General features: G+C 39.9%; 3 protein-coding genes across 7 annotated transcripts in view; 2 read left to right on the top strand and 1 right to left on the bottom strand.

Moving 5' to 3' along the window:
• PITPNC1 (phosphatidylinositol transfer protein cytoplasmic 1) overlaps nt 1-12,009 on the bottom strand; it is a 77,389-nt gene extending 65,380 nt beyond the window's left edge. Inside the window, exon 1 of the mRNA XM_079323202.1 lies at nt 11,244-12,009. Within this exon, the coding sequence (XP_079179328.1) occupies nt 11,244-11,291 (48 nt within the window). The 5' untranslated portion in view covers nt 11,292-12,009. The remainder of the gene's footprint in view (nt 1-11,243) is intronic.
• Nucleotides 12,010-16,483: 4,474 nt separating this feature from the next.
• PSMD12 (proteasome 26S subunit, non-ATPase 12) lies at nt 16,484-24,954 on the top strand. The gene is made up of 11 exons (XM_079323200.1): nt 16,484-16,683; nt 18,673-18,732; nt 18,929-19,057; nt 20,144-20,251; nt 20,952-21,056; nt 21,475-21,624; nt 21,779-21,913; nt 22,459-22,571; nt 22,878-23,052; nt 23,562-23,639; nt 24,506-24,954. Exons 1-11 carry the CDS (start codon nt 16,576-16,578, stop codon nt 24,713-24,715), a joined length of 1,371 nt encoding a protein of 456 aa, XP_079179326.1. The 5' UTR covers nt 16,484-16,575; the 3' UTR covers nt 24,716-24,954.
• A 6,546-nt stretch (nt 24,955-31,500) lies between these two features.
• Nucleotides 31,501-115,162, top strand: HELZ (helicase with zinc finger). 5 transcript variants are annotated; one of them, XM_079323330.1, is made up of 31 exons: nt 31,501-31,559; nt 48,409-48,636; nt 50,324-50,360; nt 53,723-53,847; nt 55,975-56,031; nt 56,848-56,896; nt 57,286-57,361; nt 60,100-60,298; nt 61,278-61,385; nt 61,688-61,985; nt 65,132-65,399; nt 69,839-70,172; nt 73,922-74,052; nt 76,296-76,475; nt 76,987-77,091; nt 83,246-83,424; nt 84,989-85,107; nt 86,540-86,685; nt 89,132-89,279; nt 91,507-91,690; nt 93,273-93,501; nt 96,566-96,770; nt 100,706-100,757; nt 101,591-101,784; nt 104,099-104,306; nt 105,145-105,221; nt 105,428-106,004; nt 106,382-106,622; nt 107,801-108,314; nt 111,132-111,384; nt 114,514-115,162. In XM_079323330.1, the coding sequence occupies exons 2-31, from the start codon at nt 48,427-48,429 to the stop codon at nt 114,843-114,845; spliced, it is 5,835 nt and encodes a 1,944-aa protein (XP_079179456.1). In that variant the 5' UTR covers nt 31,501-31,559; nt 48,409-48,426; the 3' UTR covers nt 114,846-115,162. The 5 variants fall into 5 exon arrangements, with proteins under 5 accessions (XP_079179456.1, XP_079179457.1, XP_079179458.1 ...); XM_079323331.1 differs by having other exon boundaries at nt 76,990-77,091; XM_079323334.1 differs by lacking the exon at nt 48,409-48,636 and having other exon boundaries at nt 31,537-31,559.
• The last annotated feature ends 7,528 nt before the right edge of the window (nt 115,163-122,690 follow it).

The raw sequence follows: 122,690 nt of genomic DNA on the forward strand, positions 1-122,690 counted from the left end.
GAGTGTGGAATTATTCTGAATTTTTTAATTTTCACATCTTAGATTATTTTGGGGAGAAAAATCTACAACACATTTTTTCCCCCCCACCTAAATGTTAAGAATAATTTAAGACAGTATCTGTGTGTTTCTGTCTTTTTACTCTGAAGAACAGAAAAAGATATATATATATTCACATGTGAAAACATGTATTTATATATTATGTGATTCATGTATATTAAAATATACCGTTTAACTGATTCTATTGGAGTTGACAAAATTTCATCAAAAGTTATTCTTATGGTCATGAAAGGGGGATGTTTGGATAGTTGTGATTGTAGGATGTGTCTTGCCCACATGGAAAATCTGGAAAACTTCAGTGGGAAACAGAAGGAATCGAGGAGTTGAGATGAGGTAAAGGGCTAATGTGTGAAGATCATCAGCAAATACAGTCACTGCTCCTCAGATGCTGGTCAGGAGTCAGAGCTTTATCCAGAGTTCAGTCCCCAGGGGAAGGATGAGACAGAGAATTGTCCCCGTGCACCAGAGCAGCTCCTTCCCTCCTGCAGAAGAATCTTTGCTTCTGAAGAGGAGGATGCTCATTGATGGCCACTGACACTCCTTGGCCTGTCACAAGACAAATCACTCATGTTGTTTTCTCCAGTCCTGGCCACTGAAGACAAACTGGCATGTCTGAAAATGTCTTGGCAAAGAGGCAGGAGTAGAGGTATCTACATTTAACTTATAATATGCTTGCAGCATGATTAAATAAAAACATAACCACCTGTTACTCTTAATTCAGTGGGAGTATCTATTTTCAATTATAGCATTTACTATCCACCCTCAAGTATGGCAAGGAACACCATGGCAACATAAACACAGCCGTGGCTGCTTGAGAAAGTTAAATTATAAATAGCAATGTATAGCCCATGAGGTCCTGGAAATAAACTAACTAATCCATAGGCATTTGTTACTATGACATAACATTTCCACTCAAATGCTGTTTGCCTCATCTCCAACTCCCTCAGAACAGATTTAGAAGTTCGGCATCACTTGACTCCAAGGGAGTTCAAGTTAAGGCATTAAAAAAAAGCAGAGATAGTGGAGAATATAAGCTGTAGCAGAACAGAGGAGAACAAATTAACAACAACAACAACAACAAAAATCCCCATTTAGGCTTTATTCTGTGCCACTGAAGTTAATGAGGAAAAGAATCCCAAATACCCCAAATGTATAACAGACTCCCCTTAATATAGACAAACACGCTTTTATACTGAATCATCCCTGAGGAGAAAAAAAAGAAAAAAGAAAAAAAGAAAAAGAGCAAAAAACTGGGCTTAACTGAGTAGCAAACAGTTTAGAAATGCAAATAAACTTAGCAACCCTCTAAGACATGGGAGAAATTTTGGAACTTGGTGCTCTCTTTAGCTTCATTCTGGGAGAAAGATCCATGGTAACTGCAGGAATACAGAGATTCAACCCGAGCAGAGTACTCAAGTGGGAGCTGAATTATCAATTGTTCCAGTCTGCTGTGCAGTTCCTTATTCCCTGCAAAGCCCAGGCCAAGCAAGAGCAGCAGCTTTTTGCCAGCTGGCCACACGCCTGCTGGGCTGGAGAGGCTTCCTCACTTCAGAGTGACCAAGGGCTCAAAAATGGGAGAAAGGAAAGGAAATCAAAGGCTCTGTAAAACTAGAATGAACACTGAGAGCAAAGAGGCAACTGAGAAGTCTGTGGTGTGAGGACAGCAAGAATTTCACTTAATGTAGGCTCACAGACATCACAGAGGTTTGATATAAATCTGGGGCCTTAATCTAAATGTGTGATAAATGTTATTTAGGTTATGCAAGAATAATAAAGATTTAAAGACATCAGCTTGGTCTTTTTCTTGTTCAGAACAACAGACTTGAGAAATTTGCATTTTCTTTTAGTTTACAGCCATTGGTTAAAGTCCACTTTTGATGAGACTGATAAAAATCTGTAATGGATCTCCTGAGGTCAATGGACTTCATATTTACACCATGCAATTAAAATGCAATTTAAATTCTCAACATTTCTGTTCTAAAAATATGCTGTGTTTTACCACACACTTTTGGTGAAATCTTGGTCTCTCTGACATCAGTGACAGCAATCATTGGTATTACTATGGTCTAATTTCCACTGAGTGGAAAGATATAAATCAATTTTATATCAAGGCTATGGGATAAAAGAAGCAGGTAGGTTATTAAAGACTATAATCAAGTATGTGTTTAATGTGCTTCATTTGGCTTATTGCAAGTCATTGTACAAATCATTTATTAAATGAAAATATTTCTTAGAGGTCAGCTAATTTGCACTTTTGAAGAAAACTCTGACAAAATCAGAGAAGCAGATGGATAAATTTGTCAGGCATCTCTCAGAAGTTAGGATTGTACATACTAAGACCAATGTTCAAATGGACCTAACAAGTGAGACTATTTAAAAGTGGTTATGTATGAGCAGGAGAGATTCAAACTTAGCATGGGTCAGAACTTCAACAGAATTATCATTGTCTTTACTTTTCTGGTAAAGACAATTTTTTGGTTCATGGTAGACTTCTCTATTTGGAGAACCTTTTAAGAAAGATGGTGCCACTAGCACAAAAAGGTTATTTTAATAACTTCTATATAAAATGAGAGCAAAAACCAGAAAACAAATTAAAAAATGAGTTGTGTTTGTCATCAGTGGCTGATTGTTAATCAAGCACTTGAGCAACAATGTGTGTCACACTGGAGTGTCATTATCACACAATTATTTTGTCCTGCATTGTAGTAATATTTTTACAGAAAAAATCCTGAACACAGTCATTAATTGGTCAACACATTAAACCTAAGATGACATTTGGTGTGATGAAATGGAAAATAAAGCATTCTTAGCATGTTCACAGAAAACAATTCCCACAGAGCCTAAGTATTCCTAAATCACTTGGGCAAGAACTAATCTTAGAACAGACACTAAATAAAGACCATAATTTTTCTGGAGAGCATATGAACAAGTCTTTTACTAAATCCACAAACATTCATGTCCTGTGACTCACATGACTCCTTTAAATTAAGTGTGCTTTGAATTAAGTGTGTGTGCAAGTTATGGATGTGCTGGAGCTTGGAGGGTGAACAGCAAAGCCAGCTTTGGGACTGCAAAAGTACAAACCCAACAGAACCCAAAACTGCTTCAGCATTTTCTAACCACAAACAAGAAAAATAAAGATGCATTTTTCTCCCCCAAGAAGAACCATTAAAATGTCATTCCTACAATTTAGCACCCTGCATTGTACTTTAGAAAATTAAAAATAACATTTTGATTCATATCCAAGGATTCAAAATTGGCTGATCACTTATAACCAAAATTGGAAAGAAATGATGAACTTATAAGGAGATAAACAAGACAGAGCCAGACTAAAAGCATTATATATAAACACAGGTGAAGTTCAAGTCTGGTTTCTCCCACCTACAGACTGCAAATCCATCTGTTAACCCAACTTGAAATCTAAATTACCTTTTCTTCACTCCTTTTTAAAGACAGTCAATAATCCTGGGGAGCACCTTTCTCCTTGCTTTTTAGATGCCTGCAGACATTGGGAATTGCACTTAAAAACATGCACAACATTCCTACAGAGAGTTCTTCATGCTGCAGTGGATGCATCTCACAGCAAATTTGCATGAGATGTCATTATTTGCTTTATTTTGGTATAAAGTCTCACAAAAGCTACTGCTGGTCATGATAGATACTCCACGAACTAAAAAAGATAAAGATAAATATAAGGAAATTATAACTCTGTGAAAAAAAACCCCAAGTAATTTTCCATTAGTAAGGATACAAAGGGTTATTCCTTACCCACAATGACTGAGAATATTCAAGGGTTTGCATGTGTGTGTTATCCATCCCCATCCTCAGAGTGTATCATGGTTGCTTGTGTGTTAGGCTGGACAGCCAAAATGGGAAACCTGTGTGGATTTTAGCAACTACAACCAACTTGCTTCTATAAGAGCAGCCTGAGGAACACATTTGTCAGTTCACCAGTCACACAGAAGGATTTAGTGAATGAATCATTGTTATAAACTATGGCTTTTCCATTATCTGACTAGGCAGCCTTTTGTACCCAAGAACATGATCTCTAACAGATTACAACAATGTAAATGCCTATCAGACTAAAATGAATACTCATGAAGGAAAATATAATTTGTAACCTTTCCTAGTTAGTACAGAAATCTTTGTTTTCCTCTAATCTGCAGGGTTTTAGAGACTTTAAGAGCTATTAACCACCCAACTTTTTTGTAACTTATGCAGTCAAGCACATGAAAATTGGTATAGTTATATTGTTTTTAACTTTAAATGTATAAAGAATGAAGAAATCAGACTGGACTATGGGAAAATGTATTTGACATATCAGAGCTATTGAACTTCAAGATGCCAATGTAGATGCCCACATTCATTATTAGGTACATAAACACAAGTTGTCAGAATTTCAAAAGTGCTGATCATTTGACATTAACATCCACTCTTATAAGAACTTCATGTTCTCAGCAAGACAAAGTTCACTCCAAAATAAGAAAAAAACAAACAAACAAACAAAAAAACGAAACAGAAAACTCTAAGTTTTAAAAGCCAGTATTGACATTCTGTTCTTTTGTTTCCAAACCTACATTATGCTTCAAAACCAAATACAGTTCATGAAGGTCTTGATGTAGCTCTGTAGAGTGCTTTAGGTAGAAAATGCCCTAAACCACCAACAGGCTGCATTTTCTTTTGTGGGAAATGCAAAATTGGGCCTGTACTTTGCTAACAAAGCCCTCAAATCCAGTGTGCAGTATTACCTGAAATAAATAAATAAATAAATAAATAAATACACAGTACTCCTTGGAGAAAACAAATGTTGACAGGGAAAGAAAGGAAGACAGGACAAGGGAGATAAACACAGATGGATGTCCAAGTCTGTCCAAGTTTCTTGGGTAATATCTAATCCGTTCCACGGAAAGATTTTTTAAATGATTTACACTGAAGTCTGCGGAACAAAGATTGTGTTGTTTCTTTCACAGAGTTATACTGAAATGTGCAAGCAGGAGTAAGGGAGAAAACTACATGTTTTTGGATTTCTATTTGCAGTGGAAATCAGTGAAGGTTTGATATCTGCTCTGCATTGCTGCTCTTCTGCAGCTGACCACAACTAACGTAAGAAGACCAAACCAAAGCAAGGTGTTTGTTTTCTGTCTTGCTACAAACCAGCTCTCAGTTTCCTCTGTTTCCTCTTGTAACTAGACCGTGCAGCAAAAGAAAATTGAATAGGTATTCTTCCTTAGTGCTAATAGTTAACTTCTGGTGCTTTCTCCCATAGGTTTTATCTGTTACAATGATTCTTTCCAGGCCATGAGATTTAAGATGAATTTAAGGTCACACTGTAGTAGCAAACACCTTTTGAGGAGAGAAGACATGCCCACCCACCACATCCAAACCCTTTGCTGACAAGAGACATACAAGGAATTCTTTTAAAGAATAAAAAGTTGCTGGGAATGGTGTAAAGTGGTTTTCTAGCTCAATAATTAACTCTGAATCCTCCTCAGACCAATGTGACAGTGCCTCTACTGTATTAACTGCAAAAGGCAGGTGAGATTGCTGATGTTCTCAGAAGGCATCTCCTGGCAGAATGATTACAGCAAAAAGTCCTTTATATTTCACAGCAATTCAGTATATTGTAAAGGAATTGGTATGAGATGCATTAGAGCTGTTGATAGTTTAAATTAAAATTGCACAAGAAGCCTTTGTTTTTGCTGGACCACCTTAGCTCAAAAATGCCAGATAAACGTTTTCTGCAGAGGTCATGGACATGACATAATTAACTATAATTAAAATAAATTAATTAAAGTAATTAAAATTAATTAAATTTGATAAGATGACTTCAGCTTAAGTTTGTTTATAATCCTCTTGCTTATGACCAACATACTGCTTTTACAAGTGTTCCATACATCTATATATTCCTGAAAATATGTTCTGTGGCTATAGTTGGGAAATGAAGGAAATGGACACAGCTGACCATTATTTAATCTATTTGATTGCAGGATGAATAGATAGTTTGCCCTGCAGCAAGCAGAGCATTGTACTTTAGAAAAAAATTATTTTACACTTTGTACCCTACTAAAGGCTTTGCTGTACTACATACATATAGTTATGTCCAAATATTGTAACACCTGCTGACTCTCAGGGCATAACAACCCTTTCTCAAATGCTTTCAATGAGCTTTAAATCTGTCTGAATAAAACATGTTATAACATATACCCTTTGTACACAGAATGGGAGACTATGAAATCTTTTAAAGAAGAAGTGTACACAAGATTCAGAGGATACAAATACTGTTTACACAGATGTTGTTGAAATAATTTTACATAAATAATCCACACTAGGGGAATTCATGATGTTTGAAACAAGAACTAAACAATGGATATTTTTATAAAGCAGCAAGGATAACACCTCGAAAATCAGAATTTGTTGATGCTGAAAGGACTTTTTGTTGAAAAACCATGATCTGCATTTACAGACATTTTGCAGGTCTCTGCTTGTTTGTATTCATGATGATACAGCTGATCCTCCACACCTCATGCAGGCGTCTCCCCACAGATCCAACTTGGCTTTTATTTAAAACACAGAGTGGCAGTGATTCCACCAGCCTCAGCAGAGATAATCTTGGTTGAAGTAAAGAACAAAGGAAAGAAAATCCTGTCAGGACTTTAGGTACTGGCCATGCACGTAGTCAAAACTAACAGAAACCTTAATGGTCATCCCTGTTTCCAAGGAGAAAACCCTATCACTCCTGTAGTTTATTTGATGTACAGCTTTCAAATTTACATAACCCAGCTTCACACCACTCATAGCATTTTACAGCAGTAACAACTCAATTTGCAACAGGAACCAGCAAAAATGTCTTTCCATCTATTTCCCTAAAGAATAATCACTTTTCTCACAAATTAAGAATTTCACTATACTTTGCCTCTTCCAGAAGAGTTCAGTACCACACTAACCTATCACATTTGGTTTACATTTTCAGATAAAGTATCTCTAAAGTACAAACCCATGTAATCCTTCCTGTGAAAAATTGTGGACTTCTGATTGCAATGAGCTCCAACCCTGAGAATTTTTTAGTATCTCTGCTCATTTCAATTGCTTGGTGTTCTTTTCACTTGCTTAGGAATGTGTTTTTTTAACTGATGGTATTTAAAACCCACAATGCAGCCTATTATAATATTCTCTCATATGATGTAACAAGCTATTTGTAAGAATGAACTAACACATGAAAATGCAAGGGGAAAAATAACCAAGCAGCAGGCTCATTTATTAATTGCAGCTGGAATGAAGACTGGTAACATATCCTATGGAATTACTGGAACAGATTTTACTCACTTTATATACTAATGCAAAGAAATGGGTTTTTCTAATTTAGAAGGTCTCAATGTTAACAAATGGAATGAATTTGCCAAAAGTACCACAAATGAGGCAAAGAATGAATTGGCAATCATATTGGTTTTGTCTACCAACAGTTCCATCCTGACCTCACTTGCAAAGATCTTACAGCAGATGTTATTATTTTGCTTAGCAGTTAACATGGTGTTTCCTTTCTCAAATTATTTTTAAGCTGATCAGGCAGCTTGTGACTATGCCCACGTAACAGACCTAAACAGCTGTCAAAAATTCAGATTACTGAGGAAGGCTCAACCTTGAATAAGAACTGTAGTGTGGTGCCACTGCACCTCAGCAAGGACTTTTGGAATGACCCATCTTTCCTGGTGCTCATGAACAAGCAACAAATATGCATCTCCAACTCCTGGATCCTGGATCAAAATACACCACAACAGTTCAGTCTGTAGCAAGCAGCATTTCTTAGGAGATGTTTTCTTTGCAAGAAAGCATTTGGCCTCCAAGCAGACAGGTAGATAAACAAACCTCCTATAAATATTTGGGTATCTTATCTAATACGGGCATCAAGGGAAGAATGCCTCAGGAACAGGATCTGCAGTAGCTAATGAAGGAATTTCCTATTCACAACAGAGCCAGAAACTCTCTAAACCTGGAGACAGTGTGCTGTTACACGGACATCTATCAGGTTTTCACTCTTCTCTAGAGATAAATTTAGGTCATAATAGTCAGCCAGAGCAGCACAAACTCCTACATGCTGTGTGCACAGGTATTTACATGCAAGGTCATGACTTCCAGTACTTGCCTGGACATTACACAACACTTTACTGCACATTTTTTCACATTACACACAAAATCTGACTACAGAAGATTGGATACAGGTGCTTGGCTGACAGAGCTAACACTTCATCTTTCTGCCTGTGCCAGAATATTTTCACAGGAATGATATGGAAACCACTCTGGTCTTGGTGACAACACCACAAATTACCTTAATAGCTCTTTCTCATTCATGTTGTGAGACTTCTATGGCAAGAAGTACTGGCAAGGCAGTGCTAAAAAAAGAAAGCTGCTCAAGGAATTGCTTTTGGATGTATGTATAAAGTGAACAGGCTGAAAGGCAGAACATCCAAACAACAGAAAAAACAGAGTTTATTAAGGCCACGTAAGAAAAACGGCACAGAAAGGGAACCCATGCTGTTGCATAAGAAAGAACTGCATTTTTCCCACACTTGTTGAGACAGGACCTCAAAAATTCTTGGGTGCTTTATTGGCAGTGGTGTCCATGTGGTTCAGGTACCCAAGTGCCACTGCACATCCAGAGCCCAACATTCCAACCCTGTGGGAAATTGCAGCTCCTGTGGAAAATGCCTTTCCCTCAAAGCCCACTGAACTTCAGAGTGACTTTGCACCCTGCAGAAGCCAGTTTGGGCCTCTTAGAACCAAAATGCTCTTGGCTTTTGAAGGGTGAGCATTACCCCATGATGTTCTCCTGATGACTGCACAATGCAGTTCTACACAGATGGCAAAAAGTATCACTGTGTTGGTAGTTAATGTGCAAGTAAGGGTAAAAATAAAATAACACCACCTTCCTAACACTGCAAGAAATGTCACAAAGATGAGCTATGAGAAATACAGTGTGGAACTTCTTTAGCATGCAAATACTGTAAGAAAAAGAAGGTATTTGCTAATTTCAAATTTTGTTCTGGTTCATTTTATAATTAATAATTGAATTGATGTTAAACATCAGACATGTTCTAGGTTCCTCATTCAGGTATCTCAGATACAGTGCTTGGATTAAATAATGGATGATTCACCAAAAGAGAAAAGACAAAATCGAGTATCTTTACTAATTCTGCTAACATTCTAGAGAATAATTGACATCCAGCTTTGCCTTCTGCCTCATCATGAATCAACCATTCCTGTTTTGTAAGATTTTTAAACTTTTCTGCATCTGGAAATCTTGTTTAACAATAATGTTTCAAAATAAATTAGATCTGCTCCCTTCTGATGATGTAATGAACTGTTATTAACTAAGTGTGGTAGTCTAAGGACTTCAGGAACTGGCTTGGATAAAATGTTGTCTACATTAGGATGATGCAATAAATAAAGAAAATTATGTATTAAAAGAATAATGCCATCCAATACCACTGCACACGATGTAACTTGGATGGAAACATGCTAGAATTAAACCTATGTCTATGTAATTTCATGTATATGGTGGTTTTAGCTCCTGCTCCCAGAAGAAGGAATTTCCTGAGCCGCCTGAAGTAAATATTTGGCAGTTCCAATTCTGAGTTTCAGAGAACTGTTCATTTGCCAAATCTGAAGATATGGACAAAACAACCATTGAGACGACTACTCTGTCACACACAGCCGTGAGGACTTCTGCACACATTGCAAAAAATAAAACTGTGCGGCAAAACACTCGTCTGGATGAAGCCAAAGAATAAATGTGTACATTATTTAGCGGATTAATGAGCGCTATGGAACCCTGGGCCGGGACCCTCTGGCGTGGCCATGTCATGAACGGAGCGGGGCCGTGAAGGGGCCGGAGCGGGGCCGGAGCGGGGCCGGAGCGGGGCCGTGCCATGACCGGAGCGGGGCCGTGCCATGACCGCAGTAGTGCCGTGCCATGACCGGAACGGGGCCGTGCCATGACCGCAGTAGTGCCGTGCCATGACCGGAGCGGGGCCGTGCCATGACCGCAGTAGTGCCGTGCCATGACCGCAGTAATGCCGTGCCATGACCGCAGTAGTGCCATGCCATGACCGCAGTAGTGCCGTGCCATGACCGGAGCGGGGCCGTGCCATGACCGGAGCGGGGCCGTGCCATGACCGCAGTAGTGCCGTGCCATGACCGCAGTAATGCCGTGCCATGGCCGGAGCGGGGCCGTGCCATGACCGCAGTAGTGCCGTGCCATGACCGGAGCGGGGCCGTGCCATGACCGCAGTAGTGCCGTGCCATGACCGCAGTAGTGCCGTGCCATGACCGGAGCGGGGCCGTGCCATGACCGGAACGGGGCGCCCCCTGGCGGTCCCGCCGCCGCCCGCGGGACCAGCGGAACTTTGCGCGCATCTCGGCGCAAAACGCGCGCTCAAAGCGGGCTCGCTCCTCTCCGCGATGCCCAGTCGGCAGCAGAACTGGCCAAATAAAACACCGAGGTTTTTTGTATTTGCAGGACGCTAAACCGTACAGCACCATCTCCTTTCCAAAAGCTATCAGGCCTTTGGGCACCTAATTGCACCCACAAACACTTCATGAGCACCAGTAACTCCAGAGCACGTGTACTCCGTGTTGGTATTACTGTATTAATTAAGACAGTGAGCAGGTGGGATGTTTGCAGATAAATGAAAACATAATGTTCTAACACAGAGTTCAGAACACCGACAAAGAGCTGTTTGACTTTAATCACTTCTTTACATGACAATAAAGTTTTACTAATAAGCAATCTACCTCTCTTCCCTACCTGTCCTGGAGTTTAAGGCCATGTTCAACTGCGAGGGTATTTTAAGCAAAGGCGAAATATGTTTAGAATCTGGGTTTATCAGGTAGAAATTTCAGCACAAAGCATTCCTTTGCAAATATGCATGAAATTCCTCTGAAAAGTCTGGTTGGAAAATCTTCATAAACAATATTTTGACGACATAATGCTTTTGATACACTTAAGTTACCTTCGTTCCTGCAAGATTCCTATATTTTCCAATGAAAACATTCCTCTCTAACCAGTCATCTCCGAATAAGTTCATTACACCAAGAAAAAATATTCAGCAAAACAAATATAACCTCAATTCGCCTTGCAAGAGAAAACGCTCGGTAAGGAACAGCCTCTCCGGTACGAGCGCGGATCTTACCTCTTCAACTGTCAGAGGCATACAGATCCGGTACTCCTTCATGAGCATATTCCTGCTGCTCAGTGCGGACCGGCGAACTGGGAGAAAAGTGGTGATTTCTGCACAGAGATCACGACGGAAACCAAACAAGAGGGGAAATAACCAAGCCTCTGTCTCTGTGCGCGCTTGACAATGTGTCCACAAGACAGTAATGCAACCATCCAGGAAGGCTGACCCAGCAAGAAGAGAAATCACCACAAACGCTTCTTTCTCCCAGTTCTTCCTCCTTCACACTGCGATCATGGGAATCTCACGGACGCTCGCACCGAGATACGCTACAAAGTCTCAAACCCCCACCGCTCTCGCCCCAGCCGAAGACATCCGTCGGAAGTGCATGGAAACGCCGGGCTCTCTCGCGGCTGTGTCAAGACATGCCTGGGGCGGCGAAAAGAACAAACGAGCCGAAAATGTGGCTTTCGCCCCCGCCGGCAGCACGTCGGGCGGCAGGAGAGATGCGATGCTGATTCCCAAGACAAAGGCTTTTTATAACGTTGCCTTCCCCGGCTGCCAAACGCGGCTCCCACCTCCCCGCCGCAACGCGGCTGCGGCCGCCGCGGCTCCCGCTGGGCTCGGGGGAGGGTACGGGGGGGCAGCGCGGCGCTCGGGCGGGCGGCCGCGGGTTCCCCGGCGCAGCCGCGGCCGGGGCTGCTCACGGGCGGGCGCGAAGCGGCTGCAGCGGCGGCGGCCCCGGCGGGGCTGGGCTGACATCAGCGGGGCGGCAGGAAGGAGGGAGGGGGCCAGCGGGGGGGCAGCGGCCGCCGCCGCTCGGGCGGGTTCGGCGGGGCCGGGCCGCGGGGCTCCGGGCAGCGCCCGCCCGCGCCTCCCGGCAAGGGGACACCGGCAGCGCTGAGCCTCAAGAATTAGCCATTTCTGTTAATTGTGCCGTGAAGACTTCTCGGGTTTTGGAAGTTTATTGCCCTACGTGTGACAAGGCACCTTGCGAAGCATTTTACACCCGGTGCAGGAGCAGCGAGCCTCGGGCTCGCACCCGCCTCCTTGGTACAAAGGGAAAGGAAAGGACAGCGTGCGCTCGGTGCGGACACACACAGGATGTGGAGGCCTCACCCATTTCCCTTCCTCAGCCCTCCGCTATCAGCCAGCACACTTTGTAGCACAAATAAACCCCTTTTTTCATATAGTTTTTTTTTTTTTTTTTTTACTTTCAAGTGACACGCAGAAAGTTCGGTGAAAAACTGCCTCCTTCCTAGCTGAACTATAAAGCCAGAACAGTTTTAGGTCCCCCCCCGCCTGCCTTTAGTGAGGAATTTGTTAGTGAAATTGTTTTTTAATATGCTTGGGGGTTGTGTTTTTCAGAGAAATTTACTCTTCTTTAAGTCACAACTTGAAATTCACAAGAACCCAATTCTAAAACTACCTGGGAACCCTGAACTGTTACACAACCTCAGCATTTCATGTTTAAAATGCTCATCCTGCTGCTTCTCCTGTGCTCCCAGTGGCTATAAAGCCACTCACTGGATTGCAGAGAAGAACTGTAAGAGCAAAACACAAGGCACTGCACAGATCATGGTAAAATATACATCTGCACTTACATACCAGTTATTTGCAAAAAAAAAATAAAAGCAATGAAATACTGTATTTAGGACAGATAAAGAGGAATTTAGGTCTACAATGAAATGTGTGTTTCATAACAAGAAAGAGCAAAAGCCCCTCAGAATTTCATTGGTTCTGTACATTTCAGAGCTGTGGGTATAATTCTCAGCCCAGAGGACACAGTGCCATCTCCTGGAGCCAACAATGTCTGTTTGCCAGCCCCTTTGCAATAATGGCACAATATTTCACATCCCTGCCTTCCCAGGGAAGAGCAAACACCTACACAAAGAAATAAAAAATCTGAGAGCTCTATTAACAGTCTGGATTTTCAACTGAGGTATGAACAATATGTTTAATGAGACTTCTGTCTCAAATCTGACACAGCCATTTATAAATAGGGAAACTGTGACTGTAATTCATAATGTTGGTACTGCATGTTCCTGGAATTCCAAGCAAAATAGCAAAACCAAGGCAATACCTTGTGATATGTTACTGCAGGAAGGACATTGAGATGCTGGAGCGTGTCCAGAGAAGGGAATGGAGCTGGGGAAGTCTGGAGCACAAGGACTGGCTGAGGGAGCTGGAGCCTGGAGAAAAGGAGGCTCCAGGGGGAACCTTTTGACTCTCCACAACTCCCTGAGAGGAGGGGGCAGCCAGGGGGGAATCAAGTTCTGCTCCCAGGGAACAAGTGATGAGAGGAAATGGCCTCAAGCAATGCCAGGGGAGGTATAGATTTGATATAGTAAAACAATTCCTCACAGGGTTGTGAAACATTGGGATATTCTGTCTAGGGAGGTGGTTGAGTCACCATCCCCAGAAGTGGTCAGAAAATGTTTGGCTGTGGTACCTGGGGGCATGGTTTAGTGGTGAACGTAGTGGTGGTTGACATGTTGGGCTTAAAAGTCTTTTCAACCATGATGATTTTTGTGATTCTGTGGTATTACCCACAGATTAGAGGCAATCTAAATTCAGATCTAAAACATCCTTCAGTTTTAAGTGATTATCTAGTGGTTTCTTCCACTGGGAACAATATCTCTGGTTTCTGCTGAAATGCATTGTAGAAGAACCTGAACTTCTTGGCATAGGGCCTTGAATTTCAATAAAACCAGGAGAAAGATTTAAACTAGTTTGTCACCTATCACATGATTTCAACATAAAGCAAACCTTACAGCTCTGTACATTGTACATTAGCAAAGCAGATCTACAGAAAGCAGTGTGTCAAATACAGAAGTTGCTTAAAATGGAAATTGTGACTAATTCCCATACCTGCAGCAAAACATTCTCCAGCCATCCCAAACCTCAGGTCTGATTGCACATGGGGAAAGCAGTGGCCCCAAGGATTTCCCTTACAACTCCCCACTGGCAGTGCCCAGACTCTTTCCAAAGCACACTCCCCAAATCTTCCCAGGGGACATGCTGAGACAGAAAACTTCCAGCTCCCACGAGCCAGGCAGTGCCTGCCAAGCATGCCTGCCTCAGTTTTGGGTTTTGATTTCTATGAATTGGCAGAAATTTTTACTCTTACCTCTGCAACATGCTCTCGATGCTCTGTTGTGAAAATGAGACATTTTCCTTTTTGACCTGGGGGGAAAAGCCCATATGTTAAATTATGCTGAGTATGAACTCCAGGTGGACCTGTGTCAGCAAAATGTCACTTCAGAGTAAGAGACAGCAAGAGCCAAGCTGTTTCTTTGGGTGTTTCACTAAGGACTTTTGAATAAGAATTTAGTTTCTTTTTTAGCCACTCAGGGATTTTATATTGGAGGCAACAGCTGTCTCCTCATTTCCCAGTGTACCCACACAGGTAAAGGAAAACAACAATTGCAGAGGGCATTTATTTTCTTTCTCTTTCACTCACATGTCTGAACCAAATTACTGTGTATAGGACTATTCATTTAGATTAGCATGTGACTTTTGACCTCTCTGGAAGCCATAACTCCCAATCCATCACCTCTAAAACATACTAATATACCATGAACTAAAAGAATGAGGTCGTAAAAATAAAATCTCTGTAAAAATTTGTAAATGGCCAGAGTCGGGGAAGAACATCTGATACACTCTGTGTGATACATGCATGTATTTTTAGTACTCAAGCCAACTGAAATTAAGTAAAAATTATTAAGGGCAATGGATAAATTCTTACAGCAGACTTTTCAAATAAGTTTGTGTTCAAACGGAAAGTGATTCCAAGCCTGTGGTATGTGCTGTGTTAATTGGAAGGCATGTATCAGACACAGTGCAAAATATAGTATTGGAGCTCTGAATTCACATAGCTGAATTACTCTGAATTTACATCAGTGCAGCAGATGTAGGATCTCAGTCTTAATTTTGTCATAAAAAGATTTAAACCAGTTATCTCAAATACCTCTTTGCCATGTTAACATGTTGGTCTGTGTACAGTACGGTCTGAAAGTAACTCAACACAAAATGTAATTTCATACTAACTTCTTTCTGGAAATCCTAAGTAGCATCTAAAGATTTCCATGGCAGGTGGCTGGAACTAGGTGATCCTAAACCAATCTGAACCATTCTGTGATTGTTTTTCAGTGTGTTCCCTGAGTATTTGAAGTGTTTGCTTGCACACACAAGAGTTTTTCTGAATTTCCCCAGTGAATGAAACTTCTGTGGTGTATGAAACTGTGTTGGGAGATGATGGCAACCTGCACGAAGGCATTGCACCAACATCTCACAACTTACCAAACACATTGATGGTGTAACACTGTCTAGATCAGGATTCCTGTGCTCTTAAAAACCGTGGTGTGTCCCACCTCTCCAACAAGACTAGGCGATTTAAAGACTCAAGGCTGGAATGAGGTACAGTGAAATCACCACGGTGAAATCAGCAGCAGAATCCAGAGTGCTCCACTGTGTCAACACCTGGCGTGTGCACAGGGCCAGGCTGTCCTCAAATGGGAAATCAACACAAACCCACCATGCTCCTGCCTCACCACCCCAGCTCCGAGCAATACCGGGGCTGTGGCAACAGGGGCACACTGGGGGCTGTAACTGAGCTGAGATGTCCCTGGGGGATGTCACCGCCACATCTGGCACCAACTCACAGCTGCCTTGTGAGCTGGAGTCCCTCGGTCAGACAGGGGCTCAGAGGTGCGGACTGAGGGGCAGATCCATTCAGAGGGGCAGAGCGCGGAGCGGATCCCCTCAAAGGGGTCGTGGGGGCGGCGAGTCCCCTCAGAGGGGCGGGTGGTGGGGCAGATCCCCTCAGAGGCGAGGATTGAGGGGCACACTCCCTCAGAAGGGCGGATCACGGTCCCGGTCCCCTCAGAGGAGCGGAGAGAGGGGCAGATCCCCTCAGAAGTGAGGATTGAGGGGCACACTCCCTCAGAAGACCAAATTACGGTCCCGGTCCCCTCAGAGGGGCGGGTGGTGGGGCAGATCCCCTCAGAGGCGAGGATTGAGGGGCACACTCCCTCAGAAGGGCGGGTCGCGGTCCCGGTCCCCTCAGAGGAGCTGGTAGAAGGGCAGATCCCCTCAGAGGTGAGGATTGAGGGGCACACTCCCTCAGAAGGGCGGGTCGCGGTCCCGCTCCCCTCAGACGGGCCGTGGGCGGGGCGGGTCCCCTCAGAGATGGGCCCGCCCTCCTGCGGGTCCTGAGGCGACCGGGGGTGGCGTCTGCAGTGCCTGCTTGCCGCGGCGCGGGGCCCTTCGGCCGGGCTGCCCCCGGCGCGCCTGCGCGCGGGCCCGGCCGGTTCCGGTGAGCGCTGAGGCGGCGGAGCGGGCGGACATGGCGGAGGGCGGCGCGGAGCGGGCCGATGGCCGCATCGTCAAAATGGAGGTGGATTACAGCGCGACCGTGGACCAGCGGCTGCCCGAGTGTGAGCGGCTGGCGCAGGTGAAGCGGGAGAGAAGCCTGGCGGGGTGGACGGGCTGAGTCATGGCGCGCTAGGCCGCGCGTGGAGGCGGCGCGGAGCGATCCTGCCCCACGATGCGGTGTTGAGGGGTCCGGCCGCGGGCTCTCCGTGCCGTGCCAGGGAAGGGAAGGAGTGAGCGGCTCCGCCGTTTCAGGACTGGTCTGGAAGGGTGGGCAGGAGGGAGGTTGGTGGCCGACCACGGAAAGTGCTCTCCAAGCAGTGGTCACGGCCCCAACCCTGCCAGAGCTCATGGAGTGTTCGGATAACGCTCTCAGTGGATTCTTAGGGATGTTCTGTTCTGAACCAAGGCCAAGAGATGGACTCGATGATCCTTGTGGGTTCCGTCTAACTCAGCCTGTTCTGTGACTTTCAGACGGGACGAGGTTTCGGGGCGCAGCCTCGCGGGTGAGGGAGCCAGAGGGCCCCAGTCCAGCACAAGGCCCGTGGCTCTTTCCTGCTGGCCTGGCGGAGTTGCTTGTTCATCCCGGGGCTCTGTGCGCCAGAGCTGCCTTGGTGTAACAGGTCCCGGGTCGGGTTGGACAGACAGCGCTGGGCATCCTTGAACTCGGCTCGGTGCGAGCCCCAGGGAGCTGGAATGGAGGGACAGAGCCAGGACGGGCTCCAGGGCTGTCTCTGCCTCCTCCGGCTCAGTAAACAACGTCTGTGCACACGCCCTGTGACCGCAGGATGTGTTCCACATGGGGTCAGAGTGCTGGAGCATCGGTGGTTTATAAAAAAGTTCTTCTGTGGCCTGGAGATTCTTGTGCATCTCAGATCTCAGAAAAGATAGAACCATAGAATCGCAGAATGGTTTGGGTTGAAAGAGGCCTTAAGCTCATCTCATTCCACCCCCTGCCGTAGCCAGGGATGCCTTTCACTAGTCCAGATTGGCCTTGAACACTTCCAGGGCTGGGGCAGCCACAGGTTCCCCGTGTTGCTGTCATTTGTTGTCTCAGGATGGCATCTGACTCCTCACATGCTGCAAATGCTCTGCTTGATCCACACGTCTCATTGTGAAAGACACACGTGTTGAACGGCTCTGAAGGCAGTAGCCTTAAGATAAATAAACTGCATCCTAGATTATTTTAAGACTATTGTATGGAGGGCAGGCTCAGGGATTTTATCCCACAGGCACAGCTCTGCAAAGGAATGGACACCATGGCCATGCTTCATTCTGCAAAACATATGAACTCTGTGGCAGTAAGAGCACATCCTTGACAAATCATTGTATGTAGTCTAAAATATTTTAGCTGGGATGTTTTAGAAACAAATTTAATTTTCTTTTGTTTGTTACTAATTTTCTAATAATTTCTTATTTCTAGTTTCTAAGAGTTTTTTGCAGCCCCATCATTGCTGTGGGCTGTTACAAACTCACCCATATTAACTATTTTTTACTAGATATTTGCTAGGATTTGCAACTGAGAACTAAAAGTACATTGTAGTATCTTACACTCCTCTAAACAAAGGCAAATATGGTTTGCAAAACAGAACTATTATAATTCCATGCTTAGTGTGTAAAGCTTGTAGTTAATGCTTTGTATAATACACTGTAATTAAGATATGAATATGGGTGAAAGTAATAGGAGAAGAATTTTTTTGGCCAAGGTATTTAATTGCATATCTGATCTCACTAAAACTCTGTTTTGGCCAGAGAAGAAATGAGTCTTCATGCAGCTCAGTGAATGTGATCTCACCAAACCTGTCTGAAACTTGCCAGGTTTCTCTTCCAAGGCAGACAACCTAGAGCATGTGTTCTGTGTAAATGAAACTAGTACCTCTCCAGTTTTATCTCTGTGTAGAGCCATGTATTTAAAGTAAGTGCTATGCATACATTTTTTAAGGGAAAAAATATTAAAAATCAGTGTGCAGCCTGGTCTGTGTTTTTATTTATGTGGGAATTTGAGCTACTCCCAGCTCAAACTGAATTGTGTTCTTAACTCATGGAGATAATTGTTTGCCTTTCTTATTAGGAAGGAAGATTGCAAGAAGTCATTGAAAACCTTCTCTCCCTGGAAAAACAAACACGGACGGTGAGTGGTGCGTGGTGATGCTGGGATGTGCTGCACACCTCCTGTTCCACTGGGTTAAAGTGAAGGGACTTGGAGTGTCATCTTTCTTTTCTTTAAAAAACAAATCAGTGAGACCAGACACAATGTTTTTTTCCCTTTGTGTTGGAAGGCTGCAGGTTGTTTATCCCCTCTCTGACATGCTCTTGGTTTGTTACAGGCTTCTGACATGGTCTCCACATCCCGAATCTTGGTTGCCATAGTGAAAATGTGTTACGAAGCTAAAGACTGGGATGCTCTTAATGAAAATATTATTCTTCTATCCAAGAGAAGAAGTCAGTTAAAACAGGTGAATTTAATCCTTTGAAACAAAAAAAAATCAAACTGTATTTTGGAGTTGTGTTATGTGTCTGGTTTCCCCGTGTGTGTAGGGATTTCCTGTGTGAAGATGGTGGTTCATCTTTGCACTCTTCTGCAGTGTGTAGAAGAGCATTGTAGACATATTCCTTATTCATGTCCAGATGCATGTTAAACAGATTTACTGTGTTTTATTGTGCTCATATCAAATGTGTGCTTTGCATGCTTGCTTTTGAAACTGACATGCTTTGGCAAAAAGCACTTGCATTTAAGGAAGAGTGAAGTCCATTGTGCTGTGTGTGTTCAGTGTGACCAACAGGTAATTTTAATGGCATCATTGCTTTAGGAAGGAAAAGGTTACCTATTGTTTAGTGTGCAGAATCATCACTAGTGTCTGTAAAAATAGGAGTACAGTTTAGTTCTCTGACCTGCACAGACTGTACCTGAATGAATGTGTGGATCATTCCAGCTGAATTTTGAGGAACTTCTTGAGGAAGACATTTCTAGAAGTTTTACTTCTGAGCTTTTTGTAGTAGGTATTTTAATAATAATTTTACCAGCTTTGTCAGTATTGTTACCAGAAATGCACATTCCTATCCCTGTACTTGCTACTGATGGAAGAAATCCTCCCTCTTCCTTCCCTTCCTGAGGAATCTACAGCTGTTCTAAGGAGAGAGGGTAGTGCACACAGTTAAGAGTAGGTACAGGTTTCTTCAGCCATGCAGATCTTAGGGCAAGCAGAGAAGTTCTACCAGTCCTTGTGAATCCTGTGATTTGGCAGAAGAGTTACTTTTCAGGATAGAACTGCATGGCATGGATTATTTGCAACATTGGTAAAACTGAGATGAAAGAAATGACAGAACAGCATCACTTTTGCCTTATAGCACCAGTCTGTAGCATCACTGTACACATCTTTAGGAATCAAAGAGAGGAGATGTGTCTTGTGTGCTTTTTGCTGAAATGAGTCTCTTTAAGTGTCATGTGAAATTATTTATTGCTTACCTCTGAGTGTTACAGCTTGAGTTCATTCTGGAAATCTAAAACCACAGTATGTTTTTCCCCTCTGTTTTCATACTAGGCAGTTGCTAAAATGGTCCAGCAGTGCTGCACTTACGTTGAAGAAATTACAGATTTACCAGTCAAACTGCGCTTAATCGACACGTTGCGTATGGTCACAGAAGGAAAAGTAAGGTTTTATTTAAGACTAAGTGTCTAAAAGGTAGATAAAAATGTCTGCCTTCTTTAAAAGCATAGTTTCTTAGCATTACTTTTTTAATCCTGTGCAATTAAGACTAAAATTAATATTTAAGTTACCCTGAGAGGCTAAGTAGTTTATTTCCTTCCAAAAGACTGCAGATATTTTCCATATTTAAATCATATGCTGAAACTCTGGTCATGTTCCTGTGATGTAGGTATCTGATTGTGTTATTAATACAGTTGTGTTATTAATACAATTCAAAATTCTAAAATGCCATTTCCTTTTCACTTTTTAAAATGTTATGTATTTGAGTTTTTTAGGGAAATGGGCAGGTTTAATTTAATTTCTCCTGCACTTAGCAAAGTATTACATATAGTTATGATAACCAGAAGGTAATACCGAGTGAGTTACTTATATTGCATTCCTTCTGCTTTAAGAAAAGAAAGAATTCTGAATTAGGCAAATTTGGTCAATGTTATGACTTCTGTTTGTATAAATTATTAGTAATCAAGTCTTGTTGATTAATGGCTGGTTAGGAGTATGTATATTGTGGGCAATGCCAGTGTTGTGGATGGATACACAACAAATGAAGTAGTTTTATGATGACAGCATCAAGTGTATTTCCCAGTGAGAGTTTGCACTCCTCTTTAGAAAATTGCAATGTTTAAATTCTTCCTTCTGCCCTCAGATCTACGTGGAAATCGAACGTGCTCGCCTGACAAAGACACTTGCAACAATAAAGGAGCAGAACGGGGAGGTGAAAGAGGCTGCCTCGATTCTGCAGGAGTTGCAGGTAACACCTTGGAACTCAGAATTGCATCAGCAATAGCAATTAATTCTGGCTGTTCTGAGATTGTTTAGAAACTGAATTGAGTATGTTTGCAGAAATGCCTGGAATGGGATGGACTGTTATTGGTGAAAGTGCAGTTCAGCTTTAACTGCTTTTGTTAATCTCATGATTAGGTTATGTAGAATATTTTCCACTTGGAAGATAGATTTCAGTTCTCTACCTCGTGCATTGAATTTAGTGTTGGTGTGATAATTAAAATAGAATAACCTTTGTTCCATTTTCACTTTCTCTGTAATAGCTTTTCTTCTGTTGATTTGTTGTGGTGTGTTTGCCCTCCAGACAGCCTCCCACTCTTCTGGCACTGTTAAGCCTTTTTTTGTTTCACCTTTGACAACATTAAATAGTTACAATTTTATTTCAGGTGGAAACCTACGGTTCAATGGAAAAGAAAGAACGTGTAGAATTTATCTTGGAGCAGATGAGACTCTGTCTAGCTGTAAAAGATTATATTCGGACTCAAATTATCAGCAAAAAAATTAATACAAAATTCTTTCAAGAAGAAAACACAGAAGTAAGTAATTGGAGGATTTCTCACTCTTTTTTAATTTTACTTGCCTCTCTTCAGGTCCAAGTGTTTTAATTAAAAAACTTCTCTTTTCTGGGGTTCAGCTGAATTTCATTTATCTGTCATAGACCTGTGTTAATTTGACTTTTGATACTTTCAGAAACTAAAGTTGAAATACTACAACTTAATGATCCAGCTGGATCAACATGAAGGCTCCTACCTCTCCATCTGTAAGCACTACAGAGCCATTTATGACACTCCCTGTATCCAGGCTGAAAGTGAAAAGTGGCAACAGGTAAACAGACTTTCCATACAAAATATCTGTATTTCCATGTGGCAAATACCCATTTCTTACCACATCAGTGTACAGTGGATGAAATAGCTCATCAATCTGTTTTTATTTAAATGGCTGTATTAACAAATTGGTTAGTTGAAAACAGATATGATAGAGTTGATTTCAAAAGAATGTTTATAACCAACATCTCCATTCTATTACCTTTGAAATTGAGAATATCTCAACTGTTTCATACAAGTGCAGAGATTACAAACAGCTGTGCAAGTGTGGTCTCAGTGGTGCTGTTGTGTGTGCAGTACAGATGTCTTTCATGTTTGAAAAGTTTTTTTTCTTTGTGTGTTTATTTGAAATACTAGAATTTTGGTTCATCTATGTCAATTTAAAAGTACCACAGTTAATTTCAAAAAGATGACATTATTTTCATCCTATTTTCTTAATACAAGGAGCTTAAATCTTTTACATACTAAACTCTAAGCTCTGTATCAGTTTTGGCAATTCCTCTGTTTAATTATGGGAGAAAAACCACACTCTTTCCTCTTAAACAGGCACTGAAGAGCGTTGTTCTTTATGTTATTCTTTCACCTTATGACAATGAACAGTCTGATTTGGTGCACAGAATTAGTAGTGACAAAAAGCTAGAAGAAATCCCCAAGTATAAGTAAGTATCCTTTCTACTAACCAGTTCTTAGATTAAGAAGTGTCTCTCCCTAACAGTGAAAGTAAATTTCTTTATGCTATAAGCAACTCTGAATTTAATGCTGTATTAAGAATACTGCAAAAATGCTATGGTTGTTCTATATCTCTTGTAAGAGAAAGATCTTTGTTAGAAAAACAGTCTGACATGAGCTGCCCTCATTATTTATGGTAATAAGAATAAAACATTTAAAATTATGCCTTTGATCTATTTAAAGTAAGAACCAGGCCTTATTAATACATTGTAATCCAACTGTACTAAACCATTTAGAGACCTCCTAAAACTATTTACCACCATGGAGCTGATGAGGTGGAGTGCCCTAGTTGAAGAATATGGGAAGGAATTGAGAGAAGGATCCCTTGACAGTCCTGCAACAGATGTTTTTGGCTGTACAGAGGAAGGTGAAAAGAGATGGAAAGATTTAAAGAACAGAGTTGTGGAACATGTAAGTATCAGTGTCTGTAAATAGTTGCTGTTTACACAGTGCCTCAGTTAAAAATGCTTTTTGCTTGCTGTATTTTAATCACAAGATAAAAAAGTAGCTAGTAAAGCAGCAGGTAAGGTGTCTTTTCTGTTGTGTTGTATGTCAAGATTTTATTTGCTTGTATATCTTCATTGCATGTTTATATTTGGCATAGTTGCCACCAAAAAGAGCATATTGCACTCAAATGAGATTTAACATTCATGTGTCAATAAAACATAAATCTGAAAGTCTTGCTTTGTGTTAATTCCTAATTGGTTGATTAATTTTCTTAATAATTTATCCTGTAGAGACTTTTATATCTTCTACCAGCAAAAGAACTGTTTGTTCACCCCCCCACACGTCCCCCATGCTGGACTGCCATTAGAGCACTACAGTTCCTAATCTGCTTTTAACATGGACTTTTATATTTTTGCAGCCTGCTTCAATTATTTTTTGCACATAACCCTCTACTCTGAACACTTTTATTCCAGAATATTAGAATAATGGCTAAATATTATACCAGAATTACAATGAAGAGAATGGCACAACTCCTGGATCTGTCCGTTGATGTAAGTCTTGCTTTGTTTATCCTCCTTTCATGAGGGGAGTGTGTGTGTGGCAGAGATGTGAGTATTCAGCAGACTAATGTTCTTGTTTGATTTAATTTTCTGCCTTCATGGGAGTTAGAAAACTGTTGATTAAACCTTAAATACAGTTTCATGAAGCACATGCCCATAAGGCAAAAGCTGCTTTTAAAAGTTCATTTATGTTCAAGTCCTTTTGTAAATGCTGGAGCTTCTTGTCTGGTTTTCAGTGTTAAAAAGTTCTTGTCAATGAGTGATGAAAACCAACTGAAAGGAGAGTCCTTCACCTGTAAATGTCTCTGTTCATAGGTGGTGGCACTTTGGGAACAAGGGGTGGAGGGGTCTTCTGCCACCCCCTTTGTGTTTTCAAGAGCTTTCCAAATAGAATAACACATCCTGGTATTTTGAGTGCAAATGAAAAACTTTACCCTTCTCATGGAATCTGCTTTTCCCACAAACTCAGAAACAATCCTTTTTGACAGTGGTCAGTAATTCACTGGGATTTTCCCAAGCCTTGCTTGCCACACAACTTGCTGTGGTATCTGTGTAGCCAAGTACTCCAAAGTGTAAAAGTCTATTGGGGTTGTATATTAATCTTTAATTTCATGAAAGAGAAACAGATATAGGTCAATTAAAAACAATCATTTTTTTCATAGCTTGTGCTAGTACCTTGCATCACCAGCATGTGTAATATTAAACTATCCTGCATTTTTTAAAGTACAATATTGTTACAGCTGTACTTGTATGTAAAGAAAATCTTTTTCCTGGTGCTTTCATGGTGTTGGGAGGAATTTTGGTGCTTTGTAGGTAAAAATGTTATTTTCTTGACTTAGTGCTGTTTGTCTTTACAGGAATCGGAGGAGTTCTTGTCTAACCTAGTAGTTAATAAAACCATCTTTGCTAAAGTAGACAGGCTGGCAGGAATTATCAATTTCCAGAGGCCTAAGGACCCAAACAATATACTCAATGACTGGTCTCACAAGCTCAACTCCCTCATGGCCCTAGTTAACAAAACCACACATCTCATTGCCAAAGAAGAGATGATCCATAACCTGCAGTAAGGTGCCTCAATAATCTCAGTGCTTTTAAAGAAGGCATTAAATCTTCATAATAGAGACTATTATTACAAGTGTGTATATGGTTTGTTTTCTCCCTGTCAAACCTTCCTGGTCTAAAATTTAGAACATAATTCTGAAATTCCTGTTGACAATTAAGTTCCCTTGATTATTCATTCAGTTGTTAAATGTTTTTGCTACAATTGGTGAAAGAACAGAATAAAACTGTATTGCCTGTATAATAATAGTCTTGTGATTTCTTTTTTTCAATGTATACCCTTATCTGTTCAATGTGTAATTCTGTGGTTATTTCATTACAGGATTAATTTTGAGGCTGTGATTAGGAGAATATACTGTAAATAATAAAATCCTAGGGTTTCACAAAGAGGTAACTTAAAATGATAAGAGTGTAAAGTTATGTTAAGACACTCTTTAAACAAAATTCTGGATGTTTATGCTTAAGAATAATGCTATTTCTTATGATTGATAGTACAGTTAGAATTGGTTAATTCTGAAGTGCCAGAGCAATCAATACATGAGTAAGTACCTAAACCTGTGTCTGCTTGGTGCAAGTCTCTAATTCTGGCTGTTTTGTTACAGTTAAGGGCTACAATGGCAGTTAATCAGTTAGCTAAGCTGCTGCTTCTCATCATGTGTGTTACATTCTGAGCAGATAATGCCCTGTTATTTATTTTAACCTCCTTGTAATGGAGGGAAGCTGTGGACTTTTCCCCCAGTCTGTTTTTTTAAGGAAGTAAAATAGTAGAGCAAATAGTGTAGTAAGAATCAATGGAACTTCTGTTGAATTTGCTCTGGTTTGAAATGATTTTTAATGCTAGCCATAACCATTCTGTTCATAACTAATTAAATAGAGACTACCATTGTAAATGAAGAATTGAGGCATATATAAATCCCATCTCTTTACAAGCACACTGAGCTTCATTCAGATTAATGCTCTTTTCATGTGAATACACAGAAATTGGGAAACTCCAAACAGGGATTTTGAGTGAAGCAAGTCTGAAGAGACAGGAAAAGATGGAAGCTTGTGATCAGTGATTTGCATTTGAAATGCAGACTTTGGACATAGCTGATGGGAAACTTGGGAATGTAATTTGGAAGGCTTATAACTTTTAAAGCCTTACCAATCCAGTTCACTGCATTTAAACAACAGAAAGGCAGCTGAGCTGTCAGCAAGGGAAGGAAGAGGAGCAGGTATTCAGAATGTACAGAATGTTTACCATCTAACTTCCTAAATTGTACTATAATCCCAGTTGTACAAGTTGTTTAAAATCTTGTCATGACTGTTTCTGAGCATGGGATGTTCTGGCCATTGGGAGGCTTCTGCCAGAACAATGGACAAAGTATCTTAAAAAACAATATATCATCTGGAAACTGAGGTAAGAGCTATCAGAGAGGGGAACAATGGGTCATTGGGGAAGTGGGAACTTGCCTCTCCCTGTTTTTATCATAAACATTTTCCTTCCAGTTGCAGTCTGGTCTGAAATCTTGAACCCCAAGCGTTTAAGCCTCTGATGCTTCTACCAGATATGTTGGACCTGTTTCCTCAGCCAACCCTCTTTATTATCCTAGGTTGGAATGTGGTTCCCTGGCTCTTCTTTCTGGATTTCTTTCAGATTCTCCTTCTCTGTCCAGGCTCTATCCCTCTCTGCTGCCTTTGGCTGGATTTAGAGCACAAGTTTGCTGGAGAGAGGAAGTGGTTTCTCTTCCCTCAACCACCTTTTGTTGTCAGCATTAGAAAGACATGGAAGAGCTCTTATCTTTCAACAGCTCAGGTATCTCCTTAAAAGTCAGTACAGAAGGACTGGGAAGGTTCCCTTTCATGGTCTGTATTTGTGCCAAAGATCCATGATGATCAAGCTCTGTGCCTTTTGATCTGAAACAGATTTTGTTCACACTTGGAACACCTTAGTCTTGATATGGAACACACTGCCCAAGGCAGCCTCCCTCCCTGTCCTCAGAGTGAGACTTTTGCTGTGTTCTGAGTCCTTGTTGCCAGAAGCAGGAATCCCTCAGGGTGTCCCTCCCCATACATCACAAAGGTAAAATAGAAGTTTTTAAAGAAAACTCTGGATTTACTAGGCTATAGAGTAACTGCACGAGTGAAAAAGAATCTATTTAGCCTGAAGGTTGGGTTTGGTGAGTTTTGTTTTTTTTTGTTTGGTTATTTTGTTTGGTTTTTGTTGTTTTGTTTTTTTTTTTTTTTTTTTGCTTGCAGACTACCATTGATGAAAATGGAAGTGTATCTTGAGCCTATCTCAAAAAAGTTGTCACATTCAGGTTGCTAGGACAAAAGCTCTACATTTTTGATGCCAGTTCATCTCAACAATGCAGATATATGTCAGATATAACTCCTCTGTTAGCAAAAAGGTCATCATAAAGAGAAGCACAGAGACTGAAGATCTTTGATCTTGACAGTGTGGGATCAAACCATCACATTACTCTGACCTTTGTAGTTTCTATCTCCTTAGTGTACCCTCAACACCCCCTTGTTGCTGGTTGCTTCTCAATGCTCTCATTTTGTGGATCAAAGGAAAAATTACTTAGTTTGAATATTACTTGCTCTAGAAATTACATGTGCTTAAGGAGTCCACATTGAAATGTTACCCTTGGATAATTATTAAGAAAGATTAAAGTAGAGATCATCTGTTCATTAGAGGACTCTGGAAGAATTCCAGGGGAATTTTCATGCTGGAAAATCAAAACTTGCTACTCTTCAGCTTAATAACCAGACATTAATGGCTGCCTAGAAAGAGCTTGCTTTATTGTTACCAAGACTAAGAACTACTGTTGCTATCTAATCCTAGGTCTACCACTGCCTTGTTTGTGGCAGAGGCTAAACCACTTAACTTCTGTTACTTTCCCATGATTGCTGCTTCTGAGGGAGTTCAAAAATTTATAAAGGTCCAGTGTGCTAAGACAATAAAAACATTACCCCTGTTGCTGCAATCTGTCTGGCAGTTCCATTGAGAAAGGCCTCCTGTTGTTTTGTTGCTCAGGGGTGAACAATCTTTTCGAGAAGCCTGCTGGGATCTTGGGCTGCAGGGTCAGGGGAGGCAATTCCCTGCTGAATGTGTTCTATTATGTCCTTATTACTCTTACATGTTAATTGTAATGGTTTTTCCTGGATTCTGGTTAGACTTCATGAGCAGAGTGATTGGAAATGGAGTTTTCTGTATTCATGAAATACCAGTTACCAGAAATGAGAGTGAACTTGAACACAGAATGGAAATTGATTTTCTGGGTTTTTTTTTTGTGAAAGCAGAAGATAAAGAAAAAAGTATAAGCAGTATAAGTTTCAAATAATTAGAATAGTTTTGTTTTGAAAAGTGTAGAAACCAGGCTGCAGTTGTGATTCCAAGTGTGCAGCTCATGGGCGAGCCAGGACTCCAGGGCTTTTTGGCTACCAAATCTCCATTAGGCTTGGAGCAAGTGAGGGTTTGAGAGTTCCCAACTCTGCCAGAATCTGTGCCACACCTTTCAGTGCTCTGCTCACATCTCTGCTTCGTGGCAGGGAGCCTAGCAGCTCTGAGTGCCCCCAGGTTTTCAAACCCCTGGTGTTTGGCAAGGATTCTCTAAGGACCAGGGCATGGCTCCTAGCTTCACAGAATAGGGGGAAGCCCTGGGAGCCAGCATCATTCACAGAATCCTGACTGAAGAGTGGGGAGGCAGGATCTGTTAGGGCTTCTGTACAGGGATCCCTTGGTCCCTGGCAGGGTGGGCTTTCTAAACATCCAGTAAGAAATTACTAGTTTCAGATTTGAAAGATTTCAAAATCCTAAAAAAGGTACAAGTGAAATTGAGTGTGATGTTGCTGCATTCATTGGAGGGTTTAAAAAAATTGTACTATTATATTGAGATCCTAGAAATATCACTGTTAGGCTTTTGAGGATCTGAATCCTCAAATCTCATGATGCTGAGTGGCAACTCCTTGTCTTTGTTACTTTTGTTACTCTCTCATTATGCCTTTGGTATTTCTAGCATTTCCAACATCCATTGTTGCTTTTCTTCTCCCCCCAGACTTCTGTGTCACCCCCTGCTCCTGGTCTCTTTGAGCAGAAGTCTAGCACTGCAAACTCTCCTCCTGCCATGAAACCCCACTGGATTCCAGGAATTTAGGAAGTCTGGACAGTTCTGGGAATGCAAGGCAGTGGTCAGCATGTAACACATCTGGTTGTGAGCTTTGCCCAGTGCTCAGTGACAGCCTGGCTTGTCAGCTCACCCTGGGGGGTTGTGAATGATGTGTTGGAGAGTAGAGGTTGGAAGGCAAAATTACAGTTTCCACTGGGGTAATGCACATCAAGGAAAGAGAAAGAGTTGTCTCGTATAGAGAGGAATTGAGTTCTTCTCACAGTAGTAGGAATATAATCATATAGTATAATCTTATTTTGTTAAATTATCCTTTAATACTGCATTGAAACATGTCAGTGAAAGCTACAGGAAGTCTCTTTCTTTCCAGGTAATCTGTAACCAGTTCCTGGATCATTCTCTGTCTCCTGAGATGTTACTACAGAAGTGGCTCTAAAGTCAAGTTTTTTTTTTTTTTAGGCCCTTTGGATTTGGGATCTCATCCCTTAAGGTAGTTGCTATGATTCTCACTTGGAGCAGAATTTCCAGAGTTAAAAACCCTTAGAGCCCCATTTGTTTTGGACCTTTCTATCTGGTAACAAGGACCTTGAAAGAGCTTGGAGTGGACAGCACATGAAAACCAGAGAGTTGTTCCAAGCTTGCAGGCTCTGCTTGAACAGGGCAGTGCTTGGCAGCCACCCCCATCCCAGAGCTGCTGGCTCCCTGTCCAGCCTCTGGCACCTCCACTGAGACTTTATGCAATACAAAATAGACTAAAACCTCCTTCATTTTGGAAGCTAAAAGGGTTAAAGTACCAAAATCCTTAAAAGCAGGGGGTGCAGGGGCACATCTCCATGTGCTGTTTTATACATTGGGATTCCCTTGCTCCTGTGGTCCTGCCCAGCTCCTTTCTGGGCTGCCACCTTTTCACAGCAGCCTGTGCCTCTTGCTACATCCAATCTGGAACTTTAAATCAGCAGAGAGAGAGAGTGGTAAGAATGGGGTCTGTCACTGAATAGTCCTCCAATAACTCAAGTCACTGCCACACAATTTTTTTTCTTAGCACATTATTAAAAAAATAGTCAGAACAAATGGACTCAAAAAAAGCTTAGGTGAAAAATCAACCAAACCAAATTTCTGTCTTCTTCAAACTGAGCTTCAGAGGATATATGTGCTTATATCTAAAAATATGCATGCATTCCACTGCTTTTTCTAATTATCGTTTATTTTGAAGAAAACCTTTGCATTTTTTAACAGAAAAAAATGCCCAGTAAGATAAAGGTCACTAGGAACTAAAGACAACCAGCCTCAAAAGTAAAAGGTTGAGGCTGGGACCACACACAATCCCCTCTGTGACAGCACAACTGCACTCCCAGCTAGTTATGAAATTGAATTTAAAAGTAGGCTGATTTAAGACTGGGGTGGCAAATGCAAAGGATTTATTGAGTTTTATTTCCTCTTACATTTACATTGTTGCAAGGAGCTTTCTCTTTATAAATGCATTACTGATGAATATTGAAAACTTCTTGGGCACAAGTATTTTCTTGCAGTGGTAATACATCAGAGGCTTGGCTGGTGGTTATTCTTCAAAGAGTTATGAGGCATTAGACGTAAATTTAAATATACATGTAAATACATTTTACAGGAAGATCCAATACTAAAATGATCTGGATCTAATTTCAATTAAAGGGGAAGGAAATTTTTTTTAAAAACACTGGAATCCTGTTTTGATGATAAACTTTCCTAAGATCCTGAAGTAAGCAGCTTTTCCCCACTTTTTTGTCCACTTTGCCCTAAAGCACAGGGCACCCATCCACGGCAGCTAAGCCGGTAACGCCTTGAAAAAGCCAGTTTGCAAAACAGCGTAGGTATTAAGAACTGATTGCCAAAGAGTCTGAAAACACAGCGAACAGGGAAGATTACTCCATGAAAATAAAACTGTTATGCAAAGCAGTTTCTGGGAGTCATGAGCAGCCAGCAACGCGTTACCAGCAGTCCTTCAGCACGGGTGGGTTTGGGAAACACGGTGACAGCGAGAGCTGCTCCGGCACCTGCGGCAGCCTCGGCACCCGCAGCCGGCCTCCCCCGAGCTGCTTTCGGGAATGGAACTTTAAAAAAAACCCAGGAAAAGAATAATAATAAAAAATCAAACCGAACAAAAAAAATCCAAACCCACAAAAAACCTGAACATTCACACACACACACACACAAAAATCCAACTCACGCCGTGGAAAAACTATCAGAAAAAGTAATTTCCAAGTAATTTCCCGTTTTTTTCAGGGGTGGGCTCCGTGTCCGGCTCTGGCCCCGCCACCGGACCTCGGGCTCCGCAGCTGCGCTCCGAACCCAGGGAGGGGAGGGGGAAAAAAAGAAAAAAATAAAGAAAGCGCGGAAAATCTCTCGAAGTTGCCGGTTCCTAGCGCGGGCGGCGCGGACGTGGCCCCGGACACCGTCCCGTGAGGGGACCCCGGGCTGCACTTCAGCGGCCGCCGCGCTGAGGGGACAGCGGGTCCCGGTCCCCATCCTCATCCGCATCCCCCATGCCGGACCGCCACCCTGTCCCCACCGCCGTTCCGTCCCGGTCCTGGCCGCCACCCGGGCTCCACTCCCGTCCCATCCCGGTCCCCATGCCGTCGCCGTCCCCGTCCCGTCCCCTCACACCGCCGCCCTCCGCCTTCCGGGCCGAGGGGAGGGCCGGCCTTTCCCACAATGCTTTGTGGGACGTTGACAAGTGGATCCAAGATGGCGTAGAAAGTAATGACAGGTAAGTCGGGACTTCCCCGACCGCCCCCGCGGGCACCGAGCGCGGCCCGCACCGGCCGCCCGCGGCCTCGCCGCGCCCTCGGGGGACCCGCGGGGCTCCGCGGCCGGCGGGGCGGGCGCTGCGGGCCGCGGGGGCCGCGCGGTGCCGGCGGGAGCGGGCCCTGTGTCCGCCGAGGGCCTGCGGCGGCCGCCGCTCGCGGGGTGTTTACGGGGCGCTCGGCCGGACCCCGGCGCCGCCGCGCTGCCCGGGGCCCGCGGGCCGGAGGAGCGGCCCCGCGCCCCGCCGGGCCCGAGGGCCGGGGATGCCTCGCACCAGCCCGGGCTGCTCCGGGGGGGATGCAGGGGGGGTGGGAGGCAGCTTTGTTTTTGTACCGGGCGGGGCGGGAGGGGACGGGAGGGACGGGAAAAAACAGTGGTGAAATAGAAATGGAAAAAAAAAAAAAAAAAATGGGGGTAGGTAGGGTTTGTGGAGGGATGGAAAAATAAATTGGACGAATTTAACAGCTGTTGTAAAATTACCCCCTCGGAGCGGTTGAAGGGTGGGCAGATGAGCTTATGTTTTTGTTTTCTGCAGGAAGCTTTGGCAGGGAGAGTGGAGTGAAGTTGGGAGGTTTAACACAGGTCCTGAGAGCAGCTTTTGTACCCTGGATCAGCTCTGAACCTGAAACAGGAGAGTTCCCACTGCACGTTGCAGCACAGCCCTTCCAGCAGACACTTAGATGTATATTTTTAGGGCAAATCCCCAGGCAGGAGAAGCATCTGTGTTACCCCTCCTCAGTGGGATGTGTCCTTTTATTAATTTCCAAAGGACTGCAGTTGTTTTGGCTACAGTGCTTTGTTAGGCAATTGTTGTTTGATTAGAGTAACATGATTAAACATATCATTGATGGAAATTAAGAAATAACTGCGGGGAAACAGTTGCAAGGCTGCTTCCCAATTAATGACAAAATGAGTAAGAGTTAACAAGGTAATCGGATTTTTGAATTATCAAAAGTACAGCGAGCTTGAGAGGAAGTTTTAAAATAACACATTTCACTTTTCATTGAAAAAAGAAAATAATTCAGTTGTGAGACAGAAAAATACCCTGAAAACGGATATCCCCATTGACAGATTGAGTGTATCACCATGGCTGGTCCTGTTGGGATGGTTTGGATTGTTGACATCATCTGATGTTGTTGTTCTTAATAACTAGTGTAACTGAATCAAGGCAAGGGATAAAATACACCACCTGCCATTCTTTATGTAAGAAAAGGTATTTTCATTTATTAAAAAAATACCAAAAATCAGAGCAACCGAGTGATACTTGGCAAGTTTACTTTATTTTCCAAGACTGATAGGTAGAATAAAGAGGCTTTAAAATAATGTGTGTTAAATTCGATTGTTTCAGTACTTTTGAGCCATAGCAGATTGTCAATGAAAACTCCATTTTTTTCTATTTTTTTTCTTTTTTTTTTTCTTTTTTACTTTTTTTTTTTTTTTTTTTAATGGCAAAGCTTTAGTGATGGGGACACTCTGGGAGTGCTGGGCAGTTTTATAGGGAGGAACTGATTTTGAACATTCAGTTCAAACTTAGAGGAGGGGAAAGTGTATGAGGGGCTACCACATTCCCTCCACCTCCTTGGGGTGCAAACCCAGGGAATCACACTTTGGTAGGCTTGGCTTTTACAGCACAGAAATTGTGAGTAGCAGAAGCTGAGTTAAGCTTTTTTTTGTTGAACTTTAATTAGCAGAGCAATTTTTCTTTATTGGTAAGTGAAGGAACATTTTATGCTATTACTGATAAATTGAGTTCTCTTTGTAATTTGTTCTGAAAGCAGAAATTACTTCTTTATTTTTCCTAGCTGAAATGACATTTCCTTTATCACTCTTCACCTCTGTGATTTTTTTGGACTTATGAAATGTACAGTGTGTATTTTCCTTCTTTTAATTCATACAGGCACTGTGCCTTTTTAGGTGAGCCAGATGAGTTTTTCTGTGGTAGAGCTTGTTAAAATCATGGCTTAAAGATTTGACAGGTTGTAATAGCTGGTTTTGTTGGGTTTTTTTTTGGTGTATTTTGGGATTTTTTTTTGTTTGCTTGTTTGGGGGCTTGTTTTTACCTCTTCCCATCAGATTAAAACTTAAAGGGAGATGTGGAAGCAGCATCTTATTCTCTAATTTGTCCCAGTTCTGCTTCTTGATGTCTCATGGAGGATCTTTTTCCTTTGTGAAATCTCCCTGGTTTCAGAGAAGTTCCTCCTGGGCTTTGGGTTCAGTGTGAGGAGATCTGGTTGTAGAAGAAGTGATTAGGAGAGAACTCCTGCTCAAAGGCTGGATTTGTAGGGAAATTCTCATCTCAATAGATGTAAGAGTGTCTGGAAAGCTTGGAGAGGGGATATTCCCAGGTGGGTGAGGTACAGGTCTAGTTCTTGAGAGATGTGAGAGCCTGATGCAAATCACTTCACCTGTTTGTACTTCCTTTTGAAGGATTTTAAAATAGGGATAGTGAATTTTACTGGCTTGTAAGGAGTCCTGGTGCCTGTGGATGAAAGAGCCCATGTAGGAGCTGGGCAAAAATATTACTGATGTTTTCAAACTCTGTTAATTTAATAGGCTGATGAAATATTTTCTCCATTGTTGGCAATTATTTTTGTTAGTAAAATCTTGTTTGCATTTATAGCTGGATATTTTCTGACTTTCAGTGTGTTGTTTTTTTTTTTTTTCTTTTTATTTATTATTTACTACCATCTTTTATTTGCTACTGGATATTATTCTTGGGTTTTCATTTTAGTAATGGCAGAAACAATTGTTGGAGCAATTCAGGTTATTAAAGCCCTTGAATCTCTCACCTCACTGGCATCCCCTTCTGAAGTCAGTGGGACCTCACAGGTCTGGTAGCAGGGGTGAAATCTAAATTAAAAAGGTCTTTGGAATGAATTTACATCCATCCCCTGTGTGCAGCCTGAGTAACTGAGGAGCTGGCCTGGAGCAGGAGCAGGAGGGATGGTGTGACAGTGCTCTAGCTTGGGGATGGAGTGGTTGGACAGCTGGAATTCCCCTGCCTGGGGGTCAGGGGGCCAAGAGTCCCAGAGAGCCTCAGTGCTGTCCTGACGTTCCTCCTGGCACTGCTGGAGGTTTCTTCCTGGAAGGAAGCAGATCCCCAGTGTTCCTCTCTGTGCAACGCTGCCAGTGGCTCATCATGGGGGGGAAAATTCCAAATTTTGTAATCCCAGCCCTCTGTTCTGCTCATATTGCAGCAGTTGAATCCTTTCTCACTTCTTTTGCTGAGATGCTGTGGCAAAATCTCATTTTCACTATATGGTACATATACTTTTTTTCCCATAAATGGAAGGATTGTGAGTTAGATTTTCAAAACAAACAAGACCTTCCTTTTTTGTTTTTGTTTGTCTTGCTATCTCTTTCGTGGCCTTTGGCAGCAAGGCAGCACTTGTGTTTATATGTATCAATGACATATATTTAAAGACATGGTACTTTATATATTTGATTTCTTCCTCAGTGCAAACTTCTGTTTTGCCATTCTTTTTCAACAAGAAAGAGAGAATGTTTTAAAAGAAACTGGTTTTTCAAAAGTTTCCACACGGCATTGGTATGGAATTATAAAAAAGTCTGAAGGAATTCTTGGTCTTCTGGAGATACTGACTGGAAAAATCAATATTTGTTTTCCCCATTTGTTTTGGGGTGGGAGAAAATAACTAAACTTCATAGATAGGAAAATTTGAAGTCTGCAAGGTCAGAGGCTGCTCCACAGGAACAGGCCAGCTTCTGGGGATTTCATTATGGTGACACTGATATGTGACTCAGGATCCTTATTCCAAATCAGTCTTGCTCACTGAGCTTTTCTTTTCACACGAGTGTTTGCAACATGAGGCTTCCAACTGAAGCAATCCCTCATGTCTGAAACACAGAGAAGTGAATATTACTGTAGGAAAAGAAGAGATTGGGAATAGAAGCAGGGAGATTGTAATTACCCACGGGTGAGAATTTGTTTTTCTGTTGCATTTCTGTTGCACTGCCAGTTGAAGTTAAAGAATACTTAATGGGGCCATAACGTAATACCCAAATATTCCTATATAATTTTATATGCAAATTCATTGTTGTAAATTAGAAACGGGCTGGTTATTTATCCAGTCTTTTCTCAGAGTCCTCCATAATACCAAATTACAGCCTTATTACAGGAAAGCCAGATAAGAAATTACAGATTTCAATCTTTTCCTCCTTAAATGTAATTGTACTACACTGAGAGGTTCCATTTCATGACTTCAAAGTTTGAGTGGTGACTGTGGCCCCATCCTACTTCTGAATAAGTACAAACCATCCTATTTTCTGAGTGGCATGGAGTCTTTGTCAGATGTTAGAAAGCTTGAACTTTAGCAGGAAGGTAATTGAGAATTATTAGCACTGAACTATACAGACTTTCCCAGAAGCAGTGGATACACAGTGCTGCTGAGCTGATAGCAAGAAGTTTTGTAGGTGATGTTATGTAGAGATGTGTTTTGGAGATGTGGCTGGGAGCTATTTTACCATTTGTTGCTGTTAGTCCTGGGAAATATCACTTGCATGAGGAATGATGTGTCTGAGGTGAATGTTTTGAATCTTTGGCTTATGTGTGGTTTGGGGAAATAAGTTTCATGCTCCTGTTTGTTGTAGCAAGGCTAGTGATTCTTGCAGCTATAATGATGAAATATTGGAAGAAAAAGAACAGTAGGTTTGTGTTTGGTATGAAATTTTGAATGTTGCAGTAGCAGGAAGTGAAGGACGGAAATGTGAGCACTGTGTGGACTCGTCTGGGCTGGTTTTATGGTAGTTAGGGTAAGTGTTACTTAGAAATGATCTTTCAGTCTGTGAATTTCACAGTCTGGGTTTTTTCCCCCCCATAGTTACATATAGAAAAAATACTGTATTCATCAAAACACTAAAAATTACAGTGCTTAAATATGCTTAAAAGGTCTTTCATAGCCCTTCAGACCCCACTGGCAAGAGGGAAATCTGTAACATGAGCTGTTTTCGGGAATCTTGGTTGCTAGTAATGTGGCACGAGTGTTTAATTTGCTGGAAAATGTTTAGTGGTTCAGCAAACCAAGAAGGTAACAAATCTTTGTGAACATCATAAATGGGAATGCCACAAATGAAAAGTGTAGTGGTTTTGGCAGCATGTAAAATAACACTTCTTCCCTATGTATCTTTTTGCTCAATGTAAGATAATCTCTATTTTTTTAACTGAAAATTTCATTTTATGCTAGGGTGATTTTGGGAGGACAGGGATGGGCAGTTGGCCTCTGTTCCCAAGTAATGTTCCTTCATGGATCTCAACTAAATTCCCCCTCAGCTGGGATTCCCAAATAGCCACAATAGCTGCCTTGCATCTACTGCTCTGCTGTCTTGGGAGCCAGAATTTGTTGAATTTCTGTCATTATCTACACGGGGAGGTCATTAAGGGGAATGTTTTTTGCATACTTCAGAATCTGTGCTAACTCCGTGCTGTGGGTCTTTCTTCCAGTGATGTTTTTGATTATAGTTGTTTGTGCAAATGGTTTTGAGGTAACTGTGCTCTGGCCATATCTTGAGACACTCACACGTTTGGAATGGTGCAGGACATTTGTTTTGTCGTTTGAACTGACTGATATTACTTGGCTGTAGCTTTGTTTATATTTGTTTGGCTGGGCTAGACACTGCTCCTCTGCTCCCAAGTTTTGTCAGGATTATGCTGTTAACCACAGCAGGATCATTGCTCATTCCTGCTGATGCAGTTCTTTGAGTGGGGTTTTAAATACGTGACTGAATCACTAATGTTCCTTTCAAAAGGAATGAGGAGGGCAAGTTCTGTTGGGAAATATCTTCTGGATACACTTGGTGTTGCTTGTAGGGTTTGCTGTGAGGGGAGAACCTGGGAGTCCATATTCTATTCTTGAAAGAGTCTAAAAATTGAACTTGTTGGTACTACCATGGTCAGGCATTTGAGGAGAGGAAACAGGGACATTATAAAAGCATTATCCATATGCAGAAAGGTTAATGTAATTAAAATACAGAGTTACAAGACAACTGCCAAACTAGGCTTAGCTGTATTATGCCGAACTATTTGAAGCACCGACACGTAAAAATGAATTTCAAAGGTTATTTACAGCAAAGATGGTAGTTTTTAGAGGTGGAGGGTTAGTTACTGCTTTGAACTTTCAAAACTGTGCACAAAAATACCATGTACAGTTACATAATAGGCATGGTTTGGGGAAAGATGTGTTTGGAGGATCTGTGGGTGGCATGATTGTGTTATTAAATCTGTTACGGTAAGACCCTTTTGTGCTAAGCACTGTGTAAATGCGTAACAAAAAACTCAGTCACAGTATTATTCACTACTATAATAAATTAAAGTTCATTATAAAGCTGCAATGAAGGCTGAGGTATATTGAAAGAAATCTTTCCTGTTTTGTGCCACAATGTTCTGGCTGATTCCTATGTTCAGTTTGTGACCTGTGTAATGTACCTGATGTTCAGTGTGACGATTTTTTATAATCTTTTGCCTTTTGAAGGGATTGAAAGAGTGATTCATATTTTGCATCTCAAACAGCAAATGAACTTGAGGTTTTTATATTTTTCCCCATTTATCCAACTCTGATAGATACCTGTAGTATCCTCACTTGCCCTGGGGATCAAAGCTGTGCTTTTCAGCTAGATCTTCTCCCAGGAGGGTGGTGCCTTGCATTATTAGGTCATGGCAAGAGTGGAGAAAGTTCTTGTGTAAAAGTGAAAGTTTGACATTTGAGGGAAGACTGTTTCAGCATTGTTACAATATCCTGTTAAGAAAAGAAAATGTAGATTGAACCACTGAGCTTTGGAACTGCTAGGCTGCTGGGGGTGGGGAAGAGTTTGCATGGGGCTTGTGAGATGGGAATATGCTGTGATAAATAATTCCTAGTTTAACAACACTTTTATTTCTGAAATCCAAATACAGCTGTATTAGATAAAACTGTGAATTGAACATGAGACTGAGAGTTAGGAACTGCTATTTTAGTTCTGTCTCTGAGACTGATAAAATTGGTGACTTTGGCACATGAAATATGGTCAAGTGTTCTCTGCAGACAGTGCTGCATGAGTGGCAGGTTCAGTGAGCACTTGGAAACTTGGTGATGTGTTTTTGCATTTAAGCTTCTGAAATACATTTGTAAATGTAGTGGTGTGTGTCCTGTGATGCTGGGGAATCTTCTTTGACTCCCCTTTACAGTCCTTGGGAACACAGTTTGCCACTTGCTTGGCATTTTGAACATGAGGTGACACATGTTTAGTCACATCAACACAGATGTGACTATATCATAGAGCAGACATTTCTCAGAGAGGACTTCTGGTACTACCTTATGACTCAGTGGAGAGTAATACTAGGAATTGCAGGACTGGGTAAGTCCTTAAGATGTGTAGTGTTAATTTTTTGGTCAGAATTATCACTAAACACTAGTGCAGACACCAGAACAAGGTTGTGTTCTGTTATTCAAGTGTTGAGAAGAAAAGTTCTGACCACGAGTAAGGCATAGTTTGGAAAGCTGTGGATTATGGTGTTTAAACCAACTTTTAGAATATGGATATTGTTCTGTAAAGTGTTTGGGTTTCAGTCCTGTAGGCTGGTGCTGCTCCATTGAGAGCTGGCTGGTCATGCAGTGCTGATCCTTCCCTTTGTTTTTCTCTGGCAAACTTCATTAAGAGAAGCAAAGATTAAATTACTTTTCTAATGCATTTTTTCAAAGTAAGTAATTGGTGATGTTGTTATGGGGATAAAATGGTAACCATGGGACAGTGTTTCAATTAAAATGTCCCCATCTTGTGTAAGTGTGAGAAACTCTATTCTCCAAAAGCGGTGTGAACACAGAGGTATATGAAGTACAAATTCCTGTTGTTAACCAGTTATTATGAAAGATTGTTTACGTAAAGATTTTCTATGAAGGAGCCAAAAACTTTAGGTGGGGCAGAAGCACCGCCTGTTATTATGTTACCTGATGCTTACTATGACATACTCCTCCTTTCACTTGGCTACTGCTTGCCAGATTTAAATTATTTGGGTTGAAATTTCCCATGGTAGGTGTTACTTGTAGTCTGACTTTGAGTGCTGTCAAGGAGCAAAAGTTTCTACCAACATGATTCCATCATTGCTAGAAAGTGGGCAAAATATTTTCTTGTGTTCATGATAAATTAAAAAAGAAGTAAGTTAATGTGTGAAAAGCTGAGATGTGTTATTGTGTAATGTTTCTGCCAAGGATGTATTTGTGATCAGCCTTGTGAAAATCTTCTCAGCGTTGGTCAAATCAGCATTAAGTACAAATGTAAAAGATAATCCTTGCAGTAAATTTGCTTCAGCCTCAGCTAAACAGGATTCCTCTGTAATTTGAAGGATGGGGCTCCTGTATTCCTTCCTGGTGTGATTTTGAATAAAAAGTGAGAGCATAGAAAATTCCCTTCCTGTTCTCCTGATAAAAAGTTCCTCTTTCCTCCCAGCTCTACCTTCCTGCAGCACAGAGGAAGCAGCGACTGGATTTAAACAGAAGGTGCAAAATGCAGATTTTTGCAGAATTATGTACAATAAATGTTGAGGTGGGGGTGGTTGAATGAGGAAAAGAAGATTGAAAAATGTTAGTATTCAAAAGAAATAGAAGGGAGACTGTGCAGTGTGGGTACATATTTATTTTATAATGGAAATACAGTTGTTTGTTGGAACACAGTTTTGCTATCTGCATAAATTAGAAGGTGTTTCTGAAATGGAGTAGGGAATAGCAAAAAAGGAGAAGGCAAATCCTACTTAAGCCTCATCTTTGCTACAATTCATTGTCTGTATTTTTAATGAATTTTCCCATGTTGTGTTGCAGAGAAATGCTGGATACTCTTAAGTCACTGCAGACACCAGGTGCTCTGTGTTGGTCATGTAGAAGTACAGGCAGAGCATAAAGGGGAGAAATCACTTCTAGATATCTTAATGTGAATATGAGAAGTTTCTGTTAACTTTAGCTTCGTGTATTCTTTTTGAATTCTCTGTGAAATGGAAATATTGTCAGAATGATAAAGATATTTTCTTCATTCATGTAAAGTGGTCGGTTGCAGTATTGTAGGCATTATTGAAAAGTTAATGAAAACTTTCAAATGCTGTCTTTTGAATAAGATTTGAGTAGCATGCAGTAAATAAAGCCTGAAGTATTTTCTGTGCTGAAGTATTTCTCTGGATGTCTATTAGCAGCAGCCTCTGTTCTGCCTGCTCATTCCACCAGGTAGCCCTTGGAAAATGTTCTCTGTGACTAACACAGTTAAAGGCAATATCATCCTAATGCAGGCACACAGGAGACCAGCATAAGCCTGACAGATGCTTTTGTCCTCACACAACCTCAGAGTATCAAACTTTACAACTCAGTATTTGTTCTGTGAAGTTAATGAATGCAATATGTGTGTATATATTTGCTTTGTTTAAATAGGAGCCTTGTATCTGTTGCCTGTGAATGGCTTTCAGATAGCACCAGCACATGTCACGTAGATTCTGTGCTTTGACTTGCCAGGTATTTTGCTTAGTTTCATCAGGACAGGTGATGTTTTCAGACAGCTGTGTGAAAAAAGATCTCTTTAAAGGCAAGATGTGAAGGTATTAGGCATGTGGTGGATGGGATGGTTGGAGTGCTGAGTCTGTGAGTTATTTCCAGATTTTGAGCCAAAGATAGCCAGTCTGTCCGTGTCTGAGTGTTGCTGCTGCTGGCTGCACAGACTGTCCTTTTGCTGCTATTTTCAAAATGAAAATAAAAGATTAGTAAAGGTAATAAAGTGTTAATAATCACTTAGTAGTCTGTACTGAAGTCATAACTGGCATGCAAAAAAATGTAACTTGTTACTATCTGTGGTATATGTGAAGTGGTTTAAAGCCTGCAGAGGATCCAGATGCAGAAGGCATTTGCTCTTAATCTCAATTGCCTCTGTTGTTATGTGAATGACAAGCCACCCACAGGCTCTTGTTCCTTTTTCAGTAAACGTGCTTGTGTTTATTCTATACTTTAAGTTTATAGGGTCAGACTCAAAGCTTCATTTATGTGGCCAGAGATCACTTGACTTCCTCATTTATGGTGCTGATTTTTCAATGTGGAAGGATAGTCTAAGCATTTAATGGTTGGGGGCATAATGAATCTCTTCTTTCCCCTTTTTCCCTTCCCCAGACAGGCATATGATGTTTCTCAGAGGCCTTGGAGCAGGATTCTTGTTGCTGTTATGCTATAGAATAAAACCTTGAAATGTGCTTGCCTCATTCTGTATGCTCCATTTCAGATTTAACATCATTTTTGGAATTGAAAGTAGGGTCATTTTGCCTGGAGTTGTACAACATTAGCCAAAGTAATTCAGTTACTTCAGAAAACTGATTAGATTGTCCTCTCTCAAGGGTGGAGGCTTTTGTATTTGTTCTGTAAGGTGTGCAGTGCATTTCTGAGAACTCCTTAACTGCTATTACGGACTTCAGCCATAATTGCAATAAATGAGTGCATGAGATCTCTGCTCTTGTATCTTTCTTAAAAAAAAAAAAAAAAAAAAAAGAAAAGCCCAAAGCACTTTTAAGATAATTCCTTCTTGCACCCTGTGTATGAAAGATGCACCATCCTTTTCCTCTCTGTTATGTTGGTACCGTGCACTATCATTATCTAATTTCATTTTATTAAATGATTTTTTCAACTGGGATTATTTATGATGTGCATGTCAGGACACTAGGAAAGTGCATTTTTTTCTTCTGTATGTCTCTGTAAGTAATTTCTCTAATTTGTGCAGCTCTATTTTATTCCATTCTGGAGGCTTGAATAAAAGGGGTTTGTGTTTTTATTTAATTTTTTTTTGTCTCAAGGCAAAGATTGGGTTATTTTACCACAGTAGGTAAGGAAAATAAATGGATATTTAATTTTATGTTACTGATCTAAAGGTATTTTAGTGGTATTTGGTAGTAGTACAAAACCAATTGACATGTAGAGATGCAGGCATGTCTTAAGATGGGATCACAAGAGATGTCAGAGCAACTCTATAATATGATTCAACAGTGGACAGATGAAATATTCCCTGTTGACAAATGCAGTTTGTTTGCAGAGTTTTGATAGTTGAATTCTAGTGGCCCATGATTTCTAACTGTAATTCTGGCGTGTTCACAGTTGTGTCATATTCAATATATTAATTCAGATTAAACTGCAGATCTTTCCATACCTGTATGAACTACAGTATCTTGTCACTTTTTTGTTGATGATTTTAAGTGAGAGGAAAACTATTAATCACAAGGATTGTAGCCATACCAATTTTATGACTTCCTAAATATTACTTGGATGTATTATGGAAATAGCAAATTCTTGATGTGTCAATTGCTTACATCTCAGTTTACCAGTAAGAACTCTGAGAAAGGGATGGGATTTGCACTGCTTGGGTCTGTAGCCTAAAAAGTTTGGAAACTCTGCTTTAGTGAAACCTGGAGGCTGTTGGATGGCTCCTGGAGCAGTTAAACTGATGAATGCAGTTTATGGGATTGACTGTTATGGGCAAGAAAAATAAATAAGACACTTCTTTCACTGGTGACACTTTGTTACAACCCTTGATGGTAAATGGCAGCACGTGGCAGTAATTGATGGGGTAACTGATGTCTTGGTATCAGTAAGAGGCTGAGTTATAACTTAACCTTTCCCTGGGTCTGTTATGTGTCTTGTTCCACATTTTTCATGAAACCAGCAGCATCTTCAAGATCCTTCAGACTGCTGGGAAATTCTGTTCCAATTGACTTGAAGCTCAGAAGTTGCTGAGAAAGGACAGAACAAGCAGCTCTGTAACCAACCTCATAAATAAATCTAGTAGGTCACTTCTTGCTCTTAAAAGGAATTGCTGGGAAGTTCCGATAAACCAGCTGTCTTTTTTCTTGAGTATTCCCTATATTTATTACATATTTGAAACTTCTCTCCAGTTTAGTGGCCAGCCTTTCCAGACTGTGTGATGGGCTGAAAAATCCCAAAGGATTGGCAAACAGAGTGCTTGCATTTCTGTAGAGAGGGGCAGGATGAGGGGAATTGCTGCCCTGCTCTCTCTCAAGCCTGCGCCGGCTTGACCGCAATCGGCGATGGAAGGGCAAATCCATCTCCTGCTTTCCCTTCCCGCAGGACTGTGGGCTGCTAGCAGGAGGACATGGCTGAATGGCCTTGGCAAGGAAGATTTTGTGCTTTTTTCCCCTCAGCAGAAATGTTTGAAGGGTTATGGATTGTAATGGGAGGCAGCTGGAGAGGCTCTTCCCCTGCGTGTTCCCCATGGCAATGGGTCTCATTCATTTGCTTCACTCTGCGATTCCCAGGATGTGGCTCTTGAAGTAAATTCAATTGACAGTAAATCCCTACCAGTCTCACTGTAGGACTGCAAGTTGAACATCATTGCTTTAGCATAAATCTTTACAAGAGATGTTAATGTTTGGTTAAAATATGCAAATATTTACTGACTTGTCTACTGTTTGTCAGCTTGGCATGCGAGACCTTGGATCTGATCCTTCTGTCTTGGCAGACATTGGGAATTTTGCCAGTAACATTAATAGGAACAGCATTGTGCCCTCTAATCTGTTTGTTTATGAAGTACAGCGAGAGTTATCTGGCTAGATGCTTTACAGTGAATTGAAAAAGCATCTGTTTGAAATTTTTTTAGGAACCATCACATGCTTTAACGTGTTATTATCTTAGTGTATGGACCCTTTGATTCCATGAAACACATCAGTAAGATGTGGAGCATGGAAGTGCACAGTCATGAGTTAAACTGCCATGAAACACTGGAATTTTAGTTCATGATGTTCTCTCCTCCTACATCGATTTTAATTTGAAGTTGGACTCATCAGACTGTGGAGTAGTTCTTCAGAGCCTCCTGTGCACCAAGCAGGCGTAATGTTTACTTGGAAATAAATGACTGTGGATCACGTTGTTTATCACTCTTCATCCTCAAGCTGTCCCTTCTGCCTTTCCCAGCCCCCTCTGCTGCTCTGGAGGGGAAACATGCAGCTTTATTTGGAGACTGGATTTTAGTTACTCTTTGCATGTTTGTTTACAAAACCCCTTTGGCAAGAAGGTGGAATACTCATTAGGAATATTGAGCCTGAAAATCATTAGTTGTAGAGGGGGGAAAAAAATTGTCATGGTTAGTTGTAAAAGCCACCAGAGTTTAAGTTACAGCAGTTGGAACTAACCAGGTCTTTGAAATAGTATTTTGTGGAAGATAAGCTGAGTACAAATTTGCTTTCAATGAAATGCAAGTTCAGTAAGTTCTCTTCTACTTCAAGGCAGGAGTTTTGAGGTACAAAGTATGATGCCAGATTATGTATTTTGATACATAATTTCATAGGTATGTCCACATATTTTAAATATGCAGCTTTAGATAGTGGGAATATGCCTCTCCAATATTTTGAAGATGGATTAAACTTCTCTAGAGGATAAATTATTTCTCAGAATTGAATTTAGAACTCTTTTGGCATGTGGTTTTCTAGGTCTTTTTGAGAAAATGAATAATCCTGAATGTTCTGTAACACGTTAGTATTTTAATTTCAGTTTTGCAGACAGAAGTGAAGCTCATCAGTAGTTTGCTGTTTTGCAGAGAGAGTTGGGAATACAGCACAGACCTTTTGACACTTCAGCTTTCCATTCTAATCTGTAATAAATTCTACTCTTAGAGCAAATGTATAAATTCCAATTTTGTGCCTGAAATCTTGAAAATAAAGATTTGTAGAATTGAAAATAAATTTATTTTAGCAAGTGCCTTTGATCCTTGGCTGCTAGTGATGCTGTGATTTCTTTAAGAGTGGAAAAGACCTTGAATGTTAAGTCCAGCCTTTGACCAAATACCACTGTGCCATCTAAACTTTATTGTGAACTGCACTTGTATTTTGAGCACTTCCAGGGATGGTAGCCCATTCCAATGCTTAACTACTCTTCCAGTGAAAAAATTTTTCCTCATATCCAACCTAAGCCTCTCTTGGTGCAGCTTGAGGCCATTTCCACTTGCCCTGTTCCCAGGGAACAGAGCCCGACCCCCACCTGGCCACAAACTACTTTCAGACAATTTTAGGGATTGAGAAGATCCCCCTGAGCCTCCTTTTCTCCAGGCTGAGCAGCTCCCTCAGCTGCTCCTGACCACACTGATGCTCCAGCCCCTTCCCCAGCTCTGTTGCCCTCCTTGGAGGGAGGAGCCCAGAACTGAGACATCATCAGAGCCCAGCAGAGGGAACAGTCACAGTCCTGGTCCTGCTGGGACTTAGGAGCTGCTCTGAAGGATTTGGAATGTAGGTGAGTCAGGTACTTCAACAGACTGGATCTTAAGGAATGATGGTTGTAATTCTCCTTCATAAGTCTCAGTTGCTGATTTAGGGTACCAAAACTAGAAAAAAAATATTTCTGAAGTCAGCAGAAGTTGGGTGTCTCCAAGGAACAGTCTAGAGCACCTGGATTGGAGTCTGAAGTAGATGGAACAGATACCTGATAAATGTGCCTGTCTGAGTCTGCATGTATGGCTATGGATGGGAAATGGAATCTGGGAGCCTGAGTGCATCCTTTTCCATATGTTATCCACATAGGGGTTTTGTTTGTTATAATTTGATTTTTTTTCCAAACAAATTACACTGCAGTGGCTTCTTATCTGTCAGTTTGTCCTATGCACTGTGATTTCAGTGGAGTTTTTACACTGTCATATCATTGGTGTGACTCAGTTTAGCCAGTTTTCCAACAACTTGGTCCTTACTGCTCTTGCTTCCACTTAATTCACAGGGTTTTGCTCAGGGTCAGTTAATCCTCTGAAGTGCTCTGGAGTCTTCAAATTAACCAAAGAAATTGTGTGGGCTCTACTGGGTGTGTAAAATGCAGCTTCTTGAACAGATGAATCCTGTATTTCTCCAAGCAGTCAACATAAGACAATTGATAAGGAACATTTTTGTCTTTTACATGGTTCCATGTTGGAGGAGAAGGGCTTTAAATCTGTCAGCTGTGCTGGTCAGGTCACTTAGGATGGGATCTGTGTTTAATCAGCTCTTTGGGAATAAACACACAGAAGCTCTGCTCAGCCTTTTGGTCAAAGGAATTTTGGTTATATGTCAGCCAGGAAGTGAGGAAATCAAAAGTACAGCAGAGTTCATGGAGTCCTCTATTTTCAGTCCCTTAGGAGGAAAACAAAATGTACATGAGAAAAACATCAATTAACTGTTGTGTCACTGTGGAAGCAGATCCTAGATTTTTGAAATACACAGTGGCCTAAAATGGTAGTGAAGTGGAAATCAGTGCAATTTTTATTTGTATCTAGAAAAGATCTTTGCATACACAGCTTAAGAATACCTAACATTTATGTAATTGAAAATACATGCATAAGTGATCCAGCAGAATCTTTAATAGAATTACCTCATGAATGAATTTACTCATATGTATGGAAATCAAAACCTACTTGCCTGTTCCTATTGTTTGAAAATGCAGACTTATTTTTAGCAGAAAAAGAAATATCTGGATGAATGAGGTAATATTTTGTAAGGCTGTTGTTAAGAAAGAGGCACACGTCACAGATTTGTACCAGGATAACTGCAAACTATTCATGTTTACATTCCCTCATTTTAGAGAAGATTTTTTAAAAAACTTTAAATGAGAAATTTTTATATTAGTGTTGTAAAAGGGAAGCTGGTTTAAGTCTTGAAAAATCAATATTCCCTTATGTAATTATTTTGATACTGAGTGGAAATTTAAGAATAGTTGTACAATATTTGAAAATACTTGTTTACATGACTTGTGAATGTTGACTTAGGCACATGTTAATGGGAAAAGTGGGATAATGGATTATTTTTCATATGAGGAAATTGCATTTATTTGACTTTAAATTCTTGAAGTTACTTTACCTTTGGTGGAAAATCTGAAAATACCAAGTATAAAGAAAGCTTTTAACAGTGCATTTTTCTAGTGAGCTAAAAATAGTTATTTGAGACAATTGTAATAGTTGATCTCTAATCACAAATATTGACAGTATGCTGCTTGCCAAAAGCAAAAATGAGAACTCTTGAGATTTTTCCTCTTTCAGTTATCAGAACCCATTTTTGTGAAGTCGGTTTTAATGCACAGTGTCTCTAGCAATGTATTCAAATATGCCAATGAGGGGAGAGTGTGGACAGGGATTGTATAATGCTGGTGGTTCAGATGTGGATAACCATTTGTCTTAGTTTAGTGGCAGATAATGTCTGTCTGGACAGATTTTTTATATAACTGTCTCAACCCCCTCCAAATATTTACTTTATTTAAGAAGTTCTCCACAAAGGTGTTGGTGTGGCAGGAGTATCTAGACTTTCTCAGCTATCAATGTAGTCAAACCAGCAGAAGGAAGAGACAAGTGGTTGGTTTGCTGTTGACTCCCTGGTCTTCCCTGTCCTTCCCTGTCCATCCTTGTGCTTCACTCAGAGAAGTGTCTCCTCCTCCCCAGTGTAGGTGAGGTGGTGGTGTGGAGTACATGGCTGCAGGTTCAGAGACAGCACTTAGGGGATGAGTTGTGTTCCTTCCAAAGCGAAGCTCATGTTACCATTGAAGACCCCAAAAGCCTCTGCTTAAATCCATGCTGACTTTAAAATTTGAAACCCCTATTTCCGTTCTTCAAACCAGTCGTGGGCTTTGAGTACCTTCTTGAATTAGAATCAAAACTGAGAGCTGGGAGTGATGGAGAAAAGCCTGGGAAGAAATTAGCTAGTGAGAAGCTTGGTTTAGGAAATGTGACTGGCATAGCACGAGGGGGATGTGATACAGCACCTTGAGATGGGAATGGAAGTTGGTTGGCAAGTTGTCAGTGCCATTCCACAGCTAACCAACGTTTTATCGTCCCCTCTGCCCCCGCTCTAGGATTTCTGTCCCTGAGTCATGGCAGACAGAAGACCAGAGAAGGCATGTGAACAAGCATGTGAATCCCTTAAGCAGCAGGATTATGAAGTGGCAGTGAAGCATTGCACAGAGGCTCTCCTTTCCCTCAGCCAGTACCCCCCAGCTCACCTCCCGGAGCCCTGCCAGGCAGAACTCGACCGCATCAAAATCGAGACGCTTCTGTATAGAATTGCTTCCTTTTTACAACTTGTGAGTGTGACTCTTTATAGTATCTAGTGAACTGGAAAGAAAAGTCAAATATCTTGTATTGTCAAGATTTAAATACCACTCGGAATTTTTGGCATGTTGCTCTGCCCACAGAATCCCTCTTTGCTAGAGCATCTGTGAGGCTTCTGTCTTGTAGCTGTCTCTGATCCATTTACTTTTCAGGATTAGAACCTCAGTTTGGGTCTCAATCACAGTTTTATAAACAAATAAGGAAAAATATTGCAAACATTTAAAAAAATACATATTTATTCCAGGAAGGCAAAATAGCTGGATTTAGGGTACATATGCTGAATTACATACCAAATTACCTTATCTTTTAAGAGCATGAAATTAAAGTTTCCACAAATAAAACCATTCAAAAAACAAACTTAAGAAATGCCAGAATCAAGGTAGCTGGTTCATACCTGCTTTAGCTCCATTTGCACATGCCTAAAATTAGTCTTCTAATGCTTAATCCCAGCTTTCCAGGGCTAGGCTAGAACATATCTGGTGAAAGATACAACTTTTAGACTCTGGCAGATATTTAGTAGCTAGGTGAAAACAGGTCTTGTAAAGGTTTGGAAATGCAAAGCAGGAGGCATCATCCTGAATTACAGATGACCCCATTGCCAAAGTTGTGTCCTTCCTTTAAAGCATCAGAGCTACAGTTTCTTAAAGGAAAGGACATTTCAGTGCTGAAGAATAAACCTACAACCTTATTTTTTTTTTTTCTTTCTGAAATAGTATTATACATTTACAACAGCCTTGTCCACTCCAAATGTTCATGTATTGAGTAGGAGCAGATTCATCCCAGGTGGAAAAAGTTTGGCCAAGTCACAAAACCGGGCTGCTTTAAGACAAATCTTGCCCATTTTAAGCATTCTTAAAATAAATAGCTGGATTGGATTATTCAGTGTGCAAAACAAGAACTGGTAAACCTCTTAAATGAAGAAGTGATCTATCTTGTGGCTCCTCAGGGGAAGAGATTCACAAATAAGTGAGGTTGGTTTTTCTAATAACAGTTGTGTTACCACAGACTTAACCTCTCAAATTTATTTCTGTATGTCAATATGCAGATTGGTGCTTGGATTATTTAATACATTTCTGACATCACTCTGAAAATCCTCTGAGGCACCTGGATGTTCATCATTGTGGTGCTACTGCAATGAGTCTGCAGGGACTTTGGAAAAATTCTTGAAATCAAAACCTTCCTCTTAAAGATTTGAATTATATAGATACATAAAGTCTTAAAAGAGGAAAATAATCCAAATTTTCCTTCTGTTTTACTAAAAAAAATCTTTAAAATAACTACTGAAAAGAATAAAATAGTGTGCATATCTTAAAATTTCAACATAACTATATTAGTGCAATATCAAAAAACAGCATCTTGAAAGATAAGTTTAATATTTTTTGTTGTGGGCTACCCACAAACGTATAACACACACACCTTTGCCCATTCAGGCTCCTCTTTTACAATGTCCAGATGCTGAGAATTTGACAAAAAGTCAGCATTCTAAAAATTAATTATATTATAATTGACATGTGACTTATGTTCTTTACATGTTCCACCCAGGAAAAGACAAGGTAATACTTTCTAAAAAAATTTTTAAATACTTGTAATTCAATCATGTAGTTGTTTATGCTAACTGGAATAATGCTATTTTTAAACTTTTCATGTTTTACCTTTCAGAAAAAGTATGGGCAAGCAGATGAAGACTGTAGGCATGGTATGCTTATTTCTTTTTTTATTACATAGTGTTATGAATTGCAGTCAGTTGTCTGGATTTTTAAAACAGATGCCCAGATTTGTTAGTTTGCTAACAGTGGTTTTTTTCCTACTTAAAATTATGTATCTACTTTATAATACTTTTTCTGCTTTTTTGTTTCCTCCCTCCCTTTTTTTTTTCCTTCCCTTAAAGAGAGATCTCACTATTTTTCAGCTCTTACTCAAGTATCAGGATTCAAATACAGGTCTTTGGCTCAGTGATGCTGTTTGGCTGATAGTTATTTCAGTGTACAAATGTAGGAAGAGTTGATAATGTCAGGATTCTCACATAGATAAAGACACAAAGACAGCTGATTGTTCAGCCTTTCTTCCCAGGGACATGGTGGATATTTTGGTTTGCATTTGGGACTTAGTTCAGAGGAAATCAAGATGAAGCACATTTGTTAAAGCTTTCAAATGTGCCTATGTCACATTGAAGTTGAGCCTTTCATGTATCACTGCCTCGTTCAGTTTGGGTATTTTTGAAGGAATTATCCATCTTTCTGAATCCTCTGTTGTTCATCTATAATGCAAATTCAGAATTCACTGAGAACTTGCTGAGTTTGGAAAGTGTTGGAACAGGGTTTATTAGTTAGATTTGGAAAGAAAAGCTGGGCAGATCCCACTTTTCAGTTTTAATTCTTGAACTATTCCTGAATGTTAAATGAAGTTTTTTCAGGTGACAGTTTTGTTACACCGACTGTGATCTACTCTTCTGACATACCTATGCTAGCAATAATAATCTTTAAATAGTTCCTTTCTGGGTTTGTGGGTTTTGTATTGTTTTGGGTTTTTTTTAACATGCTTGTCTTCATTGATAGCCAAGTCATAGTTTGGGGAATTTGTGGCACTCTGCAGCCTGCTTGTAAAAGTCCATAAAAATTAACTAAGAAAAATAAACTTGCTTTCTGTAGGTGTGAAATTAAAGTGTAATACCTTAACAAAGTCTGATTGCTGCTTAATCAATACTATTCTTGAAATAGTCTGAAATTTAAAAAAAAAAATATTTTATCATATTGATGTATGCTATTTTAAAAAAAAATTCTTTTACCTTATTGATGTATGTCAGGAGTGTAATATTCTAACTTAAGAGTTGTCTTTCATGATGGCAAATAGAAGTGACAGACGTATGGAAAGCTGAATGATGGTTAAAGGAGGTAGGAGGGAGAATGCTGCTTTTAATGAGCAGTGTTCTCATCAATGAGCTCTGATGGGTTTGTCAGAGGGGACAGGGTGACTTTCATCTATGGAACTTTTTCTTGCTGTGTGTGTCACTTATCAATATCTCAAAGGAACTGTCATGTAACTGCTTGTCATCTCTCACTGGGCAGGCATGGAAGTGGGTGGAATAGGACCACTGATCTCTATCTTATTTTCTTAAATGAAGTAGAAAAACAGCCTTTAAATGTGTATTAGTTAACAAAGAAATAGCATCCAGATTAATGTTTTTCATGATTAATTTACTTCATTCATGCCAGCATATTCTGCACATATTATTTTCCAGATTTAAAACTGAGGACATTTTTGAGCTTACTAATGCCATATTTATGTATTTATATAAAAATGTTGTGTATGTATTTATATATATATAAATATATACACATATACACACATACCATATTTTTATGAATATATGAATGAATGATTTGGCTGTGGTTCTCCATGATGTGTGGTTATCAATTGTAGCCCAGCACCTGACATTTAGAGTATCTGCATTTATGATCCCAGAAGGTCTTAGTTTTGGTTTTATGTTTGAATTGTTGGGAAGAACCTTAGTATGGACTACTTGATACTCACACTCCTTGTGATATTCACAGGCTTTTTATAATGGGCAAAGCTTTATTCAAGCTGCTGTTCTGCCTTTTTACAAGACTTGACATGTTGCACAGCTATGATGGTTTTATTTGAACCTGAATGATCAGTGTATTCTGGAATAGCTGGAGAAGTACATGTTCTTTATAGTATGCTGCTTGCAGTGTTACAGGGAATGATGGCAGCTTAAAATCTGTTATATTATTCCACAAATCTTTCCCAAGAGGTAGTGGTTAATGTGTTGCAACTTTTTAGGTGCAACTGTATGTTGTAGCTTGGTGATATTTTGAAGGTGGTGATATGAAATATAATAATTGGAGATTTAATCTTTGAGTTTAAAATAGCAAACTGTCAGACATGTTAAAGCTATTTTTGGTGCTTCTGCTTCTGATTTGGGAAGTAAGTGCTATTTTTGGCAATGTGGTCTGTACTGTCAGAGTGGTGAATTCAGACTAATCTTTGAGGCACTTTATTTAGTTGCCATTGCAGTTTGAAGAGATTCCTAGTTGTTTTTGTTTAAATGTTTTGTGGGACTGTTTATTTATTGAGTCTTTTATGCAATTTCTGTTAACAACGTGAACGTCTGTTGAGTGAGGAGTTTTGATTTATTACTCTAAAATGTAATCCTGAAGTTGTGGTGTGTGTGAAATTCCTGTTAGCACTAAGAGGGGCTGTTTGCATCTGCATGAGTAGCAGTATAAAGACAGATGTTGATGTTGCCTGCAATAACAGTTATTTTACAATTCCTTAATTTTAAACAACTGTCCAGCCTTCTTTTGAATTCACATGCTTAGCTTGCTAAGCTTTTTAGTCACTCTGGCATTTCGTTTTCTGGACAGGTAATACTTGTGATTAAGTGTTGTTGCAGCTTGTCTGAAGCACGTCTGTATCATGAAATAAATCCTGTCCCTGCTGGAAATGTTCAGAAAGTGCTTGGCACTGCTTGCTGCTGATCCCGTGCTAAGAAGCATTCAGAAAGTTTTCTGTTATGGGGAGCCTGTAAATTGCTGGGCTCAGACAATCGTTCCTATATGCCACACTTTGCAGCATAAGTGAATAAAAGCCCTTTTAGAGGAGCAGGAATTGCCCATGAGGAGGTTGGCTATTTTTGGAAACGACAGGGCATGTGTTTTGTGAGCATGAATGGATCTTCCTGAGCATGTTTGTGTTACTGAGAGGTTGTTGGTTGCTATTTCTTTTTTACCTTTTCTGTAAGAGGAGGTCCTTTGTGTCTGTGTCAGAGATGTGAATTTACCCTTCCCATATTTATGTCTATTTTAGCATGTAAATATCACAGCCTTTTTTGAGTTCATGTGCAGCATTTATTAGCTGCTGGGAGACAAGCTTCAAGTTAATATTAGACAACAGCACATGATACTTAATTTATATCCAATAAGCCATGGATTTAACCTGAGCTTCAGACTTTGTTTTCTTGTTCAGGGTGAAGGGAAGCTGAATATATGACTTAAATGGTGGTGTGCTGAGGGTAACAGTGGCTGATTTGTGTTGCAGTGCTGGGAGAGGGGCTGGCCAAGGGCGATGGATCTCTCCGGGCAGTGCTCTGCTGCATGCATCTCAAAGGGAAGCTGCAAATTGTGTCTAATGTTCTTTCCAAATCACTGATGGGGGAATCACTGGTAAGTGGGTTTGCTGCAATCTACATGGTTTAAAAAAAAAAACAGTTTTGTATTTCCTGCTTTTAAAAAAATCTGTTTGATAAGAAACTTCCGAACATATGTTTCGCTGGCAGGTGGTAACAAAAATGGTTTGTGTGGAAAAGATAAATATATGGGCACACATGTATCATCAAGGATGCCAGGTTGTTGCATAACCAGTGTTTCAGAGTTGGTGTGCTTTTTAAAAGTTTTTTCACTGTTGGCCGTGAATCCTCAGGAAATGTAAAATAAATGTGCATATTTTGCGATTGACAAGAATAATATAAATCTCAAACTTCTGCTTGCTTACTCTAAATTATACCTGACCCCATTTTTTTTGGACTTCAGGAATTCTGTCCATTAAAGCAGAAAAAATATTGATTGGACTTTTAAATAACTGGGCCATGATAAGCTGTAAGACAGCATAAAAAGCTTCTCAGAGAAAGGAAAAAAGCTTTGCATTTCAAGATGAAGATAAAAGTTTGAGTTCAAAGCTTCTGTTTTACTCTTGAAATGTTAAAACTTGTAAAGATGCTTTTAACCCCAGACATATAAGTAACTTCAGACTTTTATGGGGAAACTGGGGATACATGTAAGTCTCTAAAGAATAGTGTCCTTTTAATTTCTGTAATTGGGATTAAATAGGCAGTTCATCAGCATGAACTGCTGGTCTTAACACACCCAGAAACATGGTCACAGCTTGGTCAGACTGAGGGGAATGTGGGACATCAGAAACTTGCAGGAAAACCTCTTACCTTGAGATTGGATCCTGTCTCCTGTGTCTTGGTGCTTAACTGAATGAGTAGGTTGTTTTTGAGAGTTCTGTTTGTCTGTCTGGTCTGTATCCTGAATTCCCTTCCCCCAGCCATTGACTATTTTTACATAAAGAAAGGGGTTTTTTTTTTTTTTTTTCTTTGTTTAGCTGTTTTCTAATGAAAAAATGTTTCATTGAAAAATTCCTGGTGAGGTTGAAGGAAACTTGCCTTCAGGAAAAATTAGTAAAATAGTCTTATTGCAGGGAATGTGGAGTGCCCTTGTTTTGAGCTGTTGTTGTGCAAATAAAGGTACCTTTGTATCGAGTTCCAGAGTGTCATCCCAAAGCAGGGTTTGAGAGGTTTTTACAAGCTTTAGGTTGTTAGACACAGTTGTTTCCAGTAGGAATATTAAAATCAGCAGCTGATTTACTGACTGTGCCATTGTCTGAAAGAAGAAGTGAAACAAAGTTTTGGAATGAATTTGCTGAAGAGTTGGAATCCATCCAGTTTCCTCCCCAGTGGCTTAAGAGAATGGTTCTTGGTAACATTTTTTTGCTCTAATTTATGTTCAACAAGTTCAGTTTTCAGCCTTCTGCTGAAAAAGTGAAAAATCATTTTGGAAAAAGCCTGAGTGTAAGGATTGTTAAGTGTGTAAGTTTTCAGCAAAGGGTGATTTCTCCTGCTCAGTAGCACATTCAGAATGTGGAGAAGTCTAACAAATGCTGTAGCACTTAATTAAGTTTCTGCAAGAGATTATTGGAATAAACCCCACAGGTCTGGGTTCCTTTAATCAAGGTTTTAACTTACAAGAGTGTGAAATTGTTACAAATACCTATGTACATAAATTCACTTTTGAAAGATTTTTACTTCAGTTGTACTTGACTATGCAGTTAGTCACATGGCTAATCTTTGCTTTTGAGGGAAAACTCCAAAAATCACACAGTCTACATCAGAGCAGGAAGAGTTATGGAGCTGCAGAAATCAGTGATCTGTAAAATAGATCCTTAAAAGAAATGAATCCATCACTGAAACAGCAGTGAAAGATTGGTATATCAATTCTTCAGAGCAGAAGTGTTGCAGTAACCATGGTATATCTTTTTTCCTCAAGTTCTTCTTAATATGGTGCTTTCCTGAATTGTCCTGTATTGATACTTGCTATGAGTCTAGTGCTGGTTTTGGCCAGTGTACTATTCCCTTTTTCACCCAGTTTTATTTAGTGTTATTTAAAATTGGTGTTGTAAGTCAAACCCTTTTTCCCTTTTGGTATTGAGGGAGAAATAAACTTGGCTGCTGTGGTTTAATGCACATAATGAAGGTTTATGAGTTCAATAATTAATATTCTTTCTGCCCCCAGAACGGGATGGTAACTAAAGATCTCACACGACTGAAAACACTTCTTGCTGAAACAGAGGTAATAATGAGGATATTATTGGGAAAATAATGAGCAGTAGCTGAAGCAGCTGAAGAGCTGCTTTCTATGAATTCCAGGAGATCCAGGCTCACTGGGAGCAGTCTGGTTAAAAAATTACTGTTTGTGTTGGTCTTCACCCACCAACCTCTTGGGGAACTTTTCATCACAGTCTTGCAGGATGTTTGAGAAAATAAAAAATGATGCTGATAGGTTGTTGATTCCTGAAGTGGCAAGTTGAAAGAATTCCAAGCATTTAGATCTACAGTATTTATTTATTTATTTATGTATCACATTTTTCTCTGTTGGAAATTAGTCTGAAGTAATAAACATGACTTCAGAAATTTTTAAATAATATAAATGCCTTTTCAATGACCTTTTCTTCTTTTTTTTTTTTTTCCACTAGAAGTCAATTAAATTGTCTGCTGATTAAATTGTCCCCTCTCTTGTTTTTTTCCTTATGCTTAGTTATTGATTTGTACTTTATTTTTGATGTAGATTGAAAGCTGAAAGACTTATCAGTGCAGTTTAGTTTTTGGTGTTTTAGAAATTAACTGCAGACCACGTTAAGTTGATTGCAGGGTGGAATTTGGTCTTGTAAAAATCTCTAAAAGTTTTTTTCAGTTGACTTGGTGTTCCTGTCAGAATTCCTGTTATTATCAGAATCCCTGTTATCAGCAGGGTTTGTGACTGGAAGTAATTTCAATTTATGATTGATATTTTTGTAATACTAGTTCTAAAACTCATTTTGACAGCAGTTCTTGTTGATGAAATTGTTTTGTGTTCCTGTATAACTGTGGGCTTTTTATATAATTGTAGGCAGCTGGTAAAGTACCATCAGGATATCATGTAGAAGATTTAGACGAAGGTATGTAACTCAGTTTTAAAACTACATAATTTCCTAGTGAGAAGACTTGGGTCCTGCTGAATGCCCAGTGCTGCATTGCAGGTAGAATGCAAAAAAAGGGGCTTGACTGTTGTGATGAGTCTCAGTGAGGTGGAATTTGTTGACTGAATTTGGGGGCAGAAGTTTCTGTTCATTGACCAGGGGGCTGTATCCTTCTGCAGATGATTTGAAATTCACCTTTGTGACTTTTGCTCTAAACGAGCTTCTCATGGATTTTAAATCATTTTGGGGAGTGGAGGGGAGGTAATTTTGCTGGTGTTCAGCCACACCTTGTGCTGGTGCTTGGAGCTGCTGAGTGCCTGCAGAGCTGAGAGCTGGGCAATAACAATAACCGCGCTTGTGTCCCGCAGGCTCACGGGACGGTTGGCACTTCCGACCCCCTCCCAGGGGTGTCACCAGCAGTGAGGAATACACACTCTGTAAAAGGTAAACCCTTCTACCCACCCTGACCCCTCTGAGGCAGCACAATGATCCCTCTTGCATTTACCTGCTGACAGATTGAAAGAGGCCAGGGGAGTGAAGGCGCTTGTTAGAACAGGAATCGAGCTGTTCAAAGGTTTTTGGAAGGGTCAGTTTATCCACTTCAGTTTGTAGAATGGAATTACTAAGTCAGGATTCATAATCCAGTGGTTTGAGGGGCATTTTTCTAGTGGCAGGTCAGCTCTGTCTTTGTCCCTCACCTTTTCTAATTTGGGTGATTTCAGAGGTGTGAAAAGTTCCCCAGACTGAAGCACAGTCAGGTAACAGTGTTGCATTCTGATAAATGAATTTTGTTGGTAGATGGGCTTTGTCTTCAGATAAAAAAAAATAGAATTTCACTCAGATCTCATTATTTTCCCTTTTGCATTAACTCAAATACACAGAGAAGATCCAGTGGCTTCTATTGGTGTTTCTCCTTGTCTTTTCCAGTCATCTGGTCAATATTGCCTGTACTTTGTGTTAATTGTCATTGCTCTGCATAAAACTGTATTAATATCTATGGGGAAGAACCATCATTATGCACTTGATTCTGCTTTTATGTAACTAATGCAAATTATTTTCAAAAGCTCTGACCTGCTTTTTAAATGACATGACTGAATTGCTGATTTTGAGCTACTTTTGGCATGATTTTCTAAGATGCTAAATCTTGGCAACTCTTCTTGACTCTTAATCATGTCTAGTGCTTATTCAGCAATTTAAAAAAAGCAGATATTTACAATTTTTAGCTTGTGGTGATCTTTTGTTGAGTAACATCTATCCCATGTTTCCAACCATTGCTCTGAAGCATTTTTCCACTGAAGCTGTAATGAGCTTTATGCTCACTGTTAACCCTTCCAGTGAGAAGGATGTGCCTTGCTCAGCAAATACTTGTGAACAGAATAATTCTGACCAGGGACTGAAGATTTTAGTTCCTTACAAAGAGGCAGTTGCAGGTACTGAATATGAATTTTTGAAGCTCTGGTTTATTTTTCCCCTGTGTGCCATAAAGCAGTAGGAGTGCAGCATATTTATTCTAGATAATGAAGCTATGGAATTGCAGGAGGTATTAAATAAGAAAGTAAAATTGAGGGGAAAAGAAGTGTTAAAAATATGAACAATGGGATCTTGGAAAACCTGTATAATGATGACAAATTTTAAAGTAATATGCTTTCCTGTTAAATAATGAAAAGGAAGCTCTCTTGATTTTAGATCTGCTATGTAGGTTATAAGAACAGGTCAGCAATTTTTTATGCTTGCACTCCATTTACTTTAGGAAGTGAAAATCATGATTGTACTTTAACATTCTAATGTAGTGGTGAATTGGAAAATTGACAGTAAGAATACTGAAATTGACTGCTAAGAAAAACATTTTAATTTAAAATATATTAAGAAACATAGCTTGAGAAGGCCTTTAGTGACATGGTGTTATATATCATGTTTATTTTGTTGACAATTTGGGCATGCAAACTTTCAAGCACATTTCTTAAAGGAAAAGTGCATGCTAAATCAAATTATAGCCACTGATGCAAGTGTGACCTAGATCTGCAGGTACTTGTGCTGCAAGGTTTTTCATGTCACAGTCAGGTGTGGCTTGGTTTTGTCTCAGAGCTCAAAGTTCACAGTTTAATTCATATTGTTTAAGACATGTACTGTGGAAATAAAAATGGGATGTTTGCATTAACTTTTTACCATCTCCTTTTGCAAAATAAACAAATAAACAAAACAGTCTCCTGGCCTAATTTTATTCTGCATAACCAATGCTTTCCTAGTAGCTTCAGAACTTAAATCTCTCCCCCTATTTAATTTTCATTTTGTCATCTATTTTTTAAATGCTTCACTTTTGAAGAATGGTGGAGCTGCAGCTACTGCCTTGTGGTTCATAATTTTAATACAAAGTTAAATTATAAATATAATTCCGAAGTTGTACAGGCATTTGCCCAGACTTGCAGTAAATTCTGAGAACTAGAATGCTTCATTGTATACAGGCCTTTGGAATAGCATTAATTTGATGCATCAGCACATGCCACTAAGTGGAAAATGTACTTCTTTAAGAAATTCTTAGTGTCTGCAAGAATAGATCCTTTTAGACTAATAGACCCTATCCAGAGAAGAGGATTAAACCTTTTCCTAGAGGTTTCTGTGTAGGTGTATTTAGTAGAAGGGGCCATGTGATGTCACTGTTGCTCCAGGAAAAACTGCTGAGTGAGTATTTATCAGCTAATAATATAATCACTGGATGAAATTATGCTACATCTTTCCTTTGCCCTTGATTAAAAAGGGGCTTTGTGCATATTAATGCAGAGCCTAGTCATTTCAGGGATGCTCTGTGATCTCCTCTTATTAATTCCTGTGCAAACACTCAATGCTGTTTTCTTTAAAGCTGGAAAGTTCTTAAGACTTCAATCCCTTTTATTTCTAATAAATTTGATATACTTTTCTGGGCTTTGCGATGATAGAAACTGCTGCCTCTCCTAGGAAATGCTGTATAAATATATATATTTCCAAATTAGTTCACATGGACTAAACTGCCTTTAGTTTTGTAAGATAAATATAAAGAGTGTCCAAATGTCCTTCTGGCTTTGTAAGTAAAATTTCGATAATTTTTTTTTGTTTGTTTTTTTTGGGTTTTTTGGTTTTTTTTTTGTTTTTTTTTAATTAGAGGCTGAAAAGTTCAAGGTGTAATGTTTTTTTCCTATTTTATGTAGATTTTTAGAGCAGGGGATCTGCAGGTATGGTGCCCAGTGTACTTCAGCACATTCCCAGGAAGAGCTGACAGAATGGCAGAAACGCTACGCGTCCCGCTTGATCCGGCTGAAGCAGCAGAAGGAGAACAAACAGTGCTCAGGCAGTTACATGGAAACCCTGATTGAGAAATGGATGAATTCCTTATCTCCTGAGAAAGTTGTAAGGAAAATATCCTGCTTCTCCATGTGCTCGTATTTCAAACTAACATGAGCCTCACTCCTCACCAAGAAATTCTCCAGCAATTTGCTCGCCTTTCCATCTTGCCCTAGATTTTCTTGGAAAGCAACTTAGGCTGGTTTGTGGGTTAATCACAGCTTGTGCATTTTGCATATTCTCTATTCCCAGTGTAGGATGGGTCAGGCAAGTCCAATGGTGTTGTTCCTGTTCCCTCACTAAATGGCAGAACTTCTTAAACTGGAGAATAAATGGTAAAGGTTTCACAGCTTAGTTAGGAATACTCTTGCTTGTGTGTGACTCCTTTCCTTTGCCTGCAGCTGCAGGCACTGGTGTGAAGAACAGTCAATCCCCCAAATACTCAAAAGTGTTTGAGTACCAAGGAGTGTGGGATATGGATGTGATCAGTGTTAGCAGCTCTTTGGGGTTAGAAAGAACATTTTTTGTGGCATTTGACCAGCTCTACTTAACCACTGACTAAGGAGTTTTCAGTCCATCTGTTGTTGATTAAAATCTGGGAAGAGTGGACTTTATGCAAAATGCATTGATGAGTAGAAAGTGTGATTCTCTTTTCCTGTTGTCTCAATAGTCTTATTGATGTCAGTGGGATCTGGGGTCTTCTGGGCCTCATTATATCACAAATCCTTTTTTCCAAATGAAATTCTGTTCTACTTTAAACATTTACAATTAAGTTGCTTGTTGAAAATCAGGTCTTGTGGTTAGTTGTCCCTGAATGGTTCTATTCTTCACTTGCACAGTGTGATCTGGTAGATTTAACTTGCTTGTCTCTCTTCATTAACACATATTTACATTAATTCCTGAATGGGACTTACATCAATCCTGCATGATCTAGGAAACCATCCTTTCCTCTTTCTATTAAACAAAATGCTACCTTTTCTTGAAAGTTTGTGTTTTGGTACTGCCTCTAGAAGTTTGATGTTGTTTTCCTTTTCTTTTAATCTAGCTAAGTGAATGTGTAGAAGGAGTGAGAGTAGAACATAATCCCGAGCTCTCGGTAACTGTCACCACCAAAAAGTCCCACCAGACATGGACATTTGCTCTCACATGTAAGGTAGGCCTACTTATTTTTTGAAAGTGAGTCAGTAATAATTAGAATGCAACCCATAACCTTTTGCAATTAAGATTTCAGTTGAATCATTCTTAAAATTGAGAAACTTTCTAGCACCTTCTCTTCTCTTTCTTTTTTCCCAGCAGCCCTGGTGATTATGTATCAGCTGCCCAAATTTCTGGAAATCAGGCAGAACCTGTACCTGCTCTGAGAAACTTAGTTCTTATTGACCCCCTTTATCTGATTGTAAGTGAAGATACTCCTGGAATCATTTCAGTATTTCAACCTTTGCATTTCTTTTCCAGCCTGCAAGAATGCTGTATCGAGTGGCATTGCTTTATGATGCCCATCGACCACACTTCAGTATCGTTGCAATATCTGCTGGAGACAGCACTACCCAGGTATCACAAGAAGTTCCAGAAAACTGTCAGGAATGGATAGGAGGAAAGATGGTCCAGAATGGAATAGATCACTATATATACAAAGTCAGTATAGCCTTTAACACAGAAATCTTTGGGACTTTTCGCCAAACTGTGGTGTTTGACTTTGGATTAGAGCCAGTCCTCATGCAACGAGTGATGATTGATGCTGCTTCAACTGAAGGTAATGTACTAAAACTTCTATTTTTTCTATAGTGGAGATCTCTCATGCCATCTCTTTCCTTTTCAGTTTTGGGTAGAACAGCATCTCTGTCAACAGCTCAGTAATGTTTTGTACTTTTGTATCTTATGTTCTTCGTAGGTATGAATAGAAATAGTGAGCAAAAGCTTCAGAGGGGGTAAATCAGGCAGATAATTGGGATATGACTTACTCTGTGTCAGGATATGGCTCCTAAGTATGATTAAAATGCTGGGAATTTCTTGTTTGATGTGTGTCTGAGTGCAGCACTGGTAGTTCTGCCTTTATAAAAACATGTTTGCATTTTTATAAACATTTTTGTATTGATGAAGACATTAAATATGTCAGAAAAGGTCATTAGAGAAATGAAGTGTTTCTGTATAAGAATACACAGGGTAATAAAGTCAGTAATTAAAATAGACTGTCTGAGAAGTTGGTTTCTATTTTTTTCTTTTCTTGCAATACCTGAGTAGGATTGTCAAAGGCAAGAGGCTGAGTGTAGCCTTCTAACTCAGCAATTTGCTGCTGACATGAATTTTGAAAATGTAAAGGAAGTGTAACTATATTTGTGTTTTCAAGTATAAAAAATGAGCTACAAGTTACTCTAAGTGTTTAATCTGTTTCTTAAACTGATCTATGTCTCTCAGTTCAAACCTGAAATAACTCCAGTATGAGAAAAATGTCATAAAATGGAAAGATGTTTGAAGAGGTGCAAAAAAAGAAGGAGGCACTTTGATTTATGGTGTTAGAGAGCTAAATATAGGTCACTGTATCACTTGGCAGTAAGCCATTGGGTGGGACACAGGATCTTAATTTTTAATGAAAACTTGAGAGATAAAAACACCATCAAAACAGAATTGTAGCACTGGGATTTAAGCAGAAAGAAACAAAAAAAGGGAAAAAGAAGGATAAAGGATGAATCTGAGAAAACAGCAGTTCTCTGTTCCTGGCCTTTATTTCCATATAACAGGTTAACATTTGCAGCATGAATGGAACAAAGCTGTAAATAGCAAATACCAAAGATCATGGTCATTGGAGGTGACCCAAGTGCAGGAGCAGGGGGCTGTGCATGGTGTAACTGTGGCACTGCCAGGAATGGGGGCTGTCCCATCATCTCCATGGAGCATGGGGGTCATCACAGACTTCCTGAGCCACTGGGCCTGTGGAGAACAGCCCTTGTCTGGTAAACCTGGGGTACATCAAGGGAACCAAGGCATGAGCTGCTTGCAGAGTCACAGTTCTTGTCAAACCTGTCTATGGTGTGGGGCTTAAACCAAGTGCTAACCACAGGGATCCCAGGAACAGCCAGTTGAGTTCCACATGAAGGTGGTGGATGGGGTGGAGGCAGCAGCCCCCAGCTTTAGGTGCTGCTGTTCCTTCACACATTGCCTGTCTGTCTCAGGCAGCTCATCACTAATTCTTGTTTCAAATGGATAGAGTGTTAAGAGCTTTATAGATAATTGTAACTACAGAATCCTGGGCTTTTCATGTTGTGTAATCTAAGAGGTGTGTAATAGGCAAGGGAGAGGGATAACTACATTGGATTTGTGTCCAGTTCCATAATTTCTTTTACTTTTGGTATATATGAATTGAGATCTTGTGGAAATGCTTTTCTAACAGAAAGATGCACTTGCATGTGATTCAGGGCCCTGTCGAGATGTTCAGGCAGGAACAAAAGGTCAACATTAAAATATTATTGTAGAGAAGCCTCCATTCCATTTTGGAATCTTTATTTACAGCAGAAAAAGGGAGCTGTAGGAAGTTTTCTGTGCACTGATGATGTACTAACTGCTCTTTAAGAAAGTGTCACTGTGTGTGCAATCTGTGCCAGGAACTGTTTATGTCAGGAAAGCCTCTCCAGTGCTGGGAATTAAATGGCTGTTGTTCAGCAAGCAAGGAGTCAGTCCCAGCATAATTACTGAGCTTTTGGGATCTGAGGTGTGATTTGTAGCACAGAATGCTTCATTTATGGTGATGTTATTTCAGACACACAAACCACACAAACTTGGACTTTTTCTTGCTGTACAACTGTAACTACTGGTATGGTTCAGGCTTGAGTGATGTATTTAAATGTGTCTTCTTAGTGAACACATGAGATCAGTGAGTAGGATAAGCCATGTTCCTGTAGTCATAGTCAAGCTGAACAGAGATTTCTTTTGCTAAAAGGCTGGGTTTTTTTTCTTATTTAGACTAAAGACAGTCAAGATGATGTTAAGCATTTAATTTGAATTTGAAAATGTCTTTTTTGCACATTTTCGGCGTTGGTGTGATATCCTGGATACCTATGTTAAATCTTGCTCAGAGATTGTGCATTAAGATAGCATAGCTTGGCTATAAATGCCAAATATTTTCAGCTCTGCAATTTAACTGCAATTTTGTTAACTGATTCACTGTTGTCATAGTGGTTTTGTGGTATTAATGGATATATTCTAGGTGGCTGTAGATAAGTGCTTGGTCTTCTGTTTCTAATCTAAGATATGTGGTCGCTGAAATCAGGGTACACTGAAAAATTCATTTCCTTCGAATTTTCTAATTTTATATCATGTTAGGTTATATTTCCCAAGTTTTTCTTCATAAAGTAGCTTTAGCTACTTTATGTAACTGTCTGCACCACTCACAGGTAAGGGGGCTGTAGAACTTTTTAAAAGCCTTTCACAGTGGTGCAAATGTGATGATTTCTTACCAGCTGATTTATCAACTTGTTTTTATGGCCTTCTAAATTATATAATATACATTGTAAGGTTCCTTACTATTTAATAATTTTGAAATCAGGAAATGTTGCAGTTGGATTTTAAAGCGTATTGCAGTGTCAAGTCTTTCAAAGCTGTTGGTGATTATTTAAATAAAAATGCTTTTTTGGTCTTTATTAATTCTAAATGCTATCTATAGAATGTTTGATTTTTCAGGCTTGGAGAGCCTGCCTGCTCTCTGAAAAGCAGGGATAGTAAATACCAGCAGTGAACTTCCTAAAGGTGTTGTGGGCAGAGGAGACTCTGCCTGTGTTTTGGTAACTCTGAGGGGATTGGTTTTACTAGTGGGTTTTATGTGATAGTTTATTTTTGAAATAAAAACAATCCATCTGGGGGTTGTAAAAGCAAACCACACCTTCCCTGCTCTGTGTGTCCATGCAGACCTGGAATACCTGATGCATGCACGGCAGCAGCTCCTGACCACAGCCAAGCGTTGGGATTCCACCTCTAAGACTATTGTTGAGTTTGAGCCTAATGAAACTACTGAATTGGAGAAGAGCCTTCTCACCAGATACCAAATCCCTCTGTCTGCTGACCAGCTGTTCACACAATCTGTCCTGGACAAATCATTGACCAAGAGCAACTATCAGTCAAGGCTCCACGACCTCCTTTATATTGAGGAAATAGCACAGTATAAGGAAGTCAGCAAGTAAGTGATTCCTTTATAAAAATATTCTTATTCAAATGAGGGTGACAGCTTTTTTCATTAAAACTAACTCCTTCTTTAAGATACTGAAGCTTCCTGTTTCTTTGAATTAAACCTGAACAAGTCTGGGAATAGAAATGTTTGGTAAAGGTCACTAGTACTTAAATATAAATTCCTGCTAATTCATTGAAAACAAACAGTGTTTATCAGTCTGTGCTTACAGTTGCAGGCACTAAGCAGATGTTGGACATGGTTTTGTTAATTATTTTTGTTTCTAGTTTTTTGATTGTCTATGCAAAATTATATTAGTAATATTTATATTTTTGTTCCTGTGTGAAAGTAGGTTATGGCAAAGGAATATATAAAATCTTTGTAAAAGGAGTTGAATTGTGGGTGGATCAGACTGATCTTGTGATGGTGTAGCAGCTGACTTTATTTATTTCCTAAATAGGTTGACACCCAGTTTCTGAATAAAAGTCCCTAATAAAAGGCAAATAATATTCATTGTTTGGTTTGTCGTGCCTTTAGCTGTTATGTACAAATTACCCAACTGGTGTAGATGACTTAAAAATAGGGATTTAGGAAAAAGATGTGAAATTCACATTTACAGAACTATATGTGGATTTTTTTTTTTGTTTACTATATGTGGTCAAAAATTTTTTCTGGATTCCTGTGGTCCTAAAGAGTTTCAGAATTTTGTCACAACTCAGAATGGAAATTCTAAAAGAGATAACATCATTTTAGCCTAATTTGGTAGCAAATTTGGTTTTATCAATTACTTGGAATTTCCAAATCAGGAAGTCTTTAGGATGAGCAACCATTCCTGGAGGTGCAAAGGTTCAGTTGAACCAACCCTCTAGAACTTAGAAAGAAAACACTGAGTAGTTGTATTTCCATTGCTTTTAAAGCAGAAAAATGGTTCAATTTACTTTTTAAATCTCAGCTGAAGGACAGTATTTGACCTGTTTCTTACCTTTTATCACTGCTGCACTCTGCTCTGATGGAATCTAACACATGGAGCAATCATGCTTAAAAAGTTTCCAGCTTACAGAAATATTCTCCATCATACATATTTATAAACAGGTTGACTCTTCTAAGCCTTTTAAAACAAAAGTGGATTTAAAGTAAATATTATGAAATACCATTAAAACATGAGCAGTATTTTTACTGATAGAATTTTCACCTTGGGAGTTGCACTCTCATGCCTCACAGGAAACCAAAGAGCAGCACACCTGGAAAAAGGAAAGAAAAATAAGTGTATCCTGCATGTAATACTTCCCCTTTGGACTATTTGCTGCAGCAGTAATTTATTGCTTGATAAGTTTAAAGTAAGTGTTAATACTTGAAATCTTCTGTTTTGATAGTGTTGATGACAAACATCCTTTTGATCTTGCAGCTGACCCACTTTATTGTAAGGAGGCTCAAACCAGCAGACATTTCCACTCCTCTGTGGCTAAGATCACACACTTGGTATTCTCTAGTGAAGTGTCAGGGTTGCAAGCCTGGAAATGGGCTGAGAAATCCAGATGCAAGTGGGTTGTAACACGTCTGAAGTGGTGCCACAGGGGCAGTGTGGATGAGCTGTTGCACTTTCAAGGGTTTGTGAATGTACATTGTAAGAGTAGTAGGATGTGATCTTGTGACAGCACTGGAATAACTCAAGTGTCTGCAGTGCAGATTGAAGTGGGTCCTTGGCTTTTAACAATGTTGATGGTTTTTCACTTTCTAGGAAAGCGCTGGTTCAGACTTTATGTGGAATCTCCTGAGTGGAACTCAGTATTGGGTGAAAGTTGCAGTGCCTGGAACATATCTTAAATTCAGCTATAAGGGAGTTCTGGACTGTCTCAGAGAACTTTGCTTTTATATCATGTTTATTTTGATACTTCAAGAGACATTTTTACAAGTTACTCCACGTGAATATCACAGAATAAAAAGGGAGTTACTGCTTTGCATTTCCAAGTGCAAACGTACTGTTTTTGAGGAAAAGCAAATCAATGTTCCAATCTTGATAGTAGTTTGGTTTTGGAGAGTGTAAATATCTGTTCATGCTTTTAAAACTCTTCCTTTCTCTCTTTCACATTGAAGAGAAAAGCAATATATACCTGTTAGAGTGACTAGAACATTTTCTTGTGTGAACATTACAGGATGTGAGGTGACAGACATCTCCTTCCCTGCTCCCAGAATTACAGAGCAGATTTATCCTCAAGGCTGTGAACACATCAAGTACTGGCTCTGATGGAAAATAAATTTGCTTTTGTCATTACTGTGTGTTCCATTGATCACTCCCCAGGCAGGTGTCCCACTGCACACCCTGAACCTGCAGGTGTCAGAGCAAATGTGCTGAATGTGCTTTTTTGCAAAGTGGCACCTGGAGCTTTGGCCAGGAGAGGTTTGTTTGCCTTTGGGGAATTTATTGTTTGCATTGGTGCTGGTTGATTAATGATTTATGAAGTCATTCTTCATAATTATTCTGTGGTTTTAAATATGAACAACAGGTTTTCTTGTAGCTGCTTCATGAACACTGGAGGTAGGCTGGCATTTGCAGTGCTTAGGAGAAAATAAAAGTTTTTTTTGGTTTTTTATAAGCCTGACTGAAAACCCTCTTTTGTCTAACCCTGCAAAGCAAGGGTGAGAAATGGATGAAAGAAGCAACTTCTGATTTTTTAAAAATCAGATCCTGAGAGGATTTTGTAGTTTTGTAGTTTGCCAGAAGGTGTCAGCTTGCTCAATGGAAATTGCTTGGTAATCTAAACTTGAGTTTTCTTTTAGCACAGCAGATGCAGTTCAGTCATTTATGAAAACACTAACCTGTGTCTTGTCTCAGAAATGCAATAAAACTGTTTTGCAGCACATTTTTACAAACCTGAATTTCAGCTGATCCAGGTTCAGCAGCATAGGGATCAACTTTAGGGAAGTTTCAGCAACATAAATTCACAAATGTATCTCAGTAAGAATTCCCAGCCCTTGTTACCCACTTCAATATTTTATATATTGTTTTAACAAGGAGGTGTGAGCTGTTTTAGATGTTGCTGACTTGCTGATAGCTCCTTTGGAATAGTGCAGCACTTCAGTAGAAGAAAGTTTGTCTTTTTTCATGGGGTTTTTGTTGGTTTGTGTGGAAATGGGAAGAATTAGGTGAATGCTTTCACTGTAGCTTGTGCAGTGACCTTTGTGGTCAGTGATAACCAAACAAATCCCTGCTAGGTAAGAAAACTTCCCTTGCTTTTGGAGAGTGGAGAACTGGGAAATTCAGATCAATGCCCATGTTCTGTAAAGAAGCAGCTGTTACCACATGGGGGCAAACTTGCAGTTTTTGTGCAAGAGTCAGGATTTGCCAGATCTGAAAAAATACATTTGATTGGTTTGGTAGATGTTTAATTACCAAGCTAAAATGTTGGGTTTTATTGTTAGAGGCTTATGATTATTGATACTGCAGGGCTTGAATGAGCAATTACCAGATTGTTAGGTTAAAATAGGAATTATAAGAAGAACAGATCAAATAAAACTAGTATAAGTATGAAAAGTATTATAAGATTGTAATTTTCCAAGGGGTTTTATTTCATTTGTGAATGAGTTTTACTTTTTTCTGTAATTTGTTGCAAATTTAGGAAAAGGTTGTTGATGAGAAAAGAACTGAATATTGTTACTCTGTTGTCAGATTTTTTTTCCTCTTTGTTCTTTTTAAAACTAGGTTGAAGCAATCTGTTTTAAAAACTCAAACACACTAGGAAGAGATTACTTTTTATTGGTGAGAGGTCAATGAAGTGTGCTAATAAGTCACTTTCATGTGTTGTGCATGTGACTTCTGGAAAATGATAACTGCAGAGGATGAATTTGTTACATCTCTGATTACAGGAGGAAGCTGCTGCTTATGGGAATTCTGTGGCTAGATGGTTTATAGGGCTGTGATGCCATTCCCTCATTGCAAATAAAATGATATAATTGTAATGCCTCCAGTCTGATTTGTTTAAATGCATGTTAATCAATCCCTCTGAATTATAGCTATAATGCCATTTACTTTTTAAGATGGAGTTTGCCCTCTTTGGTGTGCAGCCTGGAAGAGACAGATGGGATAAACAGGAATCTTGCTCTGTTCTTTGCCTGCTTGTCTCCCCTTGCACATCTACCATAAGATTTCAGACTATTTAAATAGCAATTTTTACTGCTTTGGAATGTATGTGATTCATTCACTCTCAGATTTTATTGGTGTTTGATATTTGTTTCTCTCTTGTGAGGGTTCTTTTTTTAAAACTCATAGGTGTTGATACTTTCAGATATGTACTTTACAAGCTACAGTCAAAAGAAAAAAGTAGCTGCACACTTAAAAAAGTCCAGTTTGACTTGTTCACACTTAAAAATTAATTAATGAAGTGAACCTTTGCTCTGAACGCCTGAAATTTCAGAACATTTGTGTGCACTGACTCTGATGCTTTCTTGCTTAGGTTCAACATAAAAGTGCAATTGCAGATTGTAGCAAGCTTCATGCTCACTGGAGTTTCTGGAGGTGCCAAGTATGCCCAGAATGGACAACTCTTTGGCCGCTTTAAGCTCACTGAGACTCTCTCTGAAGACACTTTGGCTGGACGGCTGGTGATGACCAAAGTCAATGCTGTTTATTTATTGCCTGTCACTAAAGAAAAGTCAGCACAGACCCAAGGAACCAAAGAGAAGGTTTATGAAGCAGCTATTGAGGAGAAGACAAAGGATTATATCTTCTTGAGGGTATCCAGGGAATGCTGTGAGGAGCTGAACCTTCGGGCAGATTGTGAAATGCAGGTAGGTCTGGGTGCAGGTGGTTGTGCTGTCAGAACTCTTTGCCTTGTGTTTGTTTTGCCTCCATAATTGATCTGTTTACCAAACAGAAATAACCTCTGATTAAGGTCACTGTAATTGCCTGGAATTAATGCATTTTCACCCAAGGTTTATCTCATTCCATTTATTTTGTATTGGGGAAACATATGCAAGAATCCTAATGTCTTAATTTAACATGGATAATTGCTCTGGGAAGACTTATGTTGTTCTGAGCTCTTGGTTTTGTGTTTGTTTTCTTAAAACAATAATTAAACTTACTAATTGATTGTATTTGAAACTTGACTGGAATGCAAAATGAGCTGGGGCTTCAGGAACTGGCTAATTTTTCCTTGAGTGTCTTATAAATCTTGGCCTGAGGCAGCAGATCTATTCTGCATTAGAAATTGGGTCCTAAAGTTGTTTGTAAAATCATTTAGTACTTTATACATGTATCACTGAACTGGTGGTCAGATTCTTCAAGCATTACCTATGTTTGAATGAATTTTAATTATCAGGAATTTTTTTCTGATGAAGTATTGACAAATTTTGGAAGGTGATCCTCAGTCTAGAGCTGAGGCTGTAATTTGAATGTACAGAGTTTTTGTTAAAGGTGCTGCAGGTTTCACTGCTCTCTTCAGTAGAGTTGGTATTCCCTATGTGGTTCTCAAATACTGATAAAACTGCTTTGATTTCTGTGGATTTTGGGTAAATTGGGTAGTTTCTTGCCTTTTTCTCTTATAATTATGTCTCAGAAACTTGGTGGTGCTTTGTTTACCTGCTTTTCCGGCTTAACTATAATAAATTCACAATTCTGCTTTTATCAGGTAAACCATTCATGAAAGTGGGATGGAGTGAACTTTAAAGCACCATAGCTTTATTTTTAGAGTGGTTCCTCTGTTCTGTCCCCTGCTCTGTGAACCTGGCAGTGGATTAACTTTCTTTCCCACTGTTTTCTGATTGTGGAATGTGTATTAAAGCAGGTTACATGCCTCTCCTTCCCAGATGGCCTCATTGAGTACTCTGCAACAGCAAATAGAACTATTTGATTCCATCCAAGCAGCATTAAAAGCAAAATAAATCACAAGCTGTTAAGAAGGTGGTGAATGCAGGTAGATAATAGGAGGGATTTAATTCCAGGCACCTTGCTTGGACTCCCAGAGGGGCTGTTTAAGTGTCACCCAGATGAGCATCACAGTTTTTCTGCATTCAAATTACCCTCGTTAGTTTGTGTGGTCTTTTGACAGCCTTGGGTCTGTCTGGGCAAAGATATTTGCCCTGCATAAATCCAACCATGAGTTTGGGACCATTGCCATTTGAGTGGCAGTGTTTCCCAAACACCTGGATGTGGCTGGGGGACAGATCAGTGCTGAGGAGGGATGGGTAGGACAGAGCTTGGGGAGGAGCTCGAGGTCCCAGGAGCTGTGGTGTCACTCCTGAAAATGCCAACCCTGCTGTGCAGAATGGGCTGAGGGGCTGGGTGGCACAAATTGCACAGGGTGGAAAAACAATTCTTGAATTTTCATGTGTCCTATTTTAAAACAAAAGTTTTCTTAGCAGTTCCAAACACCTCCATGAGCTCCATGCTTAGCTCTGTCAAATTTGTTGCTGCCCTTGTCTTCAGACTTATGGTTGTACGTCTTGCTGTAAAATGTGATAGTCAAGATGAATATTTAATGTCTCTCTATCTGCCAGAGATGGAAAGTTAATGGCTACACTCTGCAGGGATACAAGCAAGCACTGTTTATTTACAGCAAAGCTCGTGTTGATTTTACATGCTACATAATGATACGAACAGTAATACTGCAAGAAGAGTGGGAAAAAGAAAATTTACAAAGCCTTTTGAAGGAGATGATCTGCAAGTAGTAGACATTACTGGTACACCAGAGTGATCCCTGTGGTGGGAAGGGGCTTTGTGGGCAGATAAAGGAATGTCAGGTACAAGAAGTAGTTAAATCTAGAAGGATAAATTATTCCTCCCTATGGGGAATTCTCCTCTGTAGGAGAAGGTTCCTGAGAGAATTTTATATGGATTTGAAAGAGAAGTGGTCACTTTTCTTTTCCTTCTTTCTGTCCTTCCTTTTTACCTGTCAAGGACTTCTTAAGGTTTTTATATTAGTAATCATAAAAGATAATTGTAAAAATATATTCTAGCATTGCTTTGTGTTTGTTGAACTTTCTGGTTGGTAGCACTCATTACCATGAGATTAAAGTGTGATTAAGTAAGAATGGGCTGACATTAAATCAGTGAGGGCTAGAGGAGAAAATAATTAGATCTGAGACTGGGTTGTTGCTATGGGCATGGGGGTACATTTGGAATCACTGCCACCTCCATGGCTTTTCCCTAGGGTGACTTGGGGGGCTGCACCTTCACTTGGGATGGTGCTAATGGACCAGGTCCAGCTCATCTTTGCTCTGCTTCTGTTCTTCTCCTAATTAGTAGGACAGAACCAGCTTCTGTCAAGTGGTTGTGAAATCTCTCAGTACAGATGGCCATAGAAATTGTTAAATAATTGATATTTCCAGGTAAATGAGAGGTGCTTTTCCAGACAGGTTGCAGTAATGTGGCTGCTGTTGGTAACATGTTCACACTCATTGTAAATCTCAGAAAGAGACTTATTTACTCCTATTTATTAAAAAATGCTTATTAGATTTGTAGCACAGTAATTACATAAATATATAGTGACAGCAGTACTTTGGAAATAAATCTAAAAATGTGTATTAGTCTCTTGAAGTTCTTCATCAGCTTTGGTGTTTTTATGCTGGTTTTTATTAGTGCAGATCTGTGTCAAATTTTGTCTAAAGGTTTCTGTTCTGTTGTGAAAGTGGAGTTCTTTGGCATAATACTCTGATCAGATTCATATGTTTCTGGAGAGATTAATTACTGCAAATTTAAATACGTGTAAATGATAATCTGAGTGAACTGTTTTTATGAATAATTTCCCCAGGAGCTGCTTTTATCCCTTGTTCAAATTTAGAATGTATTTTTCTTTTTACCCTTTCAATATGTGTGTGTGTCAACTACTTCCACTCTCCATTGTTCATTCTGAATTGAATCAGGAATGTTAAGTGCTCTGCATGATGTTTCTGGCTTTGTACCAGAATTTGTGTTGGCAATATCTTTTATTTACTAGCATTGAAACACCTGTAATTCAGAGAACAAAAACAAGTATGCATTGGTAAGCAGCTAATTATTAGAAATTAACTTCTGGGGAGTCCTAATAATTGAACAAAAATGACAAGTTATGCTGTTCCAGAGTGTTTGACTAGAAGTAATGTTTGGGGTTTATCTTTGCTGATTTATTTCATCTGTTGATCTGGTAAAATTTCTGGCCTGACATTTTTTTGAGGTTGTTTTTAAAATAAGAGATGAAAGCTTACATTTGTAAAACCAGTGTTTAAGGATAATAATGTTTTCCAGGAGTGTTTTTTGTATTAAAAAAATAAATCCATGAATGCTTTCCCTTAATTTTTTTTTTCTGAAAGTACAGTGGAATCTAATCTTAAAAGTCAAACAACAAAATTAAATTAGAGAAAATGCTGTATTTATCTTTGATTCAAAACAACAACAACAAAAAGCAAGTTAATTTTATCACAGGTCTTTGGATTGGATGCTGTTTGCTGTTTTCTTCTGAGAGTCCGAGAAAAATGTATAATGTACAGCAAAGTTTAATGAGCATTTTCTAAATGAATCCTTGTTTTTCACCTCTCCATTTATTCATTGGTCTGTTGTGCAGGTTGAACTCCAGTTCCAGCTGAACCGCTTACCCCTCTGTGAAATGCATTATGCCTTGGACAGGATTAAGGACAACAGCATTTTGTTTCCAGATGTCAGCATGACTCCCACCATACCCTGGAGTCCCAACAGGTACAGGAACATTTAAAATCAAAGGTTGGGTGGGAATGCAGCCCTGAATTTCTCAGAGCAGATGGCTGAAATCTGTCCTTGAACAGGAAACAAGCTCCTCATCAGTGGTGAGGGGTTCAGGGAGGGAGTGAAACTGTGCTGAATAAAACAAGTGATCCTCCCAGGGCCAGAACCCACTGGGTGAGCTGGGCTTTGGAGGCATCACACTTCTGCTGTGGCTGCAGGAAACAAACCTGCTGCTGTTAATTTCTGTGAGCTGTCCTCCTCTGAAAACATTCTGCTTTATAGGAATGTCAGTGCCAGTTCCAAGAGTGCTGTGCAGGATCCCAGGTGTGCAGAGTCCCATTTGCCAGGGCTGATCCATTAATGCTTGTTGAGCTGCAGTGAGCCCAGATTTGGGCTGTCCCAAAGGATGTGGTTATGGAAGGTGTGGCAGTGACTCTTAAAGGTTCAGCCCTGCCCTTGCAAGTAGCCCAGAGATTTTTTCTATACACATCTCACAGTTTCCTTTATGAAATTATAAACCCCTGTGTTATATAAATACTTCTAAAGAAACTTAAGGCTGATGCAATGAAAATAGTGTGTCTGAAAGAGGAAGCTTAGGGAGGAGAAATGTGTGTGGCTCAGGGAATATGGGCAATATTCCTGCTCTTGATAAAAGAGGCATGAGGCTTCTGTGCTTGGGGACCAGGGAAATGAGGAATGTGGAACTGATAGTCTGTACAGCCTGGGAGGAGCTGTGTGGGGTCTTGAAGGTGAGAATTAAAGAGTGTGATTGTGATGCAGGACAAATCAGGAGATAGCCCAGGCATTAAAGAAAATGATCTGTCATGTCAGAAAGCTGAGACAGTGAGATATTGTAAGACAAAAAACACTGGAAAAATTGAATTTTTTCTCTGAAAGTGTAAGAACAGATCCTGTACAAGGGTGGGATGATTACTGTGTGCATCAGAGCTTTGACAGTACTGAGAGGAGGAAGGGAGTAAGTTCTGTTTAGAGTTACACTGCAAGGCTAATGGAGGTCAGTGACAATGTGTTCACTGACTTAATTAGGTTCTGAGTGAATCTTACAAAGAAATAGTGTCTAAGAATAGTTTGGAAGTAAGCAGTGATTTCAATAAAAAGGAGGCAAGTCTAGTAGGATAGAACTTTTATCTTCTATGCACATAACCAGTTGCAGTTGGTACTTTAGTATAATGTTTTGTATTTTTTGTGTTCATAAATAAAATACATAAAGATTCAGTTCAGTTTAAGTCAGTTCTATCTGATTTGTCCTTCCTTAAGAATCAAACCAACTTTCAACTGTCTTTCCTGTTTTTCTTCTATTTGTGTTTTATATCTCTGTTCCTTTCCTGTATTTCTTAGTCTCTTGCCAGCTTGTTGTTCATAGGCATCTTAAAATTCAATTCCCTCTTGATCTTGCTCCCTGTTGCAAACTACTTCTGAACAGAAACTTTCCCAGTCTGTAAGAAGTGTGGTGCTTGTACCAAAGCAGATCACATTACTAAAGTATGGCCATATGTGCAGCAGTGACAGGTGTTTGTTACTATGCATGTCTACTTTTGAATCTGTCAGTGGGAATATTAAAAACTCTGTCTAGAAATCTTTAACTTCTTATGCTCATTGGAATTTCCTGCAAGCATCTTCCTCCCAATGCTGGCATCACTGGCTGTGTTACAATAAAAATCCTTTTTTTAGGCTGCTTCCCTATTAGAGGTATGTGCCCTGATGACCTTAAATTTAAAAAAACAAAAAAGAAAAAAAAAGAAAAAAAAAAGTAAAGAGAAGTCTGTAGTTAATTGGTAGGTAGTAGTTTTTAAATTTTAGATAACTTCTACCAAGTCCTGGGGTTGTGTAACTGTTTACATTTAAAGTTGGCAGCGTAAATGTTGCAGGGAAAAAAAACGAATGGAACTATTATCTGCATAATATAGTAGAAAAATCATGGTATGTTTACCTGCTTTTGCTATCAGGGAATGGTGCAGTATATCCTTCTTCTAAAATGTGTGCAGGTAAACTGTTGTTAGGTGGGATGATGTAAATTGAGAATAGATTGAACCCCCCCCCCCCCCACAACTGATTTATTGCAAACAGCAAATTTTTCTCAATAAAGCACGTGATTATTTTTGCTAGATTAGTTGACTCGTTTCACGTGCCTCAGTGACACAACCCCTAGAGCAGCTCTGTGAAGATTTCATTAACCCTTTTGAAACCATCCTTCATTGAACTGGTGTGTTTGGCAGGCAGTGGGATGAGCAGTTGGACCCGCGGCTGAACGCGAAGCAGAAAGAGGCTGTTCTGGCCATCACCACCCCCCTCTCCATACAACTGCCTCCTGTTCTTATCATCGGTCCCTATGGGACAGGAAAAACCTTCACTCTGGCTCAGGCAGTCAAGCACATCCTCCAGCAGCAGGACACCAGGTGAGAGGGGGCACTCAGCACACAGCAGGACCCCACTAGCAGAGGCGATGTGGATTTTTGGCTAAAATTCGAGTCAAAGGTAGAAATGTGGAATTTCCACCCAGCTTAGATAGCAGCAAACCCAAGGCACTTGTCATTGTTTGGGGTGATGAAGTGATTTTGTAATCTTGGCCTCTGTTTGCCATTTAGAACAAAACTAATTAAAATGGAAGTTATGTGGAATGGCTGTGATTTGTGTGGGAAGTTTTGCAGCGTGGTAGATAACAAAAGCTGGTCTTCAATCAAGTCTAGATTAATAATTACAAAATGATGATTGAAACACTGTTTGATAACTACTAACTGAAGGGTTTGAGCTGAGAGCTGAATCATGGGAAGTGCAGTAGGTCAGTGAGCAGTTCCATGAAGAGGAATGTGCAGGAAGATGGCCACTGTTTCCTTTTTTTTGTATTCTACTGCTTTGAATTGTTTTCTGTTTCTTCATTGCTTTTTTATTTGCATCCATTTATTCCAGCAGGATTCTCATTTGCACCCATTCTAATAGTGCTGCTGATCTCTACATAAAGGATTATTTACATCCATATGTAGAAGCAGGCAATCCCCAGGCAAGACCTCTCAGGTATTTTTTTTAAGGCTTATTATGTATCTATTAAATACTGTTCTTAAGAAAAGGTGTCTATAAACTATGGTTAAAGAACTTTTAAAACATAAAAGCATATTGGCATTACCAGCAGTGCTTTCAAAATCAGCCTAAAAGGAAGGTGAAATATTGTAATTTTCAGTCATTTGTTAAATAAAAATAAAGACATCCTTTTTTAAGCTTTTATTATTCTGTTGATAAATGTGTCTTACCTCACATAAATGTGCTCACCTAGTGAGCAAGCTTTTGATATGCTTCTCTAAAAGCTACTATGATAAAATAAAATGAACTTTACCTAGTTTTGTATTTTAATTTCTGCAAATTTTGACTCACAATTAAAAAGCTAATTTGGAAACTGGAGCTCCTCACCTGGTTTCTTAGAAAAACATTTTGGTGTCATAGGAGCTACTTACTTAAAGAATTGTGTGAAAATAGTTTGGCCTCTTCTGATAAATCAGTGTGAAGTGATTGTTTATGTCTTGTAATGTCCTTATCATGGGTGTTTTGGGGAAATTGGGTTAGGAAAAAAAAAAAGCAGTGGAATCTTAAGAGCAAGGAGGGTAAACTTGCATGGAAATAGTTAAAGAGAATTTCCTTATGGGCATAAATCTCCTCCTGGAAACATTTTGCCCAGTCATCACAATGTATACTTTATACTGCTAACTTGGTGTATGTATATTTTAAATCATGGGCATCATTTTCTGAATGCCAGTGGGTGAATTTATAATATTGCTAAGAAAATGACTCTGTGTTTACTTGCTAGCTATTAAAAGCCATCCAGGACTTATATTTTATGCAATGTCAGTAAAGCCAGTGAAGTTATGTGAAAGGGCTACATTTGCAACAGGTGTAAATTCTCTTAGTCTGTTGGCTTTGGTTGCCAAGTGACATTTTACAGACACTGGGGGTCTGGCCAAGGGAAAGAAGGCAGTGTTATCTTTTAAAAAGTAAATTTGATCTTGTTGTGTTTTAACACAGATTGTCTTAAGGTGATTTGTAAAGCACTTTGGGATGAAAAACATGATGGAATCTTAATTTTCTGAAGGGAAAAAATGTGTGTGGCCAACCCTTTTGGGAATATTGATGTGTGATTTAACAGTGCAAGGAGTTTTATTGTTGCCAGGTTTTTGCTACCTTGTTTTCAACTGTGTAGTGCAGTCTCAGAAATACAAAAACATAAAAAGTGATATTTTTCTTATGGTTAAAATTTATGTACATATTTGCCAAGAGAATCACAGCACATAATTTAAAAATCACTGAATATTTGAATTTAAGTGTTGTAGTATTTGTTATGAAGCCTTCAGGAAGTGCTGCTGATGCTGTTCAAATAGTCAGGACACCTCTATAAAAAAATTAAAGTTTAAGAAAATTGAGGCACCTCTGGAGTTGTGTATCTATATTAATACACAAGTATGTATGGTTCAAATAAAAAATCTGACAGATAATTGTTGTTTGAGCACAAAGTGCATTAACCTGCTCTGGCAGGAGTTAAAGGTCAATTTTTCTGAATCCAAACTGGAGTTGTGTGAGACTCCCAGTTCAAAATTATTTATGGAGGTACCTCTCCTTTTGACTGTTGTAAAGGTGTATTTTCAAATTAAAATCATTGCTGTTAGATTAAACTGGGGCATCTGAGCCTCTTGCAGTATTTTAGAGGAAACACCAAGTGGAGTGGAAGCAGTTAATTATTCAAGGTAGATCTGCTGCTTGCAGAGTTTGTTGTGTTTCTAAATAACTGAACACTTTGCTGTAGATTTTATCCCTTATTTACTCTACAAGCAATGAGTTGGCTTACTGGGGAGCAACATAATGTTTATAATATTTATGTTGTTTTTAAAGAAGAAAAGCTAAATTATTTAACATTTTGTACTGAAAACTACGTAGATATTTCTGTGGGTGAGATGTACATTAAATAAATTATCCTGTCAGTGATGTGACATAAAAGTTTGAAAAGTAGAGTTTGTGGGGCTTTTTGTTTAAATATCATGTTATAAATTAGTATTTTCTCTCAATAAAATAACTTCCTATGCCCTTTGGAAAATACAGAGTCAGAGTGAACAGTGAGAATTTATGTTAAATCTAACTCCTGCACCTAAATGAAATACCAGTGAAGCCTGAAGGCCAAATTCTCATAGTCCTGATGCCCATAAACAAATTATTACCCAGAAAAAAACTATGCCCCTGGGTTTGATTAGATGAGTCAACTGTATTAGGGGCACACTCCAAAACCTGCCTTTTACTGGAGAAACTTGACACTGAAACAATTTCATCTACTTATGTAAATGATTGCAGAAATGTTTCTGAAGGAATGAAGCCCAAGCTACAGCTGGGAGGAGAGAGCCTGGATTAAGTGCTTGTGTTTGATGGTGAGACTCCTGAATTTAGTGTGCAGGAGCAGCCAGACACCTTTAGGTGGTGAATCAGAGCTGTGAGAGGGAGTAATTGGCTCCTAATTTGTGTGTTCTTCTACTCCTTGGATGTGCCTGTGTCCATCAGCTGCTGGAACCTTCTGGAGGTGGCTGCTGAGGTAGCAGAGCACTGGAGCAGAATTCAGATTATCACCATTTCCTAAAAACTCCAGCAAGCAAATAGCAGCAATTCCTCTGTATGGTGTTGGGCAGTGGTTGAGGTATTATTATTTAGTTGTTTCATACACTGGTTTTATATGGAATACTAAGGGAAAAGGAAAGAGGTTGATACAGCCTTTATCTGTATATTGAGTATTTTGATTTATTCCTAAGCATGTTCTTGCTTAGGAATAAATAAAACTAATATCTTCAGTTCAGCAGTGTCAAAAAATAAGTTTGTTCTGTTAAAAACATCTCACTGAAACCCCTTCAGTTCATTTTTTTACTACTTTGACTGTAACATCCATGTGTAAATTCTGCATATATCCTGGAGCCAGGTAGCTTTAGTATGTGGCTGCTAGCTAAGAATTATCCAGGTTATAAAAAGTAATCAATAGGAGCTAGAGTTGAATTAAAAAAGAGAACAATCAACAACCCAAACCATAAACCCCCAGCAGGTTTTAAAAGACCATTGCCCTTTTTCTAAATGAATTCTTGTACTGAAAATGGAATTAATTCATCTTATCAAGCATTAGAAAGCATTGGGAAATAAATGACTCTTCTTCCAATTACTTTTTTCTTGAAGCTCTAGCTTCCATCTTATCCATCCTTAAAGGAAAAAGTTATTAAAAAAAGGGAACTATCAAGTTGTAGGACAGCTCTTTCATGTGTTTTCTGCATCCCAGGGAACAGACTTGTTTGTGAGAATGAGCCTCTCTTTGGAGATGGATCTAAAGAAATGAAGGAGGGAAATCAGGTGCTTTTAAAGTTTTCTTTGGGCTTCTTGGGGTTAGTTAGGTTCTTTTTTTAAAATGTTTTATTAGCAGAGACATGAAATTAGCCTACTAGATTCCTTTCCTTTCTCAACAGAAGTCACTGCTGTAGCACAGGAGTGCAAATAAAATTCTTTTTAGCCTCTCTCAGGGGTTCTGACTCCAGACTCCCCCTTTGTTAAGTTTTAGAAGTGTATTTTAAGTGGCTAGAAGCAATCCCAACCTGGAACTGCTTGATTTGACTGACACTTAGTTGAAATAGTTGGGGAAAATTTCTATTTTGATGTCAGGGCAGGGAAGATGATGGAGGCACAGGCAGGTCAGCTGACAGCTTGTTGCATTCTTTGGCTGGAGATGAACAGAAATTAAGATTTCTGTTGAAGGTATCCAGATGCCACACTTAGAAATAAAGGTGAGCTGAATTTCCACAGGAAATGCAGATTCCTTGTGTGTTAACCAAGCATTAAATACAGTAAATATATTCAGTACTTTTGTTTGCAGAAGATTGAGTCCCTAATCTATAATCTTCTGGGATTTTCATTTTGAGGCAATGCTCCATTATGTGCCAATAATTTCACTTCTGTGGTTTGGGTAGACCTTACCCTGCAAGGTTTTAATTTCTCCAGAATTGAAGCCTTGATATGAGGATATGTTGGGAAAAAATCTCTCTTGGAAGCTGTGGCTGGATTCTGTGGCTGCATCTTTTGCCCACTTTGTACCCAAATAATAATAAAAGTGTTGTGGGTACTAATGAGTGTTTTGATTAATAACTACCTGACTCTGCTGGAGTTAAGGGACTGCTCATGCAGGTTTAAGACCAAACATTTTAGAAGTTTAGTCCTTTGTTTAATCAGAGGGTAAGGCCATTTTGCAGGATGAAATGTTGTGTTTTGTTTTAAGCTGGTAAACCCCATTTTTGTTATTGGTTCTTCCAACTTTGAAGGAAAAAAACATCTAATAATGGAATTATGGGTGATTTTGTTAGCCTGAGTTGCACCTGAGAAAGAAAGTCCTTGTTCAGTGAGGCTTAACTTCTCTCATGACATTTTCGAAGTAGTCACATCTGTCAGGTGTTTTTATGCCAGTAGTGAATAATAGCTCTGGGATACCTATTTGATCTCACATCAAAATAAAAGAAATTAATGGGTAAGCAGCAATGCAGTTTGAAATGCTGTCAGCCAATCTGTGAGTCACCCACAGTTGAATTTTTGTAATAAAAGACAGTGCATGGTATAATAATGTCTAATAACCATAATATTTTGCATTTCAATAGCACCTTTCATCCAAGAATCTCAAAGTGCTTTACAAACATAAACTCCCAATATACTCAGTAATGCTCTGTGAGGTGGGGGTAAGTATTACCTGAGTTAAGGTTGGAAAGTGAAGCACACAAAAGCTGAGGATACAAAAGCTGGGATGAGTGGAGCAGGGGTTATCTCACTCCCTTGTAGTGTTAGGCCATGACTTGGTGTAATAACAGTTTATTGAATAAAACTCATCCATTTGATAGCTGAGAAAAATAAATATATGGGGGTAACATTAGAAGCCTCTTGTTCTCAGGATGACTCAGGAGTGTGGGGGTTGTTCCTGCACTAAACCCAGTTTTACCTGGAGTTACCTTTGGTCTCCAAGTGTGGATTTGCCTTGGTTGTCAAATAAAAAGGTCATTCAGGGTACTGAAGTGCCTTTGCATTTGGTTTTGTCCAAAATGGACATTGTATCTTAACAAACCAGATTTGTTCTAATCCTAGTACTTGTTTCTCTCACATTATGTGGAGCTCAGCTGTAATTTTCAGACGTGGGTGGACATGTGATGTCCAGAGTCCAACCAGTGCATTCATGCTCTGCAATTAGGTGCATAATTACACTTTTTCAAACACTTCATTAATGATTTGGGATTTGAACTATGGGTGCAGGAGAAATAAAATAATGAATAGATAAACTGAACAGCATTGAATCTTATATTTAGAACTGAAATTAATTTAATTAAGTTCATCTTAATTTGCCTGGAAATAAATTTAAAAACTTTAATTCCAAACTTCAATTTCTGTGCAATAATTTCTCGTAGTTTAAAGATTCTACTTTAGGTTTATAGTTTTTGATAGAGATTAGAGTGGTGAGGAACACCTGATGGAGGTGTCACAAGGCAGCTTTGTCCAGCTCCTTGCAGTTCATCACTGTTCCCATGGGATGGTGGTTAAAATCACCTGATGTGTCTGAAGGGTGTCTGAAGTCCAGGCAGTGTCCTTATATTTTAGACTCCAGCCAAAATTTTGGCACTGTTTTCTCATTTATCCAGAGTATCACAGTTATGGCCCTGAACAATAAAAAGATGAATCCACCTCATGTTTGGTTTGTAGAATTCAGACAAAACATGGGATGGTGAAAGGAGCAACAGGATTTGAGTGTATTTCATGTGTCAGCTGCAGTAGCTGAGATGTGCAGACCACTGTCAGTTCCATACTCTGGGCTGTAGTTACATTTCAGGTCAGGAAATATTTCTTTAAAATGAGTTTATTATAAGTTTGAAGTTAAATAGACATTGATGTGAGGATGACAGGACATAAATATTTGAAGAATTTACAGATATGTGAATTAAAACCTGCTGACTGTTCATGTATGTAAAACTGCTATTATAGAAGATGAATCCAAGACATTTTAGCATGTACTTCAGCTTCTTAAAGATGATATTTATTTACCAGAAAACAGAATATTAGTATTTGAAATATTTGAAATAGGAGGTTGTCACTGTGTACAAAGCTCATGGAAAATAAGTCCCTTTTTCTTTCCTAGGGTATATTTCCGAAATCGCTGGGTAAAGACTGTTCACCCAGTTGTGCATCAGTACTGTTTGATTTCAAGCACACATTCCACCTTTCAGATGCCACAGAAAGAAGACATTCTTAAGCAACGAGTAGTAGTTGTTACATTAAATACATCACAGTATCTATGTCAGCTGGATCTTGAGCCAGGTAAGAGAATTTCGAGACAAGAAGTATCCGTGCTTGAGAAATATCTTCCTCTTGTTAGTGTTGGAACCTTACCCAGTTCTTGGAACAGTTAAAAAATAAAGTAAACAATGATAATCTTAAAATGCTCTTTTTGTTTATTTCATGAATAAATGTTTATTACAAAAATTGCAAACTGCTGGCATGCTAATTAACCTTTTACTTGTTCTTTTTTTTACTTATTAAAAAAAAAAAAAAAGCAGCAATACTATCTATAATCTGGTGTTTCTGAGATCCAAGAGGGAAAATTCTGTTTGAGATTCTGACTTTGAATATTATGCTCATTAAGGTCATTACTCAGTGGAGCATGTAAGCATAAATAACAGAGAGCTTTTTTCCCTTGTTCTGTGAATTGTTTAGCTTTGCAAACAACTCCCACACATACAAGCCCTGTCTTTGCTAACATGATACATTTAGGGTTGTTTTCTAAACTGAAAGATATTAGATTTATTTTTTGGGGTAGAGGCTGCTTAGGGTTTATTATTTTCCTGATCTCCAAATTAAATCCATCTGCTTTTTGGAGAACATGGAATTTCTTTGCATAAATTGTTAGGGTTAGTTTTTTATGGCTACATTTAAGCATTTGTTGCAACAGAGAAAACTAATATGGAATTTATGGTAAATATTTTTGGCTCTTTAGATAGAAATAGCTGCTTTGTTTGGCAGCAGGCTGTGTACAGTCATGCCATAGCAATGTGTGTGCAGCTGTATGAAATTCATATTTTCCAAAGAAAATTGCTACATTTTTATGTATGTAATCTGAATTGGATGGTGCACTAAATCCTGTAATACTTTGTTTTAAACCTTAATATGTCACAGACATCAATGTATAAAACCACTTCTGTACCTATCTTGAGTTTAGATTTCATAAAACGTAATTACAGTGGCCAAGTTTTTTTTCCAAGTGCATGTTCTCCAGTGCATAGATTCCTACCAAACCTTTGGTCCAATATTATCATAAGATTGAATTTAAATTTTCCTTCAACTTCTGTTCCTTTTTTCCCCCCCCAACATTCCTTTAAGCCCATAACCAGCAATGTGCTCAGGTATGTGTGCAATTTTAATGGGAAATATAGTATATAAAATAGTTACTAGGGCTCAAGTACATGAGGAATTCCTTGTCATTGTCATTGTCCAAAGCTCTTCAAGTCTCATGGTGGTGAAATGACTTTCAGATTTGAGAAACCTCTTGAGGGATGGTCTGCCAGGAGATATTTCCTCTTGGTGTAAGGAGGGCTCAGATAGAACATGTGTTTAATTTCATGTGTAGCAGAAGAAAGAGGCAGACCTGGGGGCTCCTCTAATGTCACTGGCAATCTGGTGACCACTCTTGGTCATTTGATGGGTTTGAAAATTGTGTGGTTTTCAGTAGTAGCTAGAAATTAATTTGTGTAAGCCTACTTTTTTAAATTGTAGTTTTGGTTACTATCAGAATACAGAATGTTAAGTCCAAGCTCTTGTTTTGTTATCAATATTAATTTTATCATATTTCAAGTTTCATTTATTTGATGATCTCTCTGTTTTACAGGATTTTTTACACACATTCTGTTAGATGAAGCTGCTCAAGCTATGGAGTGTGAAACCATTATGCCTCTAGCATTAGCTAATAAAAACACAAGAATTGTCTTGGCTGGAGACCATATGCAGGTAAGAGCTGTGCAAATTTTGAGTATGAAGTGCATATGGATAATGTTTGTATTTATCTATTTAAGTTATTTATCTGCACCAAATCATATAATAGATGGGGAAGCCAAGGAGAATTCCAGGTATGTTATTTCAGTAAGACATGAGGATATTTATTATAGTCAGGAGTTAATGACTAGTATTTCCTGTTGATTGTTAAAAGAATTCAAAAATGTGGGATTGAGAGAACTTTACATTTTTATCTGATCTGGTGAAGATTTGAACAAGTGAGAAATGGGAAACTGAAACTAGCCAGTGCTTTTATGTTTCTGCAGAGTGCCTGGGAGCTGCTTGGTTTGGAGAGTTTAAAACACTGATTCTGCCTGTCATTTTGCAGCCTGTAGGCATGAGAAAGCATGCTTGGAAAAGTCAGCTTTACTTGCTTTATTGATTTAGGCCAGATTTATTTGTTTTTATAAATTTGCCTTTAATTCTCTTTGCATCTCACAGTAGCAGTAGAATGGATGTTTGCTTTGGTACAGTAACAAACTCAGAATGGTGTTGCCATCCATGATTTAATACTACTGGATAATTTCAATGGTGTTAGTAATGCCAAGGACTGGGGTAGTGCTTTTTAAATACTGCTCTCAAAATGCTTTTCAAGAGCTTGGAATTCTTACTTCAGGCTTGATGTCATCAGCCCAGCTGGGTGGAGAAAGTCTTCCCTGGGCCTGTGTGGGTCTCAGGCTGCTCTATAGCTCAGGGTTTTATAGAAGATACTCTATCAGGTGTCCAGTATTTAAATTTCAAAAACATTTAGCTAACATTTAGCTGAAGTGAAACTCAGAATCTGAATTATATGAATTCAGAATGACAAAATAGATTGGGTTTAGTTCTACACTTGGAAGTTGTATCTTAAAAATCTCATTTTCATCATCTTTGATTTTATTTTTCCTGCTGTAATAGATGGTAGCTTTATTGTTAAACGAGCCCACTAGAAGTTTAGTATAACAGTAAATAGGTCACCAGGTTTTTGTTTTTTCAACAGCATTTCTTTTTAACTTTTTAAATGGTACTAAAATTTCTTTATTTTCTGATTTCTACTATTTGTGGTAATAACTTAATTGCAAAATTGGTTGTTAGAATAATGATGTAAAGTCATTCTAAACACAGTTTGGAGTGTTAAACTTAGATAGAAGGGCTCTTTGCATAGTTATTGAGTATTTTATTGTTCCTTTAAGGCCATGCTGGTCTCTTGTTACTTTTCTGGTAGGAAGGAGATTTCTGTGGAACAGCCATGGTCTGTGCCTTCCAACTCAGAATGAACGTGCAGTTAAAGGGAGGTTTCATTTTTGGTTTGATACAAAAACAATGCAAATACCTAAATGTTGGGAGCGTGAAATTCCGAGTCCACCCATTTAGTTACATTTTCTTTGTGTGTGTGTGTCTATTACAGCTCAGTCCTTTTGTCTACAGTGAATTTGCCAGGGAGAGAAACCTTCATGTTTCCTTGCTCGACCGGCTCTACGAGCACTACCCTGCAGAATTCCCGTGCAGGATCCTGCTGTGTGAGAACTATCGCTCCCATGAAGCAATCATCAAGTAGGTGTGAACTTTTTCACTGTATCATGTGCTCCTTCTGACTGCTGACAGTGAACAAAAGAGCCAAGCACAGGCTGAAGTGTTTGAAATCTTACTTGTTTCAAAGTTAATGAGTGATTTTGTGTCGTGGTTTGGTCTCCTAGAGCAGCTGCCAAGGCTGTGGGACCGACCCCTTGTTCAGGTGGGGATGCTTTGGCTGCTTGCACATTAAACCAAAGAAGAGCCAACTTTCCCTTTTTAACCACCCAGCAGTCTATGATAAGGCTCTGTGCTTCTTTGAACCATTTCAGAATTTTAGATTTTCTGGGCTGGATTATCTTGGAATGGTAAGCTGTGGGCAATGTAAGGAACATATGGATATGCAACTGTGAATGGAAAAAATAGGTCAAATTTGGAACATGTTTCTTTACTGTTGACATCTTTTATTACTTCTTTCAAGACACATTAATCAGTGGGTTTGCATTTTTATGCTATGATAAACTAATGGCTGCCAGTGTAATAAGCTCATCCATGAGCTGGGCTGGAAAGAATAAGTGCAATCATGGGGAAAAATGCTAAAGTTTAAATCCTGGCTCAAATATGTACTGAGGAATATTATGTTGGTATCCAGTCATACTAATTAGGTTATCACTGTGTTCAAAGCAAAAGCAGAAATATTTAAGTGCTCTGGGGAATCAAAAGTGAGAATGTAAAATATTTTTTTACATAGCTTGATCTATCTTCGTTTTATGGACTTTGTAATTATAGGCTGAGTGCTGCTAGATTTTTTTAGCCATGTTTTGAGTTTCTGAGTTTGAAATGAGTGAACATCTGTAAAGGAAGGGATCATTTCAGCTTTTCTTTAGAGATCACTTCCATGTCATTTGCCTCAGAAAGATCATCAAAATTCACTTCAGCAGATGGGGTTCAGACAGGGAGTTCAAAGAAAGATCCACTGTGTTGAGCACTGAGGTGAGGATGCAGAAACACCACTGACACTGGTTGGTTCTCTGGTGAAAGTCCAGTGTGCCCAGTTCCACTGGGAAGTGTTGCTGTGTGAGGTGAAACCAGCTGAACACTCTCCTGGTGGTCCCTTTGGGAGATGTCTCAAGTCTCTTTTTTTGTGAAATGTGGAATTTCCCCTGGCAAATGGGACCATGACACTTAGGACACACATATAGGAAGATGAAGGGCTCATTAATCATCTCTACCTCACTGAAGCAGAGACACCATGAGAAATTGAAGAAAGAATGAGCCATTAGTTCAGCCTGGCTTTGGAGCTGTAATTGGAAAAAGCAGCCCCTACAGAAAAGTTTTGTTGATTAATCAGATTTCATTACTACAAGTTAATTTGCAGAAGAGATGGTTAGTTTTGCCCCCTGGCTGCTTTGGAGTGACTGCTGCATCCCAGCCCAGAGGGGAGCCCAGTGTTCTTCAGGGTTGTCCAGGGTAAGCCAGTTCAGTTCAGGGGTGGGCTGCAGTGCTTTGATGGGAATTTGGTAGCAGACAAGTTTCTGTGGCTTTTCCATGAGCAGCTGTGTCCATCTTAAGCTGCAATAGCTGGAAGCCTGGAAGAACTCAATGGACCCACCAGCTGCACAGTCTCCTCCTTGGTTGTCTTCATGTCAGGCTGTACTCAGGTTACTGCAGCCTCTGGGTGTTATTCAAAGAACATTAAGGTTAGAGGCTGAGCATTGAAAGGCAGATAATACCAAAATTCATTAATTACTGGAAGCAATGCATTAATTTAGCTGTAGTGTGCAATAGCATGCAGCATTTACAACACTCTGCAGTCTCTCCTTGCTGCCTTTTTGTCTTATTCCATTCAGTTTGCCTTTTTCCCCCTCTTACTTTTCACCACGAAGTAGTTCTTGCCTCATTTCTTTTTCACTCAGCCAGCTGCTGGAATGGCTGCTGCCAGCAGAGGAACTGTGTTCTGGTTGTGTTTCTGGTCTCTAGCAACATAGATCAGCCTGCAGTAGAAGTCACAGAAGAAAAGCTTGGTTGACAGCTGAATGCTTGGCCTGTGTCAGGCTCAGTGCACACAAAATCTGTAGTAAATTAATCTTCCAAGGTCAATAACTCTTAACTGGCATGAGCAAGCTCATTGTCCAACCTGGGGAATAACCAGACAGCAAGTGTTCTTTTTGCCCAGTTTCCTGCCATCAGAACTTCTGAGTGAAACATCAGTGAGAATGTTCATGATTTTGTTGAGCTTTAGATGAGAAGAAAAAACAGCCTTTGTAGAAAAAGTGTTGGAGAAGCATATTTTTAGTGCCTTCTGCTGTGTCTGTAGTAGGGAAATATCAGTTCAGAGAAATCATTTGAAGATGCTGAATAGTAATCAGTGGTTCTGTTTTCCTTATGAAGTATTTTGTGGTTGCATATTTCATCAGGGAGATTTGCATATTTTATCAGTGAGCTTATGTGTAGACTCCACATTTTACCCTGTTTTGCCTCGTTACAGTTACACATCTGAACTTTTCTATGAAGGCAAATTGATGGCAAGTGGAAAGCAGCCAGCACACAAAGATTTCTACCCTTTGACTTTCTTCACAGCACGTGGAGAAGATGTGCAAGAGAAAAATAGTACAGCTTTTTACAATAATGCAGAGGTAACTCTTCTTTGCTTTTACTGTTGATTGTTTTCTTAAGGCTCCACTCCCCCAAATTTACAGTGTGGGTGGAAGACATAGATTGTCCTCTACTAGGAGAGGGGAACATGGAGTTTGCTAAACATGATGTAATGAAAATTGCAATTGTAGTAAACATTTCCACTAATTTACCTTCTTTTTTTCTCTGCAAATTATAAGCTGCATCTGATTTTCCCAGGCTCATTCTTCAGGATGTCTTTCCTGATAATTTATGTGACATTCTGATAGATGTATCTTAGCAACTGAGAGTAACTGCAATTTGAAGTAAAACTTAGATTTCTTTGACTGTTGTAGAAATGTTCCCACTCAGATAAAAGTCCTCTGGAGTAACATTTCACATTTCCTTTAATATGTTTAGGATCAGTGTCTAACTGATAATGTGCAGATGAGATTCTTTTAGGTGAGAACTTATTCTCAATCTGTTTGTTTCACATAGGTTTATTGGTATTCTTCAAAAATTACTTTTCTTCTCATTCCTTCCCTTGTGTTTAAAAGAACCAAACAACCCAAACCCACAGAAACAAACACATGCAGCAGCACCCACCTCCCACCTTCTGCCTCAATAACATTTTTCATAGTGGAAGATGCCTTTTTCCAGTCACCTCCAGTTAGAGGAGGGAGAGAAAATCTAAGAAATAGCAATAATTTTCATAGGCTTAGGAGGGATTTCTGGTTAGTGCTTGTTCTGAAGCACTGCAGAGCTGCCTGTTTCTCCTTGTTGATCATACTGGGGTTCATCTCTGCACAATTTGATACCTGTTTGTTATTGTTGTGCTGTACTTGTTAAACATCCTTTGCTGTGTTAAAATATCTCCTTAAATAAGAAACTCCACTGACTTCTGAACACCTGACTGCTTTTATTAATCTACTTGGATTGCTTTGCCATTTAAAAAAAGTTGTAAAAGACCTAAAAATATCTTCAGTGGCCAAGTAACTGTCTAAAAACTGTGAGTCATTAATGGCCACAGGCAGAAATGAAGGACAACGTCTCCTTAAACACCAGCAGGAAAAAACTGAAATCAGATGATGAGGGAATTTTTTTCTGCTTGACTGTTAATGGATGTTTGCATTGGGGCATCTTGTGGTTCACTGATGCCTATATTAAGAATTATTCTGGGAAATACACTTTCCCTTGTAGGTCTTAATTTTAAAATTTCCTTATGTGGTATTAATTCTACATACATACCCAGAAGCTATATACTTTCAGAGAATCTTGCCAAAATACCTACAAAAGATCATTATTTTCATGCTATGGTTTTTATAAATATCAAAGTTTATTCTAATATCCTTTGTCAGTAAAGCTGGCTTATAAATGCAAGAATTGATGTCACAAAAACATTCAGGCCTTGCTTAAAAACAGTCCCATATTTTCACTGTCCTCTGAAATTGCCAAAAATAAACTATTTGTGACTTTTTAAGGATAAACGGATTTTTTTTCTTTAAGAGGCTGAGCTTGCATTCAGCATCATGAATTACCGTGCTTGAAATAGCTGGAGAAATACTTACTGAATGTAAATAAAAAAAAAAAAAAAAAGAAAAGAAACTTCTATAAAGTTATTCAGAAATGCCTTGTGTAGTGTTGAAATGAGCTGCTCTGGCAGGAGGTTACTTGGTGGCTGTTTCCTCACTGGAGGAGGTTGTTCAGGTTTTATTGCCCATTGGTCTTCTCAGATAACACATTTCATGACTTTTCACAACTAGCAGTTGATGCATAATCTGAAACTCCCAATGGTATCCTTTGGAATGGGAGGTGATTGTGCTCTGGTATACAGACTCTGTGTTTAGAGTTCCCAGACTCTAAGATGACGTGTATCAAATCCAGAGTAAAAATTAAATTTTATCTGATTAGACAGTGTATTTACTTACAGAAATAAGTTGAAGTATGGCAAGAAGGGTCCTAGTGCACATGACATTTTCATAAGAACCTAAGAATGAAAATTAAGATTATTAATGTAATTTTGAACTTTGTAATTTTAACTGTGGCTTGTGTGAGAAAATTTGCTTCAAGATTAAAAAGGCTGCTGTATAGTGAATACATTGTTTTAATCCAGGATATTCGAGTATCACTGCAGGATGCATTAGTATCACTGCTCGTGCAACACTGTGTCATGTAAGAGTTCCAGAGCCGTAAAGCTCAATTTGCCTTTTGGTGGGGAGTAACTTTTAATCACTCTGCTTTTGTCCCCAGGTGTTTGAGGTGGTGGAGCGAGTGGAGGAGCTGAGGAGGAAGTGGCCGGTGGCCTGGGGCAAGCTGGACGATGGCAGCATCGGGGTGGTGACCCCGTACGCTGACCAGGTGTTCCGCATCCGCGCCGAGCTGCGCAAGAAGCGCCTGTCCGACGTCAGCGTGGAGAGGGTGCTCAACGTGCAGGGTGAGCAGCAGGGCTGGCCCCACTGCAGGGGAAATGGGGCCACCATGACTGAGAGAAAAGCCTATTTGTGTCACAGCAGGTTTACATAACAGGATTTACGCTGGGGTTGATAATGGGTGAGCACTGTGTGGCAATCTTCCACTCTCTCCACCCCAATTGCATTATCTCTGCCACGAGGTCACCCCAAAGTGCTGGTGGGGACAGTCCAGGGGCTCTGTGGCTGCATGAATTCAGGATTGTAATGTGGTTTATCTCAGAGTGTCCTCACCCCTCCAAGACTCCTCTCACAGCCTTCCTGCTCCCTGCCCTTCAGATCCATCACTCCTGGATGCAGGAGTGGAGCGTGGGATGCAGGAGAAGTGCAATCCCATTGAACTGTGGTTGTGCCTTGGGGAGCTGCAGTTTGGAGACTTTTTTTGGGAAAGGAAGGCTGGAAAGACCATGAGATGTTTGTGCCATGCAGAGTTTTGGGTGCCAACTGTCCCCTGTGAGCATTGGAGGGACAGGCTGGGAAAGGGCTGGAGCCCAGTTTGCTCTGCAGCCTGAGATGGACAGAGCATGGGATGGTGGATGGAAAATCCTGGGTTTTACTGTGGGGCTTCCACTTGTGATGAATTTGGGAGACAGGACCTTAGAGGAGGTGTTAAGGTGAGGGCTGAGCCATGGGGAAATGGATCTGCTGCAGTAATAACTTCTAAAATTACCCTCTGATTTACTAAAATTACCCTAAAGCCATGGCAGCAAAAGGAGAGCTGTGGTACAGATGTTGCTTCAACATTGACTGTAAACTCGTGGATATGACATTTATCTTTCCTCAAAAAGATATCTTTATCTTTTCTCAGAATTAAGTTCAACCTTGCTTAAAAAACAAGTTGAGTGAGAATTGTGGAAACTGATAGATTTTAAATTTAATTTTAACATTTTCAACCAACTGATTTGTTTTAAAGTTCCAAATACAAAGGTAAATGAACTTTAGCCTCAGAATGTTTTACTGCTTTCTTTTCCATCTGTGGAATAAACTGCAAGGAGTCTAAAAATTTAGGTGTTTCTTCCTGAAATCACATTGATAGCAAGGATTTTGTGTAGGCATAGCCTGTTGCTAGGTTGCACTTCTAGTCAGTAATAAACAAAGGCAGATGATAAAGTAACTGAGTGACAGTGAGTGGTTTGCTCTGTTTTTTCATGGTGGATATTCATGTATTTGAGAAATTTAAAAATATGAATCAAGAATGTCTAGATTTTTTTTTAAGGTAGAATAAATAAATTCAAGATTTGTTATTGACTGATAGGCAATGATGTAAAAATAATTAACATTTTGGAAAGTTCAGAAGTGATTGATATCAAGGTGAAAAAGTAAGTTTTTTAAAGAGGAAATATTCTTGTAATGGAATATGCTATTTATAGTGCATCTTTTGAAATTTTTAAATCATATTATTCTTGCATAAAGCTCTTCATGTGAAGGGTAGCTAGGAGTTCAGAACATCTAGGTGTGAAATCTGGCTGGCAAGGGCAGTGATCTGGCTGTGGTATGAACAGAAATAGCAACAATTATCTCAGAGATGTTTTTTTTGTTTCATTTTAGGAAAACAGTTCAGAGTCTTGTTCCTCAGCACAGTACGAACACGGCACACATGCAAACATAAGCAAACTCCAATTAAAAGGAAAGAACAGTTACTGGAGGATTCAACAGAAGACTTGGATTATGGTTTTCTGTCTAATTACAAACTTCTCAACACTGCCATTACAAGAGCACAATCCTTGGTAGCTGTGGTGGGAGATCCTATTGCTTTATGTTCCATTGGAAGATGCAGGTACTTTCTCTGTGTTCCTTGGTTAATCAGGGTAAGGGTGCTGGAAAATGTGGTTTTCTGTGATGGTTGTCATCATGTGTAACAGGGAAAAATGTGAGATACCTACACCTGGCCATTGATAACCTGAATTTTCATCTATTTATAGTTGCTCAGATTTTCACTTGACAGTTGAACATGGTTCATTTTACTTTCTAGAAGGATTTTTTTATACCCATTACAATTCCACATATAAATAAAGGTAATGCGTAATTTGGAGTTTAAAATTGTGATGTAACATATTTGAATATTATAGCAGTTGTAGTTTGGTAGAAGACTTGAAAAACATTATTTATGTTTTGATAGGTCTAAATGACACTAGGAAAAAAAATTGTTAAGATGAGTGAATTGACATTTTTAGACCTAAATGAAGAAATGTGAAAAATGCTGAGATATGTAAACACTTACGTTCAAGGTTCCAAGGTTCTTGTTCTTCAAAGGGTTTTTTCTATGGAAGAGCTCTCAAGTTTTGAGATGATCAGAGATAAACCCTGCAGCTTATTCTCAAAGAGAGGAAACAGTGCCCTGACTACATTATTAAAATAAAGCTAAAAATACATGTTAGTTGTTATATCTATGTTGTGTTCTACTTTCCTGAGCAATGCTGCTTCTACTGTATTGAAAAGGGATGTGGATTTCAAAGATTAGAGTTGAAAAAGCCAAATGGAACTCAAACCTTTGTTTACTGTATTTATGAAATGTAACCTGAATTTCACCACTTCCCTGCTGGGGCTATGTCAGGAGTATCTGTACATGAATGCAGTGATCTGCTTTAAATGGCTTCTAGCATCTTATTAATAGAGAAATAATTGTTTTGGATTTAGTTTACTTTTCCCTTTACCTGGTTGGGTTTTTAGGCTGGTTTATATAATGAGCTGATGAGAAGGAGCCCCTGTGACTCCTGAATGCTCCTTCAAAATATCTGAGATAGAGTGGGCAAAACTTAATAAAATAAAAATATAGGCTGTCACAGGGTAAATAAATTACTGTGCTGGCACTTAAGGATTGAGTTTGCATTGGAGACCAGCAGCTGTTTATAGACATAGAGCTGTTCCAAATTATAAAACTGAAAGATAATTAAGAACCAAGGACCACTGAAACTTTATTAAGATGTATCTTGAGCTTTCCCTTTAATACACCATTGTCTTGTTTCACTGAATAATTGAACATTCACTCTTTGAAAATAGTGCTGGAGGGGCTCAGGGAGGCTGCTGGGAAGATGGTTCTTTTTTAGTACAACAGGAGTAGAGGAGTCTGAAAGAAGTGGCATTTGGTTAGGAAAAACAGACCTCAAAAAAGTTTAGAGTGTACTTGAATTTTATAAATATTCTAAAACCTGTCAAAATGAGTCAAGACTGTAATGATAGTTGTAGAGAGCTTTGTGAAGCATGCCCAGGGTAATCATTACATTCCTGTGTGCTCCAACCAGACTCGACAGGGCTGTTTTGGCAAACACCCCCTGAAACTCCTGAGCACAGGGAGACAGAGCAGAGTTTTGTTCTCTGTTCTTAGACCCCAGAACAAGTGTTCCACGTGTAGAGAGACTGCTTGGGGCACTCTCAGCAAAAGTGGATGGTTCTCAGGGGATTTGTGGTACTTGGCAGTAGGTTTGGTGATTGAATTGATTAATCAGAGGGAATTCCATCATTAAAGCATTCCGGTGATGCATTTAATTTTTGGTTTTTAATTCTCATTTAAAACCTTGCAAGTGCTATTTGCCTTAGAGCAAAATGCAGAAAAAGGGCTAACTTGCATCCTGAATTCTAAAAGAGTGTTTCTAGCCTCTGTAAAATCACAACAGAAACGGGCTTTTAGGGAAAACTATTTTGAATTCTTAAAAACATCACTAGCATCACAGCGTTTTTGCAAGACAGACATTTGTTCTTTCTCACAAAGTCAGCTACTCAGCAAAATGTGACACTGCTGGTACAATTAATGTGCAGCAATCTCTCATTTTGCAGGTTTTGGGGAAGAACAGTGCTTGCTGATAGGCCAGACCTTATTACTGAAGGGTGAACAAGCAGGAGTTATAGTCAAGAGCACCTTTAATCTTGATATTTTTGAAAGAGACAGCTCAGTCAGGTTTGTTGTTTTTTTTTTAAAGTGACATCTTCAGACCTTAGTTAAATATCTTTTAAGCTTCAGTGACTTCATCCAAAATGTTCCTTTGAGGTTAAAAAAAATCATAAGTGTAAAATTTTGTGTAGATTCTGCTGTGGATGTTAACCAAAAAAAGAGCCTTTTTTTAATAAAGCAATGGAAAGCAGAAGACAGGAAGGAATGTTTTTTTTTATTACATGGTTTAAATAACCCCTCCATCTTCCAAAAAGTTGGGAACAGAATTTTCATAGACAAGTCATGCCTCATCTGATGGTTGTTTTCCTAACTCAAAAATACTTCTGTATATTATAGAAAATCGGACACGCACTAAAATTTATGGTTTTGTTTGTTTTCCACTAGAAGATCTCAAAGAATCTCTAGAAACTCCCAAAAATAGTAATTTCCATGTGCCTCTGAAGTGTTTCACAAGAGTGGTTTTGAGGGGATATCTCAAACCTGTTGTATTTGGGTTTTGTTAGCTTTGGTATTTGTTACGCTGAAGGATCTGCCTAAATTCAGAGAATGTTCTTGACATCTTCTGAGAACATTCTGAGAATCTGTGTAATTCCTGTGACTGCTTGAGCTTTGATAAATGCCTTAAATCACATACATTCCAGAATTTTAAGCATCGAGTTTGCTGGTTTTGGTTTTCTAGGAAAAAGTTCTGAGTTGGAGCTGTCCATGGCTTTAACATTCAATGTGGTCCCCAGCCAGGGCACATGGACAGAGCTGTGTGTCCACTTGGAATGGCTGGGGAGCTTTGCACTGTGCTGGGGCTCAGCTGCAGGGAGCAGGTTGAGGGTGGCTGGATTGGTGTGTAAAATGAGCACACACACAAAATAAGAGTCCCACAGTTATATTAAATCTGTTTCTATTTTAATAACAAGCACTGAGCCTTCCTCACTGTTTATAAAAATCATTTCCATAGGAAATTCTGGGAAAGGTTTATTGCCCTGTGCCACGAGAACGAAAGTCTTCATGGCATCACATTTGAGCAGATCAAAGCTCAGCTGGAAGCTCTGGAGTTGAAGAAAACCTACGTGTTGAACCCCCTGGCCCCCGAGTTCATCCCCCGAGCTCTGCGGCACCAGCACTCGGCCAATCCCACCAAGCAGCAGCAGTCACCTCCCAAGGTAAGGGGCTGCTGCTGATGCCTTCTGTCAGAAACTGCAAGGGAATGCAGAGAAATAACATGAAAGGTTTATGGAACAAGCTGTTTGTTTTAAAATTGCATCAGTGCAATCAGATATGAATGCAAATTCCAGAGGGATCCTCGGCATTTTCAAGTGAAAGCTCCAGATTTGTGTTATCATAAAGTTTTTAGCAATATAGCTGGAGGTTGTCCATGCCTTCTTTCCTTACTAAAACACACCTTGGCTCACACACTCTTGGCAGTTTTGTGGTGACCCTGGAGAACTTCAGCCATGAAAACTCAGGATTTACATAAACCAGATTAAACCCTCTGAGCAAGAGCCAGTCCCTGTCCCAAGCTGTGCTCTGCTGTAACCCAAGAAACAACAGGTTGATACAGACAGTGACAAGGAGTAAAAGAAGCCAACAAAGTAATAGCCAAAAGGGATTTGGTTTGGTTTAAAAATCACATTTAAAATTCAAGGACTTAAGTTATGTAAGATAATTTCTGATGTAATTAAAAATATGTTGTAAACTGGTTTATTGCATATATTAGCTCAGTGATAATGTCCTTCAGACATTATAATCTGTCAAGACCAGATTTCATTAGCATCAAGAGGGCAGAGAGATAAAATTACTCTGAGTGGTAATTTCATCAGCATTTTTTATAAAAGCAGGTGAACAAGTGATGAAAATCCTTAGGATGATACACTAAATTTTAGAGCTTTCTTGGGGGGGTGATATATTAGTAATGAATTCTATTTTAATAGTTCTTTGTAGTTTATCTCAAAATCATTTGGGTTGCAATTTAATTAAATTGTGTTTAGAGATGGAACTGAAATGCAGGTTGTCAGCTTTGTGATGAACTCAGTGTACAGGAAGGAAGAACTGCACTTATTTCCCATAGCTTTGCATTTTTGTTCCAGGCTGTATCATTGAAGTGAAATTTTTACAACAGGTTTTTTAATACAAAAAGGAAAGCCTTCCCTTTGGCAGTCCTTCTCAAAAGGGAGCTTGTAAGTGAGAACATTTGGTTTCTTCATCAAGATGCATGCATTACTTTCTGAAACAAACACCAGATTTCTAAAGCTTATAGTCATGTGTCAAAACACTGGGCTTACAGAAAACCAGAAATTACTAAATTGTCTTTAAAAGCAACTGCTTTACTCTCATTTTTCATGAACTCTTCAGTCTTTTCCTTAATAATAGAACATCATTATTAGTGCTTTTAGTTTCCTAAATAAAAAAAAAAAGTACTTCAAAATGCAGGTATAGTAAATTTAGGAAAAAAAGGGGGGTGAGTGTTAGGGAAAGTGAGAGTCTTGTATGTAGACAGCTCTGTTTATTTTGCTTTAGTTTGTTGGTAAACTAAGCCCTTGTGCTGTCAAACTGCCAGCACTCTATTTTCAGCTTAGGATCTGAAGTGCTTAAAGCACCTGTATCACAATTCTAAATAAAATCTTCCCTCTGAATGCCATTGACAGGTAGTGAGTGTGTGCAGTAACAGAGCAGTGAGCAAGTAATAATCAAATACTCTGAGAATACAGCTGGAATCAGGGATACATTTCCCTTTGCTCAAGTTTTAAAAGCAGATGGTTGGTTTTGTTTATTTTAGACATCCTAAGCACGGTATTTAACATTAAAATCTGAGGATTAAAACCTAGTGCTGGCATATTTTGTAGCAAAAAAATAAGAACAGTCTCCAGCACCATGTTTTGAGGTGAGTTTATGGACATTGAGTGAGTCAGGGCTTGTCTTTCACATGTGCTGAAAAGTGGTTTTGTACAAACAGCACTTCTTATTCAGCAGAATTGCTCCTGGGTTTATGTAGGGACATTAAAAACCTCCTTGCTGTTTAGATTTTAAAGAAGGAAAAATGTTTCAGTCTTGTCTGTGTGAGAGGCCAACAGGCAGCATGGAGCTGTGAGGGCAGTGCCTGCTCAGTGTTGGGGTGGCTTGGCCAGGCATGGGATGGGGGACAGACTTCATGGAAGGTGATGATGTGGAAAGGGAAAGTTTCCAGAACCCAGAGCTTCCCTTGGGGTAGTTCATGTACAGTGAATTAAGCTCTGAGTTTACAACTCTCCTGCCTCCCACTCACTGCCTGCCAGCTTCTGGTCTGGATTCAGGCACTTAAATCAGGGTGCATCATCATCATCCCAGGCATTTCCTGCAGTCAGTGAGGACCACAGGTCAGAGTAAATCTCTGGAGAACTCTCTCTACTCCCATTTGTTGACTCAAGGGGGATCCAAGGAAGGATGAGGCTGTTAACTGCCTGCAGTCACCCAGATCCTGGTCTGGGCTTCCTCTGAGAGCTTTTATGTAATGTGGATTTTTATATTCCAAAGGTGGAGCAAGTTTTTGGAGGAAACTGAATATATTTGTGCTCCAGTGTTGTCAGTCACCATCAGCTCTAGGGTAGGTTTAGGTGTTCTGGACATGGGTGGGGACATGAGCCTTGGTGTGAAAATATTTGAGAAATTGAGTAACAATTGAGTTCATAACAGAATATTATAAAATCGTTAAGCCTTCAAAACTGTGAAGAGAAAAAGATAAAAGAAAGGCAGCAACTCCCTTCCCCAGCTTCTTGGTGGCCCAGTTGGCTTTTATTTGCCAGTCTGATACAAGGACATACTGAAGCTCCCATTGAGCAGGACAACTCCTCTTACAAACTTACATCATGATTTTCTTACAAACTTATGTAATGATTTGGTGTTTCAGTTTGAAGAATATGGTGCCTATAAAATACAGATCTGATAGCTTAGAGCAGAGGTTTGTCAGACTTCTGTACGTGCAGCTTGCCTCTGACATTGGAACAGATACAGAAATGCTGTGTGCTGTCCATGAGTGATTAAGGCTGTAGCTCCTCCACGTTTTTAGATTGAATCTTTCTCTGTTGAATAAACAGGCTTCCTTTGTCTAAGTGCTGCAATGAAAAGCAATTATTATTTTATTTTTCCATAATTCATTTTTCAAATGAGAGGAAAATTTGGAGACCAGTTCTTTAATCTGGTTTATGCATGAGTCAACATTGTCAAACAACCTGTCTTTTTACCCTGACTAATTTGCTCAGAGTGCTGGAAAACTGCCTAGACTTATCTCCTGGGCAAGAGAAGTTTTGCAGCATCAAAGCGTTTTTAGATTTATTTTAAATTTGTGAACGTACTTAGGTCCAGATTAAGTAAAGTATTTCTGTGCTGCAAAGGACTTGAGAGCATACTGGCAATGGAATATGTGCTCACAGTTTATGAATATTAACTAATTAGTTAATGCTGCAAACTCATAAGAAAGTAGGAGGGATAAATCAAGTCTGTTAAAATCCTTTTCTAATCTACAATTCACCAAGAACAGTTTCCCCAGAGCACTGGGGTTCTTTACTCTCCTGTGTTGCACTTTTGGGGAGCAGTCACAGAGGAGCCACAGCTCAGAAGCTGATAAATGAGATGGGGCAGGGAGACAATGTCTCATGGGGCTGGGTGAGCCACTGAGTGAAACTGGGGGCAGCTCCTTTGTCTGCAGCATTCTTGAGCTGCAACCTGGAGCAGAAATGGATCATTCTTCCACTAAAGCTGCCATGGCAGAGGGGTACTGAGGGTTACACTGGTCCTGGGTGCTGCTCCTGAAAGATGGTGGGGAAAGAAACTCCAAACATCTGCTGTAACTCTCTTTGTATCTGAAAACAAGCCTTGGGTGAGAGTTTTCCCAGAGGGAGTTGTAATGACCCAGTGGTTAATTGGATTAGTGGTGTTTATGTCCAGTTTTGTGAATTCATAGTCAGGTAGTGGAACTGGGTGGTTGAATGTGTAAGAATAAACTATTGGGCTTACTTATTCAAACTCTGTTGTATGTTTAATTTTCATGTTCACTTGAAATAAAAACCTTTGGTTTGTGTAAGAATGTAAAGATCACTATTCCTGTTTTTTTTTTTCTTTAAAGGGCAAGGTCCATCATCATAACCAGAATGACCATTTCCCACCTGATGGAATTGGTGAGTGCTTCTGCAGAGTTCCTGGGGGAATTCCTGAGCCCAGTGAAGCTGACAGTAGTTTAATATACATTGAGTATCTGGTCTCTTCTCTGTTTGAAAGCCATTTACTTGTTGTTTGCATGTGGGAATCAGATCATAGACTGTTAAGTGGACATTTGATATTTCCAAGGCTCTCCCTTTATGGGTGTTGTGTGCAGTTACTCTGAAGCCTTAACACAAACACAGTTGTTAGCCTTTGAAAAATAGCTGTGTTTGAAATTCATCATGTACAACCCTGTACCAGGGTATTTGCACTATAAGGGTTTGGACATTATTTTCATGCACTGTTTTTTGAGGTACTTTGAAGTTAAATTGTGCTGTCATACAACCAGATATTACTGATCATACCTTTGCAAGGTAGCATGCAACAGCTGAATAATTTTGTTATTAATTTGGAAAAGCATTAGTTTAGAGCTTGTCTTCCCTGGTAAAGAAAGGAGGGTTATTTTAGTTTGTGATGCAGTGCTTAACAGCTGCTCTGACTGTCAGCATATTTAATTGATTTGGGACATTCTTTCATTAATGCACTTATCAGCTACCTGTTTCTATGTATCTCAAATCATATTTTCTGCCTCTTCAAATTTTTGAAATAGAATACAAGATTTGATTAATGCTTTCTCTTGGTGTATCAGACCTGTGCTGTTAGAGAGTTTCACACATACTTTATTATAGATAGATTCTATTAGGATAAAAAACCAAAGATATGGTCTTCATGGGTTTTTTTTTTTTTTGGTGTTTATTTCTTCTATTTTTTTGTATGTATATATATATTTTATTTTTATCTTTATTTTCAGTTCAGCCCAATGCTTCTGTTCTAATTGGAAATCCTATCCGAGCATATACTCCTCCCCCTCCTCCTCTGGGACCTCACCCCAATCTGGGGAAATCTCCAAGTCCTGTTCAAAGGATAGATCCACACACTGGGACAAGTATTCTATATGTACCTGCTGTCTATGGAGGAAATATGGTCATGTCTGTGCCTTTGCCTGTAAGAACTCATTTTCTCTTTCTCCCCCCTTCCCACCCCAGTTATTGCATGCACATAAATGTGTGGCACAATCAGATAGTGAATTTCTTGCAGGTTTTTTTTTCCAGCACTCCAGATCTGTGGGCTTTGTTGGCTTTAGGAGTGGCAGTGCAGAGGACCTGAAAGCTTTGCTCCCCCAGATAACTCCCAGCAGGATAAAAGCAATTTCATGTTCCTGTAACTTGGTGTGTTTTAGGCACACCAGTGGAATCTGTCTCATCTGACTTGAGACACCTGCCTCTGAATTATTTGCCTGGTTCAGTTCTTAATCATTGGAGAGACCTCAGTGATTCACAGCAAGTTTGTTTCTCTTTATTGGCATCACACAGCCTAAATTACAAGTTTTGGATGTCTGCAGTGCAAGGTGTCTGAAGTGAAGTGATAAGAAAAATAAGCATAATGGGATGTTTTTCCCTTCCAGAACCTCATAGTGAACCAGTTTCCTCTCCAATCCCTTCCCTTAATGACATTTGGGAACAGAATAAAGATCTCTAACCAGGTCTTTTAGGCTATATTTATGCATGGAATTTTGGATTACAAATAAAACTGTCCCACCAAAATTTACACACATTAAAGAAGCAGTCTCTGCTTTATTTTTACCCTTCACAGTCAACATATTCCAGGAGGAAAATGCAAAGAATGAGCAAAGGCTGCAGAAGCTGTGCAATAACTGGTCCTGAAGACCATGGCAAACCACAGAACCCACACATGCAAATGTGTTTAATTCCATTCATAATGCTAAATGTTGGAATATAGCTAATTTGGTTTCTTTCAATAATTATGAGTCCTCTGTTGTAAATTGGGTTATGGATGCTAAGTAGGGGACTTGCTGTAGTTTCAGTTTTGTGCCTTAGATCAGCTGGCAGCTTTAAATTGGTTTTCTTTGCTAGGCCAAGGAATTTTCCTTTTTCCAAGCTTACTAGAAATCTGCATTTGATGGGTAAATTTAAATGCAATGAGAAGGCCAGCAGCTGTATCTTTGCCATGCTTGCTCACATTACATTAATATCAAACCAAGGTAATTTAAAAGCTCTGTCTTATTGTTCCAAGGTTAATATATTTTTTATGTGTTTCCAATCAAGAGAAATGTATTAAAAACAAGTATTGTGAACTCACCTTCCCTGAGGAAGGATTTTTAAATAATTAAGTGGAAAGACTGAGGTACTAATGAGGCTGCTACTTTTGAAAAGTAGCTTGGAGATCATTTGGGGTTGTACAGATGCAATAGTAGCCTAAAGCTGAAGTTCAAAGTGCATGTTTCAAGGGCAAATAGTAATTTTAAAAAAGAATTGGATGAAAGTTGTTACTCTTGAAACAAGGAGGGACTGAAGTAAAATGTGTTTATGTTCATGGAAGATAAAATGATGTCTTTGTTTAATGCAGATTCCATACCCAAGGTAAAAGCTAGAGGAGGTTGTCTGCTGCCATCACTAAAGGATGCTTTGGCAGCTTGAGTGTTGGGAAGATTTTCCCTGCACTCTCTTCTTGTTCAGATATTTCCCTTCTTTTAATAAATTTCCTACAGGATGAGTTTGAATTCATTTGATACAGATCTGTCTTCCTTAGCATTCCTTTTAGGAATAAAATTGAAGCCATTGTAAAAAATCCTGACTTTTTACCTGCTTTCAGGAGGTGGATTTTCCTTTGACTGCAATACACGTGTCATGTAGCACAGACACTTTGGAGTGTCATTCCCTGTCACTGCTCACCTGTGGGCACTCTCTGGGTTCCACCAGTGGTCCTGGGAGCTTCACTGGGTGTCCTGTGGGTGCAGAGGTGGGCACAGCCCCTCCTGCTGTGGCCCAGAATCCCAGCACTGGGTGCTGCAAGGTCTGGTCCTCACCTTTGAGGTTCTCTCTCTGTCCCCCCCAAATTACAGCCCAATGTCTCACAGCTACCAGGAGAAAGGGCTTTGTACTTGCTTGAACTTTCCCCATTTCTGTTAATTAAAAAGCTACAGTTTGTCCATCAGTCTTTTCTCTCTGAACTTTGAAACCACTGAAACAAGAATGGGTTTTGATAGAAAAATGTTTGCCCAGGGTTCTCCTGGAAAATCTGTGCCCCTTGTTTTGCCTGCCCTTAGAGCTCTCCCCTCTCAGCAGCAGCTGTAGTTGTGTGTGTGTCAGATCAGCTGGTGCATGAAAAACTCCTGTCACTGACCTAATATCAGCATGCTCGTTATCACTGCCTTTAATTGAATGTACCTTAGCAGATCACATCTCTCTCTTTGCTTTATTTATTTTAATTTTTATTTTAATTTTTGTCTACCACACAGGTACCGTGGACGGGGTATCAGGGTAGGTTTGCAGTCGACCCCCGGCTCATCACTCACCAAGCAGCCATGGCATATAACATGAACCTGCTGCAGGCACACGGGCGAGGGTCTCCCATCCCCTATGGCCTGGGCCACCACTCCCCTGTTAGCATAGCCCAGCAGCAGCTCCCTCACCAGGACAAGGAGCAGCACGAGCAGACTCGGAATGGTCAGTGCTTGGAATGGCTCTGCAAACTGCTCTGCTCTGGGGGGAGTTTGTGCTTGAAACAGGGGCCTGTGGAAACAACATCCCTTCCCCTTTCCCCCTTCCCCCTTCCCCTTTCCCCTTTCCCCTTTCCCCTTTCCCCTTTTCCCTTTCCCCTTTTCCTTCTCCCTTTCCCCTTCCCCTTCCCCTTCCCCCTTCCCCTTTCCCCCTTCTCTTTTCTCCCTTCTCCCCTCCCCTTTCCCCTTTCCTCTTTCCCCTGTCCCCTTTCCCCTTTCCCCTTTCCCCTCTCCCCTTTCCCCTTTCCCCTTTCCCCTTTCCCCTTTCCCCTTTCCCCTTTCCCCTTTCCCCTTTCCCCTTTCCCCTTTCCCCTTTCCCCTGTCCCCTGTCCCCTGTCCCCTGTCCCCTTTCCCCTTCCCCTTCCCCTTCCCCTTCCCCTTCCCCTTTGCTTTCATTTCCCCCTTTGCCCTTTCCTCCCTAATCGAGCAATCCACAGACTGGGATAATAACCTGGGATTTGCTATTACAAATAGAATAACTGGGATATTGTGAGATTCAGGAGGAATGGGAGCTGGGGAGGGATGTTGAGGGTGTTATTGTTCCATTTCCCTTCCACAGTACTGCTGATGTTATTTGCAGTTAAGTTGGAAGGATTACTTAGTGGTGATTAATGGACAAAATGTGGAGATTAAAGGAAAAGTGTTATTTAGGTAGATAATACTAAATGTCTGTGGTGCTATAAATGCCATGCTAATAAGTCAATTTTCCTGTGTTTGGGGAAAGAAAAACCTCACAAAATAGTAATTTTTGTATTGAAATGAAATAATTTTGTAAATATCTTTAGGTAAAAGTGAAAACACTGCTGGACCTGAAATAAGTAAAATTCGAACACCTGAGAAGAAACCTCTGGAATCCAAGCAGGTGGGTTTCTCTTGTTTGGGTTTCTGGTTTGGTTGGTTTGTTTATTTTTTGGGATTTCAGTATTTTTATTTGTTTGCTATTTCATACCGTCTCTTAATGAGTTTAATCATTACATTTATTCATTCATTCATGTAATCAAACCGAAATATTTTTATTTCCGTTTTTTAAAACGCAAATTCTCAGAACTTTTTCCTCTCCCTTTGTAGGTTGATTTAGAAGCAAACCCTCAGCAGAGAAGCCCAGAGTCCCGTTCCAGTGCTGGTTACCCCAATGCTAAATTCCATCGCAAAGACAACCCCACCCCCAGGCAGCTGAACCTGCACCTGACCCCGCCCCACTCCCAGTTTGCGGTTCCCAGCCGCCACTTCCAGCACCTGCCCCAGGTCCCGAGGCAGCCCTACCCTCTGCAGCAGCAGCAGCAGCAGCAAAACCTCTTAAGTCAACAGCAAAATCACTTGCCTGAGCAGCCCAACCAAATGCCACCCCAGCAGAGCCAGGTAGTTCAGCAGCATAATCACTTGAATCAGCAGCCTCCGCCACCTTCGCAGCTTTCCCCTGCTTTCCAGGCAGGCCCCAGCCAGTCCTTTTTTAATAATCCCATTCCCCACCGACCACATTCTCCTGCTGTAGATGCTGTGATTTCAGAACAACACCCCCCACCTCTGTTACAAGAAGTCAATAATCCTTTGAGGCCTATTGCACAGCACAACCCAGTTCTGCCAACCCACTTGAACAACTTCATTGAAGAGAATCCATCAGGAATGCCCTTAGGGGACACTTTAGGTAGGTGACTTTTCTTTATTTAAATTCAGAGTGTGCAATTATAACTACATTGAAGTGAAAATGAAGGAGGTATTTACCTTTTTCAGGCATATTGCTCTGAATTGGGTTATTGTTGGGTTAGTTTCCATAAGTAATGTCATTGAGCATAATTTACTGCTTGAGGCATGTTTGAATATTCAGCACTTTATTAGAAGATTCATGTTTATATGATTTTCCATATGATTTAAATAACCAGGTTATGCACTGCAATGCAGTTAGTGTATAATAGACCCTGGAATAAACTGTATAAAAAATAATCTTTTTTTTTTTTTTTTCTGACATAAAGATCTTTAAAAAGGGGCATTAGATAAAATTTTTTTTTAAAACTATTTTTATAGATCGTATGCATGGAAATGTAGCTTTGGAAACAATAAGGCAGCAACAACAAGCCAGGTTACAGCAATGGAATGAACATAATGCCTATCTCAGTCAAGGCACTATTCCATATCAACACCATCACCATCCTCATCTACCACATCTTCCTCAGCAACCAATTGGATTACATCAACAGCAGCAAGTTAGGGCAAACTGGAAACTTGCCAGTAATACAGAAGATGAAACAGAGGCAACATATTCAAGGTATTTGTTTACTGAGTCATCAGACCTTGTGTAAAATTGAGCAGTGGGCATCTATCTGTAACACTGTGATCAAGTGCAAGGCACTTAAAGGTATTGCTTTTTGCTGCTGTTATTATGAAGGTTAAAATAGTTGGCAGGCTGACTTACAACTATGCTTTTATTATGTGTTATGCTTTATTCTGTTAGTATATTGGGTAGTAAAGCTGTAGTGGAAAAATATTTTTATGGAGCTTTTCAGGGCTATATTTATGGAATAAGGAATGGATAGAGAATAACAACCTTGTGTTTTTATGAAAAACGTGTCTGAGTGTAGTTAAGGCCTATTTAAGTTGTAAATTCTTCAGTTTGAAGTAGCAGTCTGAGATTTGTGTGCTTGAAAAGAAACAAAACAGCCCCTCCCTAAACACTGCTCCCAGTTGAAACCTAAATTTCTTCCTTTTCAAAAAGCCTTTGCTTTTAAAAGCAGATTTTAAGAAAAAAGCTTGTATTTGAGATGGAGCTTTAGGGGGCAAGAAAGGAAGCTGTTGAGCATCAACAGAAAAATGGTTCCAGTGGTCATCAACTTTAATCATATGTATTGTAAAGGCTGGATTTTTAAATTGCCTCTGTTTACTGTCATCTCCCACTATGCTTTCTTTTCCATCTGGTTTGTTACAGACATGGTAAAGCATCTAAATGCCCTCCTAGCTGACTCTTTGAAGTGCTGAATTGAATTGACCTTTTGAAAAAGTTTAGAAGTATATTGTGCAAGTGAGGAGAGTCCCTGATTGTTCTGGCTTTTGCCTTGAAAGGGGTTAAAATTTTCTTTAACTATGTGAACTTTTTACTTTGTGTAGTAAAGCAGGAAATCCTTACCTTTAGTTGTCTCTTAAGAGATAACAAAAAATTGATTCTTCTGACTGGAAAGGAAATCTCAAGAGTTATTAAAACTTTGAGATGATTCAGGTGGGTATTTCATCCAGTTAATCCTCCTGTGCCTAATTTCTGATTGCTCAGTCACATCCTTTGAAGTTAGGGTCAGTCAGTGCAAAGACGAGACTATTTAAATTCAGCGTTTTGTTCTCTGAGTTTTCTGCACCTCAAAAAGAGCGGGATTTCAGCAAAACTTTTTTTTGTTTGTTTGTTTGTTTGTTTCCTTTCTCTCTCTGTTCCCTGCTGCATCCCTTGTGTGGGTGCAGGTTCCAGGAGTTGCTGCGGGAGCTGTCGCACCGCGATCCGAGCGAGAGCCGGGACGTGGCCGAGATGCCGCCCCCCCAGTCCAGACTGCTGCAGTACAGACAAGTCCAGCCCCGAAGCCCACCAGCACTCCCTTCTCCTTCCTGCAACTCCAACCACAGCGCCCACTTCCCCACCTTCACTGAGAACAGCAGAGACATTGAACTGCCCACTAACCCAGCATTTCAGCAGCATTTGCCCCAAATGTACAACCCCCCTTTCTCAATGCCATCCGAACACATAACCCCGTCTCCCTTGAAATACCTGCAACCTGATGGGTCCTGGACTTACGCTAACCTGCAGCAGAATCACCTCCTGGGGCAGGGCTTTCACTATGGAATACCTCCACTGCCCCACAGGTCGCAGCAAAGCCCTTTTATACAAATCCAGAATCATCAGCACGCGGTCGGTCAGGAGCCATTTCATCCACTCGCATCTCGGGCAGTTTCTGCTTCTTCGCTCCACAGCCTAGAAGAGGTGGGTGCTCTGTCTGCTCTGCCCTTGTCCTGTCGTTTCAGTATCAAATCATGTTGTGAAGTGGTCAGCAGTGCAAAACACCTCATGCATTAGAAGCTCACAGTGGGAGTTTCTGTGAGGTGGAATTGTTTTCTGTGTTTCTGCTGTTCACCCTGAGCAGATTTGTGGTTCCTGTCGCTGCAGGTGTAACATTTTCTCTGCTAAATAGAAAGCCTTGGCTTTTGGAATGTTACTCTGAGTTTTGGTGCAGTCGTTGCTCTGTGTCTGAGTGTCATTTATCTGCAGTGAAAACCAGGCACAGCCCAGGTGGAAGCTCTGGACAGTCAGCTGGAATGAGCCAGCCAGTTGCTCAGTGTTGAGGTGTGAATGTGCTTGAGTTACTTCTCATAGGAGACCAACACTGTACTTGTTCCAAGACAGTCCAAAACCTGATTTCATAATCCCACCCTGCCTGCATTAGTTTGATACAAAGCCATCCTGTGTATTTTGGGGGCTGTGTGTTGGAAGTCAGAGACATCCAGCTGTGCTCCCTGAGGCTGCTCCAGCACACACCCTGCCACACGTGGCTGGCTCTGTCCCTCTCCATCTTCTCCTGTCCTTGGGCTCTAAGGGGCTGTGCTGTGAGATGCAGACTGTGCCAGCACACACAGCCAGGACAGGTCATCTTCTGAGCAGGAGGTTTTAATCCCTGTTGGAATCTGAGGTGCTAAGGAGTGTATGATGTGCAAACACGGAGTATCCTGAAGCCAGGTTGCATTCCAGGAATGTGAGAATTAATATTCTCACTGACTGCATGTAATCCTGTATTTGTACATAAGTGGCTTGTTCTGTGATGCATTTCTGTTAAGGTTTTTACAGGAGCTGGGGAGGGAGCCTTGCTCATTGCTGTCTCACACAATACATATTTAATTTATCTTTCAGCTTCTGAAAACAGAAAATACTTAGTTTATGAGCCTGGGAAAAATAACTAAAATGGAATTCCAGTGCATTTTACAAATTTCTGTCTTACACAGATCCAGAGAGGTTAATGGAGTCCTCAGGCCCAGCCAGAGCTGTAGCAAGGTTTGGGTTTATAGACATTTAGAAATTTGATGTCTCAGTCCATTAAGTCATACCACCCTGTATAAAATCTAATACTTTGTGACAACAGTTAATGCTGTCAGTACAGCAGGACGTAGGAACAATGGCTTTTCAGCAGTAATAAACCAATAAATATTCCTATAAAGCTTGTGACAGCTCCTGCTATCTGAAGACAAATAGAGTGAGCCTTTATGTAATTAGTGCAAATTCAGTTTAGTTCTTATTTTTCCTTCCTTTCAAAATATGTGACAGAAATGCCAAATGCAAAAAAGACAAAGACTTGCTTATAAACTTTCCAAAACTGCTGTTCCAGCTGGTAGGTGGTAGGACTGAATGCACAAAGATATCAAAATGGGTTTTAGGTGTATTTTTAACAGACATCCCTCAGACAAGGCACTTGTCAGGGCAGATTTCTTGACTTTTTGGTATCCTTACTAAACTGTTTGCTCAATCACTATTTATAAAGCTGTTAATTGACTTGATACTTGAAAGCTTTTGCATGTGTTTAGTCAAACCAGATCTGAACTGCACATCAAAGGGAATACTGGAGTTATTCTGTCTGGTTCTCTACTTGCAAGTGTCCAGAACTTTGATAAATTCCTGATTGCTTACCAAAATAGCCCTTTTAAACTCAATGAATGTATACTTTCTGGGTTGATTTGGGCAGTAATTTATGAAATTTGTTTGTTTGTTTTTGTTGTTGAAGAATTTCCTTAGGGGAGTGGATTGTCAGGATATCCAAGTGTTGATCCCTTGTATCTGGTGACTGAAATAAAATATAACAGTTTCCTTTCAACCACTTTTTCCCCTATTTTTTGTAGATTATAGAATGACAGTAGTTGGACTCTGCAAGTTATTTGATGTTTGTTTAGCTAATTTCTTGTGACATTTCATTAGGTTGGGTTTTTTTTCCCCTTTACCAAGACTAGATTTACCTGTATGACTTTTCTGTTATTGCTGTTCTTGTTTGTCAGTGCAGATGGGAGTAAATACTGAATTTACTATTAAAAATAAACTGTAATACAACAGGCTTGCCTTGAATCTTGAGAAAGCTTAGAGGACCCTTAAATCTGAACTCTTGAAGCCTACAGGTTAATTGATGGAGCTCCTGCCATTTTCATCTACATGATCTACAGGGTTTATGGAAGCAAATAATTTCTGTGCTTTCAGATAAAATTCTCTGCATTATTTCTCCCAAGAGCACTCACTTCTCCAGAGCATTTATTTTGTACGTACAAAACCCAGTATACAAATGTATCCTGCTTACCCAGATCCTGGTGTAAAAGTCACTCATTTATCCTTTGGAAAAGGAAAAGCCTTTTTTTTTTTTTCTGGCTGCATTGTAAGACCATTTTTTTTTCTTGCTCTTGTGTGTTTCTGTGCTTTCTTTGCTTCGTCTGTAGTTGCTGGGTGTCTTCCTCCTCACCCTGTGATCCAACGCCCACGTAGGAGTGTGCAGTGTGAGATGTAAAGGGTGATAAGAATTAAGAAATCTCAGTTGATGTGCCTTGTACTTCCTTTAAAATTCTCTATTTTGTGTGATCAAAATACTGCAGTATGCAACATATAACTTGAAATGTATTCGGGTTTTTTTTTGCAAATGCTAAGAACTGTGGGGTTTTTTGGTAAGACATTTCAGGGAAAATATTGACTGGGGAAATGTTATTTGATACATGCAGTTGAATCAAAAGAGCAAAAGGCTATTTTATGATTTTTTTTTAATTTTTTTATTCACAGTATGAACCAAGAGGACCAGGCAGGCCGTTGTACCAAAGAAGAATTTCCTCTAGTTCAGTCCAGGCTTGTTCTGAAGAATTAAGCACTCCTCAAGACAGTCTTGGTCAGTGTAAAGAGCTTCAGGACCACAGTAACCAGTCATCATTCAACTACTCCTCCCCTGAGCTGTGGGTGAACTCCTCCTCCTCTGCCCCCTACCCAAACATTCCATGCAATGGAGCCAGCAGAGCTGTTCCACCCCGGGAGCTGCTAGGTGGGTACAGCTGCAGCTGCTGCTTTCCCTAAGCCAGTTTCAGCCAAAATTTTGGAAGTATTTGTTGTTTCAGTTGTTAAAGGCTTGCTTGGAATAATCCCATTTCTTGTTAACATCCTGCTCTTCAGCTAAAAAAGCAATGCTGCTTTTTAGTCCTCTCCTAAAGCTCCACTAAGCCCAGGAAGTCTCTTGCTGTGGCTTCAAGTGCAGCTGAATTTGTGCTGGAGGGAGCTGAGGTGACTGGTGGGATTTATTTGCAAAACAGATTATTTGTTTCCAGAATCAGTGGTATTTTGTGTTGGTATTACAGTCTGAGGGAGCAACACATAAACTGAATTAGTGCTCTCAGCATTTCTCTAGTAAATTCTGGTACTTCATCAAAGGAGTGACGAGTTTAAATTCTCTCTCACCGTGGAAGAATCTCAGTGGAATGTGGCTTCCCTGGTGGTAGCAGCAGTGCTGATTGATTGAGCAGACAGAAACTAAATTAACTTTTCAGAGATGAAAAAAAAGCTGCAAGGAGAGAGCTGAAGCAGTGCAACTATTCTTCTGTTTTGCTTATTTCTCATATTTATGAAAAACAAAATTACCTTGATAGTACAGTTTCTTCCCTGTGATTTTCCTTTAAGAATCTCCAGTGGTAATTTAAAAACAAAATTAATAAAAAATGCAAACAGTATTCCAGTGTGGATATTAAAACCACTTAATAATGTGAAAAAAATATTTATAAGCTGGTTTTATTGGCCTTAAAAGATTTAATTGCTTTTCACCAAACTTTATAAACGTAAAACATCTTGTAATTTCATAGTAATTCTGAAGTAGGAGCATGCAGTGTAGAATGAATGAGAAAAGCTCTTTATATCAGCCAGCAACAGCACTCAAGAATTAAATTCCTAATGTGCCTTTTAATTTCCAAAATGTGAAAATGTTATTTTGCAAACCCATATTTATGGCAGCATCTTTCATGCTAAGTTCAAAGCTTCAAGCTCAGGGCACCTCCTTCAATCTATTTCTATTTTTATTGAAAATCAAGGAGCTGAATGCACAGTATTATGTGGCATTCATCACTGAATTGCTCACACTGACTTGCTCTCCAAACTCTGTGGTTATCTAAGAGGAGGAACTATCTCAGGAACTCTGGCACATTTATGTTGGGATCAGCCAGTCCCACATTTCTTTGATTTAATAAAAAGCTTGAGAACCTGTTTTTGAATAAAGTCCTCAGAGAACAGATGTGTATGCAAAAAGTACCATATACACACATTTACTGTCAAATACTAAATTCTAAGTGAAAATATCAAATTCTCACTGGTAACTGCATTTACAATGAAATGTTTTTTATTGTAGTTAAGCATGGTTTCTGTTTTGTCAATAAATGTGTAAGAAACAGAGCCCTGTACCTAATGGTTCATGCAAACACATCTCCATTTTATGGCTGCTGTGGCTTTCCACATTTACAGCTCACTGCCTGTGATCATATTTACAGCCCAAATGTGTTTTATAGAGCTAAGGGTTAATGGCCAGTCAGTGCACTGTTCTCCTTACTGTTGGTTTTTATCCATGAAATAAAACCCCATGAGAATGTGATGCTGTGAGAGTCCTGAGCCTGACTTTGCAGCCTGGGAGGGAGAGACCCTGGCTGCAGATCAAGGGCTGATCCCTCCTGCACATCAGTGGTACCAGTGCTGGGATGGACCAGGAGGGATTTATGGAGCACAGGAGAGCTGCTGTCAATTGCTCAGGGTTGTTCCATGCAGCCACTTCCCAGAATTGCAATTTGAGGGTTTGATATGCATTGCTTTTTCTGTTGATGGAAAGAAAATGATTTAAGTTCTTATTCAAGATGTGTATTTCATATTTTTCCTTCTGTTAGGCACCTCTACCACACACAGCTTTCACCTCTGGCCCTGCTTGTCATTACTTGTCTTCTCTTGAGTGCTGTGGTTATTTTGGGAGGTTTTTGCTCATGTTCTGGGTTGTTTGTTTTTTGTTGAATCATAGCAACTCTAGCAAAATTGCTTGGCTTGTGTTCTTTCCATATCCATTCTTCTGTGGATTGGTTTTGGGTTTGTTTTTTTTTGTTGTTGTTGGGGTTTTTTTTTGGTTTTTTTTTTGAGTGCTCCATAAAAAGCAGATGCCTGTGTGTGACCCTTCTAGTGAGAAACTTTACTTTGTGATTTTCTGCTTTTGCACTCATTTGGTGGTACATTTTTGTACATACACTTTAAAAATAACATTATATGATCAAAGACTGAAGTAATTACAAAATGTATCTGTTGCCCAGTTCCTGTACTACTGCAGATAGAACATGGAGCTGTGTTTCAGTGTAGTGTCTCTCTAGCTGTGCAAGACAGCAGAATTCTCCAGACAAAAGTAAGGGACCTCATTAGGATTCAGGAAATTCATTTGAAAGCAGTTTTATACCTACGGTTTAAAGCACCATTTTTTCTGGTAGTTGCAGGAGTTGTTAAATGTGGAGCAAGAACATATCAATTAGCAGGAATGCATTCAGCCTGAAATACCAATAATTAGTTGGTTGGCATTCAGGACTCTGAATTGCTGTTGGAGAATGAATTATATATGGTGCTGTAAATTTTAATTTTAGCCTATTAAGCTGTAAAGCAAGAAGAATGAAATACCCTTTATGCTGGCTCAGTGGATAAAGTGCTGAAATTAGAGTAGATCCCATTCTGAAGCAGCTTCCCTTCAGTGCACTCGGAGAATCTGCTGTGCAGAATTGCAGGTTTGGGGTTTCAGCTGCAGGGTGCAAACACAGGGAGCATGTGGTGGGTAATGTCAGTCTTGTGCTGCTGCTGCATGATCCAGGAGTGGGGAATGAGCTTAGATCACTTCAAGGCCAGGTTGGGTGGAGTTGGAGCAAGCTGATCTGGTGGAAGATGTCTCTGCCATGGGAGGGAGCAGGATGAGCTTTAAGATCCTTTCCAACCCAAGCCATCCTGGGATTGTGTCATTCTGTGAACTTGGTTTTCAGAGTGACTAAACACAGCAGATGGGTGCTGTGGGAGGGGGTTACAGGGGGTGGTGGCAGCTCTGGCTTTGGGCTTGCTGCAGGTGGATTGGCTGAGTCAGAGCCATTCATTCCCTCCAACTCTGCTTTCCCCTTGGCAGCTCCACCGAAGGCAGCCAAGCCCCCGGAGGAACACCTGAAGGCTGAGAACATCCAGCTCTCCAACTCCTTCAACTACAACGTGCTCCAGCACCTGGGCCAGTTCCCCCCTCTGATGCCCAACAAGCAGCTGGTGGAGTCCAACAGCAGCAGCCCCCAGCCTGCAGGCAGCACCAAACCCGTCATGTCCTACGCCAGCGCTCTGCGGGCTCCCCCCAAGCCCAAACCTCCTCCTGAGCAGACAAAAAAGAACAGCGACCCCCTGTCCTTGTTTCAGGAACTTAGCCTAGGTAGTTCATCAGGTAGCAATGGCTTTTACTCCTATTTTAAATAATCAGATTATTTTTTTTAGAGAGAATTTAATTTTTATTTGTGTCGGTAGATCTAAGATAGTTGGGGCTTCACCTGTAGTTGCAAATATTCCCTTTGTTTATATTGGTAAATATATCCTCACTTAATTGCTTTGCTGCTAGACTTGCAACTAATTTTTTTTTTTTTTTTATTATATTCCATTGTTTTGCATTTTTTGATGTGGGTCGGGTTTTTGGAAGCTTTTCTGTAGGAAGACACACACGTGTTATTTTTTAATTTGTGTAATGTTAATGATATGTTGCATTAAACTAGCAGCTGAGAGATTACCTGTACAACTTGAAAAAAAGGAAAAAAAAAAGGAAAAAGAAAAAAAGGAAAAAAAAAGTTTGTCTAAATTGTATTTAAGAAGATTGTAAGTAGCATTTACATTTATTCAATAACATTAGCATACTATGCTGGGTTTCTGTACCAGAAATGGCCAGTTAATGTAAAAATGTATGTTATTTCTGCTTAAATTCATTTAATTTTTTTTTTTTTTTAAATAAAGGTGCAGCATCTTCTAAATAATTTCAGTTTTATCAGCTTTTTTGTGAAGGGATGCTGCATTCTCAGACTTTTATAGTTTTAGATTCTGTATGATGTGGTATTGTATTTTCCATCCACTGTAGGGTAAAGTAAAGGCATTCTTTGCAGACACCTATGCCATTGTTTGGAAACATTCAGATAAAAGTATTGGTATACTTTAAAAAATAATAAAAAAAATCGAAAAAAGAAGAAAAAAAAATTAACAAAAAACCCAAAAAAACTCTACATTTTATTTTTGGACAAGCTAATAATATAAGCTTGTTTGAAAAGTTAATTTGATAGGTTTTTTAAATGAATCATGAAGCTGAAAATAAATTTTTAGGTATGTTGGTGCTTAGTAGATTTAATAACTATTTTAAAAAAATGCGTGAATTTAGTAAAATACTTTTTTGTTTGTTTGTTTAATTTTTTTTTCCACTATGCATGTGTAAATGTTTGTAATCTGGCTTTTTCCTCCCCTCTTCTCCAGTGGTATAAAGAATTGTGCCGCTTTAATTTTTTTTTTTTTTTTTTCCAGTAAAACTTTTGGTACATTATTTGATGTTTACATTAAAATGTGACATTATACAAGGAAATTCAGATATTTTGCTAACTGTTTTGTTTGAGGAACATCATTAAAGAAGAGATTTAATGTTTGTCAAAGCTGTATCCAAATTAATCTAAATCTTCTGGGGATCAGAGTTGTTACCAAGTTATTTATCTCCATGAACCTGGCCCTTAAGGAATCCAGTCTGAAAAATTAATTATGGGATATTAAAAAAAAAAAAATTAAAGAAACAAATGTGAATGAAAATTCTGAAGATAAAAACTTTGTGGATAAAGATTTCTGGTTTTGCACACTGTCCCTGCTTTGTGGCTGGGGAGCTCCAGAGGGGGGTTGTAGAGTTTCTCCTTTATTTCTCCTTAATCCTCCTTTTACACTTGAATTAACTTTAAATCTGGGAACTGGTTTACAGGGATGAGCTGGGTGTAGTTCAGAATTCCTCCACTATTACCTGCAAAAATTGAAATTTTAGAGCTGTGAGGGGGCAATTTCAGATTTTTACAGCTGTCCATGGGACACCTCACTGGGGAGCAGTGACTGCTCTGTTCAATCAGATTTTTGCTCGAGTTACAATCAATTAGGTTCATTTTTTTTTTTTGCATTTGACTTCATGTGTTAAGACAAGGGTCATTGTGTAACGGGTTGATTTTAACTCAGTACACTGCAGAGATTTGCATATGAATTTTTTATTATAAATCTTTGCTGGGTTATGATTCAGAAACTTATCTGAATACCTTCTTCCTTCTTTTTGCTGTGAAGCAAAGCTCGTGTAACTCCTTAATTTATTTCCTAATATTATACCAAACAAACAATGCTGGGGAGGAGACAGCCCCTGCCAAGTACTGCTCAGCACTTCAGCACAGGGCACAGAACCCAAATCCTGCAACCTTGAATCAAGCAAACTGCTGTTCAGTGGGTTTTTGCCAAGCTGCTGGCTGCAGGAATTCACTGGCAGAGCTGAGGTGGGGATCCAGTGAGGGAGGAGCAGAGATGGATCCAAAGCACTTCATGTCCCCAAGTCAGCATTTTGTAATTTCAGGGGTTTCAAAGTCACTCAGTTCTATGGAGCAGCCTTTTGATTCTGTTCACCATTTAATATTGAATATTAAACTAATAAACATCACTTGTTAATTTACTGCTATCTGTCAATCAGTTAAGGGGGAGATGGTTGCATTTCACCACATTTCTTTCTGTTTTACACTGGTATTTTATCCACACTGAAAATACTACAGATAAAATCCTATTTTCTCTCTGACTTAGAATTTCAGTTCTTTAACTTTCTATGAAAGCCTCAGCTGGTTTTGGTGCTAAATTTTCATAAGTGCTCTCACCCAGAAATTTGAGGATGGTATGATAAGAGATGATCTGACTTAACAGCTTTGGCATGAATCATTTGAATTTCTTGGAGTTATTTTTTTTTCCCAAAAGATTATATTTTTTTGAAATATCTTGCCTGGCCATTGTGTGTCACATGTACAGCCCTGAGTGAGATCTTTGGAGCAAATTATCCAATTTTTATTGAACTCATGTTTAGAAAACCCCAAAACTGTATTTTCAATTTTCCTAAGGCTTCAATCAAACTCTTATTAAAATGAAATTAAGCCTTACAGATGGCTCCAGTGGGCACTGTTCAGGCTGCACTGTAAATATGGTCCTGTTGCAATTACAGGGAAAATTCAGAATTGAATTTGTGTAAATTGTCTCAGTTTGGGGGAAATGAGTGGAGGCTGGGGCATATGCACCAACTGGTTATTTGGCTCCTTGACTCTTTTTATGCTTTAGTTAGTGCCAAATCCCATGCTCCTTGTCCAGGAGTAAAGTCCCCACTGTTGTCTGTGAAAAATTTAAATGACAGTTCTAAATTTAATAAGCTTGTATTTGATATCAAGAATAATTTCTGATTTTATTTTCTTTAATTTCAGTTTTTGATGAGAAAGATCTGGATAACTCATGGGAGGTTGTCAGTGTGCGATAAGAACTAATGAAGAATGAAGGGAAAGATTTTAAATTATTTGGATTCTAAGAGAAATAATTTTTTTAGAGCCTCCACCCTTTAAAAAGCCACTTAGTGAATGCAGCTGCCAGGTTTTTCTCTGTGTAATTGAGGGCTGAATTCTCACAAAGCTCTGAGCTCTCCACCCTGGTGCAGGTGAAGCTGCTGTGCCAGGAGCTCAGCCTGACCTGGAGCTGATGGTGAGGTGCCCTCACCCCTCCTGCTGTGCAGGACCTGCCCTGCTGCCCTGGCCCATCTGGGCTGTGCCTGTCCCCAGCCTGGAGTGCTCCTGGCCCTGCTCCTTATCCCTGGCAGGCTGGGACAGAGGGTTTGTGGCACATCTCTGTCTCTATTCATGTTGCTGGGGACCCTCAGGGTGTGCTGGTGTCCTCTGGAGCACCCTGCAGTGCACTGGGTGTCCCCAGGATGGTTTTAGGGTGTCTCAGGTGTCCCAGCAGTGCCAGGCTCCTCACAGTGGGTATAGGGACAATTCTCCTCCATCCCCCTTTGTGCTCACGTGGCAGCTTTCAGTGTTTCCACAATTCATAAATTGCTGTTTGCATAAAGCTGGTGGGTTAGAACCAAGGCCCCTGCATCCATATTTTCTCCTGGAGGTTGTCATCTAATCCAGTTTGTCCTGGATTTTTAATTGTCTGTGGTGCTGCTGGCCCTTTGCAGGGTGTGAGTCCTGCCACTGACTGTGAACCCTGTGAGTGCCATTCCCTACTTTGATTAATTAATGTTTTGTTCCCAGATTTGTCAAGTTCAGCTGGTTTTTTTGCAGAGATTGTGCTCTATAAGCAATTCTTTTGCTATGTATGTAGTACTTCAGTGCTATAAGTAGCACCAAGAGCAGTGTTTGACCACTCCAAATTTTCTTTTTAGACTGAGCTCAGGGATATCAGAACCTGCACATTTCCAGGGCAGTGAGCCCACGATGCTTCATGCTCTGCCCATATCATCCTTCAACTCATTTGTTTTGTTAGTTTTTAAAGGTTCTAGTTTTCCTAGAAAAACTGCAGACAATTAACTTGTCAAGACAGATGGTGATGATCTATGGTGCCTATAAAAATTTGCACATCGTATTCCTTGACATGAAATATGGGTTATTTCTGTTGGTGTAGCAATACTTGAGCCAGTCTCTTTTTGCTGGCTGTATCAGGGAGCAAGGGCTGAATCCTTCTGAATTTGGTTTTTTTTTCTTCCATTCAAGAGAAGTGAAAGGATTTGCAGCAGCAGCAATGGAAATGTCAGTTCGATGTGGGGGATTTTTGGCAACTTTAGCTGAGAAATGTTGAGGAGTTTTTACCTCATTAAGGATTAATAGATGCTTCTGACAAATTACAGAATGCTCAGTGATATGAATTATCCAAGACTGGTTAAAAGGTGTTGTCAGTCCCTTTTCCAGAAGACTTGGCTTCCTGCTGGAGGGTAAATACCTCAACAAGACCAGCTGTAAAACCATTGAGGTGCTCCCAGTGAGACTGGTGATACTGGGAATGAACTGAGCCAGAGCCTGGGGTGCAGCCTCGCCCAACAGAATTGTGCTGCTGGTTCTGTTACATAGAAAATAGTCCAGAAATCTGAGTTTGTTCCTTTCTCTGCATTTCTTTGAAGAGAGCAGCAAAGCAGCTCAGTGTGTGCTGCAGGGTGGGCATGTGTGACATCTGCATGCCTTGGAATTTATGTTCAATAGCTTCAGAGGAACCTGAGCATCCATCAAGTGTGACAAAGCAATGACAATCTCATCCTCTACTTCAGTCAAAACAAAGTTGTGACGCTCTTTTCTTGTCCCTTGGTGACAATGGAAAGGGGAAATAATTGGAATGGATGCTTTTAGAGCAGGTCCCACTGCTGTGTGTGTTTTATGGTACAGAGCAGCCTAATACTCCTGTAGCTAAGTTCTAAAGTAATGCAGTGTTCCAAGGGGCACTGTCCCACTGTGGGCAGGGGAAGCTCATTTTAAATGAGGTTTAGGCTGAGGTTTATTTTCTAACAGTTTCTGTGCTCAGGTTCCTGGCATGTGACTGCCCAGCTGGAGCTCTGGAGGGAGCCCAGGGACTCCATGTGAATCCCCAGGGCAGTGATGAAACTTCTCCTGGCTGCTGTATCAGGAGTGTTCCTCAAGAGCTGTCAGGCCCAGGTGAGAAAGTGTCCCTCTGCAGCAGGGCCAGGGATCTCTTTGTAGGGGGGAAAATTCCCAGATCCTTGGGACTTCCTAGAAATCATTTCTACTGCTGTCAGAGTGAGGAGAAAAAGGTGATGGCCACAAGGAAGTCACAGAGTGGAAAGGCATCACTGAAAAAATAAAGTAAATTAGTAAATACCTGTGTCCATGTAAACTGTGTCAGGGTGATCAAACACCTGAGCATCCTGCATGTGCTGGCTCTTCCCAGGTGTGGAGAAATAGGGGTGTGTGCCAGGATTTCTGGGTGAAACCCTCTCTGATGCACCCCTCTGTGCTGCCTGGTGTGCTGAGTTCCTTTCCCCCACCTGCAGTGCTGGGCTGTGCCTGCAGAGCCTCCTTGCAGATGAAGGGTGTTCAAGAGCTCAGTTCCCTGCTAAACAGGCACTTTTCTTCTTCAGGGTTGCTTGTCTGACACCTTTTCTGCACATTAAATTCACACAGCACAGCATTTAAAAACAAGGGAAGCAGATTCTCTCCACGCCTCACAGCAATTCTTACATAAACAAAAACCTTCCTGTCTTCTGTTACATTGACTGTGATTTAACTCTTGGGCTTTGGGAGACTGGAGCTGCCCAAATCTCAGCACTGTGGCTTGGGCAGTGCCCTGGGGCTCCTCTCTGGCTGGCTGAGGAGGGACAGGCACTGCTGTTGGATTAGGGAGTGGCAAATGCCCAAGGGACCCTGACTGAAGGTCTGGTGGTGGCTGGACCAAAGCTGGATTTCATGGGGGCTGGATTTCATGTTCTGCTGATTGGCCTCTCCCTGTCTCTGGTTCTCTGGCTGCCCCAAACCCAGCAGTGCTCCTGTTGGCTGTGTAGCAGCCAGGTTCCCATCTCTCTTTGGCTCTGGTGACTCCCTGCTGCTGGGGACATTTCCTTCACATTTTCATGGTACGTTCCTGAGGTTCTGGTGGCTCTTCCCTGCTGTTTGCTCAGCTGAGAGAATGAAAACTGAAACTGGTTACAACTCCCCCCTCCAACATTATATTCCTTTACCTTTATGAAGGCCAATTACTTTTATTAACTCTCTTAAAACACATTATCAGCTCTGTGGCAGAACAAACCTGCTGCAGGAGCAGAGCCCTTCCCACCATGAATACCAATGACCCATTTAATGGATGGGTCCTTCTTCAGCAGTTCTTAATATCTGGAAGAAAAAAATTAAGCTATCCACGTGCTTCTCAGTCTGACAGGGACCATACAGAGCAGGGAATGATCACAAAGCCTCAGCCTGGAGCAGAAAGAGAATAAAACCCAGTGAGTCTTAAGGGCTTTAGGAGGCATCTGGCTGAGCTGCCTGAGCTCTGGCTGTGGGTGTAGGATCTCCATGCCATGAGCTGTTTGTTTTCTCTGCCTGGTGAGTAAAGTGATCCCAGAGAGGCTGTAAAACCTTGGATCCAGGCCAAAGTCCAGCACTCACCAGGAATCTTTCCACTGCCCTCCCTGGGCTTGGATGAAGTGGATCAGGAGTGCAGGAGATGGGTGAGACCTTCCAGGGTGTGTGTGTGAAATGTGCACATCTTGCTCTTGAATATCAAGAAGGGGACTGAGCAGCATCTTGACTGGGCAAAAGGTTGGCCCAGCAGGATAAGAACCCACCTAGAAATTACTTTCTCCCAGTGGAGGCATTGAAAGAGAGGGATGGCACTTCAGGAAAGGTGGGGGTGGGTGAAGGGGTTCCCAGGGACTCAGGATGTGCCTCTGCTCTGTGTGAGGTGATGAACTCAGACCCCTGTCCCCAAACCTTGCTTATCTCAACCCATGGCATGTCTGAGGTGATGATGATGATGATGATGATGATGAGGGCTGAGCTGGGAACACTGTTATTCCTGCCAGCTGCTCTGCTTGGATTAATCTTTGCTGTGTAGGTTTGGATGTCCCAGCCCAGGTCAGCCACCCCAGCAGTCACTGCTTTCCTTTCTGTTATTGCATACCAAGGTTCTCTCTAGAAACTAGCCTCTATTTTCCTGAACAATGAAAATGCAAATTCAGGAAGTCAGTTCTGTACCCAAAAATAAGATTTCAAAACCATTTAGCATTTCAGAGTGGTTCTGTGGCAACGTGAAGACTTGCAGTTGTCTCTCATGATGAGAGACAGGCAGAGCTCCTCAGCTCACACTCAGATCTGAGCACCAATGAGTGCTTTATCCCAAAACTTTATAATATATGTGTTATTTGTAGTGCTTTTCAACTTCAAAGAGCTTGGAAAACATTAATGCAACTTCATAAAAGGCTTCTGTTCTCACTGCCACTCTGCTGATGGGGAAAATGGAGATGAGCCTGAGTCTGGCTGGGGCTGAGCCCACCCCTAGAATGGGGCAGCCCCATTGCTGGGGAATTTCTCCAAATGTTTGAACATGCCATGATTTCAGACCTCTTCAAACAGACCAGAGATTTTTCTGTTAGAAATTCTGGGTTTTTTTAGGATTGTGGACAGCTAAACACAGAGGGAAGAGCACTTTGGTTTTCCTTTCTCCTGATTTTTAAATTACTGTGTGAGAAGAGTACACTGTAAGCCATGTGCTTTTTCCTGCTTGGGGGGAAAATGCTGAACAGAT

The sequence above is a fragment of the Erithacus rubecula genome (assembly GCF_903797595.1).
Source record: "Erithacus rubecula genome assembly, chromosome: 20".
Classification (NCBI taxonomy): domain Eukaryota; kingdom Metazoa; phylum Chordata; class Aves; order Passeriformes; family Muscicapidae; genus Erithacus; species Erithacus rubecula.

Excerpts from the sequence above, each read along its gene's own strand:
- PSMD12 (XM_079323200.1), top strand. The coding sequence starts at position 16,576 with ATGGCGGAGGGCGGCGCGGAGCGGGCCGATGGCCGCATCGTCAAAATG. Across the intron at positions 18,733-18,928 it reads TGGAAAAACAAACACGGACG|GCTTCTGACATGGTCTCCAC; the intron begins GTGAGTGGTGCG and ends GGTTTGTTACAG. Across the intron at positions 19,058-20,143 it reads GAAGAAGTCAGTTAAAACAG|GCAGTTGCTAAAATGGTCCA; the intron begins GTGAATTTAATC and ends TTTTCATACTAG.
- HELZ (XM_079323330.1), top strand. The coding sequence starts at position 48,427 with ATGGCAGACAGAAGACCAGAGAAGGCATGTGAACAAGCATGTGAATCC. Across the intron at positions 56,897-57,285 it reads TGTAGAAGATTTAGACGAAG|GCTCACGGGACGGTTGGCAC; the intron begins GTATGTAACTCA and ends TGTGTCCCGCAG. Across the intron at positions 91,691-93,272 it reads GAGGGTGCTCAACGTGCAGG|GAAAACAGTTCAGAGTCTTG; the intron begins GTGAGCAGCAGG and ends GTTTCATTTTAG.